Source organism: Lactuca serriola, chromosome 7 (genome assembly GCF_051521515.1).
Source record: "Lactuca serriola cultivar US96UC23 chromosome 7, Lser_US96UC23_V15, whole genome shotgun sequence".
NCBI classification, from domain to species: domain Eukaryota; kingdom Viridiplantae; phylum Streptophyta; class Magnoliopsida; order Asterales; family Asteraceae; genus Lactuca; species Lactuca serriola.
Genome location: NC_136414.1, coordinates 39,722,508 through 39,866,686, shown reverse-complemented (window position 1 = coordinate 39,866,686; position 144,179 = coordinate 39,722,508). Strand labels below are relative to the sequence as shown.

Genomic DNA, 144,179 nt, shown 5'->3' with positions numbered 1-144,179 from the left:
ATCCATTACTCTGAAGACATGACCTGACTTTTCCCCATCCTTTTCCGAGGCTATTGATAAACTTCAGATTTTACTCTAGAGGAGCTCTGATTATTTCGTGTGCAGTCATGTTGTTTACAACAATTCGATACCTATTTGAAGCCGATGCTACGGATCACCTGAAGTGGTGGTGAAGGTATCAAAATTGTTAACAACTGAAATCATACATTTATCTTTCATACTCTTGGACCCTTCAAACAAATCTTCAAGAGTCTCCCAAATCTCTTTTGCAAATTTTCATAGCTTGATGTGCTCAAAGAGAGATAGAGGAACACAGAACAACATCTCGGAAAAAGCAATCTGATCTGCATGCAATTTCTTGATGTTTGCAGCAGTGAGAAGTGTTGGGCATTGATCTTCTTTGCCCATGAGAGTTGCAGCGGCATCTCTCACCGTTTGTCTTACTGGAACATGTCGACCTTCTTTCACAGATCTCCACATTTCTTCACCTTTTTCCTTGCCAAGTAAAAATCTTTTCATCCTAAATTTCTATTGATCATACTTCAATAACTAGCAATGGGGCACGAGAGGGGCAACCCACGCTATTTGCTATTTGCAACGAATACATTTTTTGAGTTTGATTAGGATCAGCCATTGAAGTTAAGATATTATAGCAGAAGCGGTATATAGAAGAACTTTTATCCTGAACACATAAATGATTAAGATACCCAGGTAATCTTAGATCAATTATAATTTGTTCTTAAGGATTCAAAGGACAATCACTCAAACTCTAATACCAATTGTGAGAACAAGAATCAATGTACGGACAAGGTTTGAAAACTCAAATCTTGAGTTAATATTTAAGATCAATGTCTGCTTTTAATTAGTAGGTCCAGTCAAGTCTGGTAAAGTAGTCGAGACTTGAAGATTGTATTCAACAAATTATTCAAGTAGAAAAATGAAGTAAGTTTGAGTATAATCAAAGTAAAGACAATTTAGAACAAGAAGAATGAAAGTAAAAGAAATTGACTTGCAAGGAAGTTTGTATTGATGTGAAGAGAATATCGATTTCTTTTATTCTTGGTAATTAATTCATGAAACATTCACTCCTTAAATAGTAAACGAGGAACCTAGTACAAACCGAAGTACAATCTAAGGACTAGTTAATACAACGAGTTTGAAAAATCTGACACTTAAAACATGTGCTGAAAAAGTCCTAAGTACCGTTGCATCAATAAAAGACAAAAAGCATTAAATGCTTGTACAGACTCTTACTTTGGACACACTTCATCTCGGATCAAAAGGAGCTTCGGATCTACTTCACATCTTGGAATTGAGTGACTTCGGATTTGCTTTGATTTGGATTGCTAGAGGTTCACTTTTTATGTATTAATAGGAAAAGTTCTGGAATATGGATCCAGAATGTTATTATCCCGAATCCTAATCTGTAATGTTTTCATCTGGAATCCGTATCCGGAAATGGGTTCTAGAATTTTGATCTGGATGTGTGATCCGAAATTGTGTATTTCGGAATCTCCTTCGGAACATACATACTAAATTGCCTAATTAATGGTTCTTTTGATTATAACATGACAGAGCATACAAATCGGTTGTGACTACAACCTGTAGGCCTGAACTCGGGTGGGAAATCATGGTCCGGTTACAGAACAGACCAGTTTGTGCGGCCATGTTCGGGCAATCATGTTTTGGTGATTATGTGTGTATATTGTTGTGTGTAGAATGTCACCCATTACTCTGTCACTATCTTATATGCAAGGAATATACTACTTTACTTCCAGTTGACCTACATGAGCTTCTATTTTCGGTACATGACTATCAAGTTTGCTTCGAGAAGAAAGTTTTCTTCCTGATTATCAGCTTTCGGTCGGGGAATACTTCCCTAGTTCTAATTGTGCACAGTTCAGAAAACGTGTATTTACATTTGTGTCGCCTTCACATTCAGCGAGAATGATTGACCTTATGTACGTGTTCAATGACTTACTTCATCAATGTAACGCCCACAGATTCAGGCTATTCAATTTAGAGATAATAAGCATTAAAAATGACTTTTTGACAGAATATTATTTAGAATAAATAATCTTAACCAAAGTATAGTATATGTCACAAGGATTTCGTACATATAAAGAACGCTGAAATCTGACTTCTAACGAAGAAGCTATGACCCATCGAAGTTTTGCGAAAAAACTGGCACGGCGTCGCGTATCGTAAAAAGTGAATTTTTGATAAGTTACTTTTTAGCCTTATCAATCTAAATGAAATTCATAGTATATGTTAAACCGATAACATACATAAAAGGAACGTCCAAATCTGACTTCGTTTGAAGAAGTTATGATTTTTCTAAGATTTAGCGTAGTAGTACACAGTCCGGAAAACAAATTTTAGATCGATTGATTTTTATCCGACACAACCTAAATGATAATTGAAGATCTCATTAATAGGAGCTCGACGACATAAAGACAGTCGAAAACGGATATCGGATGACAAATTTAATTATGAATTTTTAACGGACTTTAATTGTCTAAGTCTATTAAAATATAACTTTAAAAATAAAGTCAAAATTAGCCGACAAAGCTAAACAGAAGTTGTAGATCCCGTCGATACCTATGCGTGGATATAAAGAACATCAAAAAACGGAGCTCGTTTGCAAAAGTTGCGTATTTCAGAAGATAATTAGTTTTTAGAGTAACCAGCGAGTGACACGTGGCGCGAACTGAGCCACTGCTTCTTCCCCATGCCTTGCCACCAAATGGTGACACGTGGCCAATGAACGCACAGTGTTCAGTTCGGGAACGCCGTTCGTTCAGCATATTCACAGCCTATAAATAGAAGATGCTAATCACTCAATTCTTCACACCTTTCTCACATATTCTCTCCCAAACACCCCCAAACCCTCTAAGCCTTTCTCTATCACCTCCTAGGTGTTATTAGTGAGTCTCGTAGTGCCAGAAGGCCCCGAGAAGAAGAGCTTTCGGCTCAAAATTATGCCCGCACAGAGATCGGTTCCTCGCTAAACCCCCTTGTAAGTGAGTTATGCTTACCATACTTTAAGTATAACTTATGTTTAAGTTCATTGTCATTATTATGAACCTATAAACAAGATTTATCAGTGACTCCAAGTCGTTATATTGATTGATCTACATACGTGGATGACGTCTAGGTTGTGATTTAGTGAGATGTTTAAAGTGGGATTTCCAAACAGTATATTTCGTATACCAAACGGACCCTACATCCGATATGATCCTACCTGGTTGTTCCTTACTTGATAGATCATGATGTAGACTTTGAGTTAATGATAAATCTAGACTAATAATTAGTCGCAATAAATATTAGACTAAAACGTATTACCAAATATCCATATGGGTAGGATTTTGGAAATCATTCGATCTCAAGTCTTATGATTAATGAGAATATTGTTTGTCAATATTTATAAGATTTGCATCACCTGGTGATGTGAATATCTGTTGAAATTAGATTAGACTAATTAAGTTATTCGGATTAACCATAATACATGACCAACTTCATATGAACATGATTTAGGAACCGTTTAGGTGTCTAGAGCTCTTGTAAACAGAAGTTAATAATCAATTGGCCAAGAGGATGAGATACTGATATCCCATAAGGATTACGAGCATCTTAGTCAAAACTATGTCGATCATCTAAGGAATTATGAAAAGGTTTCATAATTTGCTCCAACTAGAACACTGTCCTGAGAGTGCTGTTGGATAAAGAATCAAATCATGGGTTATTTGTTACTCGATGAGTTGTATTATGCTTTCCAACAGTTAATGTATTATACCATGAATATGTGTTACAAGAGTCCATAGTCTTAAACCAACTAATACTTTATGAAACACTCTTATAAATCTAAAATAATGGTTCATCCCTCTCTAGCACATTTGGAAGCCTACAATTATGAGGTTAACGCTCATCGTAAAGCACTCGACAATCTAGGACTTAGAATGAGAGATGTGTTATCTAGTTAGACATCCCAACAAGTCTTTTAGGAAATTGTTTTACAAAACTTTTAAGCACAAATGTTTGTTTCTCGAAGGGCGTTCCTTTATGAGAGCGAGCTAATATCTAAAAGTGTTATTGGGAGTCATCTTGATTTTGATAAGGTTCAAGAGTCAACCAACAAATAACCAAAGGTTGGTCCTAACTCTCATATTCCAGTTTAGAAAGGGGTATTATGGAAACTAACTTACCTCCAACTCTTCCTGATAAGACTTGATATAGGATGTCATAGACTTAGTTGTATATAATCTATATTATTAAAGAATATGAGTCACTGGCAGATGACAATCAGAGTGTGCAAGCTATCAGAAGTCATGACAGGCCCTAAAAGATTTCACGATGGAAGAATAACATGGGGAGCGAGATTCAATCTATATAAGTCTGAAACTTAGATAATCAAGAACTTATCCTTAATCACTAAGTGTAAGTGGATCTTTAAAAGGGTAACAAATATGGATGTGAACAAACACATATTCAAACCAATATAGGTTGTGAAGATTGTGTAAGCTTATGAAGTTTATTTATAAATTGAGGCAAGCATATCGCATAATGGAAATTTTAATGACATAATTAAAGGAGTCATGAATTCCAATAAATGAAGGTGTGCCATAGGTATGTTAAATCCAGTAAGAGCAATTGGAATTATAGTTTCAATGAAATAATTCAAAAGGTTTGAATCTCAAGAAATGAAGATGATCCATATAAATAATAGTGGTATAGTTGTCATCCTTGTAATGTATTTGGATGGTACCCAATTCATTAAAAACAATGTTCTAACTTAGCAGGTGTAACAACTTAGCATAGCTTGGGAATTAATTCGCCTTGAATAACATGGTAAAACATTAGACATGGATTTATCTAAATAATTCATTGGATTAAACCAGAAGCGTGGAATCTTGAGAAAACTTGAGACTTAAAACTTCTAGAAAGTTCATGCTTATATAGTATGGTATGACATTTGAGCAATGCTAATGTCCTAGTTCTATGATTCAGCTGGAAGAGATGGTTCGTATCCCACAAACACTTGGTTATGGGATCGATCATCACTTGTACCAGATTTGATGACTTATATGCTTTAAGCATGACAAATTTGATCAAATAAACTTAGCGAAAATTGATGAATCAAAACCAAGTATATTCCATTGTGTCCTAGATAGAAAAAGGAAATATTATTTGTATAGAAGGCATAAATGTAAAGGTTACTAAATGGTTCCACACGAAAAAAGACAGTTTCATTTGCAGTTGAAATTTATGTTTTTACTAAATGGTGTTGTATTAGATTGGATGAGCACCAAGTGATACACCGTAATGGATTGAAGATTGAAACTTAGAGTATATTGCATCTTGCAAAATGCAAAGGAAACTATGTGATTAGAAGAAACTCATTAATGACATCATTATTGAAATTCAATCAGTGATGGTCCTTATGAAAGTTCTTGTGGCTAAAAGGATGAGCTTAACTCAATGATAGATCTCAAGTCAAGCAATCTCATATGCCATATACTCAAGAAGTATCAACACATTTTGTTCAAATGTGAATACATCATAGTCAACAGAATCATATCGAGAGATAATCTTGCCGATCCATTCACTAAGCCAATGTGACCGACCAAGTATGTCTGTCAGACAAAGTCTTGAGACATTAGATCTATAAATGAATTGGCTTAACCACTTGTGTTTATTTGATTTATTTAGAAACGTATAACAATACGAATTGTAACTGTTTTGATGTTTATTTCGTAGAGACTTAACAAATAGCATTTGTTGTTATCAAATATGTGTTATTCATTACTATGTTTCACTTTTGCATGTTTTGAACCCACTTCCAGAATATTTAATTATGTTCAAAACTCAATCGTTCTTACTCTCAGGAGTGAGTATTGGAATTTAAGATTGTCATGAGTGTTAGTTGATTGGACCAATATGAGAGTAGTCATTGTGATAACAATGTATGAGTACTTCAAATGTAGATTTTAGGTATTGGAACAACCTACACTTAGAGATTATTGCATGTTATTGTCATGAGTAATTCCAAGAAGATACCATCTTTTATTCTTCAAACCAAGATATATATGGGGTGTTTGTTTACAAAAAATTTTGTGCATTAGTGTACTTCAACACTATCTATAATGGGTAATCATAAAGGGTATGTCCATGTATTATTAGACTAGTAGACAATAACTATGTATTCAAAAAAATTCCTTCTACCTTAATAGGAGAAGCCATATCCTTGGGTCCCTGATGATTTGCTACTGACATCTGATGTGTCCATCCAGGTCCTAACAAAATTGATTTGTTTGATTTAGTAGTCATATATGATTGTCAAAAATATTTATCGGGAAACATAATTTTTAACTCTGATATTGACTCATTATCCATGTCTCTGGTTCATACGGATATCTAGAACAAAGGAATAAAGGATCACTTATCTAAGGACTAAACTTTTTTAAGATCAAGTGTTTGGCAGTTGCATTGGATGACTAACTCTCTATTAGTTATTTGAGAAATATTAAGACCTTAAAAAGTTAACAACTTGTCCATGTGGGAGACTATTGGAAATAGTGTCCAATATCATTAACTAATTGGTAATATTTCTAAATAATAACAGGGTCCTTTTGGGTTGGCCTCATGACACAAATATCATTAAGGAAATGGAGAAAATAAATTGTTAATTAATTACGGAATTAATAAATTATTTTGGTAATTTATAAATTTGTTATTAATAATTAATGGGGTTAAATATTAATGAAATCCTTTGGAATATTGTAGAACTCTCCATGAAACAAGGATGCAACAAAATCTAGAAGGATATTCCAGATTATGGCATGTTTTGAATAGGAAAGGATAAACACTTAGAGTTTGAATCTCTTGAAGATTTATTTGTTGCCTATAAATAGGATGCTAGGTATCAAACCCGAGATGAACTTTTTCCTCTTAATTTTGTTCTCCCTCTTCCTTATCTATCCTAGTGGATGAAAATTATAACACTTCTCTAGGGTTATGGTATTTTTATATAAACCTTAATAGGGATTATTCCTTGTTTTCTTTTGGAGTCTTGGGTCTGACTACATTAGAGGAGTTCTCCTTTGGGCTTTTCATCCATTGTAAGGATGTAATTAACATGATCTAAGGATCAAGAGGTAAGTAATTGATATTTCTTTTAGTTTATTTTAAAGTATGTTGTTGAAACTAGTAAAACCTAGATTCTAGGATGCATGTGCACTTAGGTAAATCTTTTGATTATTCTGCTACCTTTAGATAGTGTACTTGAAGCAAAAAATCCACAGCACAAGAGGGATCTCTCTTTTGACAAGTAAAAAGGAGAAAAAAAGGCTTGTAGGCCTTTATAAAAAAATCTCATAAACATTCAGTTAAATACCTTTAATACCCCATGCTTCATTATCACATCAATCCGTGCTTCTAAAACATGGTTACTTATATAAAATAATCAAAAGTATAAGATCGCGTTCCCTCTTTAAGCTAGTCATCTTTTATATAAAACGAACAAGGAAATTTTAAAAAAATAAATAAAAATAAATAAATAAAAACTCTATCAAGTTTTATATTTTATAAATCCATGGCATCTTAGCTAAAAGACAAAAAGTCTTTAAGTCTAAAAAGATGTACATGATTTATATATCATATATTATCATATAAACCATGATACTTTCATAGAAATAATATTATTTTCTCAAAATAAAAGATACTTTCCAGTTAATTACAAAAATTGTAAATATTTATTAAGATCAAATATTTATAACTATTGAATTGGCATTTACTTATTATTGGTGTGCCCTATAAGAGCATATGTTATTAGCAAATATCATTCTAACATGATTCTTGATTATATAGATCCAACAAAAATGTCCTCTTCAAAACCTTACAATAGTGTAAGAAACAATTGCATGTAGGTTGTTTATAATTTTGATAGTATGTACCATTACGGAAAGGTGGTCATGGAGCGGATAGAACGGATCTCTTGGACCTATTTTAACCTTGAAATAGGATTTTAGAACTGTGAAAATTCGTTGGTGAGGATATTTTGTTGCATAATTTCGATCTATGGGTTTACTTCTATGTTTTACATGTTTTTAGGTTAGAAATCCCTAATTTCATATAATAAGATTGGTACATTTTCTTTTCAGACCAATCAAAACCCTAGATATGACTACTTCGAATGGAAAGATGAAATAGTGAATGAAGGTTATTATAAGGAAAAGATGCAGTTGTTGAGACAAGAACTAGATAAAAAAACAGTATAGTGAGGTGACAAGACTAGGAAATAGCTACAAGTTTTCGAGTAAACGATGACAGACAAACACCAAGTATTTGAACATCAGGTGATGGAGCTAATGAGTCAGAATGTTGTGTTAAAGTTTTACCTTGGATTTTCAAAAAGCATGATGTTGATCCTTGTGTTTGTACTTTCTTATATGATATTAATTTACTAAAGTAATTGTGAGTGGTCTTTGATTTTTATAGTTTTGGTGGTTGATGAACTACAAACCCAACCAACTTTGGGGATAGTTTGTGTAGTTGATCAGTGTAGAATGTGTGTTTGATATTTTGTGAAAATGATCAATGTACAATATATTACGATTGGTAGATAAATCTCAATCTAGTTTTTCAAATGGGCATTTGTAAAAGTTGAAGACTATTGGCATACTTACATGCCTTTTTGTAATGTTTATATGAATTATAATTGAAAAGTACTTATGAAGGACGAAATATTCCCTTCTAAATGCATTTTTCATCCTTTTGACATTATTTGAGTGTGTGCAACACAGGAAAACTGTAACAAATAAACAAATGCATCACTTTCATATATGGCGATATGTGGACATCATTGACACCAACTTCTTGAACTTTGGATCATATTCTAGATATTATATGTTTTCTTTACAAAAACCTTTTAAAAAAACAACCATCAAGTCTTATTACCCTTCTGCAACCTTCCGTCCCTCCCCTTTTCACTCCATTAAAACAAACATATAACTCACTAAAGTAGCTTTTCCCATCCAACATGTGGTCCACATCAAGCTTCACATTAGAACATGGATTTGATCTCTTTATCTCTTCTCTGTATTACCATAATATTACATAGTGTTCAACCAGATTTCCTTCTATTATTTGAAATGTATATTTCTTAGTTCTTCTATATGGGCCAACACTGACATGAATATCAAACTTTAGATAAGTTCAAGTCTTAGTTTTATTACACTCATCTTTTTCATATGTAAAATTTCCTTTGTATGGTGAATCCCAATCCATGCATATGTAACAAGTGATCCCAAGTTATAGTTCCTTACACAATTGTGACATGTCTTTAAATACTTGATCTGAAAGCATTCTTCATTACCCATTCAATATACCCATAACCTGAATGTGCATTCACCCTTACAATATTTGACCAACAACCTTTCCATATAATTTTTTCAATACAAATTTAGTAGCCATTAGCCACAACATAGTTGCACAACATGGTCTTCACTTGACCTGGTTCCTTAAATCTCATACCAAGAATTGGCTTTTGTATTTTTCTAGTGTATTGACTCTTAAAAACGGCATGAATTTTCATTATGTAGTCAATTTCAACCCCCTCCCCCAATCATATTCATCGTTGTTGATGTCCCCTTCCTCATGAGCACACAGTTTACTCAAAAACTCATCATTACATATTTTATTCATAATGATTTTTTCCTCGGTATGCTTTATTCCTATATCTATAAGGTTACCTATGTCTTCTTCATTTTCCCCACCAACAATATTACATGAATCGATGTCATCATCTTCTTTCTCAAAATCAAACAAATCATCTAATCCATCACCAACATGGTCCATATAAATGGATATTTCATCGTCTAGTCTATAAGAATAAAAATAAAACATGCATAGTCCCCATCATTTGCAATATGTAACAACCAATTTCAAGATGTTTCTTATTTCGGGATGGTAGACTGTGATTTAACCATGTAAACTCCTTAGGCTTCAAGGGAATAAATTTTAGACCTTATTAGATGTTGATAATGATTGTTAAGTGATCTAATCCTTTGATTTGTGTTTTGGATCCAAAAAGGGTAAAATGGGAAAAGGTGATATTTTAGGACTTCTTGCATAAATTAATGAATTTAGATTGGTGTGTTATAAGTCAAAAGTAATTATATTGATGTGTGGGGCTTGTTAATACAGTCGTGTACATATAGAGATCACTGAAAATAAAGTTGAAACGGAGAAGTTATGGTGGTTTGAAGTTGAAAGGAACACGGAGAAAACCCGTCACTACAAGGTGGTGAGCAGGTCAGCACAAGGTGGTCGTTGTGTAGCCTAAGCCCATGATTTTTAGGGTTTTCAACGTATTTAAAGACAAAGTTCCGCATTTAGGGCTTTTTATCAGCCTCCGTCACATCTAGAGCTTCATGGGAGTAACCTTGGCCTACCTCTTCATACCATGAGCTTCTCCCTCTCCTCTCATGTAACACCGTAAAATTTAACAATTTTATTCACCTTTTTAAAAAAAAACATAAAGCATCATTCACATTCATTTTTCAAAACATTGTATCAACTTCATTCCAATACAAAACCCCAAGATCAAACATATGAACTCCAGTGTGCGTGTGTACGAGTCATGCCAGCGCCTTCCCGCGATCATCGTTGGTACCTGAAACACCACACATAACACTGTAAGCATAATTGTTTAGTGAGTTCCCCAAAATACCACATAAACACATATCAGCCACTCAAGACTGTAACTCTGTTGACCCTCTGGTCGAATATCTCCGTGGGACCCTCTTGGTCCCATAACTCTGTGGACCCACTGGTCCTAACTCTGTAAACTCTGAATCATGCATATCACATATCACAAAAAATCACAACACATAGTAACATGCAAATACAATGGCATATAACTCTAAAATACTCTGCCACATAATTCTGTTACCACACTAGGTAAAGTATAGTGAGAAGACTCACCTCAGATGTCTCGGTAAATCTCTGACTCGGTAGAAATACGATCTAGCCTCCGCCTAATCACATAAAGTAAATACTCTCATAAATATACTATACTCAACCCTATCTTAGCACCCTCAGAAGGGTAAAAGACCATTTTACCCCTCTCTTGGCTTAAAGGCCACATTGTTGACCAAACCCTAAAAGTCAACAAAAGTCAACGGTCAAACTTTGACCCGACTCGTCGAGTGCACTTGGGCGACTCGGCGAGTCTACACATGTCCACTAACTCTTTAGTCCCGCTTGGCATGTCGAGTTCCTCCCCTTGCTCGACGAGTCACACCTGGCATGAATCGCGGGGCCACCCCGACTCAACTCGCCGAGTCTCAAGAACAACTCGGCGAGTTCTGCCTTGAACTCCAGTCCCCTAATCCCCCTCTAAATCACTGAGTTATTTCCCCAACTCGGCAAGTCTACTCATTGAGTGATTTACGGGAAACCCTAACCCTACTCGTCAAGTTGTTCTTCAGACTCGGCGAGTTCATGTCGTGCACAAACTCCTTTGACCTCTTGAGGTCAGATCTGTTCCTTAAATCCATAGATCTGACCTTCCCAAGCATGATAATCACGTAAAGTTCAGACCTTGACACTCATATAACATCTAGATGGTCTCATTTGGTGATTTAGCCCAAAAAGTTGTTGGATAAGGTGTCTAAGTCCATAACTTATTTGGTATATACTTGACCCGACCGGCATGGTCCATTTGGGTTGTATCTCATCCAAACTATTTATGGATAATTTATGAGAGTTATACACATATGTTTATTAATATATTATAAGTTATAATATATTAATATGAGGTTATGTTATTTAATTAGTATTAGTCTTAAATTAATTATGAATTAATTTAGAGATTAAAAGAAAGACTAATTAGATTATGGGCTATTGATTTTATATGGTGTGGGCTAACACTCATTTGTTAATGGGCTAGGCTTTGATGGAATTCCATGGATGATCCATGGAGCTTTTAACCCATGGGTCCTTGGAAAAGGAAATGTCATGGGTTATTAGGGTTTCACCCTAACCATGTACACTATATAAGCATGCTTATGGTGCATGAAATGGCAACTAGTGAACTAGTGTGTGTGTGCTTGTGTGTGGCCGAAAATATACAAGTGTGTATACTCTCTCAAAGTTTTCCAAGAGTTTGTGGTGTTTTGTGATTCCATTTGAGGCATTCACACTATTGGTGCTTGACCCACAAACTCCTCAAGAACCAAACTCATCAAAAAGGTATGTAATCTCTGCTAACTTTTTATGTTGAAATGTTCCCCATGCCATGTTAGATAGGTTATAAACCTTGGAAAATTATTATTTTGCATGTATTTAGACAAACATAGATCCAAGGTTTATTAGGGTTGCATGCACACTTAGGAAGTGTTAGATTGCTCAAAACCCAACAGTGGTATCAGAGCCTAGGCTTGCTTTTTTGATACTTGATGCAAAATAGTTGAAAAAGTCGAAAAACTTGCTGTCTGACTGATGAACTCGCCGAGTCCATGGGGGGACTCGCCGAGTCCATGTGTATCTTCAACCTACTCTCCGAGTAGGTTCATGCACTCGACGAGTAGGAGCAACAGAGTGCAGATTTTCGACTTTTGCTGCTGGAAATGGACTAGAAACATTACCCTAAACTGTTTTGGTGTTTTAAAACTTGTTTTAGTTGGTGTAATGGTTGTTCTAATCCATTTACAATAGCATATATCAAAATTCCATGATTTTTATGTGTTCATATAATTCTTGAAATTTTGATGATCATGTTCATGTTCTTATGAATTTAGAAGATGATAGGAATTATTTGTTGAATTGTTTAGAATTAATTCTTGATCATTTATGTGTTTTAATGGAGTCCATAATTTGTCCTCAAGTTATGGATATCCAAAGGTCACTTTCTTTAACACACACATTTAAACACATAAGTTACATGAAAGTGAAGAGTCTTCATTTTTATGAACCTTTAATTCATAAGTTATGAAATGAAAAGTTTTGGATAGTTACAAAACTTGTCCTCAAGTTTTGGAATTTGTAAAGTTTCACACACTTTAATAAACTTTAATTCCAACCCTTAGAGTTTTAATAGTTAAAGTTCAACCCTTATACTATTTATAACATTAATGGTTAATTATTATATATATGTATAAGAATAAGTCGTTCTACCGTTAGTAGGCCTCATTCACGAAGCCGGTCTATAAGGTGGGTATAAGGTTGTTGCCTATAAAATGGTGACTTAATGGGTGTCCACTCTCACCCACCGCTCGCTTGACTGGTGGAGGGTCGTTAGCCGAACGGGTAGGACAATGACTTTAAATCCTCATTAAAAGTATAATGATTATTATAAAGTAACTAAACCTTTTTAATTCCCAATCTTAGTTATTTTAGGAAAAATGTGAATATGGTGCTAGTCCATGGAATTCACACTTTGTACCTTACCAAGTCGTTGGTGGAGCGTGTGTGGTTAACCGACACACTAACTTGGACTAGTAAGGATCACGAAGGGTGACTTAATGTTTGTCATGGATCAATGGAGCGTGTGTGGTTTACCGGCACATTGATTAGGTGATAATATTAAGGGTACCAAGTGAATTAGCATGGTTATTCACACCTTGTTTTGTGATCCTCGGCATCCCAGTCACAAAACTTGAAGGGCACAATCGAGATTGAAACATGCCATTAAAAAGTTCAATGAATCTCAAAAGAATCTAGGAATTTCAAATCCAATTAAAACCTAATAATTCATTTTGTTTTTCATGGTGGAAATTGGTGAATCGTCATTCACCTACCTTTCAAATATATTATTACTTAGATTACGGCATCCCTCTTCTAAGTATAATATATTGTGATTGGGTCCTAGCCTTAATATTACATTTGGGTGTCTTATTAAGGATTCTATATATCTAATCTAAACTTGCTTTCTTCCTTCAGATGTCTTCCAACACTAATGCTTCAGGCTCTAACCCAACTAGTTCTTTCTCTCTCATGAATCTTTGTGGGAGGGTCATCTTTGATGGTTCGAACTTCATGGATTGGATTAGGAACATCAGGATGGTTACTCGTTATGAGGACAAGGAATATGTCCTCGATAAGGAGTTAAAAGAGCTTGATGAGTCTACTGCTACTCCTGAGGAGACCGCTGAATTCAGGACACATGAGAGAGATGCTACTAAGGTGGCATGTATCATGATGGCCACGATGACAGCCGAGCTCCAAAAGTCATATGAAGATTTCTACCCTTTTGAGATGCACCAAGACCTGATGGAAAGGTACCATCAGAGTGCTTGTCAGGAGCGGTATGAAATAATCTCCTCCATAATAACTACCTGCATGAAGGACGGTGATTCCGTCACGGCTCACATGAAAAAGATGCAAAGGTATGTGGACCGTTTGCTGAAGCTGAATGTGAACATTCCTGAGGAGTTGGCAATTGACATCATTTTGCACTCCTTACCTTCTTGTTATGACCATTTTCGTATGACATATCATATGAACAAGGAGGAAGTTACCCTCAGCAAGCTTCAAGGACTCTTGAAGACCGTGGAAACCGGTCTTAAGGGCAAGGCGGTTGTTACCTCTACTACTCCTACTCCAACATCTACCCCTGTTTTGGCTATCGGGCAAGGCAAAGGGAAAAAGAGGAAGCACCCTTCGAAGGGTACCAAGGGAAAGTCTCTTGAAGGCTCCTCATCGAAGACCAAGAGTGGTTCTGTCACTCCTTCTTCCATTCCCAAGGATGTTGAATGCTACTATTGCCATGAAAAGGCACACTGGAAGCGAAACTGCCCTAAGTACTTGCAGGATCTAGAGAATGGGAAAGTGAAACCCACCCATGCAGGTATTTACACAATATTGTCTAATTACTCATCATATTCTAACTCTTGGGTGCTTGATACAGGATTTGGTATTCACATATGTTCTGATATGCAGGGCCTAAGAAGAAGTGAGGATGTGGAGCACGAGAAGATAAACTTGATCATGGGGAATAGGAAGGCTTCACCTGTTTCCAAGATTGGAGTTTATACTTTGTTGCTTAATAATGGGTTAAAATTAGATTTGAATAAATGTGTGTACTCGTCTGAAATGGCGAGGAATATTATTTCTTTTCATGCTTTGTACAAACAAGGTTTTACCTTTTCGTTTGATAATGAATGTGGTGGTATTAATGCTTTCTATAAAAATGTGTTTTATTTTAAAGCGTTACCTTGTGATGGTGTGTATGAAACTGTGTCGATTGTAGACAACTTAGGAAATAATGTGTTGTATATTGATTCTTCTACTAGCCTAGATAAAGCATCATTGTGGCATTGTCGTCTTGGACATGTAAACAAGAAACGCATAGGCCAACTCCAAAAGAGTGGAGTCTTGGAATCATTCGACCTTAAATCGGATGATAGTTGTGAATCTTGTCTACTTGGAAAGATGACAAAATCACCCTTCACTGGAACTTGTGAAAGGGGTGAGGGTTTGTTGGACCTGATACATACTGATGTATGTGGGCCATTCAAAACCGCCACAAGGGATGCTAATCGGTATTATGTGACTTTTATTGATGATTTTAGTAGATATGGGTATGTCTACTTAATCAAATATAAGTCAGAAACCTTTGAAAGGTTTAAGGAATTCAAACAGGAAGTAGAAAATCAATTGGGCAGGAACATTAAGATGCTTCGATCCGATCGAGGTGGTGAGTATCTTAGTACCGAGTTCCTTGACTATCTTAAGGAGTGTGGGATTGTCTCACAATTGACTCCTCCCAGGACACCACAGTTGAATGGTGTAGCCGAGAGGCGTAATCGAACCTTGCTGGACATGGTTCGCTCTATGATGAGTCGAGTTTCGCTACCAATCTCTTTTTGGGGGTATGCCTTAGAGACTGCCGCCCATATCCTTAATCTAGTCCCTACAAAGAAGGTTACCAAAACACCTCATGAGATGTGGATTGGGAAGGTTCCCAATTTGAACCACATCAAGATTTGGGGTTGCGAGGCTTTCGTGAGGCGTGAAACTCATGATAAGCTCGAACCCCGGAGTGAAAGGTGTATTTTCATCGGCTACCCACAGAAATCCTTCGGTTACCTCTTTTACAGACCCAGTGAGAATGTGGTCTTTGTAGCAAGAAGAGGGGTCTTTCGTGAGAGAGAATTTATGAGCCAAGGAGACAGTGGGAGGCAAATTGATCTTGAAGAAATTCAAGAAGCAATTGGTGAAGGAACCTCAGACACTAGCAGTCAACCTGAGGAGGAAACTCCTGTTGAGCAAGCTAACATGTCTATACCTCCGAGGCGTTCCACACGGGTTAGGAACACACCTTCGTTTTATTATGGCTTTCATATTACTACGGAAGGTGATACGTTTATCAGTGATAGTACACTGGTAAATTTGGATGAACCTAGCAGTGTTAAGGAAGCCATGGCAGGCCCGGAGTCTGCTAAATGGAAGGAGGCTATGGACAGCGAGATACAGTCCATGTATGACAATCAAGTTTGGAACTTGGTTGACCATGTACCAGGCCGTAAAACAGTCGGGTGCAAATGGATCTTCAAGAAAAAGACCGACATAGAAGGAAAAGTGCATACTTATAAGGCTCGACTGGTTGCGAAGGGTTTTACTCAGACTCAAGGTATTGATTATGATGAAACCTTCTCGCCGGTAGCCAAGATTAAGTCTATTAGGGTTATGTTAGCCATTGCTGCATTTCATGATTATGAAATATGGCAAATGGATGTCAAAACCGCTTTCCTTAATGGAAAGTTGGCTGAGGATGTGTATATGAATCAGCCAGAGGGTTTTGTCAGTGCAGAGTACCCTAATAGAGTATGCAAGCTTGAGAAATCCATTTATGGATTAAAACAAGCATCTCGTAGCTGGAATCTTTGTTTTGATGAGAAGGTAAAAGAGTTTGGCTTCTCGAGAAGTGAAGATGAGTCTTGCGTGTATGTCAGAGCTAGTGGGAGTATAGTTAGCTTCTTGGTACTGTATGTGGATGACATACTACTTATAGGAAATGACATCCCAACCTTGCAGGAGGTTAAGCCCTGGCTTGGGAAGTGCTTTGCTATGAAGGACCTAGGGGAGGCTACCTATATCCTAGGGATAAGGATATTAAGAGAAAGGAGTAAAAGACTAATTGGACTTAGTCAGAGTACCTACTTGGATAAGGTGTTGAAAAGGTTCAACATGCAGAATTCCAAGAAAGGAGATTTACCGATCCAAAGCAATTCCAAACTGAGTAAGACTCAGAGTCCGAGTACAGAGGCAGAGATAGCTAAGATGAGCCAACTACTGTATGCTTCCGCTGTTGGCTCGATCATGTATGCTATGACTTGTACCCGCCCCGATGTGGCATTTGCTTTGAGCATGGTCAGCAGGTATCAGGGGAACCCTGGCAAGGCTCATTGGACCGCGGTAAAGAACATTCTCAAGTATCTGCGGAGGACTAAGGATTGGATCCTCACTCTTGGTGGGAGTGATGACTTGAGAGTATTAGGGTATAGTGATGCTGGTTTTCAGACTGATAGGGATAACTTCCGCACTCAGTCGGGCTGGATCTTTACCTTAAATGGAGGGGCAATTTCTTGGAAGAGTTCCAAGCAGGAGACGGTGGCTGATTCGACTTGTGAATCAGAGTATATAGCAGCGAGTGAAGTAGCAAAGGAGGCGATATGGCTAAAGAACTTCATAGGAGACCTTGGAGTTGTACCAGCTATTAAAGAACCTATGGAGATTTTCTGTGACAACAATAGTGCGGTTGCCTTAGCCAAGGAACCAAGAGATCATGGCAGATCCCGACACATTGACAGAAAATATCACTTCATAAGACACAAGATTGAAGAAGGACTCCTCGTGGAAAGGAGGATATCGTCGGATGAGAATCCTGCAGATCCCCTTACGAAGGGACTGACGAGGGTTAAGCATTTTCAGCATGCGAGGCGCATTAGGCTGAGGGACGATATTAGTTTTACAGATTAGATAGATTTCCTGAAACTTGTAAAATGTAATCGACATCTGATGATGAATAAAATTTGTGATTTATTTATGAGTAAAGAGTTACTATCATTGTCAATTATTTACTATTGTTTTAGTTTTGCATGTTTTGACTTCCAGAATAATTAATTTATTCAAACCTCCACAATCGGTCATACGTCGGAAGTAGGTATGAATCAAGATTGTCATGAATTGGGTTTGTAGATGGCTAAAGGTGTTTAGACATGGAAATGGTTGCTGCAACATTCATGAGTACTCATAAGTTATGAGTATTGGTATAAACCCACGCTCACTTGTATCAATTCATGGAATTTATCTCGAGTGATCGTGAGACGATAATATCATATAAGTCTTCAAACCTAGAGATATGAGTTGTTACCTATGAGTTGGTTGTGCATTGATTGCATGAAAACGCATCAGTAACTTGATGTTATAAAACGTGCCTTTGTGTACAATTCAACAAGTAGTAGAACAAGCATATGAGTCGAAGTTTATCTGTTCCTTCTAGAAATAGAAGCGATATATGGGCCCCTCGATGATTTTGTGTTGACCCATGTACCGGGCCCGGTCAGAACTAAACTGATGTGTTCAGTAAAGTTCTTTGTCAAACAAATCGGAAATCGAGAAACAACTGCTAGACAATAAGCAAGACATAGTTCCATGTGTTTGTCCGGCTGATATCAAGAGAATAGAGGATTATATGATCATTTGTCTTAAAATGGCGCTTCATAGTTCAACGGAGTTTTCGAGATCTATGATTGTTGGTTGGTTCCTGAAGTTATATAGGCAAATAGAGTTATTAGACTTATCCAAGTGGGAGTCTGTTGGATAAGATGTCTAAGTCCATAACTTATTTGGTATATACTTGACCCGACCGGCATGGTCCATTTGGGTTGCATCTCATCCAAACTATTTATGGATAATTTTATGAGAGTTATACACATATGTTTATTAATATATTATAGGTTATAATATATTAATATGAGGTTATGTTATTTAATTAGTATTAGTCTTAAATTAATTATGAATTAATTTAGAGATTAAAAGAAAGACTAATTAGATTATGGGCTATTGATTTTATATGGTGTGGGCTAACACTCATTTGTTAATGGGCTAGGCTTTGATGGAAGTCCATGGATGATCCATGGAGCTTTTAACCCATGGGTCCTTGGAAAAGGAAATGTCATGGGTTATTAGGGTTTCACCCTAACCATGTACACTATATAAGCATGCTTATGGTGCATGAAATGGCAACTAGTGAACTAGTGTGTGTGTGTGCTTGTGTGTGGCCGAAAATATACAAGTGTGTATACTCTCTCAAAGTTTTCCAAGAGTTTGTGGTGTTTTGTGATTCCATTTGAGGCATTCACACTATTGGTGCTTGGCCCTCAAACTCCTCAGGAACCAAACTCATCAAAAAGGTATGTAATCTCTTCTAACTTTTTATGTTGAAATGTTCCCCATGCCATGTTAGATAGGTTATAAACCTTGGAAAATTATTATTTTGCATGTATTTAGACAAACATAGATCCAAGGTTTATTAGGGTTGCATGCACACTTAGGAAGTGTTAGATTGCTCAAAACCCAACAAAAATAACATCCTAAGCTCATGGCTCCCAAAATAACTCATAAAGCTCCAAGGGTTAAGGTCTCTGGACCTCTTTGAGTCCAGATCCAAAGCATAAACTCTAGAAGGGACCAATTGCTCCACATATCCATCCTGTAAAGGGGTTAGAAAACCCTAACTCTAAGAATCAACACCAAATCTGAAGAAGGTTCGAATAAATACCTCAAGATGAAGTCTATGAACCCCGAAGTCACCAGAATCGCACCTCCTTCAGCCTCCTCTTGCCTTGGCCACCTCCTTCTTGCAATTACACCAACAAAATGATCAAGAATGGTCTCTCCTTCCTCACAAACGCTCTAGATCTCTTAGGGTTTCTCTCTGGGGTTTGGTAGCCGCAAATGACGGCCCTAAGGGCCTTTAAATAGGTCCCAAACCCAAGAAATTAGGGTTTTATTAAACAATGTGGACTCGTCGAGTCCACTCATGAACTCGTCGAGTCCAGCTGTGAACCCGGATAAGAATCCGCGACCATACTCGATGAGTTTAAACACCAACTCGCCGAGTCCCCTCCCAACCTCCAAAAATAAAGAAATAAAATAATATACCTGGGAATCCGGGTGTTACATCTCATCCATTTTTCTATTTTGATGCATTCTTGAATAAGGCGGCTTCATTTGGAGAATCAAGATGGAGTTTTCCAACCTAGCTCTTCTACTTCTAATCATCTTCTAGACTCTTAAGAGGTATAAAGTCTCAACCTTGGTGCTTACTTTCTTTGAAACTATATTTTTAAGCTAGTTTCTTTTGTGATAGGAATTTTTAAGATGTTGGTAATAAAGTTTGCAAATTTATTGGTCACTGAGGTCCCTTAAGTATTATATGTTTCAAATCTAGCCTCACAAGTTGTTTTGATGTCATGCATGGGTTTTTTACCCTATTTCTCACCACTTTGACCTAGTTTTGGGAAGGACATGTATTAGACATGAATGTCCATAAGGTAAGAATTTGTATGGTTCTTTTGGTTGCAAATAAGCCTTTTGGAATGTTTAAGCAAAGGACTTAACGAATTAATGACTTAATGGAAAGGTGGAACTGCCAACGTGACCACGACGTGGCCAAGGCCTTACCACGATGTGGTGGACATTTCCACCACATTTTTTGATCGAGAAGACCATGATGTGGAAGTGGTATTTCCATGATGTAGTGGTCTGCTGAGTTGACTTTGACCGTTGACTTTTTGACCAATTTGACTTTTGGTTAAACTTAGGTAGAAATGAGTATTTGCCTAAGGAATGGTCTTGGTTTGGCTTTAGGAAGCTTGTGTTAGCTATTTTGTTTCTAAGGGTGTTTTTGAGCTTTTTTTGAATAGTTAAGGTGAGTATTCTCACTATATTATGTAGGATGCTAGTTGTCTTTGTGACTCTTGTATGGAAGACCAAGAACTGGCCCATGGTAATTATATGAAAGACCAAGATCTAGCGACTGGCACTTGTATGAAAGACCACAATCGGACCCCTGGCACTTGTATGAAAGGTCAGGATTTGGCCTCGAGCACTTATATGTAAGACCAGGATTTAGCCCTTGGCATTGCAAGGAAAGACAATGATTTGGCACATGGCAGGAAGTGATTGTAAGACTATGATTTGGCCCATAGCATTCACTTGGAGTTGAAATAGACTCATGACTTTATGTATGGTATGTGGTATTTTTAGGGAACTCACTAAGCTTTATGCTTACGGTTTTATGTTTTAACGTTCTAGGTTTTCTTACATCAAATGAAGGGTGTGGCTTTATTGCATCACATCCATTAGAGACTTTCGCACTTAATAACTCTTATGTCTTTACTCTAATAAATGTTTTGAATCAAATGGTTTTATTTAGATCTATAAAGTTGTAATTAAAACAAAAACTTTTGTTTTTAAATGAAAATTTTGGTTTGAAATTTATACATTACACAATAGGCCTAATCTCAGACAATAGAGTCTTACATGGATCACAGTAGTAAAGTTTCTTACAATCTTCTTGGATGGAAAAACGTTTGACCCAGGTAATATACTCAGAGTATGTCAAGCCAACAAAATAATGATCATTAAAGGTAAATTTTACACCATGATTATAAGATGAAGGGTGTCATAAATATACCCCTTCATTGTTCAATTCCATTATAGGATAAAGCCCATTGGGGTCGAGTTCGACATTGCTACTGCTTCGCTATTTCTTGAGTTCGTTCGATAGAGAATTTCAAAAACCTACATATTATCATGCTCTTTGGTTAATGGAGCGAGAACGAAGAAGAAAAGCTTTTAAACGTGACGATATCATCTTTAATAATATGTGGAATTACTTACATGGTCTTCAAAAAAATATTTGTCTAGTTTATTTAAATGTTAAGTCATCCAAACTGACTCAACCTATCGTATGTCTAAAAATAGTTTAATTGACATCAATTTAATTAACAGTAATGACCAATTACCTAAAAAATGTTAGAACAAAACAAAAGGATAATTATACTACACCAACCATTCATGGGCTACATAATCTGGACACAATAACAAGGGAAATCTTTGTGAATGTACCACTACCTAATGTATAGCTTAACATCATCAAAGTACTCAAACATGTTAACAACATTGGCATACCCTTTGAGGTGCTTTTCCACCAAGTTGTCAAGTCTGGAAATAGCACTCTATTATGGAAGGACAAATGGGTGGAGGCGAACACTTTATAAATTCAATTCCCTGAATTATTCTCACTAGAATCACTCAAATCATGTTACATTGCTAGAAGGTATTCAAAATTTGGAATCATGTGGGCGTGGTGAACCCCACCTAAGACAACCTCAACCCAACAGGAACTGCAATTACTTAACTCAATCATTTATAATTGAAGGTCTGTATTGATTGGAGACACTTCAAGTATAAAGACTAAAAAGAAACTTAAACAACGAAAAATAAAGAACAAAATTTAAAAGACACATGGAGTTCTTGAAATTATCTCTTTCACCAAGAAAGAGGTTTTGTCCTCACCAAGAAGACGGTTTTCACAAAGATGATTACGACAGCAAGCCGTGTTTACAACATTAGGGTTTTCCCTAATGTTATATATATATATATATATATATATATATATATATATATCATGATTCAAGGGATTGCATCTGATCTATAATAAGAACCAATCTTATCATAAAGATATTGGATCTGCGATCTATTCTATACTTATCTATATCATTACCTAATATAAAATAGATTACAATCGGATAATTGTACTATAAGTTGACGTTGATAAGCTTGATACATTGGCGATGTAGATGTAGTAGACACTAACGTTAATCTATCAGTGTGTCGTGTGTTAGACTCATCAGATCATAAGGTGTGACCTTACAATCTCCCCCTATCTGATGATGTCAAAACTAATCTCCTTCAAAGTCATCAAAAGAACCAGTGTAGAACTTTTCAGCTTCACTTAAGATCACAGGCTTAACCCATGTGAATTTATCAACTTTAAGTTTTTCTAGTCTTCGATTCAGATCCATAGATATCAGCACATGATATCCTCTTTCCAGATCATAGTGACTAAGTCCTTCCATGCAAAGATGAAACAAATGTTTAGTAGGAGGTGAAGGAAGATCATCAGTGTGTTGAAAGCACATTTGATTTTGACTGTGACGATAGAAAATGTCATGCTCTGGTTCTAGAATAAACTTATATTGAATTGGTTCAGCACCAGCTGGCAATTTTTTGCTGATGTACCTAGTTCCATGAGGAAGAAGAAACCCAGTATTCTTGGACTGTCTAGAAGCACCTGTTCTTCCTGATAAGGATGGTCTAAATGGATCAGCGGATGGAACAAGGATCAACTTCTTGACTTTGTTGAGCAGCTGCTGAATTGCCAACTTCACTTCCTGAGCATGAATACCCTTGTGTTTGTCGATTACTTATTCAATTTTCATCCACTCACTATAGCCAAATTTGACTAGACCATGATCATAATAAACAATTTCAGTGTATTCATATTATGTTTTCTTTCTAACCGAGTGAAGCTTCAATGACTCATTCATCGATTTGGTGCATCTTACTTTGATGATAGAATCATCCTTTGACCTGCGAGTAAGAACATCTCCAAACTTCTTCCTATAAATCTACTCATTCATGTCTACAACAATGTGTTGTTTCTCCACATTATTATTCAAGATTTTCTTGGCCTGATTATCAGCGATTTGAATATTTTTATTCTGATCAGCGGAGGCAAGAGCTTGTGCAAGTTTGGTAGACAGACGTTTTGCTTTTCTTTCTTCTTTCTTTTGACAAACAGCGGCATTATATTCTACCATTATTTCTCTAACTTCCTCAATAGGAAAATTCCATGTTTTCACTAGTTCATTTAGATCAAAGATGAGTTCGCTTTTCTTTGTAGGAGGAGATGTTGAAAGATCACCAGCAGTAGCAGAAGAGCTTCTAGCTTTAGCATCATAAGCTCCTCCTAAGAAGGAAACTTTCCTCTTTCAAGGATTGATCTTATCATTATCAGATTCAATCATTATCAGTTCCTTGAGTAACTTCCCCTTTAAAATAAGAGTCATGGTAGACAGCACTCAAAGGAACAGCAGGCACAGCAGCTTGTGGCATAAACCCAAGATCAAGAAACCCTTCATAGTCTTCTATCTCTGAATGATCCTAGTTTCTGGAATGGGATGATCAGTTATAGCCTCAGCGTCTGGAATATCAGCAACAACAATCTACTTTTGAGGATCAGCTTCAGCTTCAACCCTTCCAGTCATCTCAGGCTGAAATGGAGTTTATACAATCATCATTTGCATTTGCATTGGCTGAGGATCCCCTTAATTATTCTCCCCTTTTTTTGGAAGCATCAGATTGGGTAGGAGAGGTAGGAGGTGATAGTGGAGTTTTAGGAGGAGAATTAGATGGTGGAGGAGGTGGTGGAGGTTGATCACCTGGAGATTTTGGCGAGGTTTCATCAATAATCATATCATCATCATCACCTAAATCCATACATCCTTTCATTGTAGCCACATCCCTTTCAACTTTTTCTAACCTTTTATCCATTTACTGAGTAATCTGCATCATTAGAGAGAGTTGGGAAAGCATAGCATTTTGAAAGTTGGAGCTAGATGCTTCCTGATCACCCTGATCAAGAGCAATAATAGTAATGGGTGTTGGCGTAGGGGGGACCATATCAGCTCAAGGAAAAGGAGATAGTTTTGTAGAAAGTTCATCTTGGATCATTGGATAAATAGAGGATGAGTAAGTAGTTGAAAAATGAATGTGCTTGTTCATCCTTGGGGGAGATTCCATTCCCTGAGCAAACCCTACTCCATTATCAGTGGTTGATTCTTCTTAATCTTTATCATCATCTTCTCCCTCATCATTTCTTTCTTTATTACCAGCGTCATCATCATTATTATAATCATCCTCATCATTCTCTTATTCAGAGTCTGAGGATTCAACCACATAAGGTTGTCTAATCCACTTTTGCATCCTTGTTATAATAGGCAAGTCACCTTTAGATGGAGCAGCGTTGTTAATTTTTGAGGAGAGAGCGGGAATTGGAATAATAATTCCATGACTTTCAACATATCATTCTTCTCGATACAAGATCATGCCAAGCCAACGAGGATAAGGAACATTCAATGGCTTCTTGTTTCCAGTAATACAATCAATTGTTTGATCAAGAAAAAATTGAGCAAAGTCCATTCTTTTGTTATAAACGACGGAGTATAAAATCCTTTGCTCAAAGAGATTCAGTTGATCCAAATTCTCAGTCTTGTGGTCATGACATTTGCCAATTACACCCATTAACTACTTCCATCCTACATTAAAACACTAACGAAGAGTGTTTTGTGTGGAACGCGAGTGAGGCCTACAAGTTTGAAATTGTACCCTATTTTTTTACGAACAGACTAGCAGTTCGAAAGGATTCTACATCAACGGTAACCATATATTGACCATCTCTAATGGTTCCAGTAATGATTTGAGCATCAGAATCGACAGAGAATGAATAGTAGAATTCACATACTTGTTTAGGGTAGAACGGATCAAGAAAGTCACAGAATTCGTATCGAAGAGGGCAGCTTTTGACATAGTTGAAAAAATCTTCGATTCCTGAATTTGTGATTGCTTAGGAATTTCATCCGAGAACGCCGCATTGGTGGATTGAATGATGATGGTAGAGTCAGGAGCATGAGGACCTTTGATAACATTATCGTTGGGTAAAAATTCGTACAGAGACTTTGACATGGTGAAAGCTTTGAGGAAGATGACGATTGGGAGTCTTTTTGAGAGAGTGTGTCAATTGCTTTGAATTGTTTGTAAAATTGACCTAGAGCGGTGAATTCCCAATTTATACCCAAAAATATTTCTTCCTTTTTATGTAATAATGACTGAAGGGATCTTTGCCGTAAAAATTTTGTATCCCTAGATAATGATAGACCTTTTAATCGTCATTAAAGATTTCTTCCATTTGGATAAGATAAATACATCAAACACGTCATCAGCGATAATGAACATCAGTGTTGGCGATCAGCGACTAACTTGAGATGGTCACCCAGAAAGTTTGTGATGTCTCCTGATAGTGTGGATTTAAATAATCATTCATCAACATAGTATTGCGAGATCTCATCAGCGTGTGGTGTCATACACTGAATCATAAATCTCTTTTATTAGATGAAAAATGACAAGAGTGGATAGGTGAGTGTAACATATCACAAACAATGATATACCCATCGGCACAGATTAGTCAAGCTCTCATTAGCGTATGGTACATTACGTTGAATCATAAAACTTTAAAGAAGAATATAAGGGCAAGAATGGATTGGTGTGTGTGATAGGCTACAGTACATAGACCAACCATCGGCACAGACTTTCGAACTTTTATTAGTGTGTGGTTTTACACAGTGAATCATTAAGTTCTGTATTAGAATACTTGTGGAGAGAATGGATTGTTTTAGTCATGCTGAGGTGAAATCTGTTGGAAAAGGTGTCTAAGCCCATAACTATAATTGGTATGTACATGACTCGATAGTAGCATGGTCCATTGGGGTTGCATTCATCAAAGCAATATGTTAGGAAGGATATTTGAGTAAGAGGTTAATTATGATTTATTAATATATTATAAGTATCATATATTAATTGAGGAATCATATTATTTAATTAGTATTGATCAAGAATTAATTTAGTGATCAAAAAAGACTAATTAAATTGATACATATGGATTGGGCTAATGATCCATGATTGATTTGTGATGGGCTTATGGGTTAGTCCGTGAAGTGGTTATCCAAATCAAATGGGTGGATCATAAACTTATGGGTATGGATTAGGTCTACACATGACCCTTGATATTCTACACACACACATACATACACACACACATACATACACACACACACACACACATATATATATATATATATATATATATATTCATAAGCTAAAATCGGGTGGACACACACACATACCACTTGTATTTTGAAGAGTAAGAACCGATTTTAGAGTCTCCATAACCACTCTATATTCATCCTAATTGTTCTTGGTGTTTTGTGATTCCATTTGAGGCATCACACTTGGGGTGCTAAGCTTTCTTGAGGCCAAGTCATTCAAGCTACTACACAAGGTAATATTCTAACTAGTTTCTATTATTCAAATATCACCTTGCATGCTAGTTTAGGCTTCATGCTTTGGAAAATGTTTATTGCATGTATAATTAGAGAAAAATTAGATCCAAAGCATTAGGGTTGTATGTGCACCATAGGAATGTTAGAATACATAAAACCCAACAGTGGTATCAAAGTCATGGGTCTTTTCTATTATATTGATGCAAGTGTGTAATCTTCAAAGCTGAAAAACTGCATTTCGGGATTCTGTCAGGGCCAAATCGTCGAGTCCGTCATTGAACTCGACGAGTTGGATGATGTTTGCCTTAAACTCGACTAGTCCATTATGGCACTCGACGAGTTGGTACATCTGATGGCAGAATCTTCAAGTTTTTGGCCTGTTTTGGATTTGGAACATTACCACAAAGTGTTTTGGTTCATAAAATTTGATTTTAATGATATGGTAATGTCTATCCCCATCCAATATCATGATGTTTATCAAATTCTAAGATAACTACTTGTTTTTTGTGATATTCTAGTTATTTGTAAAATTTGAAGTTATCATGTACTATGAATCAGATTACTTCAAATTGGTAAATGATCTTCATATCATAATTGGATTAGTTAATTGATCTATGTATGTTCTTGAAAAAGTTCCATAACTTGTCCTCAAGTTATGGAATATGAAAAGTATTTATTTATGAAACCATTAACTAATTTAAGTTATAGAATTCTAAGAGTCTTGAAAGGTTTCATAACTTGTACACAAGTTTGGAATTGGAAAGGTCTTATTCATGGAACATAAAAGTTCATAAGTTATGAATGACAAAAGTTTTTGACAAGTTACAAAACTTGCCCTCAAGTTTTGGAACTTGAAAAGTTACATTAATGAAACTTTAATTCCAAACCCTAGAGTTTTAAAAGTTTAAAATTCAACCCTTATACTATTAAAATATTAAAGTTAAAAACTTATATATATATATATATATATGTATATATATGTATAAGACAAGCCAGTCTTACCGTTAGTATGCCTCATTCACGAAGCCGGTCTATAAGGGGGTATAAGGTTATTGTCTATAAAATGGTGGTTTAATGGGTGTCCACTCTCACCCATCGCTTCCTTGACTAGTGGATGGTCGTTAGTCGAATGGGTAGGATAGGACACTAATTTTCATTAATAAGTATAATTAAAATTATTAAAGTAACTAAAATTTTATAAATTCTCAATCTTAGTTACTTTAGGAAAAATGTGAAAATGGTGCTATTCCATGAAATTGCACTTTGCACCTTGTTAAGTCGTTAATGGAGCGTGTGTGGTTAACTAGCACACTAATTTGGGACTGACAATGTGTGGTAAAGGGTAGCTTGGTGTTAATCATGGACTAATGGAGTGTGTGTGGTTAAATGGCACATTGATTAGGTGATTTGTAACATCGAGAGTACCATGATAATTTGCATGGTTATTTACACCTTGTTTGTGATCCTCGGTATCCTAGTCACAAACTTGAAGGCCATAATCAAGATTTAAACATGCCATTGAAGAGTTCAATGAATCTCAAAAGAATCTAGGAATTTCAATTCATTTAAAACCTAGTCTTTAATTTCGTTTTTCATGGTGGAAATTGGTAAATCGTCATTTACCTACCTTCAAATATTTTACAATTGGATTACGGCATCCCTCTTCCGAATTGTAGAATATTGTGTTGGGTCCTAGTCTTAATATTCCGTTTTGGGTGTTATATTAAGGAACCTTATCTAATCTAAACTTTGTATTTCTTTTCAGATGTCTACTTCAAACAATGCTTCCAATCCAATCCCTTCCGGCTCTTTCTCCCTCGTGAACTTATGTGGGAGGGTCATCTTCGATGGATCGAATTTCAATGATTGGATTCGAAACATCCAAATGGCTATCCGTTATGAGGACAAAGAATATGTCCTTGATAAAGATCTTAAAGAGATTGATGAATCAACAGCTACTCCCGAACGGATTGCTGAGTACAAAACTCATGAGAGGAACGCCACCAAAGTGTCGTGCATAATGATCGCTACCATGATTGTTGAGCTTCAGAAGTCCTATGAGGACTTTTAGCCTTATGAAATACACCATGATTTTATGGAAAGGTACCACCAAAGTGCTCAGCAGTAGAGGTATGAGATCATTGCCTCCATGATCATGACCAAAATGAAGGATGGAGAGTCCATCACGGCCCACTTGCAAAAGATGCAAAGGTTTGTTGACCGCTTGCTAAAGTTGAATGTCAATTTCGATGAAGATTTGGCTATAGATATTATTCTACACTCTTTACCTCCTTGTTATGATCAGTTTCGTATGACTTATCATATGAACAAGGAGGAGGTCACTCTAAGCAAGCTTCAAGGTCTCTTGAGAAATGCTGAAAGCAGTTTCAAAGGCAAATCTGTTGTACCTACTTCTACTGTAATTGCCCCTGTCCTGGCAAATGGACATGGAAAGGGAAAGAAGAGTAAGACTCCTTCCAAGAGTCATAAGGTAAAGTCTCATGTTGGATCCTCTTCTAGAGGAACCAAATTTGGTTCTGTCACACCCTCTTCCAATCCAAAGGAAGCCGAGTGCTTCCATTGCCATGAAAAAGGGCACTGGAGACGAAGCTGCCCCAAATACTTGCAGGACATAAAGGATGGGAAGATCAAACCCTCCTTTGTAGATATTTATACTATTCTATCTAATAACTCATCACATGCTAATTCTTGGGTCCTTGATACAGGATGTGGTTTTCACATTTGTTCTGATTTGCAGGGTCTAAAAAGAAGTAGGGATGTGGAGCACTGGAAGATGAACATAATCATAGGGAATAGGAAAAATTCACATGTCACCAAGATTGGAGTTTATTTCCTTTCATAGTTTGTATGAACAAGGTTTTACCTTTTCTTTTAATAATGAAATTGGTTTAATAAATGCTTTTTTTAATGGTGTATTTTATTTTGAAGCATTACCTTGCAACGTCATATATGAAACTATGATGGTTGTAGATAACTTAGGAAATAATGTGTTGCATATTAATTCATCCAATGACTTGGATAAAGCATGCTTATGGCATTTCTGTCTTGGACATGTCAACAAGAAGAGCATAGCCCAACTCCAAAAGGATGGAGTGTTGGAGTCATTTAACTTAAATTCAGATGACACTTGTGAATCTTGTTTACTTGGAAAGATGACTAAATCACCCTTCACTGGTTCTTGTGCAAGGGGTCAAGGTTTGTTGGACCTCATATACACCGATGTGTGTGGACCCTTCAAAACCGCCATAAAGGATGCTAATCACTTCTATGTGACTTTTACTGATGATTACAGCAGATATGGCTATGTCTACTTAATCAAGCATAAGTTATAAACCTTTGAAAAGTTCAAAGAGTTTAAGCAAGAAGTGGAGAATCAATTGGGCAGGAAGATAAAGATGCTTCGATCTGATTGTGGAGGAGAGTATCTTAGTATCGAGTTTCACGATTATCTTAAGGAATGTGGAGTGTTCTCATAATTGATGCCACCCAGGATACCACAACTTAATGGTGTAGCTGAGAGGCGCAATCGAACCTTGTTAGACATGGTTCATTCTATGATGAGTCGAGCTTCGTTACCTATCTCATTCTGGGGGTATGCCTTAGAGACTGCCACCCATATCCTTAATCTAGTCCCAACTAAAAAGATTACCAAAACACCTCATGAATATAGACAGGGAAGGTTCCCTCGTTAGCACATATCAAGGTTTGGGGTTTCGAGGCTTTCATAAGAGGAGAGACTCACGAAAAGCTTGAACCTCATAGTGAGCAATGTATTTTCATCGGCTACCTACAGAAATCCTTTGGATATCTCTTCTATAGACCGAGTGACAATGTTTTCTTTGTTACAAGGAGAGGAGTTTTCTGTGAGAGGGAACTCATATGCCAGAAGGACAGTGGGAGGCAAATTGACCTTGAAGAGCTCCAAGAGTTAAGTGATGAAAGAACCTAAAACACGCTCAACCCGAGGAGGAAACTCATGTTGAACCAACTAACGAGTCCTTACCTCTGAGGAGTTCCGGTAGAGTTAGACAGGCACCTGAGTTTTATGGTTTCCATATTACTTCTGAAGGTGATACATTTATCAGTGATAGTACACTGGTAAATTTGGATGAACCTAACAACTACAAGGAAGCCATGGCAGGCCACGAGTCTGCTAAATGGAAAGAGGCGATGGACAGCGAGATTCAGTCCATGTATGACAATCAAGTTTGGAACTTGGTTGACAATGTACCAGGCCGTAAGACAGCCGGATGCAAATGGATCTTCAAGAAGAAGACCGACATGGATGGGAAAGTACATACTTATAAGGCGCGATTGGTTGCAAAGGGATTTACTCAAACTCCTGGAGTTGACTATGACGAGACCTTCTCACCAATAGCAAAGATTAAATCTATAACGGTTATGCTAGCCATAGTTGCATTTCATGATTATGAAATATGGAAAATGGATGTCAAAACCGCTTTCCTTAATGGGAAGTTGGCTGAGGATGTTTACATGAATCAACCAGAGGGTTTTGTCGATGCAAAGTACCCTAATAGAGTGTGTAAGCTTGAGAAATTCATTTATGGATTGAAACAAGCATCTCATAGATGGAATCTTTATTTCAATGAGAAAGTCAAAGAGTTTGGTTTCTCAAGAAGCGAGGATGAGTCATGTGTATATGTCAAAGCTAGTGGGAGTATAGTTAGCTTTCTTGTGTTGTATGTGGATGACATACTACTCATAGGCAATGACATCCCAACCTTGCAAGAGGTTAAGTCATGGCTTGGGAAGTGTTTTGCTATGAAGGACCTCGAAGATGCTGCTTATATTCTAAGGAGTAAAATGCTAATAAGACTTAGTCAAAGTACCTACTTGGACAAGGTGTTGAAATGTTCCAACATGCAGGATTCCAAGAGAGGATAATTACCTATCCAAAGCAATGTCAGGTTGAGTAAGACTCAAATTCCAAGTACCGATGCTAAATAGTAGAAATGAGTCGAATATCATATGCTTCTGCAGTTGGTTCGATCATGTATGTTATGACATGTACTCGCCCTGATGTAGCCTTTGCATTGAGCATGGTTAGCAGATACCAAAGGAATCCTAGTAAAGCTCACTGGACTGCGGTAAAGAACATTCTTAAGTACCTTCGAAGCACTAAGGACTAGATCCTTACCCTTGGTGGGAGTGATAACTTAAGAGTATTAGGGTATAGTGATGCTAGCTTTCAGACTGACTGATAACTTCCGCTCTCAGTTGGGCTGGATATTTACCCTAAATGGAGGAGCAATAACTTGGAAAAGTTCCAAACAGGAGATTGTAGCTGATTCAACATGTGAATCAAAGTATATAGCAGCGAGTGAAGCGTCGAAGGAGGCAATATGGTTGAAGAACTTCATCAGATACCTTGGAGTTGTACCATCTATAAGGAGCCCATGGAGATTTTCTATGATAGCGACAGTGCGGTTTCCTTATCCAAGGAACCAAGATATCATAGCAGATCAAGACACATCAACATAAAATATCACTTCATAAGACATCAAGTAGAAGAGGGACTCCTCATGGTTAAAAGGGTATCGTCAAAAGAAAATCCAGCAGATCCCCTTACGAAGGGACTGAGTAGGGTTAAGCACTTGCAGCACGCTAGTAGTATCGGGCTGAAGGACGATATTAGTTTTAGTGATTAGATAGACATTTAGAAACTTGTAATAGTTAAAATGTAATTAACATTTGATGATTGAATAAAAGGTGTTTTTATTTATAAGTAAAGTTATTGTCTTGTGTCAATTATTTACTATCGTTTCATTTTTGCATGTTTTGACTTCCAGGATAATAAGATTATTCAAACTATCCATAGTCAATCATACTTTGGAAGTAGATTATGAAAGAAGATTGTCATGAATGGGTTTTTGTATGATTAACTAAGATGTTAGAAATAGCAAAAGGTTGCTACAAACATTCATGAGTGCTCTTGAAATAAGATTTGAGTATTGGACTAAACCCACGCTCACATATCACTTCATGGAATTTATCATGTGTGATTGTGAGACGAGAATATCGTATAATCTTCTGGCGATTATTTGTTGATGGTACATTAATAGTGTGAAAACGCATCAGTAACTTGATGTTATAAAACATGTTATTATGTATGATTCAATGAAAAGTTAGCACAAGCATATAAGTTGAAGTTTATTTGTTCCATTTATCCTAAGAGGATTAAAAGCGATATCTTGGGCCCCTCGATGATTTTTTTTTTTACTTATGTGTTGGGCCCGGTCAGAACTCTATTGATGTGTTCAATTAAGTTATATATCAAACAAATCAAAAATCGGGAAACAGACTGTTGGACAATGAGTATGACTTTATTTCATGTCTTTCTCCACACAATATCATGTAGAACAGAGGATTGTATGATCACTTATCTAATGGACGCGTCAGAGTTCCACAACAGCTTTTTGAGAGCTATGATTGCTAATCGGATTTTAAGTTACATTGTCAATTAAAGTTATTAGACTTATCCAAGTGGGAGACTGTTGTAAAAGGTGTCTAATCCCATAACTATAATTGGTATGTACTTGACCCGATAGTAGCATGGTCTATTTGGTTGCATTCATCAAAGCAATATGTTAGGAAGGATATTTGAGAAAGAGGTTAATTATGATTTATTAATATATTATAAGTATAATATATTAATTGAGGAATCATATTATTTAACTAGTATTGATCAAGAATTAATTTAGTGATCAAAAGAGACTAATTAAATTGATACATATGGATTGGGCTAATCATCCATGATTGATGTGTGATGGGCTTATGGGTTAGTCCATGAAGTGGTTGTCCAAATCAAATGGGTGGATCATAAGCTTATGGGTGTGGATTAGGGTTACACATGACCCTTGATATTCTACACACACATACACACACACACACACACACACACACACACACACACACATATATATATATATATATATATATATATGTATGTATTCATAAGCTAAAATCGGTTGGACACACACACATACCACTTGTATTTTGAAGAGTAAGAACCGATTTTAGAGTCTCCATAACCTCTCTATATTCATCCTAATTTTGTGATTCCATTTGAGGAATCATAATTGGGGTGCTAAGCTTTCTTGAGGCCAAGTCATTCAAGCTACTACACAAGGTAATATTCAAACTAGTTTTTATGATTCAAATATCACCTTGCACGCTAGTTTAGGCTTCATGCTTTGGAAAATGTTTATTGCATGTAAAATTAGAGAAAACTTAGATCCAAAGCATTAGGGTTGTATGTGCACCATAGGAATGTTAGAGTACATAAAACCTAACAAAATCAACATGAATCATTAACAATTTAACTCATCAACAAGAAGTGGTTTAAACTTCCATATCATGGAGTTAGTTTCAATCTAGAATCAAAGATTCATTGTTGAATCATAATGGCACCACGTCATACCTCAGACTAGGAGGTCAGGGACATGAATAACCCTTTGTATTTTAAGGACCAGACAATTAACTCTTACGTTGATGACTATGAAATCAGGGTAAGCTATTGGGTTTTGCTCAATGTTTCAGCAGAACATGAGACATGATGCATACGGCAAGCATGCTTCCAGGGACAGCGTCAGGTGAGAGATAACTGAATAGAAAATGAACACCCCAGCCTTTTATCGATTTTTCATTTGGACCAAGCGATCTCTTTTAGAAAGTTTAGACAGTGCTAGACAGTCAGTGTGAGGGGGTGACTCAATGTTTTCAGCAGATGGTCTTGCTGATGAGAAACTTGGAGAGATTTAGTCACATACAGCAGCATGCTTTTATGGAAAATAATGTGACAAAAGTTGCGTAATAGGCTTAGAGTTTCCACCCTTGGATTCCTTTCCAAAATGGTACAAAAGAATACACAATATAAGAATACAAACAAAAGAATTAGTCAAAGAAGAAAATAGTTTAAACGGGGAAATATGTGCAGCTTTTTCAGAAAGGTGATAAAGACTTGTTACATCAAATCTTTGGAATTGAATGGTCATTAATGCATTTCCATTTTCTGAGATATCTACCCCTTGAATTTTTGGCTATAAAAGAGAACAAAACAAGATCAATCATATCACACAAAAGCAACACAATTCATAGTAAACAAGGAGAGAGAATGACTTCAATCATTGAGGTTCTAGAGATTGATTCCAAGCTTCATGTTCACCAAGAACAAAATAAGAATATGAACCAGTCTTTGTAACCAACGAGTTAGAGGGATCCAATCTTTGTAACCTTTGAGTTATGAGAGTCACCAAGACAAAACTCGAAGGTTCCATACATTGAGATCCCTGAGGGAAGAGAATGTGGGATCACTTTGTTTTTAAAGACACCTTTAGATCTTTGAGGTGATGGAGTTGCAGTGACATCGTCTCTAGAAGTTAGTTGTGCTAGATCATGAAGCTCCACTTCATCTCATTGCAACTGAAATAGGTTGTTCAAGGTGGAGGAGATATATGCACAGAGGAATGCTTAGTGGCACAGTTATCCCCCATCTGGTCTCATCAACATAAAGCAACATGTCAATCAACGTCATTGAGAGGGAAGTTGTTGTTGAAGAAAAGATGCAAATTCAGCGTCAACTAGCTCTTACAATGGAGGATGAGGCATTCAAGAAGTGACATGTTGATCTTAATCAATTAAGATCAATGTTGAGAGGAAAACTAAAGGTCCATATAAATATCATTATCCCTGAGTGCAAAAAGCACGATTTTGTTTTCAGAATCAAACACTTTTCCCTTATGATGGTTGAAGAAAACTTTGTAACCAGCATCACAAAGTTGACTCATGGAGATGAAGTTTCTTTTCATACCTTCTACATAAAACACATCCTCCAACTAATTGTCATGCATTCAAAAGTTCCAACGTCTGCAACAGTTCTTCTATTATTGTCACCAAAAGTCACCATTGGACCATCCTTCTCTACAAGATTTGTTAAGAGTGACTTGTAACCGGTCAAGTGTCTAGAACTTCCACTGTCTAGGTACCAAGTTTGACCTAGATTTAGACTTGATCCTTTACTAGCGTGAGAACCATCAGTGTCACAAATGCCATCAAGGGAATCATTAACAAGTGTCATGAGACCCTTAACATTCAGTCCCTCATTTTCAGATGTCTCCTCTTCATCACCCATTCTTCATGATCCTCTTGTTTTGCAATGAAAGTTTTTGGCAGAGAGATTTTTCCTTCTTTATATGAGCCACCAGCTTCTTGTAAAAATCTTCATAGTTCTCAAGACTTTAGGCTTGTTTCTTCTCTTTGTAATCACTAGAAAAATGATCAGGGTTTTCCATAGTTAAAGCAGTTACCTGAGTTTCTCTTCTCTAAAGTGGGTCTTCTTATTGAACTGTTTCCCTTGAATTAAGCTCTTCTAACCCTGTCTGCTCTGCTTTCTTCGTAACGCTTGACGATAAGTGCAGCGCTAGCAACAAGCTCATTGATGAGATCTTCATCACTTTCTTCACCCTGGTCTGAATTATCAGATTCGCTGATGGTCTTCCTTTCTTCCTTTCGAGGCACCAGAGCAACAGACTTTTCCTTGCTTGAATCATTCATGATTTCCTTACGAAGAGCTTTGGTCTCTTCGTAATTTTGCAGATTACCGAACAAGGAATTTAGATCCATGTCATTGATCTTTTCACCATTCTTAAGGACATCAGTGTGATGTTCCCATCTTTTTCCGAGAGAATCCAGGAACTTTAAGACCAACTAAAAGGAATGCCTGACGACTCCCAGCCTGCGCATATCATTAACCAAACAGTTAAACCTATTAAAGGTTTGGATTAAAGAGTCACCTTGTTGAGCAAAGATGTGATCATATCTTCAATTGATATTATTGATAGTTGTGGCCTGGACTTCCACAGTGCCTTCATAAGTTACCGTCAGCATATCCATCATCTCTTGGGCTGATTTACAGTTCTGCACAAGATGGTACATGTGATATGGAAGAGAGTTTCTTATCGATGCTCTAGCTATAACATCAAGATTTATTAGCCTCTTGTCATTGTCTTCATAGTTGGTCTTAGGTTTTTGCTTCAAGGAACCAATTGGAGCATTGTTGGCCATAGGTTAATACATGGGAACATGAGGACCTTTTTCAACGATTTTACGCATCTCATAGTTCATGGTTTCAAGAACCACCATGGCCTTTGTTTTCCACATGGCTAAGTTTTGTTCATCAAAGGGAGGAATTTTGTTGAGGCCAAAGGATTTGGAATTGCTTGAAGTCGACATGATTGCTTGAGTGTATCAAAAACCCGTTCCGATACCAATTGAAGGTTTGTATCGATTAGATATACTTCAAGTATAAATACTAAAAAGAAACTTAAACAACGAAAAATAAAGAACAGAATTTAAAAGACACAGAGAGTTCTCCAAATTGTTTCTTTCACCAAGAAAGAGGTTTTGTCCTCACCAAGAAGACGGTTGTCAAAAAGACGATTACAACACCAAGCCGTGCTCACAACATTAGGGTTTTTCCCTAATGTTATATATATATATATATATATATATATATATATATATATCAATCTCATGATTCAAGGGTTTGCATATAATTTATACTAAGAACCGATCTTATCACAAAGATAACAGATCTTTGATCTATTATATACTTATCTATATCATTATCTAATATACAAAAGATTACAATCGGTTAACTGTACTATAAGTTGACGATGATAAGCTTGATACGTTGGTGATGTAAATGTAGTAGACGCTGACGTTGATATATTAGTGTATTGTGTGTTAGACTAATTAGATCATAAGGGATGGCCTTACAGTAATTATAATTTTTGCAGTGGAATAATGAGTTTAAATGCAAACTTAATCCTGATGGAGAGTTCACACAGTGGAAGTGGCTAGAAAAGCCATTGATATGAAAATCACAACAATAGATGGCGATTCAATTGCATGGATAAAAATTATCACACTAAAAGTATCTGGTTTTATGTGGAGAGAAAGGATTGGTCATAATCTTGTAGTCGTGACACTTGAAAAACGAGGTCTTCAATTGTCATCTACTAGTTGTCAGTTCGTCACATATGTTATTCAGGATAAGAAATTGTATATCATGTTCTCGTTAGGTGCATATACACAAGGTTGGTGATCAAATGGATCTTCAGATGGTGTGGGATCCCTCAAAGACAGTTTTGCATTGTACCTAAATTCTTGACTTTCATTTTTTATTTGAGTAATTTCCCAAATAAACGTAAGATTGTGATTTTTGTATATTATGGTCTTTTATGGCGAATTTGGAAGGTTATGAGTGACAAAATTCACATCAAGATAGCACGGTCCCCTACTTTTGTGGCGGATGATGTAATTTCGCTGGTGTAAACATAGGAGGGAATATAATCCTTGTAGGTGGAGTGATTGGTGGTACACCCTTGTTCTTATCTTGGAATGTTGCTTATTGTAAACTTTGTTTTGTACCTCATCTTGTTCCTTGTTAGGTGTCATCTTTTATTGATATTTATTTGTCGTTTCAAAAAAAAATATCGTTAAAAAAAAAGGAGTTTCGCTAAATGAAGATTCCCCGTTTATCATTATAAGATCATATGAAAAAAGTTGATTAACTTGATTCACATGTCACATTAGGTCAAATTCAAACACCACCACCATATTGGGTCATCTGAAAAAACGTGATTAAATACCAATTGCACATACAACTCTTCTTATTTTGAAATGAATATCTTCAAAAAAAACACCAACCATAAAGCAACACACCTTATCCTTTGTCTTTTCTAAAAGAGTTAAATGTTACAAGTGCATAAATAATTTTTAAGTTTTTTTTTTACAAAATACTATTGATTTAAAAAGTATATATCATAAATATATTACTATTTGGTTTTGTTTATAAAGTACAATTAAAATTCACTGAAGTGGTAGTATTTCGTTAACACCATGTTACGGTTGCTAGTATGTAAGTATTTTAAAAATAAATGGTATTTGGTGAAAAACAAAATAATTCATAAATTAATCCAAACAGTCCATGTGGCTTGTTTTTTAGACCTCACTCGTTATACACATAGGACACAACATAATAAAAAAAAAGATAATATCACATTGTTCGATTTGGACTCGGGTACAGAACAAAAATCACATTTTTATAGTAAAACAAGATAATGACAACATTCAGCTTATCGTTAATAAAAAATGTAAATATCCTCATCATCCTAATCACTAAGAATAGCCTAAAAAGTTTGTCCGGACTAGAACAATAAAAACATATATAACTAATGTTACATGTCTTTTACGGCAGTTTCACCGAATACATACTTACATATAATCAAACTATCAACAATCATTACAATAATCTAACACTTATAAAACTCTGACTAGATCTAAAGAGCGAGGGCATTTTGGTCCGAAACTGACCGATTGGTGCCAATTGGCAGAAAAGGTCATTGATTGGTAACTTTAATTTAGAGTAAATTACTAAAATCGTCCTTATGGTTTAATCAAAATTGTGTGTTTAGTCCCTAATCCTTTTTTGCACTCGGATCATTCCTGTGGTTTGATTTTGTTGCGTTTTTCGTCCCTATGGTTTGGTCAAAATTGCACATTTGGTCCCTAACTTTATATATATATATATATATATATATATATATATATATATATATATATATATATATATATATATATATATATAAGGGGCGAAAAATGCAACAAAATCAAACCTCATGGACGATCCGAGTACAAAATAAATGTTAGGGACCAAACGTGCAATTTTGACCAAACCATAGGGACGATTTCAGTAATTTACTCTTTAATTTACAACATCAATGGTAATCTTGACAATTTATGAGTGTGTGTGCATATTCTCATGATTTTACAATTTATATCAGTCATGGGGATATATATATATATATATATATATATATATATATATATATATATATATATATATATATATATATATATATATATAATAGCACTTATTAAATACCGTCTAGAGTAGCAAACATGTTGTATCGTTGGGTGTAACACAATAATTCAAGCAAAAGATATACCATCAAGGTGATTAGAGATTGTTTACTAATAATTGTGAATGACAATACTTTCCAAAATATTTATTAAAAGGTAAAATACTTTTTATAAAATGGAAAAACTTTCATAAACATTCAATTTTTATAAAGAAAATAATAGAGTTTCTATATGTAATAGAGAATGTGACAACACTTATATGCTTTCAAGTTCGAAAAGTTTGAAATACAATTTTGGTCAGTTTTAAAGTTCTACATTGTCAATTGTCATAACCTCTCATAAAGACTGTATTTTAAAGTTTGAAATGGAGTCCGCTCACTACAAATCATTGTGTTCTAATCTTTTATACCTTAACGGCTTAACGTTTAAATTTATTTATATCTTTGTAATTGTTAATTGAAAGATCTTGATTGAACATCTTAGTAATTTATATTTATGTAAATCAAAGTAAGTTTATTTTTATGAACATGGTTATGGGGATTTGTCAAGATTGTTACACACACATACACAAAAACAAACACACCACCAACTCCAAAACAAACTTTTAACAAATAAAAGGAGGTTTTGCTAAATCAAGATTCCCTCTTTTATCATTATATAAGATCATATAAGAAAAAGTTGATTCACATGCCACAATATTAGGTCAAATTTAAACACCGCCGCTGTCCGCCACCATATTGGGTCATAGGAAAAAAAACACGTGATTAAATACCATTTGCACATCTATCTTTTCTTATTTGGACATTAATATCTTCTGAAAAATACACACCAACCATAAAGCAACCCCATCATAGTCATTTCAACGTCGTAGGTTAACCATATAAAAATTAAATTTAAAAAAAAAAAAAAAAAAAAAAAAGAACCAACAAAAAACCCCAACAACCTTATCCTTTAGTTTTCAAAAAGAGTTTATGTCGGAAATTGATAATGTACTATTTTAAATTTTTCTAAATACCATTTAGTTAAAAAAAATATATCATAAATATTTGCTTATCTTCTAATAAAATTGTAAAGCAATGGTGTTTTGTGAAAACAAAATAATTCATTACCCATTTATGACTGGAGATTGTAGTATTTTAAATTTTTCTAAATACCATTGAACTTAAAAAAATATATACATCATAAATATTTAGACCCCATTTCTTACGCATGAAAAGATTGAACAGATAACAGATAACCACACACCCCGTTCGCTTCAAGACAAAATTTAAATGCTTTATACCACTAAAAAGTAAAAAAATAACACAAAAGCGCAAATGACGTAAATACCCTCCTCATCTCCAGTATTAAAAAATAACCCTAAAAAGCTTGTCCAGACAGTCAATAAGATAAAGGTACATGCCTTTTGCAGGCGGTTTCAACTAAACGGGTACGTACATATAATCAAACTATAAACCGTCACCACTAACATATATATATCCTCTGTCATTACAATTATCTAACATCTTAATAACGAGGGCATTTTCGTCCAGAAACGGACCCCATAATTCCTTGTGAGTGCCACTTGGCGTGAAAGGTCCTTGTCGCATAAATTTTACAAATGGTCTTGACTCTTGACTTGCACTTGCACTTGCGCGCCACCTCTATAAATTATCTTCTAACTCATCCGGTACATGTAATTTCTCAATGGCAGCCTATCAGAAACAAATAAATTGTATCAGATAGTGCAATGCCATGCATCAGGTCTGACACAACACATGTTGTGTCAGGCCCTGACATCAGGCCTGACGCATTGCGTCAGGCCTGTACTACTTATATTAGAAAAGTAAGTTACCTTAATAGTAGCGACATCTGTCGCGGAAGGTTTTAAATCCAAAGCGAGACCGAAATGAAGCATGGCCTTGTCATACATAAGGCGGCGTTTATATATCTTTCCCATTAATGCATACACACTGCTTTCACGAGGCGCGTATTCTTTAAGCTCTTCTAGAACTTTCAAAGCACCATTGAAATCTTCCATGCTCACAAGAATGTTAGCTTTTTGATACATAGGGAGAGGGTTCTTCTTATCCGCTATTATCGCATTCTCCATTATCTCTAATGCTTCTTCGTTTCTCTGATAGTTTTATAAAATTTCAAATAATTAATTTTAATTTTGAATGTTAGTAACATTTGAAATGTATTATTTATTTATTTACCTTTAAGGCATGCAATGAGGTTCCCAAATAAGACATTATGACAGAAGAACGGGGGTTTATTTGGAGAGCCTTTCGAAAGTGATGTTCTGAGAATTCGTATTTTTCTTGGCGAAGATATATCATTGCAAGGCCATACCATGCATTATAATGTCTTCCATCGACTTGAAGGGCGTTTTGGTAACTTTTTATTCCATTCTCAAAGTCCTCCAATGCCACATATCTGTAAAGAAAGATAAAATGTATATGAAAAAGTGATGTAAGGATGAATTTGTACATGCGAAAGGACAAGCTTTTATAGATATTTTTTATAACAAGGATGAAAAGGGCATTTTCGTCTTTTGCACAATCAGGACATCAGGGTTTTTTTCCCATTATGTCATTGGGTGAACGGATAGTGATGTTTGTCTATATACATAAGGTCTGTTTCTTTTCTAGAATGAATAAAGACTAACTGACCATTTTACCCTTACTATCCAAAAAAAAATTCAAAATATAAAAAAAAGAAGCAAAAAAATCATACTCATGACCGCAAAGGGTGTGAGCATAAGCAAATCTTGAATTGAGTTGTACTGCACGTTGAAAGTTCTTGAGAGCAGTTTCATGGTCTTTTTGCATACTAAAGCAATTTCCCATTGCACACCTGTCACATTTATATTTAAAAAAAAATAAAATAAAATATAAAAAATGTCCTTAGAGAAATAACTTGACTTTGTATATTTTTAAAATGGTTACCATGATTGAGGGGCTAAACGATCCGTTGATATTAGCTCTTGTGCCAAATAACTCAACCTCATATCCTCCTTCAGGTGCTACAGCATAAGAAACCAAAGATTATGGAAAATTACCATTTTGCCCTCTGAGGGTTGGGTTCTAGTTATAGTGTTATAATACCAATGAGAACTTACATATAAAACAGTAGAATAAATATCCATTCCTTCTAAGCTATAAGGAGAAGCCAATCTAGCATTGCTAAAGGCACGCTCAGCTTCTAGATAATCAACCAATTCAAAATGAGCTTTTCCCACCTGTGGTTAAAATTACCAAAGTACCCCCCCAAAAAAAACATGTAACAAAATACCAGATATTCATTAATTAAAAATTTTTAAAAGGATGCTTATATAATGATATATAAACATTAATTTACCTGAGAGAGAACCCAGCCTGTGTTATATTGCTTATGAGGAAGTTGAAGAAACACATCAAGTGCATCCTGTTTCACAAAACTCAGTCATCAGCAAATTACTACATCACTAAAAAAAAGGTCTTCTTTTTTAAGTATTTTACTTTCATTTCTTTTTTATTCCAGCATTCTATATAAATACGTAAACAAAAGTACATTGCTATTTCTTGCAAAGTTTGTTAGTTTTACATACCTGACACCGATATAGACACGAAAGCCTAAAAGCTTCCCCAAGGATTTTAAGAAGAGACAATACATCTGAAGCACCAGTTGCAATTTTTGATACACTCATGGAAGCCCTACTACCCATTGACATGATTAAACCATCACAAGATACAGATACAGTATCAGGTGAAGGAGATGAACCAGAAGTTGTGGTTGCATTTGAACGTGTGTCATCAACCTCAGACCTAATCCCTGACAAAATTATATATAATATATATAAGATAATGTGTAAAGTTCAAAAATTAAATAAATAAATGAAAGTAGGATTGGATTGTTGACCTTCATTAAAAGATTCAGAAGACCAAGATTTTTCTTTTCTAACAGTTACTGCACGAAATGCTGCAGAGGTTATTTTAGAAGTGACAGGATATTTAGAAGAGTGATGATTTGTTGTTGTTCCATTTCCAGTTATATTTGCTACAGATCCAGTTTCTCCAGCAAGTCTAGTGCTTCTTCTAGGACCAGAATCAGAAAATAATCTTCCTGATATCTGAAATTTAAAAAAACAAAACATATTAAAATAATTTATCTTCATCTATCTGAAAAATGTTTTATAAAGCCCCTTAATCTAATTTGTGATATTTCAATATGGGATATTCCAAAACAAAAGATTGACTGATACCAACATTTAAGTAAAACTAATATCACAATAATTAAGGGAGTTATATATATTAAAAAGAAAAAAGCAATTGTAAAATTATTAAAAGAAAAAAGGAACCTTTCTTAGCTTCCCTTCATCGACAAACTTTCTTCTAGGAGCTTGAATGGTGGATTTGACAGTTGACCTTGGGGAGGCATCAGCACCACCAGAACTTGAATTTGGACCATTTGGGACCATGTTTCTACATATAGGTGGTGGGGCCACACCTGACAACTAAAAAAAAAAAAAAGAATATGAAGTACATGTGAGTTACTTTTTATTTGATATAGAAATCATGACTAAATAGAGAGTAAAATCGTAACTTTTTTCATGTTCTTTCACATTGGATAACTCACAAGATAAGTGTGATCCAAGAGAAAAGATGGAAAAAGTAAGTGGAAAATAAGAAAAAAGAAATAAATAATTAAATAAATAAGTTGGGTATAATACCTGAGTGGCCATTGGGGAAGGGGTATTATAAAATGATATGTTTGCATGAACACCATTATTGGGTTGAGTAGCAGCAGCATTTCCAGCAAAAACTGCAGCATTATGATTTAAGGAATTATCCTTAACATTATTTCCATGTAAAAGTCTCAGTTGCCTTGGACTAACACTCTCTGCCAGCTGTCTCCCAGAAACTAGATTATGATCATCACCAGGGGGGCCCACGTCATGACTCATGTACTGCTTCTGAATGCATTCAGAAGCTGATTCCCCAAAGACTGATGTTGCTTCTCCAGCAGCTCCTGAAACATACGATTCTCCAAATCAATAAGACACACACAAAAGATGTAGCTGAATGCTAAACAGATCTAATGGGAACAGGACTTGGGCTATGTTTCTTTTTCATTTTTTTTTAATGGCTATTATGGTCTTTTTTTAATCTACAAGCATTTCTGGAAACAGAAGGGTAAAATGGTCATTTACACTCATTCAGATGCTCGTATAGGGAAAATGGTCATTTTCGATTTTGCATCATTTCTAGACAGAAGGGTAAAATGGTCATTTACACTCATTCAGATGCTCATAAGTAAAATGGTCATTTTTGGTTTACCATCATTTCTTGACAGAAGGGTGAAATGGTAATTTACACTCATTCGGACACTCAAAGGTAAAATGGGCATTTTCGATTTTGCATCATTACTAGACAAAAGGGTAAAATGGTCACTTACACTCATTCAGACATTAATGGGTAATGGTCATTTTATATTTAGCAACATTTCTTGACAGAAGGGTAATACATTCATTTACACTCGTTTCACACGTTAATGAGTAATGGGTATTGGTCATTTTGTATTTAGCATCATGTCTTGACAGAAGGGCAAAATGGTCATTTACACTCGTTCTTCAGACGACTCATCATCCAGTCCAAAAAAAAGAAATAGACTTTATTTATCCAGCAACAACTCTAGACAAAAATCATTTATAAACACAGCACTTAATGGAAAAAGAAAAAGAAAAAGAAACAAGCACTTAGCTATATATATAAATATGATTATTTCATTTTCAATTAATGCAGAAAGAACGACTTAATAGAGAAAGTCAACAAAAGGAAGCTTTCCCCAAGTATTCCATCATTATTTTTAATATTTTTAAAACATCATTTATCCAGACAATACTTAATAAAGAATAAAAAAAACACTGTAATTTTTTTTTGCAAACCTGCTTATTAAATGACATACCTAACTTACACAATTCCTCATATGCAGCCCACAAGAGAGGATCTAGTGATAAAGCCTGGTTAAATTGATGAGCAGCACTTTTCATTCTATCTGTGTATCTGAAAGACATTACAAATTTGCCCTCATTCAGTTTTGAGCAAAAATAAGTTAATTAAATGTTTAATAAGTTAATAACTGCATTGGAGTAAATTATGGTTTATATACCTATATATGAGCCCAAGAAGATAATGACCAGCTGCACCATTTGGCACCTAGAGAGAAATAAATAAATAAATATCATTTATCATATAAATTTAAATGGAAAACATCAAAATTTGAATGTATGTTACAAAAGTTCAGTGGATACCTCTGCACTTGGCTCATTAGAAGGGCATAATGCCATTTCAGCTTCATTTAGGAGATCCATTTGAAAGCATGATATTGCAAACAAGTATCTGGATTGAGGCATTTGTGTTCCTTCAAATACAATAATTAATGAAAAACAAGAAATTATAATAAGCTTCCCTTCATTAGATAACAGTTAATAACCTAACAAAAGTTTTTTATTCTTTTTAACCTTGATGAAACCGGATTTAAAGATGTGAGTAAAACTACCATGAAAAATATGGTGATGCCATGAAAATACTTTAAACATGAAAAATGCCAGGTCACACATACCCTTTAAAATATGGTAGGCTGAGTAAGCTTGATTGCTCTGCAAGTAACATGCAGCTAACAATTGCAAATTTGCCTGTAAAAAATTCACAATTTAGCACGAAAGAAAGAACTTGATACAAAATGAGATACCAGAATCCAGATAGTAATAGTGCATAGTTACAAAAAGCCTTTACTTTGTGATGGTTTAAAGACAGAAAACTTTACAATTATAATCAAAGATATAGAAATATTCAATCTCAAAAAAAGGTGAAATTGAAAAAGATACATACCTCTGAGGGAAACTCAGAGCAAAGCCTTTCACACATGAAAATTGCATTGCGATATAATAGATGTCGCAGGCTGTTCTGTACACAGTCAATTAACACACCCTCCATTGCAAACTCACAAAGATAGATCCAAATTTGCACACTGGAAATACAGAATTGTTAGATTTGAAGATGTGAAAGTGTTAAAATGTAAGAAAGTAACATGATCCCATTGATAACACAAATCAGATACATTAGCATTTTAATACACAGCTATGAAGGGAAAGATATGATGTAACCGACCAATATGTCATTATAACTTGGTAACCTAGGAAAAATACTTAACCCAAAAAGGGGGAAAAGAAAGCAAAGGGAAAAACTAGTAATTGAACAAAAAGTGGCAATAAAAACCCTAAATATAATATGTAAAGGCAGCTAGAAAGTTCGCCGTTGAGACACAGACGAACAACCTAAAGAGAATAGTCCATCAGAACAAAACACAAACGGCAGAGCTCAAATAGGAACCTGCTATAGTAAAGCACAAATAAAACGCAACCAACATCTCATATGAACATGCAAAAAGAAGGCTCTGAGGGTGACTGGGAACCGAATCATCGGCACATACTCTCATTTCCCTTCCACGCCGAAAGAAACCCCAAATTCATCAAGCATCAGACTCGATAAATCGGTAATGATTAATCAAGAACCTATACATAAAATTCCTACATTCAGTTAGAAAGAAAAAAACAACCCAATACCTGTATCCACGATGATTAGTTGAAGATGGAGGCAGCGACCTCTGAAGCCCGGGTTTCCGAATCAATTTGAGATAAAACAAGTTATTTTCCTCACCAGATACAAAGACACTCGAATAATGGAGTTTAGTAGATATTGAAAGATGAATATGTTCTTGAATGACTCCCTTTGTCGAGAGATGCGACTACTGGTGTCTGTGTGAATACGACTACTGGTGTCTGTGTGAATACGAGACGAGAGAGAGAGAGAGAGAGAGAGAGAGAGAGAGAGAGAGAGAGATTCAAATTTGTTCAACACTGAAATTGTGATTGAATCAGCGAGACGTCGTGAGTCACGACTCACGAGAGGGGTTTTTGGGGGATTTTGAATTTCGAGTAAACATTTAACCTAACGGTAAATCTCCAAATCGTTTATCGTTTATGCTTTAAATATTATTATTTTCGGACTTTAAATATTTAATAAATTAATTTCAACATTTTTGTAGGTGTATCAAAAAAACCAAAACGTTCTTATGTGCACATATTGATGTCAAATCGATTTGTTGTATGTTCATCATTCGAAGCAACTAGATTTCATACTTCATTTGTTGTATTGCTAAGCTCGAACATGGATTATGTATTTTGTTTTTTTTTTCCGTTTGTTTCTTGATTGTGTCATAAAAACATGTTTTAAACGCATAATTTCGTAAACTCGTTACATAATATTGAGTTTTCTATGCATGAGATGGATGGAACAACTTTCGTATAGTGATGGTATTGGTTTTGTACTCTTATTTTGTGATTCATAGATTAATTTGGATTTTGGTAAGAGAACAATAAGAAATTATGATGATGTGCTAAATCTTGCAAAACACATTTATGAACATTAAGGAATTGATGTTATATCAAACATGATCAAATATATGATCAAATCAAACTATTGACATACTCAATGGCATGTATTTACAGTAAATGGCAAAGATTAAGGTACTAGAAGAAAACGTATCGTCCAAAGATTAGATCTCATGGGTAATTTTTAGTTCACATGGTTAGTGGTTATTACTATATTGGGAAGAACAAAACAATAACTCATGTGTCTCTACTAATGAATTAGTAGAACAACAGTCGACAATAAACAATATTTATTAAGAACGGAAATGAAAAATAAAGGGATATTAAGGATGAAATGAAAGACATTGTGAGACTCAAGCACTTATAAAGCAATCCAATAACTAATAAATTGGGACGCCCATCATGTATGAATCTGATTTTGATTAATTTTGATCGTTTCTTTAACCCATAAGTAGATGAGGAAGTATACGTATGTGATGAAGTACAAGTATATGGTCGGTTTAAAGGACATGGTGATGTACAATAAGGTGTAAGTGCAGTGACGAGAGTGAAACAAGTTAGGACAATAATGTTATTTGTAACACCCATTTCCCATATTGGATCAGTGGATGGTATAAAGGAGTCAAATGTATGGTTTTTGAGGAAAAACCATATGCCACGACCTGACATGAAGGGTGTCACGACGTGGCATGACAATTAAAGATCGTGTTTCGGGGATGGTTGTCACGACGTGATAGTAGTTGCAGCCTAAGCCCATGATTTTTAGATTTTCTTCCATATTTAAAGCCATTAACTCATGACATAAGGCATCATTTTCAGCATCCAACCTCTCTCAATGAAACCCTAGCCTTATTTCATGTTTGTGAACTTGTTTGATTGATTGGAGGTCTTGTTCTTGGCTTATGGTGAAACTTGAAGAAGAAGGAAGTTTATTATGGTGCAAGGAAGCAAGGAGCTAGCTTGGAACCCTCATTCCCTTCAGATTTTGGAGTTTTTGGAGGTATAAAGTTCACATCTTGATCCTTGTTCTTCTTGTTTAAAGTTTGGGCTCATTTAGATGTTTTTGGTCCCTTCCATGAATGCTCTTTGAGTTTGAGGAACTCCAAAGCTTGTTGTGACTCTCAAATGGTCCTTAGATTTCTGAGAATGAGAAAAGAGTAATGTTTGGGGCTATTTTGGGTCCATGAGCAAGTTAGGGTCATATTAAGGACTTAATGCACTTAGGGTTGTAGATCTAGCATTGGGATGGAGTCTGTAACAACCCGGAAATCCTTTTGTTAACGACGTTAGCTTTTTGTTAGACGAATATTTATTTTCATAGGATTATTCTGATTTTAAGGTTATAAAAAACAAATTAAATAAAAATGATGTTATTTAATAATCAAAAGTTAAAGGTTTAATTAAATTGATTTATGGAATTATATAGGATAAATATAATTCATTCAAAGGTTTAATTGAAATTGAGGGGTTGAAGTGTCATTTATTAAACTTAAAATGCCAAGTTATTAAGGTTAGGTAGGAGGGGTTTAAGACTAAAACTCGAAGGACCAATCAGAAAAAAAAAACGGCTTTAACCCCCATGGCATAGAAATCGAGGGGTCTTGAAGGCTTATTCTGTTTCTGCTGCTTCATTTACTTCTTACGTGCACCAAGAACAAAACCCGATCGTTTCTTGGGCTTTGATTTATGCATCGACCGGTAGAGAAAGAAAAGAAAGCAACATCGAATGTGAAGGAGAAGGAAGGCAGGCGATGTTGCGTCGATTTCAAGGTGAGGGAGGCATCGACGTGTTTCTTAGGGTGTATTTTAGGCTACTAAAATTGACTATACAACTTGGTAAGACTTGATTCTTTCTTCCTCATATGATTAAAATTCAATTGCTAGAGGCGAGAATATGGAGCTCCGATTATGTGTTTTGGCTCAATTAATCACTCTAAATTCTCGTGATTGGTGGTATGGCCGAATTCTAGCTTTTAAGGGACATATTATTGATTAGTTTACTAACAAAATTCTACCCAAATGTATCTTTATATGTTGTTGATGGCGCTTAAGAATTGTTTAGAGTTGTAGAATCATTTGTCTCCATTTGGTGTCAAAATATCGTCTTCTTTCACCTTCAATCATTGGGGTTTTTGGTGTGTGATTTTTTTTGCATACAATACATGTTTTGAACTCTCTTTAACATTCTCAAAACAGTTGCTAAAGGTCTTGCAATATCGTTTAATATGTGGTTGTTTTATAGAAAAAAGATGTCAACATCTAGTTTGAAAAGTCTTGAAAGTTTTGATTGTTTTGTCTTGTATTTTTGTTGCCCTTAAACCACAATTAAAGGGCTGAAATAACATCTTTGTAGGACACATAATTATTTCCTATATTCCACCCAAGAGTCATCCTAGTATGTGTTTTGAATTGGAGTATAATGGAGTATTGATTTGGTTATTGTTGAGTTTTATGTTTGGTGCAATTACAGCATCAAACTTTCAATCAAGTTTCAATAATTTTTTTGGTGTTTTCATTAAGTACTCAATGCAGGTCTTAATACACTTGTTCAAGGCCAAATGGGTGAAATTTTAGTAATCTTAATCCCTTTGGCTAAATCCTTTTTTTGTTTCTTGATTTTGGACAATATCATAATGATGCACAACAACTTTATCCCGTTTTGCGATGGTTGTAGCTATAAATATGGGTAGAATTGGTTGATGCTTCAAACTGATGAAGTTATATGAAATCGAGTCTAGTTTTTAGAAAGTCTAGGATCAGCTCAATCGGAGTTACAGATTCTATTTTATGCTTAAAACACTGAACAGTGGTCATGGCTGGAATTATAAAAAATACAATATAAAATTAAAATATGTTAAGCTAAACTTATAGACTTTGAATGCACTTAATAACTTGATGATATATATGATTAGGCGAGGTCTTGACGTCTTCAAGAGAGCTCAAAACTTGAAGTTACTAAAGGATTCGTCAAGGCTAAGGTGAGTTAGTAGTTTTACTCACTAAATATGTATAAGTCGCAAAGTACATTTTCGTACAGATCATTGATTCATTTTATGTCAAAATTAGTCATTGTTTTGTGTTTGAGTTTGATGTGTTAATTTGATATGATTGCTTTCTAGTTTCCATGCTTAGGGTCCAAATTGATATTTGACTCCACTTTGATGATTATAATGTTTATGGTATGGTAGCATGAATATAACACCCATAAAAATTCAAGCAAATTAAAAACTTTTTAAGATATTTCAAAACCATTATTTATTATAAAACTTGTTTTCAAAATGTTATAATGTCAGAGTTTCCCATAATCAAATCATAAAAACATGGAATATGAGGAGTTGTACGATGAGCCTTCGCCTTTCCGCGATCATCGGAAGTACTTGAAACAATAATCGATAAATGTAAGCTCGAAGGCTTAGTGAGTTACCCCCAATATACCCATACACACAACAATATACACATAATGAAAAATAACATACTATGGATCCAATCAACCATCGGGTTGGAATACCCTAGACCCCCAACCATCGGGTTGGAATGCCAACAAGCTACGGGTCCAGTCATCCTCGGGATGGAATACTCTCGGTCCATAACCATCGGGTTGGAATGCCCACATACTACAAGTCCAATCATCATCGGGATGGAATACTGTGACATCCCCAATTTCACGGCCCGAAAAGACCGATTTTTTTATGCTTCGTTTTAAAATCAGAGTAATCTTTTCAAACAAAACAGCTGCGGAATTTGTCCCAAAAACAAAATATGATAACCATTTATCAAAATATTTCTCAAAGAGAATGTATTTTAATAAAACCTTGGGATGTCATGTTTCAATACAGACCAAAAGCATAAACAGTACAATACAGACCTTACAACAGTTATTTATAACTACTGGTCTATAATCCACACTCTCTCGTCAAGTCAACCAACCTATAATCTTGTGTCATTATCTGTAATGCAAAGAAAACTGAGTTGTAACATCCCCCTCTGGCACGTATCATAATATTTTCCGCTTTGGGCCGCTCGACACGAGGACTTCCCAGGGGGTCACCCATCCTGGTACTACTCCCGCTCGAGCACGCTTAACTGCAGAGTTCTTATGGGATCTGCTGCCCTCACGGCTTTAAAACGCGTTGTGATAGGGAAGGTATCCACACCCCTTATAAGGAATGCTTAGTTCTCCTTCCCAGCCGATGTGGGATCAGATCTAACCCACTTTCACCCCCCATTATAGGGTTCGACGTCCCCGTCGAACACATCGAACCGTGCCCTGGCTCTGATACCATTTCTCGATTTGTGCATGTCATCCTTGCGCAGGGGTCATGCTAATCTTCTCTGTATCGTTCCAATTTTATCGGATGTCCCCGAAAGTGGGTTAGATCTGATCCCACATCGGCTGGGAAGAAGAACTAAGCATTCCTTATAAGGGGTGTGGATACCCTCCCTATCACAACGCGTTTTAAAGCCGTGAGGGCAGCAGATCCCATAAGAACTCTGCAGTTAAGCGTGCTCGGGCGGGAGTAGTACCAGGATGGGTGACCCCCTGGGAAGTCCTCGTGTCGAGCGGCCCAAAGCGGACAATATTGTGATACGTGCCAGAGGGGGATGTTACAAATGGTATCAGAGTCAGGGCACGGGTCGATGTGTTCGACGAGGACGTCGAACCCTATAATGGGGGGTGAAAGTGGGTTAGATCTGATCCCACATCGGCTGGGAAGGAGAACTAAGCATTCCTTATAAGGGGTGTGGATACCTTCCCTATCACAACGCGTTTTAAAGCCGTGAGTGCAGCAGATCCCATAAGAACTCTGCAGTTAAGCGTGCTCGGGCGGGAGTAGTACCAGGATGGGTGACCCCCTGGGAAGTCCTCGTGTCGAGCGGCCCAAAGCGGACAATATTGTGATACGTGCCAGAGGGGGATGCTACAAATGGTATCAGAGCCAGGGCACGGGTCGATGTGTTCGACAGGGACGTCAAACCCTATAATGGGGGGTGAAAGTGGGTTAGATCTGATCCCACATCGGCTGGGAAGGAGAACTAAGTATTTCTTATAAGGGGTGTGGATACCTTCCTTATCACAACGCGTTTTAAAGCCGTGAGGGCAGCAGATCCCATAAGAACTCTGCAGTTAAGCGTGCTCGGACAACGCGTTTTAAAGTCGTGAGGGCAGCAGATCCCATAAGAACTCTGCAGTTAAGCGTGCTCGGGCGGGAGTAGTACCAGGATGGGTGACCCCCTGGGAAGTCCTCGTGTCGAGTGGCCCAAAGTGGACAATATTGTGATACGTGCCAGAGGGGGATGTTACATGAGTGGGTCAGGCTTGGGCCTGGTGAGCATATAGGGTTTTCAACCCACAATAAAATATTATATTAGGTTTAATCATCAAACAATCAACACAATTACACATCCCCATTATCTTCGTTTAATCTTCCCTAAAGATATTATCCTAAGGGTCATCTCCTATATCATGTTTACCTCTCATCTCTTTACATCTTATTTCCTTATATGTTTGTTCCTATGAAATTTTCCTAAGGATCATTGCCTACATCGCATAGACAATACTAATTCGGGGATCACTCCCTCAATATGTTTCTAGTAAGGGTTAGGGTATCATCGCATGATTACGCAGCCACAACATCGTCTGGACTCGTAAATCATAATAAGGGTTAGACTATCATCGCATGAATACGCAACCACAACATCGCCTGGACTCGTAATTCATAATAAGGGTTAGACTATCATCGCATGAATACACAACCACAACATCACCTGGACTCGTAATCCTAAGGGTCATCTCCTATATCATGTTTACCTCTCATCTCTTTACATCTTATTTCCTTATATGTTTGTTCCTATGAAATTTTCCTAAGGATCATTGCCTACATCGCATAGACAATACTAATTCGGGGATCACTCCCTCAATATGTTTCTAGTAAGGGTTAGGGTATCATCGCATGATTACGCAGCCACAACATCGTATGGACTCGTAAATCATAATAAGGGTTAGACTATCATCGCATGAATACACTTCGCACACCGGGCTTCTCGCAGGCAGAGCTTCGGCTCGGAAACTCTTTTTTTCTCGGGATCTTCGGGCTTCGAGACTTGCTTCGGGTCTCGGGATGATACCGGGGCTTCGGGGGTATTTCTTTGCACGTAAATCGATGCAATACGGGTGAGAGACGAGAGAATGAGCAACCAAACTCGGATGGCCGTTGATTTCTATTTATAGGGCAAATTTCTCATTTTCCACGTCGTGGGCACTGTTTCCACATCGTGGACTTGATCGTCGCTGCATGCGTCATCATAAGTTGTGTTTAGGGGACTCCAGGAGGTGTCAGAAGACTTTCCACGTCGTGGCATTGCTTACCACGTCGTGGTATCTGACAGTTTTGGGGTTTCGCGCCCCGAACTTCAGAAATTCATAACTTTCGCATACGAACTCCGTTTTCGACGTTCTTTATATTGACGCGTAGGTAAAAACAAGATCTACAACTTTCATTTAGACTCCGTTGGCTAATTTTTACTTTATTTTTATTATGTTATTTTTATATTATTTTTAGTAGGTCGGGACAGGAAAACTCCGTTATAAACTCATAACTCCTTCGTCTGACGTCCGTTTTCGTTTGTCTTTCCTTCGGACTACTATCGACAAGATCTTCGATTCTCGTTTATATTGTTACAACTAAATGTCATTCTAACGTAAATTCACTATTTACGTCGCGTTGTGTTGTGCCGGTTCTGTCGTGAAACTTCGACAAGTCATAACTTCTTCGTTATAACTCCGATTTCAGCATTCTTTATATATTCGGAAACCTCGTAACATAAAATAAAACTTAGTTAAGATTACTCCTTCTAAATAATCTTTCCTCAGAAAGTCATTTTTGACGCTTATCGTCTCTAAATTGACTAGCCCGTATCTACAGGCGTTACAAATACTCACGGCCCACAACCATCGGGTTGGAATGCCCAGGTCTGTTGGCTCTCGTACAAAGCAGATAAGCGTCAACCACCAATCAAACATGTGAATATATATATATATATATATATATATATATATCAGATATTCATATAACAGTCTATAGACAAGCAAACCGATCTAACAGATCATAACAACATATAACATTCTATCTACCAGGATACCGATCTAACAGATCATACCAGCATAAACATCATCATGTCTACCAGGATAGTGATCTAACAGATCATAATAACATATCCTATCAGGATAACAATCCAAAAAGGGTCGGCTTTAGTGCCTTAGAACTTTGAGTATAGTGAGGAGAACTCACCTCATAAGTAGCTCGGAATGATATTGTCAACTCCTCCAAATATAGCTTCAAACCCCAACACCTATAATCACCAATGGTCTATTCCTATGAATTCCAAAGTACCAAAATGTCCTAAGAAGTCAAACTGGTCAAACATTGGTCAAAGTCAAAGTCAGTGGTCAAGGTCAACAGTCCATGTTGACCCAACTCGTCGAGTACAGTTCACTAACTCGTTGAGTCCTTCCAAAACTCACGGAGTCATAAAACCCTAGTTGACTCGCCGAGTTTCCAGGCAACTCGTCGATTTCAAGCATGTCCAAAAGTCGGGGAAAACCCCATCTGACTCGTCGAGTCGTCTCACCGACTCACTGAGTCCATGCAGAAACCATCATCAGGCAATCTTCAGCTGACTCATCGGGTTGACCATGCAACTCGTCGAGTCCATTCAATCCATTACTCATTCAGACGATTTTAAGCTACCCCAAAGCTCCAAGTTGTAGATCTATCTTCCTAAGGCACAAATTCCACGTAAAGTTGCAAACTTTATGTGGATGCAAGGTCTTAAAGGCTTAGAATTCCAAATCCAAACTCAAATTAGGGTTTAACTCAAAGTGGATGGCTCATACTTGCTAAAGTTGGAAACTTTATAGCTATAGAGACCAAGATAAGTTCATATCTGAAGTTGCAACTTCAAATCCTAGTCTATACCCGAAAATGGTTCACATACATGCTAGAGAAGCCCTAATCTTAAACATGAAGAAATATAGAAGGAGGAAAGTCAAGGTAACGACTTGTTACCTTCAAAATGATGCCAATATGCGAAAGAGTCAGGTCCAAAAGCTCCTCTATGCTCCAATCTTCTTATACTTCAAGCCTTCTTCTTCCAAATCACCTTCCAAGATTGAAAATCACACAAAATGGAGAGCACACGTGAATTAGGGTTTCAGAGCTCAAGGGGACGGTAAAGGGAGGCCAAGGGAGGCTAATGATCCTTTAAATAGGGTGTTAGACCCTGAAAATTTGGGTTTCATCCTTCAACTCCAATTCGTCGAGTTGTGACCTCCTACTCGTCGAGTTGGTCACTTAAAACCCGTGGCCAAATTCGTTCCTACTCGACGAGTCAGGGCATCCAACTCGTCGAGCAGACCTTTTAAAATAAATAAAATACTATGAAGTTTATACCTGAGAGTCGGGGTGTTACAATGAATTTAATTGAAATGATGATAGTTGACTATACTTTGGTGAATTGTTGATGAATTTGGTGAATATGATGATATTTATTGATTGTATGTAATTTCATGTTTTACATGATGATTTGTTGAATCTTGTGGGGCGTTATGTAGTTTATGATACTTGCCTTAAACCTTATCCGGATACCTTTAGTAACCTATTAGGTTGAAAGAGGACCTATAAAAAGAGCTTAAGCCATTTTGGTGTTAGTCGCTCGGTCTATCTAGAAGATCACACAAAACATGGTATACGTACACTATCATTATAATGTTCGTGGACTGGAGTGGTGTGGTCCTACCGAGAACGACTAGTACAAACATCATGCTGGATTGGGAGGTGTTATGGATGTACGACATTGTTGGTACCATATATTGAATGACATCGCAGAACACTTGTGTTTCGCATAGTCGGAGTAGCGAAAGGGGTGTATAGGGGTGGTGTTTCGGGTGGAAGTCATGATCCACTTAGAGCATTCAACAATACGGGCACACGAGTAGTGAATTGGGGTGTCTGGATAAGGTGAGTGAATAATGGATTACTTATGTTACAACCTTTATTTATTGGTGATATGTATTTAACAATTACCTTTTGATGAATTTGGAATATATTTTTAGATTTGACACTATGGTTTGTGTTTTGTATATGTATGATATTTTATTTTGCATTATGAGACATGCAATATGTAATTTAGTTTGAGTAATATTTGCTATGAATATAGAAAAAATCTTATATATTTTCAAAAAAAAGGTTACATATAAATGTATGTCGTAAATTTGTCAAAAATAAGAGGTACAAAATTTCGTAAATGTCTGTAAAGAAGTTATAAAAATGTTATGAATTACGACATACAAAGTCAGTTGTAAATATATGTAGTAAAATGCATGTTGTGTATGCTTGTCATAATTGTAGGTCATAAATGTATGTCGTAAATTTATGATAGACCAAATGCATGTCATATCTGTTTATGACATGACTTTCAATGACTGACATTTATCTATCATCTATGAGAAGTGAAAAGCTTTTTTTCTAGTGTGTTACTTTTGATAGGATACATATGATTTTTTTGTTTCATATCAAACTAATGGAAGTTAATGATTTTTACCTTTTATTTGGTTAACTAAGATCTGATTTAGTTATACCATTGTACTTTAGTTTATATCATTTACTAGTAAGCCAAAAATTGATGGGTTTTAGTCATAAGACATCCTATGTGCTCATACAAACCCTAATGCTTGGATCTAGGTTTCTCTATTGTACATGCTTTGCATCCAAGACTATAAACCCTAATTCTAGCATATGGAAATCCAAATTCACATGTAATTAGGTTTAAGAACATACCTTGATTGTTATATAGCAATAACAATCCAATTCCTCCTTGAATTGACCTTGGAAGGCTTAGAGTCACAAGTGTCACTCCTCTAATGGCTTACAAACACCATAAGCAAGTGGAGAAGGTATAAAGAGAGAGGAGAGAGGTTAGAATTCGTCCTTAGGACTTCTTGGGAAGGGTTGGCCGAATTCCTAAGCCCTAGGGGGTTTATATAGGTGTAAAGATTAAGGTTTTAGTCCTTATCCTTATCTAGTTGCTTGTCCACCAAGCAACCATAAGATAAGTCCTAGAAACCCTTATCCTAGTCGAATTCTAAGGGATTTACACCTCAAATTCGTTCACCATATATATAAGATAATCCTTACCTTATTTTGTAACTATCACATAATTACAATTCAGCCCCTCTAGTTTAATTAATTACACTTGATCACAAAATTAATTCTTAATTAATTATTGACCAATATTAATTAAACAAATATGATTTCTCCTTTAATATATTATTCTTATAACATATTAATAAATCATAATAACCTCTCTCTCTATTTATTTCTCCAATCAAGTTGCTTTGGTGAAGGCAACCCAAAAGGACCATGCACCATCGGGTCAAGTACATACCAAAATAGTTATGGACTTAGACACTAATCCAACAGTCTCCCACTTGGATAAGTCTAATAACTATTTTGCGTATGACTTCGGATCCCGATCTGCAATCGTAGCTTTCCAAAGCCGCTGTCAACTCTGATCATATCAAATACGCGTGTCCTTAGATAGGGGATCATATATTCCTCCATTCTAGATATCATATGAGATATGATTTCAAATCATTCTCTTTGTACTATATCTCGATTCCGATTTATGACGACTGACTAATTGAACAAATCAAATTAGCCCTAGCCCGGCCGAGCATTTACGTTTGTCATCACTAAACCATCGAGGGGCCCAAAGATATCGCTTTTATCCTACTTTGGATAAAAGGAACGGATAAACTTTGATACAATGCTTGCTTCTACTCACGCACCAAATCACACACAACAATATGTTTTATAACACCAAGTTACTGGTGCGTTTACATATTATCAATGTGCAACCGATTTGCAAGATACAACTCACACATCTCGGTCTCAAGAATATAAGATGTTATCGTCTCACCAATCACTCGTGATACAATCCATGGAGTGATCCAAGTGAGCGTGGGTCTAATCCAATGCTCAAATCACATTCATAAGCACTCATGAACGTTGCAGCAAACATTTGCTTATGTCTAATACTTTTCTAGACATTCCACACACCAATTCACGACAGTCTTTATTCATATCTACTTCCAACATATGAACGACTGTGGCCCGTTTGAATAATTCGATTATTCTTAATAAACTCAATTATTCTGGAAGTCAAAACATGCAAATGTGAAACACAAGAATAATACTAATCCCATATGGCCTCAACCCTTTGAGCATAAATAAAACACCTTTTATTTATCACCATATTGATTACTCATTATTTGTCGTTTCGGGTAATCAACTTCTTACTTGAATTCCAACACTTGTCCCATGCTCCTAGCATGCACACAATGTTTACCTATGGTTCTTACTTTGTGAAATAGATCACATTGAACACATTTCCAATCATTCTCATTTCACAACTCCAAATCCTTTTCATAAGTGAAAGAATATCAAATTCTTGCTACTTATAGAATATGCTAGATTCTAACATTCTATGCAACTTATCCTTTCGTAATGTCACTGCACCAAAGTCACAAAGACTATTGCCAATGATATTACAAAGTCCTCTATCGGAGATTGTTACAAGACAATTCCATAGACGTGATGTCTCTCACTCAAAGTACATTCTTTGAAAATCCTTTTGCATAGAAGTTTCTAATCTAGACATAGATTTTCAATATTCTATTTCCAATATGGACACACTTCCATATGTTCCATATGACAACTCATTCTTTATAGAATCTTTTCTATTCGTAATGATGTCGATATGCTCCATCCAATATGGAAACATTTCCATATTTTCCAATACTATACTTCCAACTACTCACAAGCGACCAATCCTCGTCGAACTTGGATTGTCCTTTGATAGTTGTTTAATTATTTTAGTCTAAACCGATTCTAGTCCTTTTTCCCTCTAAATGTGCTTGACATTTGGAAAATTTTAGAATGGTCAAACATTAAGGTATTTGCAATCGATCCTATACCCGAAGCGTATGGGACACGACGCATAATGTTTTATTTGCTATGTTCTCAAAATTCGAATTGTGAAGAGGGATGCCGTAATCATAATCGAAATTTTAAGAACACACTTTGTACCTTTGACTAAATTTTATTAACATTTCTCAACCTAAACCTTTAGATTTTAAATGAAGCATAATATTCTCTCCCTTAATTATAGCAAAACAACTCTTCAACTATTGCGACTTTGCAAAGTATGACTCTTGTTTTCTATAATTAATATTGCTAACCTTGCAATACTTTCCTTAATAATCATATAATCATAACTTTTATGCTCCCACTATCTTGATGATTATTATAAAACATAACACTTATGCTCCCACTAGCTTCGACATGTATTCATAAACATCTTAACTTTCAGAAAACAATACTTATTGAATTTCTTAAGTTCATGTTTTTAATACTTAGTGCTTTGATAATCTTTTATCAACGTTTCTTGATATTATACACATTTGCCTTCGATAGTTCATATGTGTGTCTAAACAATTAAGACTAATTGCCAAACTTCACAATTCAAATTATGGAAAGGGATGTCGTAACCATAATTGAATTCGAGAATGCAATTTTACAATCACTATCTTCTTAAAATCTTTCTTTGTGAAAGCATTTTCTCACAATCATTTTCATGAAGGAGGAAATCTTATGAAACTTAGATTTTAAATGGTGTATGTGTTTCTATCCATGTGGATTTGTCAAAACCAAGGTTTACGACAAATTCAAACTCTTAATGATCGAACTTTCTTGATCTCAATTTCTTGCCTTTATGGTAGCACAACTGCCCACCATGTCTTCCAAGTAGTTAAGCAGCTCACCCTTTCCTATTGATTAAGGTGCTTTGCCTTTTATGCGTTCAAAATGAGTACTCATAGAACTCACATGCATAATTAACTCGATTGGATTGGCACAGAATCAAAATAATGTCAACACGATAGGTTGTAAACCTCAACTCGTGGCTAGTGATGATCGATAAGGTTTATTTGATTTGTTCTTGAAACCTTTCAAGACCATTAAGACTCCCACTGACTCCTTGACATATAAGATTCTCTTGTCAAAAACCATTTCTTGACAAACAAATATTCAAGAGTTAGTGTAGCTTTTATCAAAAGACTTCATAAATTGGTCCTAGTTGGTCTTTGTCTTATCCAAGACATCACAACTTTCCACATTTAATGAAAGTTACAAACCTTCTTAATACCTTTCACTCAATGTCACAATCTTAACTTTAAGACTTGTTATTGGAACGAAGTATGATTGACTTATTGATTTAACCATTTCTTCAATTCTTGATTCCTCTTTTTAGACATACAATTGTACTAAGAATCACTTAGAGGATCAATTGAGGTATGGTTCTTAATCATTAAGACCTATCATAAAGCATAAAAGGTACTCTCCCATCTTCTTAGAATGGAGAAACTTTTATCTTTCTGCCTACTTGATTCTTCTTATTCGTTCTGCTATTGATCTAAACCCTTTAATCAATTCAGAATTACACTTAATCTTGTAAGTATAATCACATTTACTAAACCTTTAGTAAATCATGACGAATATCTTGTTACTCTTATGGTGGACTTTGATCAACACACAACTTTGTGTACTCGATCTCCTAGTCCTTCACTTGACACTTTGTCAATGAATTAGTCTAATTTCCAAATACGAAATTTCTCATTCATCGTGCCTCCACGTTGCACGATTCCAAGTTTCTGTCCAATTGAAACTTGGGCGATGAGAAACTCTCCCTATTTGGTAAATTCTCGACGTTTCCATAAACACCATAAATAAGAATCATATCCATTTGTTGTAGAAATATGCAAACACCAATTTTCATAACGATTTCATTGCAAGGAAGTAAACAAATAAATAAATAAGTTAAACGAAAATTTATTTTATTTATAAAAGCAGCGGAAAACATTTGTCCTTACAATGCAAAATCCATTGAAAACTATGCATTTCAAAAGAAAATTTCTAACAACTCTATCATAACTATCTAGGCTCAAAATCTAATCTTCAAGTCCATGCGATCAAGATCCATTCCTTGTGATTAGATTCATCTTGCTCTTTCACCAAGCTTCCTTTCTTTTCACCGATCCTGTAAAACATTCAAATGCAATCTTATTACATTATGTATTAAGGATTAATGAATAGGAACTTAATGGAGTTAGATGGTAGATTTTACCTGAAGCACAGCCATACTCTTTGACTCTCCCATCTTCTGGACTTTTCAGGCTCTTTGGGCATACTTGTATCCAACGCCCTTTCTTTTGGCAGCAAACGCAGGTCGGTTCTCCTAGAACGTCCTCGGAAGTATGGTCGGTTGACTTTTCCAACAAATACACTCCATTGCTTCGCCAAATCATTTCTGATTCAGCAGCAATGAGCATGTAAGTTAGGTCAATGAGGTTGTCGTCATGATTCATCATATAATACTTTCTTTTGAACTCATTATATGATTCAGGAAGTGACTGCAAAACCCAATTCACAGCCAACTCATCTGGGAATGACACACCCAACATTATCAACCTATCAATGTGTGATTTCATTCCTAGAACGTGGGCACACACGGGTTTACCATCTTCATGTTTCATTTCCAATAGGGCTTTAGTGATATTGAACCTTTCAATTCTTCGATCTTGTGGGTTGGGGAGAACAATAGCAGGAGGAGAAGGAAGTGAAGCATGATTTCTTGTTCCTCGATTGAATCGTGGAATACCATCTTCATGTGGAAAGCTTGTTCCACGGGATTTGGGAAAACCATAGTTGTCGAACTTTGACATCTACAATACGGGAGAAAACGAATTCAAGTTAGTTGATAGATTGAGTCCTTAGTAAATCACCCAAATGAGATACTAAGGCTAGGACCCAACACAATATTCTACAACTCGGGAGAGGGATGTCGTAACCCTAATTGCAGAATATTTGAAGGTAAGTGAATGACGATTCACTAATTTCCACCACGAAAAACGAAAAAGAATTTAAGTTTTAACTCTATGAAAACTCCTAGATCCTTTGAGATTCATTTAACTTTCAATGGCATGTTTAAATCTCGATATGCCCCTCTTGTTTGTGACTGGGATGCCGAGGATCACAAAGCGGGTGTGAATAACCATGCAAATTTACATGGTGCACTCACATGTTACAGTCACCTATTCGATGTGCCGGTAAACCACACACGCTCCACCGAACTATGACAAACATTGAGTCACCCTTTGCTACCTTTGCTTAGACCCATTTAGTGTGTCGGTTAACCACACACGCTCCACTAACGTCTTCGCAAGGGCACAAAGTGTAATTTCATGGAATTGCATCAATTCACTTTTGCCTAAGTAACTAAGATTGGGAATTTTATGAAAACATGTAGTTACTTTAATAATTCATTATACTTATAATGGAAGGTTTTGTCCTATCCTACCCGTTCGGCTAACGACCCTCCACTAGTCAAGAGTGCGGTGGGTAAGAGTGGATACCCATTCAATCGCCATTTTATAGGCAATTTCCTTAAACACCCCTTATAGACCAGCTTCGTGAATGAGGCCTACTAACGGTAAGACTGACTTTTACTCATACATATATATAATGTTAGACCTTTAATGTTATATATAATATAGGGTGTATTTTTATACTTTTAAAATACTAGGTGGTCTAATTTAACAATCATACTTTTAATTCAATTAAATTGTAGACCTAAACTTTTATGGATTTATTAAACTTCTTTTAATTATACACCTTAATTAATTAATAAAACCATAAGGGTGTGATTTGAACCTTTTCAAAACTTCTTAGAGTTTTAGAATTTAACATTCCTAATTAAACTTTTAATCAACTTTTAAATTCCAAAACTTGAGGGCAAGTTTTGAAACATTTCAACACATTAGGGTTTAGAATTTAAATATGCATCAAAATTAAACTATTTAATCAAAATTTAAATTCCAAAACTTGAGGGCAAGTTTTGAAACATTTTTCAAAACATTAGGGTTTCAACTATTTAAATTTCAAAACAACAAAACTTTTGGGGTTCAAATTTTAAACTATAAAACCTTAAGGGCCAAATATGAAACTTTTCACAACAACAAGGATCAAATAACAAATAATTCAAATTAACATTTAATCACATAATTATCTATATTTGATGATTTCTTCCAAAATAATTTATCAATTTACTTAAAATAATTAATCAATTATCTTATAAGGAAACAATTATCCTATTAATTGATAAATATCTTCAATTAGATTAAAATTATAGTCAAATATATCATATAATCGGATTAATATTAATCTAACATGATAAGGTAATTATCCCAATGCAAAAACAGCAAGAAATCCCGAAGTACCCTCCTTCTGACGAGTTGACTCGTCGAGTCGGCCTTGGACTCGTCGAGTCACCTTGGACTCGGCGAGTTCAGCCATGGACTCGGCGAGTCCAGCCTCCAGAATGCAAAAAATCGAATTTTCTAGTTATACTAAGCATCAATACAATAGAAACCAATCAAGGCTTTGATACCACTGATGGGTTTTAGTCATAAGACATCCTATGTGCTCATACAAACCCTAATGCTTGGATCTAGGTTTCTCTATTGTACATGCTTTGAATCCAAGACTATAAACCCTAATTCTAGCATATGGAAATCCAAATTCACATGTAATTAGGTTTAAGAACATACCTTGATTGTTATATAGCAATAACAATCCAATTCCTCCTTGAATTGACCTTGGAAGGCTTAGAGTCACAAGTGTCACTCCTCTAATGGCTTACAAACACCATAAGCAAGTGGAGAAGGTATAAAGAGAGAGGAGAGAGGTTAGAATTCGTCCTTAGGACTTCTTGGGAAGGGTTGGCCGAATTCCTAAGCCCTAGGGGGTTTATATAGGTGTAAAGATTAAGGTTTTAGTCCTTATCCTTATCTAGTTGCTTGTCCACCAAGCAACCATAAGATAAGTCCTAGAAACCCTTATCCTAGTCGAATTCTAAGGGATTTACACCTCAAATTCGTTCACCATATATATAAGATAATCCTTACCTTATTTTGTAACTATCACATAATTACAATTCAGCCCCTCTAGTTTAATTAATTACACTTGATCACAAAATTAATTCTTAATTAATTATTGACCAATATTAATTAAAAAAATATGATTTCTCCTTTAATATATTATTCTTATAACATATTAATAAATCATAATAACCTCTCTCTCTATTTATTTCTCCAATCAAGTTGCTTTGGTGAAGGCAACCCAAAAGGACCATGCACCATCGGGTCAAGTACATACCAAAATAGTTATGGACTTAGACACTAATCCAACAAAAATATCATTACATTAACACAAATACACGAACCGGTTAAATAAATATGTAAAGAGGAATTGTTACAATTACACCCCTAAATACAAATCGTAAACTTTTAACTATTTTGGACTTAATGCTTTCAAATTTAATTCTCATTTTCTAAATATCAACATCAATTCTCGAATTTTATAGATCCATTTATTTATCTACATTTCAACCATAGTTTAGTATGAAACCATCTCATTTTCCACTTCAAGATTCCTATACATTTATAATTGTTCATTGCGTTCAATTTGTTATATGTTTTTACCATAGTATCTACATATCATTGTCAATCCAATGGAAGTACTTGCATTTCTTTTGTAGATATTGCATATTCCATATTAAATAAAACGAAGTTAATTAAAAAGTCAAATAAAGAAGTCAAAATTACCATCCAATTAGGGAAGCCCCTAAACCTTCGAACCGAGTTATCCTTTTCCCAACTTACTATAATCTTTGATTCATTACCACAATTACATTTAGATATAGAGTTGCATTGATATTTTATGTCATTATTGTAGCTCATTCGTATTGATAATGGGACGAAAGACGACCTCAAGGTGTAACATTCATAAAATTCTCAAAAAATTTAAACTTTTAGAATTTACTCAAAACCATCATTGTTTACAAATTGTTTCCAAAATAAGTTCAACATCAGAGAAATCCCAAAATCGTGAAATGAAACATGAGGAGGTGCACGATCATGCCTTCGTCTTCCCGCGATCCTCTGAAGTACCTGAAACATAATCTAAAACTGTAAGCCCAAAGCTTAGTCAGTCTCCCCCGAAGTACCAACACAACACAAAAACCAGGATAATACAAATAAACAACATGCATACAGAGCCTTCAGTCTGACTAGAATGACCTACCGGCCTACAGTCTATCTGGTACGCTCACAGAACCTACAACATGACTGGTACGCCACCTCGGGCCTTCAACCTATCTGGAACGTTCTTCGGGCCTTCGGCATGACTGGTACGCCCCACTGGCCTTCAGTCTATCCGAGACACCCTAGGTCTATTAGCCTTCAACACAAAGCAGCATCGCCTCAACCCAACCACACATAACATGTCGACATATACATTACACATAAACATATAACATGACAACAAACAAACAGGCAGATCTTACAGATCACTAAGCATAACGTCATCATATCTACCAGGATACAGATCTAACAGATCACAACAATACTCAATTATGGCCTTGGTGCCTTCGACCCAACAAGTACAGGAACACTCACCTCACAAGTAGTGTAGAACTGATAAGGTTTGACTCCGAATCTGAGCTCTTGACTCAAATGCCTACAACCACCATGTGACTAATTCCATAAAAATCCCAAAATACCCAGAATGCCCTCAAAAGTCAAACTTGGTCAACCATGGTCAAAATCGAAGTCAACGGTCAAGGTCAACAGTCCATGTTGACCCAACTTGCCGAGTGCACCACTAAACACGTCGAGTTTCTATAAAAATCAGATGGTTGGGAAAATCCCAGTCAACACGACGTGTTAGCCTGCAAACTCGTCGAGTTTGCCCGAGCTTAATGCATTCGGTTGTTCCTACGATTTCAGGGACTCCAAGACCCAAATCTAAACTCCAAAAGCTATCAAAAAGGATAAAGTTTCCAACTTTATCCTTTGGGGCTACTCCAAGTATTCAAAAACCCATCCACAAGGCTTGAAGACTCAAGGGCTTAACCATTAAGCACAAAATCCTTGAAATGTGGAACTTAACCTTTCTAGAAGATATACTAGCCTCAAAATCATCCCAAAGGTTGGTGCTTTATAGACATGCATGTCCAATGCATGTCTTGAACCCAAAATGGGTTAAAAAGGGAAACTATGACCTAGACTCCATGCATGACATCAAAACTTGGCTAAAGACTATATCCAAACCACTACAAGGTCACCTTGACCTGGAGATTCATAAAGTTGCAAGCTTTATGAGATCCATCCATTGCAACACCCAATAATAAGCATAAAAAGGGACAAAACTCAAGATCTAGCTACCTAGGGGAATAAAAATCAGATCTTGGACACTTACAAAGGTCCAAAAGAGTGCCAAATTGAAGATAAGAGCTTTGCATGCTAGATCCTTGCTTCCTTCTTCCAACTTTTCTTCTTCTAATGCTCCAAAATACCACACTAGCTCACAAATGAGAGGAAAAGACGATTAGGGTTCACAAGGGCTGATATGGGGGTTTGGAGGCTGATAAAAGATCAACCCTAGGGACTTAAGGGGATTATATAGGGTGTAAAACCCTAAAATTTAGGGTTTCTCATCTAACTGCCAACATGAAGAGTGTCCCTTCATCAACTCGCCGTGTTGGTCCATAAAAATACACGACTCAAAAGTCCTTCAACACGCCGTGGTGAGGCTTCCACCACGCCGTGTTCCAAAGGAAAAATATGCTCCAAGGAAAAATATAATACCTGGAAGTCGGGATGTTACACAAGGACCTCTTGTGTATAAAAAATGAGAAGCGCACTTGCCATGCCACCATCTACATGTCCCGCCACATTGAAAAAAATTTGCCAAGTCAGCTTGAAAAGGGTTATAGTTGATCAAAAGTACAAAATGTTGAAAAAATAGTTCATGCTCCCCCTAGAAGAGGCATCTACTTCCTAATTTATAATTTAATCTTTGTGAAAAATGAATTCCGATAACCCTTCACAAAACTATAATAATAATAATGTTTTAGATAATTTGATATAAATGAAATTTATGAATAATAATCACATTTTTAATCATCTACGTCGATAGAGTGAGAGATATGTCTCATAATTTTAGTTATATGCCTCACACCAACTACCTCATATGTGATTCTCAATTCGTCTTTAGATTAGGGGTTGTTTGTTTTTTTCGCTGCAGATCTGCACAATCACTTTTGTTTGCGCCTCGTAAACCACGCGCAAATATATGTCCTTGCAATGTGTTTGTTTTTTCAAAGTGCGGAGATCTAAAAACGTCTGCGCGAGGTCTTCACCACATAGACATGGACCAACCTCTTCTAAGGTCTGCATAAATGCTTTTAACCTAAAAAAAAACACGAATTTTCTTTTCTTTTCTCTTTCACGCCTCCATTCGTCTGATAATTCCCACCCTCGACGCCTCCTACCCTCGAAGCCTCCCTGCTTCCCTCCACCACTGTTCTTCATTGTTCTTCATCTTCAATCAAAACCGCTACCCTCCTCTCCGATGACAGACGACCTCATCACCGGTCGTCGACGCCCTCATCTCCAAATAGGTATGCAACTCATGTTACATTTTTTCCTAGTTGTAACATGAAATTGATGTTTATTCTTGTTGGAAAACTCTTTAATGTACTGAAACATGTTTAATTTTGCTAAAATTGCTTTTTGTTGCTTAAAATTGTTGGATGTTGATCCGAAAATATTATTGAAAATAACATTTCATGCTTAAAATTCTTCTTAAATGTTGCCGAAAATCAAGCTTTTTCCTAATGAAAATAGTGCTGAAAATATGTATATAGTGCTGAAAATTTGAAAATTGTGCTAGAAAAAGTCATTTTTTTTTTTGCTAAAAATAGTGTTGGAAATACTCTTTATTGTTGAAAATAATCGTTGTGTATTGAATTTTTTTTTGAAATTCAGTTTATTTCAACAGTCTGCAGATGTTAAAAAACAAACAGACTTCTTATTGAAGACTGCAGACGTTTGGTCCATCTCTCTGTTACAGAGGCTTGCAGATACGGTCTGCAGACTGCAAACATTTTGACTTCAGAACAACAAACAACACATAAAAATAGATGCCTCTTCAGGGCTCTGTTTAGTCCTTTCTCATAAAAGAAGTTAAAGAAGTTTTGTCTTGGTTAAATTATGATTAGTGTTTGTATGTTGACTGTGGATATAGAGAAAGATGATTCGAATCATTTTAGCGGTTAGCTCTTAATAGTATTGGTTTTAATTGTATTGGTTTAATAGAAATGATTAGCATTATTCGGATAATAATAATAATTTGTATATTATATATTTTTGAAAAGAAAAAAATATAAGAAACAATATGACAAATCAATTATCAACCCACCTCTTTCCTACGGTCCAACCCATGCACATTTGACTCATTACCACAATACCAGGTCCATCTAATCACCTCTATTTTTATGCATACTAATGTTTTCCAATACCATAACGCCTTCGACTTTATTAGTTTGGAGAGCTGATGCAACACATATTTATACATGATATGAATAAAAATGAGTTTTTTGATACAACTCTACCTAGAAATTTACAGTTGGTTATTTATCAAATATGCGTGTCTCAAAATGTTATATTTTATAATCTAAAAACTACAAATACTATTGAAATATACCAAAGGATTTAATGGAAACAAATGTTATTTTTTAAGACAAAAGGTAGAAAAAAGCATTCGAAAAAACCCTTATATTTTATTTATATATAAAAAAATCCTTATATTTTCAGATACCTTTCACATTAACCAAAATATCTAGAGAAATTACTGGTTGTATTGTGTCATGTCATTTAACTTTTTCATTTTTATGTTAACATGGAAACAAAAATAAGTGACGTTGCCTCTTGTATAAGGTAAACCGTGAAAAATAGATCATTTATTCAATGGTCATTTACTCAAACAAAACTAAGTGAAATCGCTTATTTTTTTTGTCAATATCAATCTAAATATGAACAAGATAAATTTCATGTTACAAAACAACAAGTAACTTCTTTAAAAAACGAATATTTAGTTAAATTTGAAAGGTAACTAAAAATATAAGGATTTTTCTACATATAAACAAAATGTAAGAGTTTTTTAAATGTTAACAGATAAATGATTATATTTTTCTGTGTTTTTTTTTTTTTTTTTTTTTTTTTTTGTATTTTTTAACAAGTTTCTAATTCGATCTATGCACCTTATTGCTTGATATTCATCACATATTTAAAACTTATGATATTTGTAGTTGAATTTGTACAAAAGCTAGATAAAATATAAAAATACGAAATATAGGAAATAGAGGATTAAGTCTGTGTTTGGAAATATGAAATAGAAGAAGGAAATTTTGTACCGAAGATATAAAAACAATAGTACGAAGAAATGAAAGGAGTACCAAAGATTTTTGGATCTATTTTAACTAGGGTTTGATCCAACAAATGTCTTTTTGGGCCCAATATAAATACACTTCTACTTGGATTTATATTTGCATGAAACGAAATCTATTAACTAATAATTTAAAATTTAATTAACATTTCCATTAATAGCTAATAAGCGTTATTTTATTTTTTATTTTTTTTTTTTTTATGTAAGATATCTTATTTTCATGCATTAACATTACAACAAATACAAACTTTAGCCTATACGACCACGACTAGAGATGTTATTGGCACCAAACAAAACAGAAGTAGCATCCCGTCTCTGCTTCTCCATTCACGTTTTGATTTTGGCTGTGTTAATTTGGATAGTGGGCTAGAAATGGTTTGACATCTTAAAATCTATAATTTTGTCATTAAAAAATGACTATTTTTGTATTTGGTAGCTAAAAACCTAGACTTTTTGGTGGTTTGCTTTGTCAGAATTTTGATAGCTCTAAAATTATATTTTTTGCTGGTCAAAACGTAGTATTACTTGTTCAAAATATTATTTTTTGGGCTGAGTTTTAGAATCTCAACAATATGATAAAAAACGAAAAAAATACAATAAGTCCAAATAATCGTCACCAATATGCATTCTCTGTCTTTATAGTAGCTCAAAAACTAGACTTTTGGGTGGTTTGTTTTGACATAATTTTGACACCTCTAAAGCTATATTTTTTTGCGGTTCAAAATATAGTATTACTTGTTCAAAATATAATTTTTTGGACCGAATTTTAGAAGCTCAACAATATGATAAAACATGATAAACCAAAGTTTCAAAAAAAAAAAAAATAATACAAGAAGTTCAAAAAAACGTCACCAATATTATTTTTTGTCTTCATTGTTTGATATTTGAATAAAAAATGATTATTTTTGCATTTGTTAGCTCAAAAACTAGACTTTTGGGTGGGGTGCTTTGGCAGAATTTTGATAGCTCTAAAACTATATTTTGTGTTGAATTTTAGAAGCTCAACAATATGATATAACACGATAAATCCAAAGTTTCAAATCAAAAATAAAAAACACAGTAAATCCAAAAAGACGTCACCAATATGCATTTTTTGTATTGTTTTATATTTGAATAAAAAGACTATTTTTGCATTTGGTAGCTCCAAAACTAGATTTATGTGAAGTTTGCTTTGACAGAATTTTGATAACTCGTAAACTATATTTTTTACGGTTTAAAACATAGTATTACTTGTTGAAAATACAAATTTTCCGGTTGAATTTTAGAAGATCAACAATATTATAGAAAAAGATATATTCAACATTTCACAAAAAAAAAAAAGTTCAAAAAAACGTCACCAATATGCATTCTTTGTCGTCATTGTTTTGATATTTTAAATGTCATCTCTAAATAAAAAGATAGAATAAACGGTATTGTATTAGTTTTAGTCGATGTAGTTAGGACGGTAAATGAACCGAACGAACAAGAACGGAGGTTTGTTCATGTTCGTTCGTTTAAATTAGCTGAACAAATGAACGAACACAAACGGATAAACGAACGAGTTTTCTTGTTCATATTCGTTCGTTTAACAAATCACATTGTTTATGTTCGTTCGTTTATGTTCGTGAACAAGTTAAACGAACAAAGATTAAAAAAAATAATTGAAATTTGAACATATATGAACATAAATGAACATATAATATTTTAATGTAATAAAAAACGATTAAACATATATGAACATAAAATGAACTTATATGAACGAACATAAACGAATGTAAATGAACAATATAAACGAACATTCGTGAACATAATTAAACGAACGGGACAATTGTTCATGTTCGTTCGTTTAACTAAAAGAATGAGAATTTGTATTTGTGTTCGTTAATTTATTAAATAAACGAACTTTCTGCCGAACGGTTCATGAACAGTTCACTGAACATTCAGTTCGTTTACAACCTTAGATGCAGTGTATAAAAGTAATTCATATTTTATTACCTAACTAGTTTATAACTCGTGGGAACCACGATTATAAAATTAATTAAGCTTTCATAGTAAAAACTAAAAATTATTAATCAATTATTTTAAATAAATTATTAATTAAAGGATATTTTTTTAGTTATATAAAATTATAATAATTGATTTTAAATAAATACGTTAAATTATATCATTTTTATAATTTGTATTAACTTTATTTTAATTTTTAGTCTAGTGTTATTAATTTAATGCAATTAGAATTAAAGTTTTAAATTTTGAAATTTAACAATGGAGAATAAATAAGTTGACAAATGATATAACATTAATTAGGAGGCTTAATAAGGTGACACATTGCAAAATGAAAATATAACTATTCTTTTATATATTAGAACTAGACGAATGTCCGTGCGTTGCGTAGAAACACCTATGTAATTGAAATATTTACAAATATATGTTTTTTTAAATATAATAATAACGTTGTTGTTGAATTTGATATAATAATTCGTATACTAAGTTGATATAATATATTGATTATTTTGAATTATATGATAATATATATATCTATTAAAACTGTATAATCTCAATCGTTTGAATGACTTTTACCTTTAGGTTACTCATGAATAAAATTAAATATAATATATGATTTAATGTTATTTATAGTTGTTATTTTTAATTAATTTTTTAAAATTTATTTGATTAATGTTTTAATTTCTATCATTGTAATTATTTAAAACATCAAACATTGTTTTTTGATTTTAAAGGTAACAATATAATCATTTATATAAAATTATTATTAACAATTGTTGTCATAATTTATTTTAAGCTACATATTTGAAAACTCTTAACGTTTATAAAAGTATTTTTCGCAAATATTTTAGTTAAATTGAGATTAGTACTATAATTTATCATTTTTAACTATTCACAAATAATTCTTTGGATTTTTTTTAAATGGAACTGAAATATATATTTAATTTGTCTCTTTAATGTTATATTTAAATTAACAATTTAAGTATTTTATCCAAACTATTTAAAAGTTGTAACTTTAAACTGATAATGGTTTACATACAACAACATATTAAATCTAATAAATTAAGTATAATAATATATTAAAAGTTAAAAACATAACTATATAAGTAGAAGTAAATGTATTATTTTAATAGTAAAATTTAGTTTATTTATGATTACACATTAGGTTTAATATTTATTTAACGTTATTAACCAACTTATAATCATTAATAGAAAGATACTACAATTTATCACTTTTAACTAGCTATAAAATATTCTTTGGGTTGTTAAAGTTGAACTAAAATTTATATTTAAGTTGACCCTGTAATATTATATTTAAATAAACAGTTTAAGTATTTTATACAAATTGTTCAAATGTTGTAGTTTTAAAATGATAATAGTTTACATACAACAATATATTAAAACTAATAAATTAAGTATAATATGTTAAAAGTTAAGATATAACTTTATAAGTAGAAATAAAGATATTCTTTTAATTTTGAAATTTAGTTTATATATGATTACACTTTAGGTTTGATATTTATTTAACTTTATTAACCAACTTATAATTATTATTGGAAATAAACTGAAAAGTCATGAGAGATTCAAATGCATTAGGTGATTGGAAAAATGTCTCCTTTATAAATATACTAGGCGAATGTACGTGCGTGGCGCAGAAATACCTATATAGTTGAAATCTTTACAAATATATGTTTTTTTTTTAAATTAACAATAACATTGTTGTTAAATTTGATATAATAACTCGTATACTAAATTAATATAATATATTAATTATTTTGAATTATATGATAATATATACATCTATTATAATTGCATAATCTCTATCGTTTGAATGACTTCTACCCGCGAGTTACTCATGGATAAACTTAAATATAATATATGGTTTAATGTCATTTATAGTTGTTGTTATTGTTAATTATTATTTTTAAATTTATTTGCTTAATGTTTTAATTTCTATCATTATAATTATTTAAAACATCAAACATTGTTTTTCTATTTTGAAGGTGACAAGATAATCATTTATATAGAGTTATTTTTAACTATTGTTATTATAAGTTATTTTAAGCTACTTATTTGAAAACTTTTAACGATTAGAAAAATATCTTTAGGAAATATTTTAGTTAAATTGAGATTACAATTTAGTTTTTGCATTTATCACTACAATTTATCACTTTTAACTATTCACAAAATGTTTTTTGGGTTTTTAAGTGGAACTGAAATCTATATTTAGGTTGACACTGTAATGTTCTATTTAAATTAACAATTTAAACTGATAATAGTTTACATATAACAACATATTAAATCTAATAAATTAAGTATAATATATTAAACGTTAAAGACATAACTTTATAAGTAGAAGTAAATATATTATTTTAATATTGAAATTTAGTTTATTTATGATTACTCTTTAGGTTTGATATTTATTTAACCTTAGACTGGTGGGTGTGGGCAACTAGTTAAATGGTGTTATCACACCCAAAAATTATCACCTCACATGTCATGTCATTATGGTGTTATAATACCAAATGGAGGAAATGGACACTAGTTATAACATCTTTAACTTTCCATGTCATCATTTCTTTTTTTATTTTTTTTCGATTTAATTTTTATTTTTGAAACAAAATTAATTAATTAATTAAAAAATGTTATTTAAATAAAACCTATTTTTTAATTAAACATTTAAAAAACATTACGAAAACATAACATTTAAAAAAAATACATTGTGCCCATAATTTACTCGTTTTCATTTCCATCATATATAAAATAAGTTAAATCCTCTCGAAGTTGTCTGTGTTTTCGTGCGTCTTGAATATCTACAACCCTATGTAAATATTTCGTTGTCCCGGGTTGAAATTGCATGTCTCTAGGCTCCAAAGCCGAATACTCCGCAATGTTTCGTCATTTATCTTCAACCACCATGTTATGCATTATGTGTCACAACTGACATTTTAGCCAGGAAATTTTGTGATAATGTAAACATTAATTATGATAATCCTTGTAACCCTAACTTGATGATATGCACTATGTTCATTTTATGACAATAAACTTAGTCAAGATCCACAATTGTAGTTCAAAACTCTATGCAAAACATTTCAGAAAGTCAATTGGGAGTTGAAAATCCTAAAAATCTCGGTTCAAGTTCTTTATAGACTAGGATTTTCTTATTGAGCCTAATGGACCAATAAGCATTGAATTCGACTATTTTGGGCTTAGAAACCCTATTTGGAATCTAAATGGACCCAATTCATAAATCTATAACATTTTGGACCATTTGGGCCTAGAATGATTCATTCTAACCCTAATGGTCCTTATTGGGCCACAAATGAATTAATTAGCCCTAATAGGCCATAAACTCCATTTCTTTTATTCAAATGGGTCATGAACTCTCCTAAGGGCCTAATGGGCCGAAAAATAATTATTTGGGCCTCATGAATTTGAGCTAAATCAAGTAATGGGCCAAATTATTCCACTCCTTTTCTTCTAGCCCAATTCTCGACCCATGAAAAAAAAGAAACAAAGGGGATGATATTATGGTGCCACCTTACAATTGCATGGTGGTTTTCCATGCTAAATACCCACCAAGAAAACACAAATCTCATGCATCAAGGCTTCCATCACATCCAACCTCTCTCTCATCTTTTTCTCTCCTTTCTTCCTCTCGCCCGAGCCCCTCCCCTCACTTCACTCACTTTCAAATTACAACTCCTTCCAAAACCTCTCAAGAACTTCTTCATTATTCTCTAAATTTTCAAGACTTTAGGGTGTTTCAAGAGGAATTCTTCATCAAGAACTCATCCATTTTGGTAAGATCTTACAAACCCAAGTGTATTACTTCATCTTTAAGCACCTCTACTCCCCTTACACTCTTGTTTTCGTAAATAATGTTCATAGAACATCTCAGAGCTCAATATCTACTCAAGAAAAGCCTGCTAGAGCCGAAACCTCTCCCTTTTCTTCACCAAACCGAGAACAAACAAGCAATGAGAGTTCATACCCCCTTGTTTTCGGTTTTATATGTTTTTGGGGGGAGAATACAAGTGTTTATGTGTAGATCTATGTATTTATGCATGTTATGTGTGGTTTTCTTGGTTTATGTTGTGATTATGTGATAAAACTTGATGAATCTCGTAAACTCTAACAAAAATGGGTGAGATTCATAAACTAAAACACTCTAAACATCATACTACAAAGATAAAAGTGTTATACATGCCTAAGATGTGAAAAACAAAACAAAAATCTTGTATAAGGATCATTTATGACAAGTAAACAAAAGATTGGGATAATTTTTGCCACTTACGGTTTTATAAGGATCAAAAAGGTCACATTTGTATAAAAATGAGTTTTTTATAGTAATCATACTTTTCAAAGGGCCAAAAGTGTAAAATTTAGCATTATGGGCCTTACGCCTTTTGGGCCCAAATTGCAAAAATATCAATTTTTAGGGATTAAAATGTTATTTAATCAAAACTTGAGCAAAGAATGAAAATAAACAAAAATAAGGGCTGAAAATGACTCTTATTTCAAAATTGGGCCAAAAATGTTAATTTTATAAAAATTGGGCCGAAAATGTCATTTTATCCAAATAAGGACTGAAAATGTAATTTTCTACAGAAATGGGCTGGAAATATCAATATATGTATTTTTGGGCCAAATTCGTCAATTACTAAACATTTGGGGCGAAAATATAAATTTTTATAAATTAATGGGCTAAAATGTTATTTTTAATTAAAATAGTCTGAAAATGACATTTTATGTAAAAATAAGCCTTCAAATGTTCAAATTAGTTCTTAAGGGACCTAAAGTGTAATTTTTATTAAACATGAGTTCAAATTATAGAGTTTTGACGTAACAAACAAAAATATCATTATAACAAAACGTTGGACCTTTTTATAACATTATGGATAAATGTTTCGACTAAATGAACTATACTATAATAAACAAATGAAATACAACAACGATACAACTATTAGGCCTAGTACTCACTATACATGCTTATTGGGCCTTCGGAACCAATCACATGTTTATTGGGCCAAATATAATCATTTCATGTATATTGGGCCTTCGCGATCCAATTACATGCTTAATGGGCCTAAATTAGCCTTTACATGTTATTGGGCCTTAGTGGCCCATTTACATGCTAATTTAGCCTGTAATAATTCATCATATGCTTCATGGGCTTTAACGTGTCCATTTACATATTTAACAAGCCTGGAAAATAACTTACATGTCTAATGGGCCAAAGTTGTCTTTTTTTTTTTCATGTTTGTTAAGCCTTATCCTTTCACATTCATGTATCATCTGGCGTTCGTAATTCTAAATACATATAACGTTATACATATTCATGTGGCAATAATTGGGATCCAGTGAGACTTGTCGATTGACACCATTGAGTGTATGGTCGTAGCCTGTAGTTATAATCAGAATCTCCTGGAGAAAGAGCGAGAGTTTGTGTATAGATCTATACGGGGTGACTCCCCCACACCTGAGTTGTTCGCTACAGTTAGACTAGAGCAGTCTAGGGTGACAAAACCTTGATCAAAACCAGCGTTTGGAAAAATGTCAAGACAGACGAATTAGTCACTATCATGCATGGTTATAACGACTCATATAGAGATCCATTACCATCACAACATTACGGAAATCAAAACTCGTAAATCATATTGATACAAAACAAATCATACGATAATGCAAGGACCGTAACATTTTTATAAATCAGAAAATATCGGATTTTCTGGGGAAATACTATCATTCAATTACCTTTTACTCACAACAGAAAGAATGCAAAGAAATTTGGACTACATACTTATACATGTTTTTTTACTATGAAATTCACATATGCATCTACATCATTTTTCAGACTTTTTACAGAATATATCGGATTTTCTGGGTTTTACAAACAATGCAATGACTTTCATTCAGACATGCTTATGAACTCACAAACATTATATATGTTGACCGTTTTCAAAATAACTTGTATTCTCAGGTAATCGTTAAGCGGGAAAACTTTCAATTGTAGGAATTTATTTTGTGTAATGTCAATCATCGTACAATTAATATTTTGGGAATATGTAATCTAAGACAATGTACTTGATGTGAACAATATCAGTTGTAATATGTAATGTTTGGTGATGATTGTGTTATGTTTCATGTATATTCATTGTGATGATATTTCAATTGATAGTCACACGAGCACCCGGATGATTCCGCCGTCTGGTTCGGGGGTGTGACATTATGATACATGCATACATAATATATTGTAGAACATCTAACTGATATGGTCGTGCTGCATGCTCAACTATGTGTCATTTCGACTTTTGAACTCCAAAAGCACGTTCCACTTCCTTACGTGCTCCTTCTTGTTTTCTCTTGGTGTTATTGGGTGTCAAAACGCCTTCACGAATGTGGAATATGCTGGATTTATTCCATCTGTAAGGTAATACTCAAACTTGTACTCATTTCCATTTACTGTGAAAGGAGCATCTGGTGCCTTCCCTAACAAAATATCATCGAAAATTGGTGACTGATCAAGAACGTTCACGTCATTATTCAAACTTGCAACCCCAAAAAAAACATGTCAAATCCATAAATCTTGGGACGCAACAACCTCCAATACCAACGAAGGCGTTCCATGTTGATCACTTGCGTACTGGCCTTTCCACGTCACGGGACAATTTCTCCGGTTCCAGTATGTGCAATCAATGCTTCCTAGCATACCTGGAAAACCATTTCTTTCTTTGTACGCCACATATAGTTGCTGTATATCATTCAACGAAGCTTTATGCAAATAAACGTCACCGAAGGTTTCGACAACACCCTCGCCAATCTATACAAACTTTCTCTTGCAGTTCTCTCAACCGTCAATCGAATCAGGCGACTCTCCCATTGCCATAAACTTAATTGCAGCAACACATTTTTGCAACACTGTGAATCCTCGTTTACCTCTAGCGTCATATCTCATTTGGAAAAATTCATACATAAACATATATTTAATATATGAAAGCTATATTTGAAAGAAGCAATGTATTAAAATAATATAAAAGCTATATTAGAAAAAAAACAATACATGCTTTCCAACGCGTTGGCTATCTGAACAAATACATTTTTCCGCAAATGAAACCTTCTTTTGAAATTGCGTGGCTGGTAGACATAATCATCCGCAAAATCATTGTGAACTAAACGTCTGTGCCCTTCTTCGCGGTCTCTGTTTAACGTCGTGCGCCTGGTTAATAAAGGAGCTGGAGCTGGTTGCATTAGCACGTTCGTGCAATACTCGTACGTACCTCATAATGACAAACATATCATCGTCGTCACTATCATCGAACGGATTCATTTTTTTGTGGAATGTCTTGAAAATATATTAAAAAGAGAGAGAAAAGTGGTGAATAGAAAGAAAAATTGTGATTTTTATATGGAATGTAGAGAAAAATTGTGATTTTATTGGTAAAGTTTTTTTAAACAATATTCCCGTTAATCAACGGTAAAATGAAGAAATAAAAAAAAAAGACGCGTTATCGTCCGTTGCAACGAAACAAAACACCACGTAACGGTTGAAAACAAATGAGGGGGAGGGGGGTGTTTCACGTGATATCGCCATTGAGACGCATGCCATGTCACAAAAACGGATGTGGGCGTTGCCCACACCTTTCAGTATTATTAACCAACTTATAATCATTATTAGAAACACACTACACATTATAACTTTTAACTGTTTACAAAATATTCTTTGGGTTGTTTAAGTTAAACTAAAATTTATATTTAAGTTGACCCTATAATGTTATATTTAAATTAATAATTTAAGTATTTTATATAAATTGTTCAAAAGTTGTAGCTTTAAAATGATAATGGTTTTCATTCAACAATATATTAAAACCAATAAATTATGTATAATATGTTAAAAGTTAAAAAAAACGTAACTTTATAAGTAGAAGTAGAGTGTAACATCCCAAAATTCAAGCCCAAAAATTTCATTGTTGATTAATTAATTCATAAAACATTCATTAGAAAGTATTGTATAAACACGACATCTCAAAACCAAATATCATATTTGAAACCCACAACCATGAACAAACGTCATATCAGAGTACAATCCCAGAAAACACCATGCGGAAAAATCATAAGTGTGTGTGATGCCATGCTACGCCGCCGGCTCCTTCCCCTTAGACGAAGAGGTACCTGAAACCAAAAACTGAAACCGTAAGCAAAATCTTAGTGAGTTCCTCCATCATACCACATACCATACAATATCATCAGTATCTTTCAACCGGTAATCATCATCGATATCTTTCAACCAGTAATCATCCTCGATATCTTTCAACCGTAATCGTCATCGATATCTTTCAACCGGTAACTGGGGACTATTCCACCCCCTACCACTAGCACACAATAGCAAAATATAAGCACACATTCAGACATATCTGGATACTGACCTACCCCTTGGTCCTAAGGACCACTATCAGGGAAACTATTCTTATCATGCAACATATCATACAAATATAACTCATAACCAAACACATACCATACCAAGATAAATTATCACAAAGACAATTATCTTCTAAATACTCCTCAATGGTGGGCCGACATTGTGGCAATAGACCCACCCCTACTGGAAGGTAACTCACCTCGTAGCTGTTGAACTGAGCGAGAATCCTCTGACTGCCGCCGTTGCCGCTCCGGAAATCCTCCGGCTAAAATTCCCACAAAACACTTAGTCAGAAAATGACATCTACCCTTAGGATAAAATGACAATTTTACCCCTTGACCAAGTCAAAGTCAAAGTCAACTTCCAGTTGACCTGACTCGCCGAGTTGACTCGTCAACTCGCCGAGTCCCTATCCTTCCATCAGACCTCATACCCGCTTCTACTTGTCGAGTTAGGCGATGACTCGACGAGTTTTCCTTCTAAATGAACACCAACTGAATCCACATCCGACTCGCCGAGTTGTATGAGCAACTCTTCGAGTTCATCATCAACTGATACTCATGTCCTGACTTGACTCGCCGAGTTGTGTGAACAACTCGTCGAGTTACTCTTCATCCTATGAACACGTTCTGTCCTCGACTCGCCGAGTTGATGAACAACTCGCCGAGTACCATGAAGATTGTCTTGGACTCGCCGAGTCCGTTCATGCACTCACCGAGTACCATGAATTCTTAGAACACTTTGCTTAGTCCAGAACGTTGGGTCATTCCCCAGGACTCCTAAAACCCTTCCACACTCAACTGGTCCTTATGACCCTCATTGATATGGGACCAAAACCCTTAGACTCGCCGAGTCCAGGAAATGGACTCGCCGAGCCTATCACATTCCTTACTAAGAACTTCGATTGCTGATGTACAACACTTAACCAAATGATAGATCCAGGCCCCTAAACTCGATCTAGCACATAAAGTTACAAACTTTACGTGCATGCATGGGACATTAGAGCTTAAAAGGCTCTAAAACGGTTCTTTTGTTGCATGGGGCCTTCCTTGGTTCAAAAAGCAACCTAGATCTAACTTGTGGCTCATAAAATGACATGATACAGAAGCCCAAACCCCCAACCATGTTTGCAAACATGGTTGGCCACCAAGAATGGCTTATAAAAGCCCTAAATCACCTCAAAGAGGGATCTAACAAATGAATGAGCAAGGTTCAGACTTTATACCTTCCAAAGACTGCAAATGATGAACCAAACTCGAATCCTTCAGTCTCCTCTTGATCCTTCTATGCTCTTCCTTCTTCCTTGAGATCAAAACTCACAAGAATCACTCAAAAAGCCTTAGATCTTCTAAAAAACGGATAAGGTTTGCTATGAGGAGTGTTTGGGGAGCATAAAGGGGGAAAGGAAGCTGCATAAGGTCATTTAAATAGGGTGCAAACTCCTGGATTAGGGTTTTTGTCCAAACAACGGCTACTCGCCGAGTCCGCTGCTTAAACCCCGCGCCTCATCCCGCTTCTACTCGGCGAGTCAGTCCTTCGACTCACCGAGTACAAGGCCAAAAATGCAGAAATAAATGAAGATTTAATAACAGAATACATACCAAAAACTAGGTGCTACATAGAGATATTCTTTTAATATTAAAATATAGTTTATATATGATTACACTTTAGATTTGATATTTATTTAACCTTATTAACCAACTTATAATAATAATAATAATAATAATAATAATAATAAATTTTAAATTAATAATTAGTTTTTCTTATTTAAGAAAAATATATAGTTTTAACCGACTAATTACATTTGAAACAATGACGTTTTTATACTAACAGGCATAGTTCAAATCCTTTAAAAAAATATGAAAGACCTTTAAAAAAACATTTTGTTAGGGTAAAATGACATTAATCCATTTTCTTCAAGGGAATAGGACTTGTTAAGGTAATTAACTTTTCAGGTTGTTCACATATAGGTAACTATCTTTTTTTTGTACACATCTAGGTAACAAACTTTTTGGAACTGTTCACATATGACCATTATGACATGCTGTACATGTTACATCTAACTACAGCAGGTCATAATGGTTATATGTAAACACTTTCAACAAGTTCGTTACCTAAATGTGTATAAAAAAAAAATTACCTAAATATGAACAAAACCAAAAGTAAGAGTAAATTATACGAATGGTCCCTATGGTTTGGGGGAATTCGTAGGTTTAGTCTCTAACTTATTTTTTTGAACTCGGATGGTCCTTATTGTTTATTTTTGTTGTGCACTTAGTCTCTGTCTTACCTAAAAAGACTATTGTGCCCTTATTAATTTATTTTTTAATTAATTTTCTTATTTATATATTTGTTTTTATATGTTTAAGAAAATTAATAGACCTCACATATCTGTATCTCCTCACCGTAAACCTGAAACTACATTTGAGAAATTTTAATTTAGGTCCCACCGGTCACCATCCCATCTCTCATCCTCTTCAACTTCTATTTTCTTTCCATCTTTAGTGACATGAAAGTCTTCACCATCCTTTTTTTTGGTCCTTCAACTCTGGCGAACAAACACCATAACCCACTGTCTCTTCACTTTAATGGATTGTAGTGTTGGTTTGCTGGAGTTGAAGGACCGAAAAAGAATGGATGGTGAAGACGTCGACATCATTAAAGATGAAAGAGAAATACAAGTTGAGGATGATGAGCGATGAGATGATGAGGAGATACAAATATGTGAGGTCTATTAGTTTTTTAAAAAATATAACAAAATACATGAATAAGAAAATTAATTAAAAAAATTAAATTAATAAGGGCACAATAGTCTTTTTAGGTAAAACAGGAACCAAGCGCAAAAAAATAAAAAATAAATAAACAGTAGGAACCATTCGAATTAAAAAAATAAATTAAGGATCAAACGTACAAATTCTTCCAAACCATAGGGACCATTTGTGTAATTTACTTTTACTTTTTGTTTTGTTCATATTTGAGTTACTATTTTTTTTATACATATAGGTAACGAACTTATTGAAAATGTTCACATATAACCATTATGACATACTGTAATCGGATAAAACCTGTTACAACAGGTCATAATTGTCATATGTGAACAGTTACAAAAAATTTGTTACCTAAATGTATAAAAAAAAAACAATTACCTACTTATGAACAAATCAAAAAATTAATTATTTAATTAGTGCTATTCGCTTTCTTCAATGTCCAAAAACTTTATAAAAAAGAAAAGATAACACAGTATGGTGTTGGGAAAGTACATAAGAACTTTTTACATTGTTAATATGGTGTTGGGAAATTACATGAGAACTTTTTTACAGTGTTAATATCATTCTGTTTAATAGTATTATTATATAACTCTTTTTAATATTTAATATTTAATACATATCTCTCAAAGTACAAAATGTAGACACACCACAATGCATGGGTATAACGCTTTGATCCCAATATAACTTAGAGGATTTGATCAATGGTAAGTACCACAAGCTGCAAATATTGTACCTCATCCAGTGCTACATCCTGCATTGCATGTCTTTACTGTCTCCAATACCCCTATCAACTTAATCACCATAATATCATGCAATTCTCGTCTCATCAAATTATATTTGACCAAAATGATAACTTAAATTTATAATTATAAACATCTTTCGAATAATATATATAGATTAATATCCTCATATAAGATAACAAATTAAAGCAAGTTTCCTTCATACAATAAACTCAAAGTTTACCTTACATAAACTTATGTATTTAACTTCTAATCGACATGTTTCTCTAGAATTACTAATATATTCTCATACATTTCATATAAGTATTATTAGTGTTATCAACTAAAGTTAGATGACTTCCAATTAATATGCCTGATCACCATGCATATAATCATCCCATATCCATGATTTTAAAGCCAAAGAGCACCAGCGTCCTTGAGAAGAGGAACAAGGGTGCCATTGATATGGCAAGCAATGAGGGTTTCAATTCCTCCAAGAAACTTCCCACCAACGAAGATGGCCGGAATCGGCTGCTGCTGGTCGTTCCCCGCCGCAAGGCGGTAGAGTAAGGCATGAATCTCCAGTCCCGCCGTTTCTCTGTCCAGTTCCACCACCGTAGGGCCGACGCCCAGGCCAAGAAGAAGCTGCTTCGCTACATGGCCCATGCAGCAGCCGCTCACTGAAAACAACACCACTGCGTTACCATTGGCCAGGTGGTGCACCCTCTCGTAAACCGTCTCCATCTTTGACGCCGCCGCTGAGACTGTCGTAACTCCGGTGGTTCTTTCCATTACAACACTTGATGATTGTGGGTGTGTCACCTTCATTTTTCCTTCAAGAAAAGTAGCAGTTTTAGAGAGAGAAAGTGAGACAGATAAATGTGGGTTTAGGGTTGGAAATGAATTAATGGTGTTTGTAGGGTTTTAGATTTATATATAGGGTTTGAGAGAGAGAGAGAGAGAGAGAGAGAGAGAGAGAGAGAGAGAGAGAGAGAGAGAGAGAGAGAGAGAGAGAGAGAGAGAGAGAGAGAGAGAGAGAGAGAGTTTTGACCGTTGGAAGATGCATTCTGTTCATATTTACAGCTTTAAAAGCATGCTTATAAGCTTATTCGAGGAGAACATATATACACATCATATATCACTGATACCAGTAACTAATTCTAACAAGAGAGCTTTGTCATTCAAATTAATACGACTAGCATGGCAGACTTAGAATGTAACTTCTTCCGAAGAGGTACAAGTACAGCTTATGATGCCGTACGTACAACTAAAATGTTTAATTAAAAATAGAAATTTGTGGGTAATAGGAATCTCCTGTTGGTCAAAGATTGCTTTGTGCCTACTGCCTATAGGTTGTGATTTGAAAATGAAGCCTAGTGATCATGTGGCCAATGTGTGAAGTTCAAAACTAGAGTAGCAAATTTGTGAAATTGAAATTCCAGGTGATAAGTAATAACTAATATCTATGTCTAAATGAAATGAATTATCCAAAAAATAACGAAAACATAATGTCACGATTCCAACATAACAACTATTTGTATCGGAGAGATGATTATGAATTAAAAGAGATGTACTTTATTAATTATGTAAAATATAAGTTGTGTATGAAGCATGAATCACTTATAACAAATATTATGTGTTAATCGAAAGAGTCCAGGTAAAAGCTTCAAGTTTTGTTTATGATGAAAAATATAGTTTAATAATAAAATAAAGTTTGTGTAATAGCAACTATTATGCCGACTCTTGTTATTCAACTTTATATATAACTAGATGTATTCTCGTGTGTTATGCAACAAAACAAATATATGGTTAAAATATGTTGAAATTTATAATTTTATTTATGGTTTTTGATCATTTTTTTTATATATATGCCTATTAAAATTGGAACCTATGACCCTAGAATATTGAAACCGATTCTGAAACATATTATGTCGGTTTTTAATATTTCAAAACCGCTCTTAAAATTGTTGATATTGGGGTTCTAATTTTTTATTACAGAATAAATTGATTGAATATTACAACATATGGAAAATAATTAACCATGTAAATTATTGATAACGTAAATACAATGAGTTAAAGGAAAAGTTAAAATTATAAATAAAAGATGTCTATAATTTATGTCAAAATATTTTGTAATAGATTTTAACCAGATTAATAATAATTATAAAACCAAAAATAAGTTTTAGCTCTCATATGTTATTAGACAACATAAGTTATAAAACAATTAAACGATTTGTATTTTGTGAGAGTCTCGTGTCATTGTGTTTTTCATTAACATAATATAAAATTAGAGGTGTAAATTGCAATGGCTAAATCTTATTTCACTTTTAATTACCTTACAGTTAAATCATAAATGTCTCGTTTAAAAAGATCAATGAATGATTAAACAATTTATAATCAAATAATAATTGTAATGATATATCAACGATTCAAATTTACCATTTTTATGGAATATAACAAAATCAATTTTAATAAGCTTTATCAACTATATAACTCATCTATAAGACCATTTCCATGTTAGCGATTATGAACATCCGACGCAACATGAAAACTTATAAAATTAAATGCCAACATGCACTCCATTACGTCACCCTGGAAAGCACACCTAGTGAATCTTATTAAAAGTCTAGTTATACAACTTGAAGTGGAATAAACATTAACCTACACCATCATGCAAACTCCATCACAATTTATACGACATGGATTGTTGGGTTTAGACTTTAGACGGTTAGTTGCATAACTTTTTTTTGGGACCCCGCTGAACATGATTATAACTTACATGAAAAGAAAATGCAAAACTTTAAAATAAATTGAACCATTAAACTCTTAAAATCATGAAGTATGAATTACGCTAGTTGTATCCATTCTTGTATTTATATCGTTGTGAAGTAGTCTTGTTGCTCATGTGAATTTATAGGCAATGATTAGAGAATCTTCATATATAATATTTTTCATTCCAACCAAAATCATAATTACACGATACAAATTTGGATAATAATAAAGAAGAAAATGAAGCAAGATTTCTTACCATAAACTTTCATATTTCCTTCTCATCATCATCTTCCTCTTGCTTATTACTTATGCTCTCCATCAATAATTTTTTTATGGAGTTTCTAATCCACCTCTCAACCACTTACACAACTCTTTAAACCATTCTAATAAAAATCTACCATTGTGAATTATATATATATATATATATATATATATATATGTATATATATATATATATAAATTTTAATCAATTAGTGTCATAAGTACCATTAAGTATCATAAGTTAAAACTATTGAGTGGTAGTTGTTAATTCCATGTTATTGAAAAGTTATATAGGTTTAAATAGAGATTATGAAATCATTATTATAAAGAAATATGCAAAGACATGAGAGTTTCAAATAATTCTGATGATAGAAAAAATATATCCTTTATAAATATAACTAGGTGAATGTCCGCGCGTTGCGCAGAAACACCTATATAGTTGAAATCCTTACACATATATGATTTTTTTTAAATATAACAATAGTTTTTAAATTTGATATAATAATTTTTATACTAATTGATATAATATATTCATTATTTTGAATTATATGATAATATATTTATCTATTATAATTTCATAATCTCAATTGTTTTAATGACTTCTATCCGCGAGTTACACATGAATAAAATTAAATATAATATATGATATAATGTTATTTATAGTTGTTGTTATTATTAATTAGTTTTTTAAAATTTATTTGCTTAATGTTTTAATTTATAACATTATAATTATTTAAACATCAAACATTAATTTTTAATTTTAAAGGTAACAATATAATCATTTATTATAGAGTTATTTTTAACTATTGTTATTGTAAGTTATTTTAAGCTACTTGTTTAAAAACTTTTAACGATTATAAAAATATCTTTAGGAAATATTTTAGTTAAATCGAGATTACATTTTAGTTTTTTGTATTCATCACTACAATTTATCAATTTTAACTATTTACAAAATATTCTTTGGTTTTTAAAGGGAACTGAAATTTATATTTAAGTTAACATTGTAATGTTAAATTTAAGTTAACAATTTAAGTATTTTTTCAAAACTATTCAAAAGTTGTAGCTTTAAACTGACAATGGTTTACATATAACGACATATTAAATTTAATAAATTAAGTATAATATTTTAGAAGTTAAATAAATAACTATATAAGTAGAAGTAAATATATTATTTTAAAATTGAAATTTAGTTTATTTATGATTACACTTTAGGTTTGATATTTGTTTAACCTTATTAACTAACTTATAATCATTATTAGAAAGACGCTACAATTTATCAATTTTAACTATTTATAAAATATTATTTGGGTTGTTTGAGTTAAACTAAAATTTATATTTAAGTTGACCCTGTAATATTATGCTTAAATTAATAATGTAAGTATTTTATATAAATTGTTCCAAAATTGTATCTTTAAAATGATAATAGTTACATCTAACAATATATTAAAACTAATAAATTAATTATAATATGTTAAAAGTTAAAAAAATAACTTTATAAGTAGAAGTAAAGATATTATTTTAATATTGAAATTTAGTTTATATATGATTACATTTTAGGTTTGATATTTATTTAACCTAATTAACCAAATTATAATTTTTATTAGAAAGAAATTGAAAAGTCATGGGAGTTTCAAATGAATGTGGTGAAAGGAAAAATACATAGGAGTTTCAAATGAATGCGGTGAAAGAAAAAATGCTTCCTTTATAAGTATACTAGCGGAATGCCCGCGCGTTGCGCAGAAGCAACTATATAGCTGACATTTTTACAAATATATGTTTTTTTTAAATAAAACAATAATGTTGTCAAATTTGATATAATGATGCGTATGTTACATTGATATAATATACTGATTATTTTGAATTATATGATAATATATAAATCTATTAAAATTACATAATCTTAATCTTTTGAATGACATCTACCCGTGGGTTACTCATGAATAAAATTAAATATAATATATGGTTTAATGCTATTTATAGTTTTTGTTATTGTTAATTAATTTTTTAAAATTTATTTGTTTAACTTTTTAATTTCTGTCATTGTAATTATTTAAAACATCAAACAATTTTTTATTTTATTTTAAAGGTAACAATATAATCATTTATATAGAGTTATTTTTAACTATTGTTATTATAAGTTATTTTATGCTGCTTATCTGAAAACTTTTAACGATTATAAAAATATCCTTAAGAATTCTTTTAGTTAAATTGATATTACAATTTAATTTTTGCATTTAGCACTATAATTTACCACTTTTAACTATTCACAAAATATTCTTTGGGTTTTTTAAGTGGAACTGAAATTTATATCGAAGTTGACCCTGTAATGTTATATATTTAAATTAAAACTTCAAGTATTTTGTCCAAACCTTTCAAAAGTTGTAGTTTTAAACTGATAATGGTTTATATACAACAACATATTAAATGTAATAAATTAAGTATAATATGTTAAAAGTTAAAGACATAAGTTTATAAGTAGAAGTAAAAATATTATTTTAATATTGAAATTTAGTTTATTTATGATTATACTTTAGGTTTGATACTTATATAACCTTATTATCTATCTTATAATCATTATCAGAAAGTCACTATAATTTATCACTTTTAACTATTTACAAAGCATTTTTTCAGTTGTGTAAGTTGAATTAAAATTTATATTTAAGTTGATCCTGTAAGGTTATATTTAAATTAACAATTTAAGTATTTTATACAAAATTTTCAAACAACAATATATTAGACCTAATAAAATATGTATAATATGTTAAAAGTTAAAAATATAACTTGATAAGTATAAGAAAATATATTATTTTAATATTGAGATTTAGTTTATATATGATTACACTTTAGGTTTATATTTATTTAACCTTATTAACCAACTTATAATCATTATTAGAAAGAAATTAAAAAGTCATGAGAGTTTCAAATGAATGTGGTGAAAGGAAAAATGCTTCCTTTATAAGTATATAATGATAATGATAATGATAATGATATGATTGCAATCAAAATAAATATCTATAACATTAGCATATTATTTTTTATTACTTGCATCTTTCTCATACGAATCATGCATTCATATCATGTTAAAACATCACAAGTAGTAGTTTATATAATTTTGACATCATGAATCGATTACTAACCAGTGGCTCATTTTATCATTGTGTTGTACTTATGGGTTTACAAACTGTCAGAGTTTTTAATAATAATAATAATAATAATAATAATAATAATAATAATAATAATAATAATAATAATAATAATAAGAGCATCTTCAATTCAATGGTTAACCCATGTCATAACTTAAAGTTATTGTCATCTCATTATCTATTAATTCTCCAATGGTTAAACTTATTTTAATAGTTTTTTCTATAGATTTAGCTAATTTACCTTTATTTATCTAAAATATTTTATAGGACATCTAATTTAATTAATCATTTTTTAAACACAAATCATATCTTAATATGAAAATATATAATACAACTGTATCGAGTCTTTATTTATATACCTAAAATATGAAAAATTATTATGTTTTAGTTATAAAAATACAACAAAAATATTGAAAATATTATAAATTAATTTTAAAATGACATATCTTTAAGATGACAGTGGTTAAAATATACAAGTTATCATACTATATTGATCACTCAATATATATTGAGTGGTCAAAATAAAAAAACAAAAAAGTTGTTTGCTCTAATGGTTTTAAGTGCTCATTTAAAAAAAAATAGTAATGTTGTAACACCCCATTTATTTATTTAATAAATAAATAGATTAATGAATGAATAGTAACCCTAAAATAAATAATTGAAAGTTTAGGGTGTTAAAAATGTAAAATTCGGATTTAAATTGCAAGAATTATGAGGGCAGGGATTACTTGGTAAATTATTGGGACTTCATTTGAAAAGAATTTATAGAGGAGGGGTTGTTTTAGAAAAATCTAGACTTAATGTGTAAAGGAATTAAATGGGCAGGGTTTAAATGGTAAATTATCAACTTCTTTTGAAGAGATTTTATGGAGGAGGGGCCGGAATTGTCATTATGGCAAAGTTATAATAAGGGATCGGGTATATAGCCTCATTACCGCTAAACCCTAACCCTAAGTCTCTTATGTTGCAGCCTTCGCATACATCCTCTACCCCTCAGCCGCCACCTCCTAGCCTCGCCGGAAAATCGATGGACACCGCCACTGCTGCCTAGCTCGTTCCGATAGCCTTCCATCCCGTCTTAAGATCATCATTCCTAAACCCTAACCCTAGAATGTCATTTCCCTAACCGCCACTGCCCTTGAGCACCTTCAATCATCGATGCTTCGTTGAGGACCGCCGCCATCTCAGCTCCGCTATCGGGAGCGCCGCGTACAGTCGGGTTAGCTGCCAGAGACCGACGATTAAGCCGATTTGTTGCTGCAAGGGTTGTGTGTGACCGGAAAGCTACTAGTAGACCTATCTTCCACCTCTCCCTCTTCTCTCCTTCGCTACTCTCGCTGAGACGATGTCTTGTACACAGGTTGCTACCGTCGGAAGCACTATGGTGGTCGTTTAGCTTGTTCCAGCATCCTCAGCCACCTAGTCGGTGGTTGGGAGCGGAGATGTCACAAAGGGCGTGAGAGAGTGCTGTTGTTGAACCCGAGGCACATGGTGCGAGAGTTGTTGGCCAGAGATCGAGGAAAGAAACACCGTGGCCGCCGCTGCTGCCGTCGGTTTGTAATTCTACCGTCGCCAACTGCCACCAGGAAGGTGGCTGGAGCTGTTTGCAAGCAAGAAAAGAGTGTGGGTGTTTGTTCTTTCTGTAGCATGTGTTGTGTGTATCTTGTTAGCCGGAAAAGCCGCTGCCACCACCATGAGGTGGTGGCTGCCACCATAAGCCACCATGTGTGTGTGTTGATGTAGTTAGTGTGTGTGTGTGTTTATTCTTGGTTAAGGCATTGTAAACTGTAATTAGCTAAAGTATAATGAAAAGAAACCCAAACCAACACCGTAGGGTGGTGGCTTCCGCCTCCTGCCGCCACTGGCCGCCGTGTCAGGTGGCGGTGTGCTTGCCTGTCACACCCCCAAACCAAGGATGGCGGAAACGTCCGGGGGTGGAGGACTTCATGTGTAGTATCATAACAACAATGGCAATAGTGATGAAAGTAAACACAACCAACATATATATAATTGAAAGAGTTACATCATTGTATGAATTACATGTTTCAAAATCAATTACAATATGTTGACAAAATATGATAAGTTGACGCCTCAACGTCCCATCCTCAAAAGTACTTTGTTACCTGTTTAGCGATTTCCTGAGAATACAAGTAGTTTGAAAAAGTGTCAACACAATGGTTGGTGAGTTCATAAGTTTTTGTATATGATTATGAAAAAAAAGCTTGTCTCGTAATTGTATAGTTATTCCAGAAAAATCCGATATTTTCCTTAAAATGAATACTGTAGTCTTGTATCCAAAGACTGAAACGTATGAGTAATCTTCCTTATTTACAGAAATAACGTGAGTTTATTTAAATATAAACGCGTATGATATTAGTGAATTTCCCGTAAATTCTTAAGTTTGTTAATACTTTCTGTGAGTTATTATAACCATACTATGACCTAGGTGGCCTGAAAACGACGTTCTTCGGGCGTCGTAGAACTGAAATGACACTTGTCACCACAGACCTGCCGGTCTAGCTGTTGCAAGCAGCTCTGGTGTGGGTTTGTCAAGCCCAATATAGATCTATATACAACTATCACGCTCTCCCTCCAGGAGACTCTGGTTACAATACAGGACTTGTGATTTATACGAAGCGAATGTCTCACAAAGTTATTAACGAATTTACACTTAACATAATGAAAGTTTCCCTTTTGTATAAATGTACTCTTCTGAAATGTATGCATTTGGAAATGTATCATAAACTATACCTATTATAGTTTATCAAAACAAGGGTAGTAAAAGCAAAGTACGTAAACTATACTTAACATAGTTTTAATAAAATGTTTGTGTGTAATGGGTATACTTCAATAATAACCCTTTGTTTAATCTATGCTTTATTTAGTAAAAATCCATTTGTTAACTGGTGTATATCTAGATACTAACACAAGAATGTCATATATTGAAATAACACAAAAACACATAATAATATACACCTTGCTCAACATGTTACAAAGTGAAATGAAATTGCTAGTGCTTTTCTGATTCTAACATTTTCTGTAACTGTTATTAGAAAATTTGTAGAAAAATCATAAAATGTCCAAATCAAGTTCTGTAACTTCTGAGAGTTTGGAAAATGAGTCTAGTTTGTTCATAATTTTTATTATAATTTTTAATGACCTCTTACTTGTGTGAAAAAGTCCATAATCGCAGACTGGTCCAGATTGATGTTTAAAATGATAGGCAGTTTTGTAAAAATCACCATAAATTGTAGAAAAATCGTATGCAGATGTGCAAGTAGTCATTTTAAAGCTAAGAAGTGGAACTACATGCACCTAAAACAGTTTTGAAAACTAAAATGTTTAAGTTGTCCAAAACAGTCCGTGAATGGAGTTGGACTTTTCTGATGAAGGCTGTTAGAAAAGTTTAGTTATGTTCTTGGTGTTTTAACTTGTATTCCCCCCCTAAAAACTTGAGAAAACATGAAAATGTAGGGGTATGAACTCACCTTGAGTGATTTCAGTAGGTAAGTGTTGAAGAAGAGATGTGTTCAACCCAAGAACACTTGAAGAATCACTTGAAGATTCGAAGATCTAACAAGAATGTGATGATGTTTGTGTAACCAATCTATGATTTTGAGTAGGAGGATGTGTAATAATCATAAGAAAGATGATGATACTTACTAATTGTAGGAGAAGAGTCTTGGAGTATGCCTTGAAATTCTCGAATTAGAGAGAAAAAGATGAGAGAGTTTGGAGTGTGATTCTTGGTAAAAATGAGAGAATGATTAAAGTGTGAGGAGAGAGGATGGATGTTCCAGCCCTAAGAACGTGGGAATAGTTGAAAATAGTGAGAAAGGACCTATGAAGTGACTAGGGATGGGCTGGTGGTGAATAGTGACATGGAGTGGGTATGGGAGTGGTTGCTTGTGTCATAGAAATAAGTAAAGTCAACACTCTACCTTTGTACTTCACCCACTCTCTTTTGGATAAGGTTTTATCCTTAAAAATGTGATTAATTAATAGTTAAGGGTCCTTATATGTTAAAATAAAGTTTTGGGTGAAAATCCCATGTTAAAACAATTAAAAACGGGCCTAAAACGCAAATTTGGTCGAAAACCGGGAGAAAAAGGCTTCCCAGCGAGACCTCTCGGTCCTAGGCCGAGGTTCGGTCCTTGCTGGTGCCGAGTCGGAAGTGGGTTGCGAACCAGAGGCGAGATGCGAAGGGTCCTAGGCCGAGGGTTCGGTCCGAAGCTCAGAAGCGAGGGTCAGAAGCGAAAGTGGTCAGAAGGGAAGGTTCGGTTCGGTTCTTCTTCATCAGGAGGGTTCGGTTCGGTTCTTCTTCATCAGGAGGGTTCGGTTCGGCAGCCTTCTTCATCAGGAGGGTTCGGTTCCTAAGAGGACTTTCGGTTCCTAAGAGGGGTTTCGGTTCCTAAGAGGGGTTTCGGTTCCTTAAGTCCGTTTTTCGCTCAGACTTCCGTTTTTGGGCTGTTTTCGCCAAATTCGAGGGTCGGGATGCCCCGAGTGATTATAGAAAGTTGAGAGAGATTTCGAGAGAGATTTGAGAGAGATTCCACATACTCAGAGAGATTTGGGAGAGATTTGACATTTTTTGAGAGATTTCACATACAAAGAGATATTTGGGAGAGATTTCACTTTCTTAGAGAGATTTGGGAGAGATTTGACATTCTTGGAGAGATTTCACATACAGAGAGATATTTGGGAGAGATTTCACTTTCTTAGAGAGATTTGGGAGAGATTTGACATACTTGGAGAGATTTCACATACAGAGATATATTTGGGAGAGATCTCACATACTTGGAGAGATTTGGGAGAGATTTGACATTCTTGGAGAGATTTCACATACAGAGAGATATTTGGGAGAGATTTCACTTTCTTAGAGAGATTTGGGAGAGATTTGACATACTTGGAGAGATTTCACATACAGAGAGATATTTGGGAGAGATTTCACATACTTAGAGAGATTTGGGAGAGATTCTCGATAAGAAGAGATAGAGTGAAAACGATTGAGAGCGGTTTCGTGTGTGACGAATGTGAGTGTCTGGCTTCGCAATGCAAGGTCCGTAAGCTCCGTTATGCCATGTTTTAGGATCTTACACACTCCCTATGAGTATGCAACATTGTTTTATGGTTCTTGTTCATTGTTTAGCACTAAGGTTAAAGAAATTTAAACACACGAACTTTCCAAGTGATGTTTTCTCATTAAGATAGTGAGTTATACAGAAATTACATAATTCAAACCCTAATATACAAGTTTTAATAGAGTTGACCGGTTTGACTCGTTGACTTTGTCCGGCTTTGACTTGACCCGTATTTGACTATTGTCACATTGCCTTGTGAGATTGATTCGTTTAGGGTGCTTGAAACCCTAATGGGCCCGATGAAGCCTAATGCGATTAGTGAAGACCCTAATGGGTCAAATAGACTCTAATTGACCTAAAAGCCTAACAAATCGATAAATAGGCTAGTATTTAGGTTGGAAACCCTAAGTAGGGTTTGGAAAACCATTATGCCAATAAAACCCTAATTTGGGGAATTAACCGGGACACACGAGAATTATTTAATAACTTGGAATATTAAATAATAATCATTGGCAAAGAGTAATCTAAGCAATATTGGACTTAATGGATTATGTCCTTAGAGGATTAAGTCCTTAATGGGTTAAGTAGGAAACTTAACCCTAATCATCATTTTATGGGAAACCCTAATTTCGCTTGGGTTTATTGTTGGGCCTCTCTATTGGGCCTTGATGATTGGGTTATTAATGGGCCATCCAAAGTCAAGCAATTGGACTAGAATAATTTAATGGGCCTAGGGTAAGACCCATGTAAGGGGCTTGGGTCCAATTTGGAAAATTGGGCCATATGTTGGGCTTTGATTCCTAGTTTGACTTTTGGGCCTACGGATTGCACCTTGGGCTGGAATAAAGCCAAGCTTGGGGTAATGTAGTAATTATCCAAAGTATGTATTTATGGTTATGTAGTGGAACCCAATTATTAATTAGGTGATGTTTTGATGCTAACAGTTCGGGAGCTTGTCAGTCAGCACTGGAGTTTTATCTGCGGGACTTCAGCAGTGCCAGGTAAGTCTTCTCACCATACCTATGGGTCTAAGGAATCAAGGCCGGCCCATTATGTGATAATGATATATGTGTTAGCCATTATGTGTTTTGATATGATATGTGATTGTGTGTTTTGCATGAAGACCCCCAGGGGGGGGAGCCCGTGGCATTGGATGTAAGACCATGCAAGGTAGCCAATGGCAGTCTTAGGTAAAGACCATGTGGGGTAGCCCATGACATTGGATGTAAGACTGTAATGCCCACAGATCCGAGCTAGTTAATTTATAGGCAATAAGTGTCGAAAACGACTTTTCGGAAAAAGATTATTTATAATAAATAGTTTTAACCAAGTTGTATAATATGTCTCAAGGTTTCCGTACATATAAAGAACGCCAAAATCTGAGTTATAACGAAGAAGTTATGGCCCGTCAAAGTTTTACGGCAAAACCTGCACGACACCGGGAAGCGTAAATAGTAAATTTATGATGGAGTGACTTTTAGCCTTAGCAATCTAAATGAAAGTTTTAGTATATGTTAACCGAGAACATACAAAAAAAAGAACGCCCAAATCTGACTTCGTATGAGGAAGTTATGATTTTTCTAAGATTCGACTTAGCAGTGCACGACCCGAAACTCGAATTTTAGTTCGAACGGTTTTTGGATTACGCGACCTAAATGAGAGTTGATGATCTCATTAATTGGAACTAAACGGTAAAAATAAAGACGAAAACGGAGTCCGTATGAAGGAATTACGAATTCTTCGCGGTCATTTAACAATCTAAACGCCTCCTACTATTAAATTTGAGATCGGTCGAGAATTATCCGACGGAGTCTAAATGAAAGTTGTAGATCTTGATTTTACCTACTCGTTAAAAAAATAACGTCAAAAACGGAGCTCGTATGCGAGAGTTATGATTTTTCTAAGTTTGAAGGCTAATACGCGATAGGGGGTGACGTGGCACCACCAGAATTGGACACGTGGCACCACCAGAAGGCTGCCACATGGCACAACTCGGCGAGTAGGTCCTCCTACTCGGCGAGTCTATCAGTCAGCACCCCTATAAATAGAGGTGTCGGGTTCCCTCACTTCCTCACACCTTCAAACCCTTCTTTCTCTCTCTAAAGCCCCAAACCCCCCCTAAAGTCTAGGTAAACCCCCTAGCACCCGAAGGAAGCCCCGAGGCTCCCTAAGCCTCGAGAAAAGAGCCTTTCGGCTCAGAAACTCTGCTCCAGCGGAGCCCAGTTTCCAAGGAAACCCGTTGTAAGTAAGATGTACCTAACCTATCTTTAATACAGCTTATGTTTTAATATAGTAACATTATTAGGACCTTAAAATAATTATTTGGGCTATTATTATGAGTTATATAGAGCGTTGTTTAATGCTTATATAATAATAATAATAATAATAGCTAGTCTATTAATTAGTCACGGTTAACGTTAGACTAAACCCTAGTGGTATTGATACTAGGTTTTATCGAGGGATAATTGTTTTGAGATAACGAAGCGCTGCTCGAAGGTAGAATCACCACCTTTTTCAGGTGAGTGCATAGTTACTTTCAGCTTGCACATAGATATGAAGTATTTATATAAATTACGTGCTGTGTGTGCATATTATTTGTATACTTGCTATCTATGTTGGATGAACAATTTTATACATGTTTTAAAAGATTTAAGCGGTATATTTATTTTATATCTACAAATATATTGGAATAAAACATGGGTAGATGAAATATTTGATGTGTGATAAAATAAAATGATGAGAGATAGGTGATAATAATTAGGTGAGGATAGATGGGTGATGATGAATCGGTGATGTAGGATGAATGATACTATAACCTTGTCCGACAATTTGGAGATGTAGTCATCTACCAGGGTATAAATGGCGACCACAGACTATTATAGACAACCCCGTGGAAACACCAGCAGGCTCATAACCTGTAGGTGATGAATTACGAGTTCAGACGATGTTGTAACTACGTATTCATGCGATGATACCCTAACCCCTTACTATGAACTACGAGTTCAGGCGATGTTGTAACTACGTATTCATGCGATAATGCCCTAACCCTTGTTGGGCACGTATTGAGGGAGTAATCCCTAAATCAATACTGTCTATGCGAAGTAGGTGATGATGCTTAGGGAGAGTCCTTAGGAACAAAGATATAAGGAAATGCGATGTAAGGAGATGAGAGGTAAATATGATGTATGAAACGACCCTTAGGATAAATCCTTAGGGAGGGTACTTAGGAATAAAGAAGATAATAGGGATGGGTAATTGGGTTAATTGTTTAATGATTGAACATAATAATTATATTATTGTGGGTTGAAAACCCTATGTACTCACCAGGTTTCCCAACCTAACCCACTCAGTTTACTTGTGTCACATGTGACGATGTGCAGTTACCATTACACTAGAGATTAAGGAGATATAGATCACTAGTGTAATGAATGTAAGTTTTGTTTATGCTTATGTTTCTGTATTGACGATGACATCTCAAATGTCTTTAAAGGAATAAAAATACATTTATTCGGAAATGCTATGATAATAAAATTATCATGTTTTTTGGGAACAAATTCCGCAACGTTTTTATTGAAAGATATACTCTGATTTTTATAAAGCATAAACAAAAAAATCAGTATTTTCTGGCCGTGAAATTGGGGATGTCACAAAGACCATGTGGGGGAGCTCATGTCGGTCCTAAGTAAAGACCATGTGGGGTAGCCCATGACACTATTACAGGTTTTATGTATGCATGACTTATGTGATATGTGTGTAGCTTTTATTGCTAACAGGATATATGATATGTGTGTAGCTTTTATAGATAACAAGATATGTGATATGTGGATTGTGTGTGTGGTATGCTCTGGGAAACTCACTAAGCTTCGTGCTTACGGTTTTCAGTTTTGGTTTCAGGTATTTCATTTTCAGAGGAAAGGAGTCGGCTCGATCGCAGCGCATCACACTATGTTTTTCGCACATGAGATCTTTGGGATTACACTCTGATATTATTTTATGATGACATGCTTGATTATTGAGACACTGGTTTGACATGAGATATTATTCTGTTTTATACTAATGGTTTTATGTAATAACTTAAATAAAACGAAATTTTTGGTCTTAAGTTTTGGGTCGTTACAAATGCACTATAAAAAACCTTCTATTGGAGATGATCTAGTAATAATAATAATAATAATAATAATAATAATAATAATCTTCAATTCTAACTCACTACTAGTTTTTTAATAAAATCTCTGCTGTTCTAAAAAAATATTAATCTTCAAAAAATCAAGTTCGGTACTTAACTTTTTAGGTCATTAAGATTGATCCCAATGGTTTCAAGACTTCTAATAGATGACCCTTAACTCTAGCTTTGTTAGTTTTTTTTGTTAAGTCCATTAAATGAGGGCAAAATAATATTTTCTATGTAATAAGGATCGTGTATATATATATATATATATATATATATATATATATATATATATATATATATATGTGTGTGTGTGTGTGTGTTTTGACATTATTATTTAAAAAATTAAAAACTAATTCTCCTCCCCATCCTCTACCACATCCTCCTCTATATGCATGTCGTCACCCACTATTGGACTAGCGTCACCCTCTCCCATCAGACGTCATAAAAAAACAAGAAAATAACATAGGTTAGGGTTCGAACCTGGATCTATGCTCAATATGTCCAAACATTTCATTACTAACTGATCATACATATCACATCCAATCAACTAATGTAACAAATTTTTATTTATGCACTAATAGTCTTTAGGCTATTAGGAGTGGCCAACATGTTATTACATCTTATCACAACAAAAAAATTCACCTCATCATCCTAATTATAACATCCAATTTAGAAACCGACAATATCAAATAACATGTGATAACACCCCCTATTTTTTATTTTATTTTTCTTTATTTTTTTTTGAAGTTTTTAATTTCTATTTTTCTAATTTGTTTTGTTTTTTATTATGTCATAATATTTATAAAAAACATATAAATTAATAACACATATAATTTAATTAAATCCTAAATTAAAAATAATATTTAAAAACTAAAAGTGGCATTCCAATAATTTGCTCTTTAATCTAATAAGTTCATTAATTTTTATCCTGATTATAAAAATAATTATATAAAAAGAATAAAAATATGTGATATATATCAGAATTAAGGCAAGAAATATAATTCCTGATTATATCTTTATTTGAAACAAAGATTTGTTGAAGCAAATATTCATTTGCATGTTTGCATAAAGATCATGATTATCATTGGGCTTGCAAGTTACATAACAATATTATATTATCAACACTTGAAATAATTTTTTTTTAAAAAAAACCACAAGGGCCGGCAAAAATTAATTACAAATGGGTCAAAACATTAGATAGAGAGATAATAACGAGCCGTCGCCTCCCTTGTCATATTAACGGCTGATGTCGTAACACCTAAAAACGCGGAGGTGGGGGCGGTGTCCCGATGTTTTTTTGATGCCATGTCAATATAACAGGTGATCTCGTTGCCTCTACACATTAGTCTTACACCACTTGCATCAAATTTTATTACATTTAACACTCAATGCCACCAAACATTAAATATTAATAGGCACTAACCATTAAACATTAACAGTCACTGCCTTTACAACTTCCTATAAACCGTCATTTTTCAAAAAAAAAATATTATTAAATAGATAACCGCTACACAAATTGAATGCATGCAATTATCATACATCTTTTCATCTACATGCATGCATCATTTCCTAAGAAGCAAAATCGGTTTACAATGATTATATCTAAAAAAGAGAAGATAAAAAATAACCCCAATTAATGTTTTATAAATACAACACAACCACCATACCTACCATTACAATCACACCATCCAAACCCTTATATAAGAGACAAATCATTCATCCTTCCATCCACACTCTACAACAAATATGAAATTAAGAAATTGAGACAATGCTCAACACCCTAATTCATCAACTCCACATCACCCAAAAAGCATTGACATCGGTGTAGCTTAAAATCATCCAACATTATGCCGAAAATGAGGAAATCATGTATAACATCTCCACCACTCCACACTACATGAACTATGTCATCTCCATAGATGTCCATCAGGATGCAAAGAAATCTGATGCGAACATGTTGGATTGCATCTTGTAACGTCCCAAAAAAATTCATTTTTTATTTAATTAAAAGACCATCAACTAAACGTTTCACATAAAACCATAGTGTAAATCAGAGTATGTCAATAATCATTCAGACACATCAAGTCAACAAAATACGAAATGCCATGGTGTGTGCGATGCGATCATCCCGAGCACTTCCCCTTTGATCCGGAAGTACCTGAAACATAAACTGAAAACCGTAAGCACAAAGCTTAGCGAGTCCCCCAAAATACCTTATACCATACATATCTGCCAGCTCAAGGCTATTACTGGTCTATTTCACCCCCGAGTCTATTTCAACTCATGCGTCGGCCCAAGGTCGTACCAGGTCTATTTCACCTTGCGTCTATTTCAACTCATATGTCAGCACAAGGCTATATCGGGTCTATTTCACCCCACATACATATAGAAAACAGGTACTCATCTATATAACACATACAACAAGAGTCACAAAGACTACAAACAAATAACATATCCTAGTGTCCTATAGTATAATGAGCAAACTCACCTCAGTCTGCTGTCAGTCAAACAAATGATCGGGCTACTGAACCGGAAAATCTCCGTGCTAATCAGTCAAATAAAACCCCAATTAATAATTAGGCCATAAACCATAATTAGGAATCTAGTTCATTGTCCAACACCCAAGGTAAAAGACAATTTTACCCTTTTCTCACTTGGCCTAATAACCGAGGCCCAATCCAAAGGCACTAAAAGCCCAACATGGCCCAAATCTCTAAATGACACCCAAAACCCATTATGGTCGTAAATCGAAGAAGGCCGAAAGTCTAACAATGGCCTAAATTCAGAAAGACTAGTGGTCCAATAAGGCTTAAAACCTTAATAGTCCAAATATGGCCTAAATCGCAAAAGTCAACGAAAGTCAACAACTACTGAGTACGCTCGACGTACTTAGACTTACACCCTGCGTATGCCACCTTTGGCCAGTACGCGCTGCGTACGAGCTGAATACGCCTAATGTACTTCACAGCAAGTCCAACTCGCCATTAAGTGCTTAATTGATTAAGCCAATAAGTCCACTTCTCATATCTGATCCTATATGATGTCTTAACACATAAAGTTGGCAACTTTACTTCTTTTCATGTCTTAATGGGATCCAATACTTAATTTTGACCAATAAAACTCGTAGTAAGAACCCTAACTCATGCATGGTCCAATATAACACATCAAGATTACATTTTTATTCACAAGGGACCTAAAAAATGCTAAGATCTACTATCCCTAGCTTCTGGAGTAGCTCATACTCTCATGCATGACTTAAAGGAACATAAAAAGCTAAAAAACAAGCCCTAACTAGATCTATCAAAATGAACCATCAAGTTAAGAGCTTTATACCTCCAAAAGCTTTCCAAGTTGGTGATGATTCTGGATCCACAAGTTTTAACCACACCAATGCAACTTCCAAGAGCTCTTCTTACTTCAAGATCCACAAAAACCCTCACAAAGATCATTTCCAAGCTCAAAACACTCAAAAAGCAAATATAGGTTTCGTTCTCAGGGTTTGGAGAGGTGGAGGCTAGTCATAAGAAGGTCTAAAGGCAACTTAAGGTGTTTAAATATGGCACAAACCCTAAAAATTAGGGTTTGTCCCTGATGGCCGTACGCCCTGCGTACTTTACGTACGCCCAACGTACATGGGTTACCTCCGCAACCAAGTTATCGAGCCAGTACGCCTGACGTACTCCTAGTGTACGCCCAACGTACTCGGCTAGGGACCAAAATGCAATAGTTTTTTAATTAAGGGCAAATAGGAAAAATACCAAAAATGCAAATGTCACAATCTCTCACATGCTATGACTATGTGAAAGACCATCAGTACATGTATCCACATGATCAAACACCTTCCTGATGACTAAATCAAGTGAGGTGTTTTTTTTTTGATGTCTTGTGTTTGTGTTTTGTTGTTGTTTGTCTGCAATTTCATTTTGTGCGTGTCTATTTTGGCTAATGATGATGTACTTTAAAGTATTTAACCAAAAGTAGTTTTAAGTGTGTTGTGTGTGTGTGTATATACACACACACACGTTGTCAATTTATGTTCCATGTTTTGTATAGACTAATATTAATATTGTTAAGTGTGATACATATACGTATAGACTAAATAAACACGTGTTGCGTTGCTCCAAAATTTTGTTAGATCGATAGCTTCAATTTGAAGTTTCTCCATTTGGGTTTTCTGTTTTTCATTGATTAAACCAAGATTGTAATTATTGGGAAAAGACGATTTTGCCTTGGGCAATATCTATGTTTTTTGGTACTGTTCACTGGTGATTGCAGTTCAGTGGTAGGTGGCGACGTGCATGTAAAAAAGGAGGTGGTGGAGGGTGGGGCAAGGGGGAAGGGACGGTTGGAAGGGATATATCGACCGATGTTTCAAAATAATTGATTATTGTAAGTAATCGAAAGGAAAGCTTGGCTATCTTTCTCAAAATAAACCCTCCACTAATAACTCTACTTAAAACAATTCAATTATTGAATCTCATAATACTCGTGGTCCTGGTCCTTACTTTTTTTTTTGCTAAGTGTTAATGTTAACTATATATATATATATATATATATATATATATATATATATATATATATATGTGTGTGTGTGTGTTTTCTCTTTTGAACAAGTTATTAGAAATCCTGATTCGTGAAGTTTAATGGGGGAATGTAGTTGCCAATATGAAAGATGTTTCATTGTATGTGGTTAAGGATGCTATCAAATGCCCATAAGATTAGAGGTTGTGGGATGTGATAAAGATGAAGTGGAGCCTATGTGACATGTTTTGCCATGGTGAACATCATGTTTAAACACCATTGCAAGAAAACTTGGTTCCCTATGTCTCTCTTACTCTTCGTCCCTCTCTCTGTCTCTTCCCTCTCTTTATAGTTCTCTTTATGAAAAAATGATATATCATGGCTGATCTACGGTACTTTTGGTGGCAAGATGAGGTGGAGGTCGACTAGAGCTTGCCCACTCCCCCACCCTAAGATACACATGATAACTACCACTTGAAACATTACAAATGCATTCATGAAAGTTAAGTAAGTCGTTACTTTTAGAGCCATATACATTGTATTTGGTATTAAAACATCACAAAATTACAAAAATGGTCCATGTGGTATGCATTTTTTTTGGGTTCTGGTTCAAACCCCGACTTTTTTGGATTGACGGTCTTTTTGAGCTACTTTGTTTATGGTTTTGGTCCTTTGTAAAATTAAAAAGACAAAAATACCCTTCTAATACATTTTCTATGTTTTTTTCTATTTAATATAAGGTTTTATTAATGAAAATTATGGGACCCACCTCTCTCTCTCTCTATCTATCTCTCTCTCTCTCATTCGTATCTCATCAGTTGAAAGAAAGAAAGCACTGGTGATTGTAACACCGATCTAGGTTGCTCACCACCACGACTGCCGCCATAGACCACCATAACCCCACTGGAAACCACCCTCGTCTGTCTTGGTCGATCCTCACCACCATTCCCTTACTGTTTCCGTCGAGCAAGCTGCCAAGCACCACCCTACACCATCATGTTCTTCCCCTTCTAGCTACTAATCAGAGCAAATTGCCACCACCATCTTAACCTACCTAATTTTTCAAACACCTCCTCCACCTCCCCATGTCGTGACCCACCACCAACAAACACCTCCGAACCATAGGCTTGCTCCTCCAATCCTCCCTGCCCTCTCTCTCGTCAGGCTCACCTGTAAAGAAAGGAAACGAAGGCAGTGAAACTGCCACCATAACTTCGTCACCACCCACCGTTGTCAAAACTCACTTCACCACCCACCACCGCTGTGAATGTTGGCAAAACCCACTTCACCACCCACCAAACGCCTCCATCCTGTCGTAACCCACCACCACCAAACACCATCGTCGCTGCTGCTTTGTCTTGGTCCCTCGTCGAGCATCCGCCAATAGAAATAAAGCATCAAGGTACCCACAGCCACCAACCGCAGCCACCCTTCGCCGTCACTGCCCTTCCACCGTCGTTGCAGTCTGTCACCTTCGACCCACCATTCTGTCGAGTTTTAATTTGGGGTTAAGAATGTGATTCAAAGAGGTGGAAAGATGGATGGTGGCAGCGGTGTTTCTTGGTGGCCGGAAAATAGCTCCACCTCCGATGGGGTTTTCTTGAATGTAAATGAAGAAGGTGGGGGAGGGGGAAGTTGGTCTGGTGTGTGTGTGTGTGTGAGAGAGAGAGAGAGACTATCTTTATTTAATATATAAAAATACTTTTCAAAAAAGAAAATGAAAAATAAATTTAATAAGGGAAATTTAATAAGGGAAATTTAATCATTTCAATTTTATAAGAGATCAAATTTACATACAAACATGGCTAAAATGACTGTTAATAAAAAAAAGTCGGGGTTTGGACCAAACCCCTAAAAAATTACATACCATAGGAACCATTTTTACAGTTTTGTCTTAAAACATTAAGTGAATAGTCGGTTTAACATATTTATTTTTTTATTTTCCAGGTTGCTTCTCTAAGTTAATGATTCTCTATCCACGAGGTTAATGTTTGTTTACTTTCTACTACAAAAGATTAACAAATAGCACATACAAGTTCAATTATGTGGCATAATTTGTCTACCGCAATATTTAAACCTTCAACCATTGGATATGACACCTTTCCAACACTCATAATATACCATTAGACCAAAGGGCTAGGTCTTTGGTTCTAAGAACATTGTATTTCTCAATAGATCGATTATTAAAAATTAACCCTACAAAAAGATTTTTTTTTTTAATTCTAGAAAATATTTTTTTAATCAACTATCATATTTATTTTATAAAATCATGTTTCCGAGTTCTATGCTTTTTTTAGGGTTGTTCACTATTTGGTTAAAACCGAATTGTCCAATCGGAAAATTTGGATTTAACTATTTGGTTCGGATATTTGGATTTTTGGATTGATTTTAAGTTAAACCGAATTATTATTTTAGATTTCGGATTGGTTTTGTTTTATAAAATATGAACCGAATAATCCAAAAAAACCGAATAACAACTTATTATTTATTTTTAATATATATAGTTAATCATTTATAAAATTTTCAAATTATTTATTTAATTATTAGAAACTTTCATCCAATATAATACTTCAATATATATACTTCTTATCAAAAGTTTTTTGTTAATGAAATATTAAACTATAATCAAATTTTCTTAAAAGTTGTTTATAAACTATAATTCATAACTAAAAAGTTTTTTTAGATACTTTTATCAAATTGACTAATATTTAAGTTATATTTATTTTAAATTTTTATCCTCTTGAAAACCGAATGGTAAAAACCGATCCAACCGTATTGTAATTTTGGTTGGATCGGATCGAATTTGAATTTGATTTGGACTATTTTGAGCTATGTTTTGAAAACCGAAATTTATTTGGATTTAGTTGATCGGATCATATCAAACCGATCCATCCAAACGAACACCCCTATTTTTTTTGTATAACTAAGCTTCTTTATTCATTAATGTTTAATTTTACTTTTAATTATAGTTAAAGTTTAATATATTAGTATTTTGTACTAATTAATTTGTTTTATTTGAATCACCATCAAAATAATACAAATAATAAATAGAAACGATCAAAAAAAAAGTAACGATCAAATGTATTTCTTTTTATGTTTTCTTAATTTTAATAATTATATAACTAAGGAGTATTATCTTTAATGAAAGAATGATGACAACCATAAAAGTTATAAAGCTGAACAACTGCCCAAAAGAAGGTTTTGCAGGTCGACCATTGCAGTTCACGCGCCGTGCTAACAGGAAGACCATGACACCACCATCAGAACTGCAATCCCAACAGAAAGATAAAGAACTCCCCCTTCCATCTTCCCTCTTCCCTCATCCATATCTCCTTCTGCTAAAAAGAGAAACAGTTGCCTCACGTTGAATACGACTCTGAGTACGGATTCGTTAAAGGACTAAGAGGCGTGAGCATCGTACACACTCTCTCTCTGTGTGTGCCTCCAACGCCATCGCAACCAGAAACAAAACTGAACATCTCTGATTTTGTGTTTTTGATCTTTCTGGTTATGAACAAAAGCCAAATTACATGTTAATTCCCAGAAAGCGATTCTTCTCTCCACCCAATTCGAAACGCAGCTGTCCGACAAACCGACAGATCACCGTCTGAAACGCCGCCAAGGCAAGAGTTATATCTTATATCAGGTACTTTTCGATCTCTTGTAAGGGGAAACATTGGGTAATCATGTGTGATTCCTTTCTAACGAGACATTGGCTCCGGTTTTAGTTGTTACCAAGTAATGAGTAATTGCACCATGATTTGGCCACTTAATTATTAGTCTAAAACTCTCTCTTATTTGGTGTTATATCAAGAAATGTTACCATGCCACAGAAAGTAGGCCACGGTACCAATTAAAAGTCATTATCTCATTCTTTCTCTAACTTTTTTTGTATCTCTTAACATGTCTTAATATGTTGCCTACACCCACCGACAATATTTTAAAAACCGGTTTTTACTTGAACCGGTATGATGACTGGTTTCTGGTTCAACCGGTTCGACCTCTGAGTAAACTGGTTTCTATAATTTTCATATTTTTTTCGTGTTTTCCTATACATACATACATACAAAAATTAAGAATTTGATGTCCACAAGTTCGAATATTAAAATACGTATGAAAACAAATTGTAGATCAATCTAAATACATTAAAATAACATATAACCATAAGTTTTACATCAACCCACGTGCATTAAAAAGAAAAATAAAATCTTAGATGAATATAAACGCATCAAAAAACTTCATAACATTTATCAATGTGCTTTTATTCAAAAAAATCTTAATTAATGTGAAAAACTACCAAAATATATTATGCAGAAGATTTCAATTCCATATGGTTTTTTTTCAATTTAACCGGTTTAATTGAACCAGTTCAATCGAATTTTTGTAAAACCTGATCGGTTTGATCCGGTTCAGAAATAGACAAAAAACCGGTGATAGTTGTACCGCTCATTTCCCGGTTTCCGGTCGAACCGGTTCAACCGACCGGTTCAAACCGATTTTTAAAACATTTTCCACCAGCCTTATGAAGCTAGGGTTAATTATTAGGAAATTTGTTACGTTAATTGGTATGGAAATGATTATATGTTCACATTATTTATTGCCACACCAATTTACACAATCATCATATATCTTTAGGTTTATCTTTTAGATCATTATTATAATATTATTAACATATAATTATTATTTTGACTAATTTTTTTATCATTAATTTCTTATATCATAATCAATAAAACTTTTATTATATAATAATTATACATTTTTTTATTAGTAACCTTTTAATATTAATAATATTAAATTTATTTTTTATTAAAATAAGAAAACAACAATAATATTGTTTTTATAATACAATAAATAGTATTATAAAAATTTAAAATTGCAAATAAATCCATTAAAAAATAGTTGTGATTTTTTAAAAGAAAAAAACAATTACAGCTCACAAACTTGGCCTGAAATTTCAACCAACAAAAAACAAAGGACATAATATTGTCCTCAACGTTGGTTACGACCGCTTGAATGTCGTTGAACGTCTTTTTGTTCCTTGCCTTCTAGATACGAACGTTTTATACCTTTTTAGTAAACATAAATAGTTATGTTGAGTTTATATTAAAAAAATAATATAAATTTTAATCATTAGAAAATGCTAACAATAAACAAAATAAATAAATAAATATATAAATGAATTGATTATCTGGAAGTTTGGAAGTGAGATTAAAAACAAGTCGGTCACCAAATTTTTTATTAACATAAAAAATGTTATTTTTATTATATAATAATATAAAAAATATTTAAAAAAATAAAATTCCAGATAAAACCTCATCAAATTTTATATCATTGTCGTAAACCCACAAACTTAATACATTTTTTTTTCTATTTCCATAAACCCATCTTTTTTATAGTTTAAAAGAAGTATAAAACCACAGTTTTTTTCTATGCCGGTTGATAAAAAAATATTACGTCAAAAGAATGTATATATATAGATTCAAAAAAGTATATATATGTATAATTACAATATATTATGAAGTATATTATAATATATTAAATTGAAACATTTTTAAAAGATAGCATAAATATCTAATTTATCTTTTATAATATATTATATTTTAAACATTTTAATAAATAAATTATAGTAAACATGGTTTATATATATATATATATATATATATATATATATATATATATATATATATATATATATATATATATATATACCACAAGTCTATCTTAAGAAATCAAACAAATCATAAAAAAAAGAATAGAAGTAGGCGTGGTTTTAAAAAAAAAAACGTGGAAGTTTACAAACAACAAAAAAGAAAAGATAGGTGGAGGTTTTTTTTTTTTTTTTTTTTGTTTTTTTTTTTTTTTACTTTCTCAAGAGGTAAAGTAGAGCTGAAAAACAGAACCCAATGTACATAATTTTCTTTTTAATTATTTTAAAAACTAGATTGGTGTGTGCTAGGGGTGGCTTAGAGTGGTGTGTAAAAAGAAATAATATATATATATATATATATATATATATATATATATATATATATATATATATATATATATATATATATATGGTTGAGTTCATGTGAGACAAGATGATTTTGTGAGACAAGGGAACCAATTGATGACTATTGATTAATAAAAAAAGAGGGTTGAGATTAAAACAGAAAATCCGATGGGAGGCGATAACAAAGTTGAAATTATCTTGAAGTCCATGCTTAATTGAAATACACAAAGGGGTAGAGTTGTACTTTTCACTCAATAGATTAAATCTGATCACTTCATTCTTCTCCCGAATTTCTTTGAGTCCGTTAATATCCTTCTCACCCTTTCAAATTCTTCTCGATCAAAATCATCGATCTATCCTTAATCCATAGTTTTTCAGCAAAATTCCCTAATAATCACACTCATCATCAAGAAAACGAATGGATCTGTACTCAGAAAACCCTGCCATCGACAAAACCATAGGATTGAAAAACCTTAGCTTCTTATTCAAGTTTTAGTTGCGAAAATTTTTAGAAATCGCACATTCATCACAAATTATCGATGGTTCAACAGAATCATATTCAGATTGCAGGTATTTTAAAATATAATTTGATTTAAGATGTTATTTTGACTGATTAATTAGAGGATCTGATGAAAAACCATAGCCTCTTATTCGAGTTTTAACAGTAAAAAACACTAGAAATCACACATTCATCATAGATTATTGATGGTTCAACAGAATCATAGTCAGATTGCATGTATTTTAAATTTAATTTGATTTTAGGTGTTATTTTGTTTGATTAATTTGATGGTCTAGGGAAAGTTAAGTAATTTTGTGCTGGATAACTTGATATTATACATATTATAATTTGATAAGTCAGATCATGCTTCGTTTTTAGATTTTGGATGTTCTTTTGTTAGAAACTACTTTCTTTAAACCTTTCACTATAACATAATATGAAATATTCTGAAATTATGTGTCCCTTTACAGTTTAAACATTATGATTGTGTTGGAAACAATTTGTTTGTATGCTTTTTGTGATAGTGGCGGTATCTACTCATATGACCATGTTCTATTCGGAGGAATAAAATAAAATTGTCTTTCGGAGAGATGTCTGAGTGGTTGAAAGCCCCGGTCTTGAAAACCGGTATAGTTTATTGTCGAGGGTTCGAATCCTTCTCTCTCCTTTTTTGTACTTAAATAAATTTAAATGATGTGTAATATCTGATCTTATACATTCTTGTTTTATTGGAAACAACTTTGCTTTGAACCTTTTTGTGAAGTATTAGAATAGTAATTGGTTAATGATGAAGCAATGCCATATATTCTAAATTTATGTGTCATATTCTGATTTAAAATATGTAATATTCTAAGTATTATGATTAGTTTTGAGTTCTAACGTTATTATTTTGATTAATTAGATAATGCAATACACATACATTGAAATAAGGTTTAATACATAAATATCTAGGCATTATGATTTAGCACAATTTCTTATTCCTTGTCATTTGGATTTTCAACTTTATGATTCTGATTGTGAAACCATATAAAATTTTGGGTCATCAACCATTCCTAAATAAAATAACTGAAGCTAATTATTCTAGTAAATGGCTTATTCTACATAATTGGATTCAGATTCTACATTTAGAGTTATCTCTTCACTGTTTTATCTTAGCATATGATTTTGAGTTAATGTGTTATAATCGTCAAATTTATCTCTCTGTATGATTTTGATTTAATATATACACCTATAAAATATTCTATGAAACTATGTGTTCTAATTATAGTATAGTTTTTAGTTAAAATAGTGAATCAATGCCATATATTCTGAAATTATATGTCACATTCTGATTTAAGTATGTGATATTCTAAGTATTATGATTAGTAAATATTGAGTTCTAATGTTATTCTTTTGATTAATTAGATAATGTAGTATACATACATTAAAATAAGGTTTAATACATAAATATTTTAGGCATTCTGATTTAGCATAACTTATGATTCCTTCTCATTTAGGTTTTCAAGCTTGTGATTCTGATTCGAAAATTAGATCAAGTTTTAGATCACCAACCATTCATAAATTAAAGAAAATGAAGCTTGTTACTCCAGCAAATGGCTTATTCTACACAACCGAATTCAAATTTTACATCTAGAGTTGTTATAGGTAACGTATAATACTATAATCTCTTCACGATTTTATCTTAGCATGTGATTGTGAGTTAATGTGTTGTAATCATCAAATTTATTTTTTCTGTATGATTTTGCATTAATCTATTCATGTATGGAATATTCTATAAAACTCTATATTCTGATTATAGTATAGTTTTTAGTCAAAATCATTGTGTATCTTCAACAATGTATTCTAATTTAGATATTTTACTCTAAAATTATCTCTAAAAGTCACGATGTAATGGAATATAGTATTATACAACCTGTCATTTAAACCTTGATTTATATAGAATATGTGAAATCATTAGGATATTTGCATCTAGATGTTAACTCTATAAGTAACTCAAAATTGTCATGATTATAGATTTTGAGTTCTTATGAAAACTCAAAATCAACAAAAGGGTTCTAATATGCACATTATTTGTTTATGATCTCATTAGAATTTTTAATTTATTATTTTTGTGCTAAAAATTTTAGAATAAAAGTCTATTTTTAATTATTCTTATAATGTTACAAATTTTTTATGTATGTTATTAATTGAATGTAGTTTGTATATTTTGGATATTTTGTTCTGATAAATATTTCATTACATTGATTTTACTTTTCATGACGCAGGCAAACTAAATGCTAACCTACATATGAACTAATTGAACAATCTATGTAGTTTGGAAAATATGATTAAGCAAAGGATCTTAATATGGTGCAAGAAAGGATGCAATGGAATGAGGATTGTTGATCGACATGATAAAATATTTGCAAGAGTTTAATCGTTATTAAGAGTATTATTCTCTTTAATTGTTGGCTATATTTTCTATATTTTGAACAATATGTATGATTTAATGTTTGGTAAACAATAGTTATGGTTTAAAAGTTTGAAGATTGGTGAAAGTTTAATAAAACAATATTATGTTTGGACAATAGTTATATGTTAAAGAATAATGCATGTAGTGTTATAGTTTATTTCATGTAATGATAGTAATGTCTTTCACACCTAAGATGAATTTAAAATTAAAGATTGTATGTATAATATTCTATTAGAATAATAATTTATGATTTATGTTATTGTAAGTATATGTATAATACTCTAATAGAATAATGTTATGTGTTGTTTGTTATCATAAATTGATGTTTTTGTCTTGTTTAGAATTTACGTGATAAATCAAGCTAAATTTTATAAGTAGAGTGTATGATGTTTAAAATCATTAGAATGTTGCAGTTTATGATGTATGATGTTGATAATATAATAACATAATATTCTATGTTTTTTTTAAATAACTTAATTCATTTACATGAAAATATTGTGTATATATAGAATATTCTAATACAATAATGTTGTATGTTGTATGTTTTCGAATAATGTTGTAGTTTTTCGATTGAATAATTTGATTTATTACATGAAAACAATCTGTACATATAGAATACTCTAATAGAATAATGTTATATGTTGTATGGTTTTATAATCTATATGTAGTATATTTTATTCTAATAGAATAATGTTATATGTTGTATGTTTTCATAATCTATATGTAGAATATTTCAATAGAATAATGGTCTATTATTTTCTAAGTTAAAAGTAGAATATTCTAATATAGTGATGCGTAATTATATTTAGGTTTTTTTTTAATACTCATTGGTATGATATTATTCTAGATATTCTAACCATTTAATAATTAATATTGTGTTGTTAATATGTAATATTATGAACTTGTGTTGTAATATGTACAATTAACTTACAATATGTAAGATTCTAATATTATATGTAATATTATGATATCATTATGTAACATTTTGAATTTACAATTTATAGTATTACAAGAATATATGCAATAATCTATAGGAAACCAAAATAAGTTATATGTAAAATATTCTAATAGAGTAATGTTCTAGTTAAATACGTTGGCATATTTGAATTATATTCATTAACAATGATATATAAAAATGTTATTTATTCTAAATATAGAATAATAGAATGAAATTCTAACTTACAAATCTTGTCATTGATAAACATTAGTGTTAGAGGGTATTATACATGTAAAAATAGCGTTTATAGAATACTTATCTTAAAATTAAGATTATTACATTAAAAAAAACTTAGTATCATAATAGTAGTTGATTATTTCAACAATAAAAAACAAACTTGAATAAAAATACGACATTTTTACAAAGTGATTAAAACTTAACATAGATTATGATTTACAAAAGTATATCCATAACATTTCGGTTATAAATAAATGTTTGTACAAAACTATAGTAACCCTCAATACATAATTTCAATAAATTACACAATCATATCATAATATTACACATAATTGTAGATTAAACACTAACATATATTATTACATGTGTAATATGGCAAAATTAGACATGTAACAACACGATATATAACATATATTGAATCAAACTAGTTGATTATTTCAACAAAAAAAAAATCAAACTAGTTGATTATTTCAACAAAAAAATAAAATCAAACTAGAATATTCGGAATCCAAACAAAAGAACCAATAGTTGAAATGAATTCAGTGCTTGAATAAGATTTTTCTTCATCGGCATTAATTTGAGCTGTAAAAATAAATACCCTACTAATATTTATCATTGTATAATGATTTACAAATTATATTCTAAACACAATATTATAAATAAGAGAAATACGGAATGACATATAGGTAACGGTTTTCAATTATTATAATTAGAATCATGTATTATGTAAACTAATAACAATATGTTGAATTATGTTTTGATCATAATAATTTGCATTCTTTTGAAATTAACCGTGAAACACATAATGTTAAGAGTTTGTATTCGTATAAATTATAATTTTTGTGAACTAAAGAAATTAAAGTGTGATTAATATTCTAGAATTGTATCTATTTAGACCATGGTATTATCTGGAATATTTAGAATCCAAATTAAATCACTATATATCTCTTCATGTAGAATTTTCAGAATCCAAGCTAAATAACCATTGGCTAAAACAAGTTCATTGCTAAAGTGAGATTCTTTAGTACCATCACTAATTTGACATACAAAAAAATATTATGTTAATATTTATTATTGTATAACTATTTACAAAATTATATTCTAAAAGAAATTTTTTGAATATGTAAGGACGTATTGGTAATGCTTTTCAAGTTACTCAAGTCAGAATAGTATACTATATAGTATGTGATGTAGTAACATTGTGATGAAATGGGGCCAAGTACCTCTTATGATTCATGCTAAATTGGTCGAAATGCATCTTTTACTTCACATGCTATTGATAAGGAGGATAATGACTAACATAAACCTTTCAATAAGATAAGCAAAAATAAAAAACCAATGAGAAAATATGTTGCAAGCTTCAAGCATCAACATGGTTTGAGATTTCCCTGTCATGCTCACACCAATCTTTCAAACATGCACCATTTGGTGTACTTGTCTTAATATGATGAAAAATATAATAACATTTATATCAACCAAAATACGATTTGATCATTTAGATGCGAACCAAAGGAAAATAATATTTTGATAAGCACCTACTTTCATTTCAAGGTTAGTGAAGGTGCATGATCACTTGACTTTATGTTACAATGCTCTTATGGTGCTTATCTTCAACATATATATATATATATATATATATATATATATATATATATATATATATATATATATATATATATGTAAAGTTCACACTCCAGAGCCATAAATTGCTACCAAATATCAATTAATTATGCACATGTCTAGAGTTTAAAGGTATTATATCTTAAGTTATGATTCCTCTCTTAGGCATTTCATCAAACAGTTGGTGTATAAAATAATCACTTAATATAATTCTTCCTTCATCAAACAGATGACACATCAATTACTACTAATGATGAGTTGTTGAATTAACTTTTCTCAAAGTAAAATTCAAACCTTGAAACTGTTCAATATCGATCTAAATTAATGATCAATTGGAGATGATGACAAATTGCTAAAAATTGATTTCTCTAATAGCGAAATTGATGAAATGAAAATTAAAACCCTTACTTACAAACCTCTCGTAAAAGGAAAATTGATGAAAATAAATCCCTACGTATGGTCCTTCTGTAATAGAGAAATTGTTCCGTTTTGATGATGAATTGTAAAAAATCGTTCCTTAATGATCCTTTTGTAGTTTGCGATTTGTGATTGAAACAATTCTGAAAACGATTGTTGATCAAATGTAAATCTATGAAAAAACAAAAAACTTACTGACCGATTGTTGAAATCACAGCGGATTAATGAGCCAAATTGTCTAAAAAAAGTGAATTCTCTTTCAATAAGCCTGTAAAATCACAAATCATCGTAGCATGAGTGACAATTAACGTACAAAACTCATTGCAATTGAGAATATCATCCGAGGAAATCATCGGATGAAAGAGCGAATATGATTTTGTACGTTGATTAAGGAAAGATCATGTAAATCAGGGGATTCCGTTATATGATTAGAATCCGACTAATCTACCCTTGAGTGTTTAATTAAGCGCCTTAATCTAAGTTTTTTTTTTAACCACAAGATCAAATTTGATCAAAGGCTAATATTTGACATTTATGTCTTATAAAATATAGTTGGCCTCAAATTAACACACACATATATATATATATATATATATATATATATATATATATATATATATATATATATATATATATATATATATATATGAGAGAGAGAGAGAGAGAGAGAGAGAGAGATTAGGATAAACCTACCTAAAAAGCAAATCATAGGGCCTAAAACCAAAAACTGGCTTATAGATTTATTTAGCTAACAATTGTGTTGCTAGGGAAATTAGAGTAATATTTGAGACGTAAAGTTGTGCCTTGTGGAAGGAAGTTATTTAAAAGATACATGATATATATGGTAGCATTAGGCATGTCCTTTCTAAACGATACATACATGATATGTATGATAGTATTAGTCATGTCATTTCTAAGGCTTATAAAGGTGAGTTGTGGGGCAATAATGCAACATAAACCACTTAAACATTTATATTGCAAATTATGATATAGATACAGGCCCGACTCAATAGATGGGGTAAGCTGGATGATGGCCCAAAGCCTCGGGCCACTACTTTGTGAATATTAAACTTTCTGTGCCTTGTATATAATATATATTATTTTTCTTTAACTAAAATTAGGGGTGACAACTCTCGACCCAACCCGTAACCCGTCAATGGCCCAACCCGAAAATATACGAGTTTGGGTTGAGATTTTTGACCCGCCAACCCACCAACCCGTTTATTTCATGGGTTGGGTTTGGTTATCTGTTTGGGTTCGCGAGTCAACCCGCCAACCCATATATATATATATATATATATATATATATATATATATATATATATATATTACATTTAAAAAATGATATATTTAATTATTAATGAAATTTGATTTCCATCCGTATTCGTAATATTCTGTATCATTGTATTCCTTCCGTATTCGTATATGACTATTCTGCATTGCGGTTCGTAAATCAAAAAAAGAAAAAATACAAGCCGTTATTTTCACGAGTCACGAACGAAGAACACATCCACTTTTTATGAATGTTTTCATTTTTAATTTTTATTTGGATGTTATTGATTTTATGAATTTATGTTGAAAACCCTTTTTTATGTTAATTACTTTAATTATTTTATGAATTTATGTTGAAAAAAACCACATATTTTAAAATGTGTTGCTTATTTATTAAACGAGTTATATGGGCTGAGTTTGACTCATTGACTTGTGAACCCGTGAACCCATATACTTAAACGGGTATATGGGTTGGATTGGGTTGAGTTTATGTTTCCGTTTTCTGACCTACCAAACCGTCAACCCATATATTATATGAGTTAGGTTGAGTTTATGTTTCCTGACTTGCCAACCCGCCAACCCGGATCCAACCCAATTGTCAGGCCTAACTAAAATCATATACGGGAGGTGGTAAAGGCTAGTCATATTTTTGTATAAACAAACCAAGTTCGTACCATTGTAGCCCCAATGCCTCATTTTATTCTACGTATAGCTTTATCTTGGGGTAAATTACATGAATGGTCCCTATGGTTTGGGGTAGTTTGTATGGTTGGTCCCTAACAATTTTTTTTTAATTCACACCGTCTTTATAATATGCTTTTGTTACGTCTTTAGTCCTTGACACTCTTAAAAAAGTATTTTATCCTTGTTTTATTTATCTAGTTTTTATTATTTATTTTATTAGTAATAAAAAAAGGGTAAATGTCACTGTAGTCCAACCAACTTTTTGGTTTTGTTTTAAAAGGTCCCTTACATATTTTTTTTCTTAGTATAGGTCCTTAAACTTAGAATTGACTTATTAAAAAAGGTATTGAATTTCATTTTTCCCGGTTTCACCAGTTAAATTCAGATTAAATGGCATTTTTACTTTTGGAGTAATAAAAAAAAGGGAATTCGAACTCTCTCTCTCTCTTATCATCAACACGAAGAAGACAGATCGTTAAGAGGGTATAAAAACAATAGCCAACACCATTTCTTTTTGCTCACGTCGGCTACCCCTTCCACTCCCTTTCTCCCACATGAAACCCCATTGACAACCACATCCAAATTCCTCCTGTTTCAGTGAATCCATATCGTGAAGCCAAAATCTAACACATGCATTCACCGGTATCGAATTCACATAAATCGGAGGCTTCATCTGAATCTTCGAATCAGAGGTCCACCGACCCCAATTGAAACCCTTCCCTTTGTTGAACGCTCACCGCCTGCTAAGTTTCATTTTCATCGCCTTCTTTGTTTCAGTTCAGATCCATGTAAGTACAAAAGTAAAGAAGTCGGTGGATCGTTTAGAACCAGACCGTTGTTCTAAAGGCGATGACTCTCCCTCATCTCTTTCTCACTTTCTCCTTCACTACTAGATCACATGAACCCTACCAATTTCAAATAGGATTCAAGTTCATTAGGAAACATCCCTATAAATATCCTTACCCTACCAAAAGAATATGTTGCCATAGTGACCAAAAATCACTTCATCGATTTCAACCGCCCTTACCAAACTTCAACATTCGTCTCCCCATCTGCACCTTCACCACCTAATCAATCAACAAACTTACGCCCTTAGAAGACAATCTAGCCACTAAGAAACATCATCTCCATTCTAAAAATTTCTATACTAACCACACACCCTCATAATACGTTTCTATTAATAATGGGGATCCACATGACGATAAAATGATAATGAAGGAAAGTACATCAACTGATGCATCAGGTTCCATCGAAGAAGAAACTGTAGTTGTTGGAATGGTTGGAATCTACGGAATGGAAGGACTCGTTGAGCTCGCTTGAGAGTCAATACCCATTTCACATATTCAATGTAAAAGGTTAAGAAGTTGATACTCGTTGAATCAATTCTCTAGTTTGATCCCCAAGGACTCCATCTCCATAGCCACCACTGAGATTTGTTTTTCAGAGATCTGATCGGACCCTGAACAATCACCGAACAATCACTTGCAATGGCAGAGTTGATGAGATGGACTGCCAACAAAAACCAAAAAAATTAAAACTTATAGCCATAGAGCGCTGTAGAGTCCCGATGAGGTTCTAATCTTAAGTTGTTTGAGGAAGATGGGTGGTTGGATTCTATGAATGGGGAGCAACAAAAAACTCTATTAAAGAACAACAAGATGGATGATTTTAGTTTTATTTATTTTTTTTTTAGTGAAAAAATCATAGTCATTAAGGAAACCTGAAATTACGATGTTGATGTGGGTGACACATTAGCTTCAAATGTAGAGGTGGCATAAGCAACCTGTTTTCAACGGTGAAAGGGACCATTTAAATCGGTCAACACACACTTTATGACCCTAAAAAGCAAAAATTTAAGTTTAGGGATCATTTAAACCAAAACCAGTAAGTTGGTTGGGCTACAATGACATTTACCCTAAAAAAATTATTAGATACATGAGGTCCATCCCTCTCATAACCCCATGTTTCCTTTCATTCATGTGAAACCCAACGAGACCATCGACACCCAATCGTTCTTCACCGACATCAAATACTGTCACTTCTCTCTCTACCATCACCGGAGTCTGCCACTCTCTCTGCTGCCACCAAATTCTGATACTGTCACCCTTTACCCTCTGTTTCAAAATCCGACCATCCCCTCAGTCTTGTCGAAAATCTAATTTCTCTCGGTCCAACCTCGATACTCATCGAAGTCCCATGAAATACCACCCTCTCTTCCATTCGCCCATCTCCCTGTAAAACTCGAACCTTAACCGACATCGATTTTCAAAATCAAAGCATCATTGTTCCACATTATCTATTCCTCATCTTCTCCTTTCTCTATCAGTCGATCCTATTTACCCCTTCGCCACCTCCTTTAGACCACCGTCAAAACAAATCGACCGCCTCTGTGATTCAAGAACCCTCCCTCTTCCTCTTATATCAGTGTTTCTCTTCAACCAATTCCGATCCCAACCACACCTCTAATGCATGTTCCATCCCTGATTTCGTTTTGACTTATAGGTATTCTGCTATTGTAACTTTTGTAATTAGTTTTCTTACAAGTTGAGTGTTGTATCTAAATCTGTTTGTGACTATAAAGTTGATTTAAGTTTTTGTTTATATGATAAGGTGGGTTAACAGTGAGGTCTCACTGAAGTAGGGTAATGATGCACAGAAGGTTGGAAGTCGTTACAAAAGGGGAACAAAGAGGGTTCTCGTCAGTGGTGGTGCTGGCCGGAGAAGCAAGTAGTAAGGGTGGTGGTGGTGCTTGACGAAGAAGACATACCTGATGAAGAAAATGACTTGCGCTGTTGTCGGAAACACAATCCACATCTCTCCATGAAGAAGACATGCTTAATAAGCGATTTCAGTTTTGATTTCAGTCTTAATTATACAAGTTCTCTAAGAATTTTGTAGAACAAAGGAGTAGGAATGGAATCTTCAGCAAAATCAAATATATGAGGTGGTGGAGATATTGACAATTCATAGATCTCTCCCTCCAAGACCAAGAATTGAAAATGATGAAGGTGAAAAAATACCGATATGAAATATACTATTTGTCGGAGAAGGTTATGTTGGCAGTGACTGAATATCTTGAACGAAGAAGATGAAGATGGGGGTAATGGGGAATTGGGAAACAACAAAGGGATTATGGGTTGGAATTAGGGTGGGACCATAAGCTTTCAATAAGAGAAAATTGCAAATTTAGCCTAATACACTAATTAATTTGTGGAAAATAGCCAAAAAAACTCAAATTGCATTTTTAGCCACTAAAATCGCAGATGGGTATAAGCCATCTGCGATTTCGCCATGCCATCTGCGAACGTACAAGTGGCTAAAGCACAGACGTGCTTTAACCACTTGTACGTTCACAGGTCGGTTTTTTTCGTTGTATATTCCAGCCTAAAATTGCAGATGAACTATGTCCATCTGCGATTTCCTCTCGTTTCATCTGCGATTTTATGATTTTTTTTTGTTTTGCTCTTTTACTACGAAATTTATAGGGTTTGTCTACGAAATAACCTTATTATATATAAAATTTTTCAAGAAATTATCATTTTTGTTGTTATTTCGCTGTATATATACCTTTTTTCGGGATTGCTGATGAAATCGTCCATTATGGATCTAAAGAAATCGCTAGGAGATAGTTTCTCTAAAAAAATAGTGAAAAATGAAGAAAAATACTAAAATTCTACGAAATCACATTCAATCCTTATCTCCGGTTACTCCAGGTTAGCTGAGAAAAATGACTTAATAGGGTAATATATTTCTCATTTTGTACACATTTAGTCCTTATTATTTTTGTACACATTTAGTAATTAGTATTTTTTTTTTGTTTCAAAATAAGTCCTTTTTGTTTTTGTACTCATTTAATACTTGTGAATGATTTCTTTAGGGTTTTTCTCACGACATATTACGTACGAAAATCATTGATGAGGTGTTTGGGGTTTTTGATGCTTATGTTCATCGCGATCTCGACTGCTTGGTTGCATAGGTCTTTTGGTTTGATTTAGGTCTTGTGTTCTGAACGTCGTAACTTCTTCATACGACATGAAATTTTAACGATCTTTATATCCACATGTTCATTTTTTTGAGTCTACTACAACTTTCGTTATGATTACTCCCGTTAAAATGTAATATATTTTTACCTACAATTTTATAAAAAAAAACATACATACATGCATTCATAAAAAACGTACGGATATAAATATCGTAAGTAAAAATATATTACTTTTTAACGTGAGTAATTAAATAAAAGTTGTAGTAGACTAAAATATGAATGCATGTATATAAAGATCGTTAAAATCCAATATCATATGAAGAAGTGATGACATTCAAAACACATGACCTAAACAACCAAGTAGCCGAGATCACGATTAACATAAGGATCAAAAACCCTAAACACCTTATTAATGATTGTTCCACGTAAATGTCGTGAAAAAAACCTTAAGAAATTATTAATAAGTACTGAATGAGTACAAAATCAAAAATGACTTATTTTGCAAAACAAAAATATTAAGGACTAAATGTGTACAAAACGAAAAATATATTACCTTATGAAGTCATTGTGTTAGTGGTCTAGATATTTTGTTATTTTTTATAGCCTTGTATTTTTATATTGGCCCATTTGTTTGAGGCCTATCTTTTATTAATTATTATGTATATAAAGACTTTTATTGAATGAGAAGAGGTCACGGGAAATCTATTGATTACATGGTATCAGAGCTAGCCTAAACCCTAGCCGCCGGCATTCTCTCATTCAAGTCGATTGCCCTTCTTCTTCTTCTTCTTCTTCTTCTTCTCATTCTGCTTTCTTTCTTCCTGGCTATTCAATGATGTCATCATATGTTTCATCTACTGCCCCTGCTTCTGACAAACCTTATGGCATTACCAATATCAAAGCCTACATCCCGTTTACTCTTGATATTTAGCGCATGAAATACGGTGCATGACACGAGGTCTTTGAAACTCAATGTACTGCTTTCGGTGTTGCTGAACACCACAGTCCTCCGGATGATAAAATTGTTGTTGCTGACAAGAAAGAGTGGGAACGTGTAGATGCTCTTGTTAAAATGTGGATCTTTGGTACAATCACTCAAAGCTTAACACAATCTGTTCACAAGAAGAATCAGAATGTATTTGGTTTGTGGGACTCCTTAGAAAACTTGTTTCGTGACAATAAAGATGCAAGAGCAATGTAGTTGGATCAAGAACTTCGCAACATCACACAAGGCGACTCCCCAATCAAGGCCTACTGTAACCGGATTCAAAATCTTGCTGATCTACTTGAGAATATTGAAGTGCGGTTCCTGAAAAGAATCTAGTCAACTATGCCATTAATGGTCTTAACCCATGTTTTGATCATATAGCTAGCATTCTTCGTCATCGCACTCCATTCCCTTCATTGCCGGAAACTCGATCCATCCTAGCTCTTGAAGAACATACCATGAATCAGCTTCAAAACAGGTCAGTCACAAGTACACATCATGATAACTCATCATTTCCTACTATCTTGAATGTTGAACATACATATAATAATTACAATTCTCTTGATTTTCGTGGCAATAACAAGTCCCGAGGTGGACGTTATGGGGCTCGAAACAACCGTGGTGGTAGAAATAATCGTGGTGGTGGTCGTGGAAATCAATACAACAACATAAATTCGCAAGCAACCCCTTTTGGTTGGGGTTTCGGCTGGTATCCCTTGCCATCATCAACCTAACAACAACAACGATCTGGGCTGCCCTACAACTCTCCTGGCCTGCTTTCCTTATCACATCAGATGCAAGCCCAATCTACTACTTCCCTGGTCCACATGCCATTTCGCTCCAACACTAGAATAGTCCATCCGGATTCCTTTTCAGTGACTCAACAACCCATCCCACCACCATGGAATTGGTTTCAAAACTGTACTCATGATTAAGCCACCGCTTTGCCACAAATGTTCAACACTTTGAACCTCAACGACCCAAGTAACAACGGGTGGTACACGGACTCGGGAGCTACCACACATCTTCATTCTAACGAAGGTATACTTCAAACTATTAGTGATAATAACATTTGTTCATCTTCATATGTGTTAGTTGGTGATGGTTCTAAAATTCCCATTCATAAAGTCGGTAATTCCACCATCTCTCAATCCAACCTTACTGAACTCTTACTCTTAATAACATTCTTATTACTCCTTCCATCATAAAAAAAAAATTTAATCTCTGTTCTTCGTTTCGTGATATTAAATGTAGTATTGAATTTGATGCTTTTGTTTTTTTTGTGAAGGACTACCGCACCAAACAAACACTGTTTATATGTGACAACACGGGTGGACTATATCCCGTCACCACCACCTCTCCACAAGCATTCCACACCATTGCTCCATCAATATGGCACCAACGTTTGGGTCACCCGGGTCAACATGTTTTTCAACATTTAGTTTCCAATAATCGTATTTTTTGTAAGAACCTAAAAGATTCTACTTTATGTAATGCTTGTCAGTTGGGTAAACATGTTAGGTTACCTTTCTCTCTATCTACTTCTGTTACTATGTGCCCTTTTCAACTTATTCACTCTGATGTTTGGACCTCCCCTATGGAGAGTGTTATCGGTATTAAATACTATGTTATTTTTCTGGATGATTTCAGTCATTTTTTTTATAGGTTTACCCATTGCGTTCAAAATCTGAAGTGTTTTCTAAATTTTTACATTTCCAATCTTATGTCAAAATGCAATTCAAATATGATGTTCAATCTTTTCAATGTGATAATGGCGGAGAATATAACAACTAACAATTTCGAAATTTCTGTGATTCTAATGGGATTCATATTCGTTTTTCTTGTCCGTATACCCCTCAACAAAATGGTAAATCTGAACGTATGCTTCGTACCATTAATAACGTCATTCATACTCTTTTATTTCATGCCCACATTCCACCCACATATTGGGTGGAAGCCCTTCACATGGCCACTCATCTCCTTAATATCCTTCCTTCCACTTCTCTCCAAAATAATACTCCTTACCAAAAACTTTTTAGCCAAACACCCTCCTACTCTCTCCTCAGAGTCTTTGGTTGTCTATGTTACCCTCTCATACCTACCCCTCATAAACTTGCCCCTAAAACCACTCCTTGTGTTTTTCTTGGATATCCATCCAACCATCGCGGTTTCCGCTGCCTAAACCTGTCCACCATGCAAATAATCATTTCTAGTCATGTTGTTTTTGATGAAACTGTCTTCCCGTTCGGTTCCATGACACCCACCTAATCTCCTTCTTACTCGTTTCTCGACTCCTATGAACCTCCAAATATTTTCTCCTTTAGATTTCTCTCATCCCCTCTACCTCGAACTTCTTTACCTATTGACCCCACTCCTTCCTCCCTTACCCACCATGTTGACACTGCTTCTCTCTCCTCGGCAGCACCCGCTGTTACATCTCCTTTCTTGTCTCCATCCCTGACTGATTCTATTCTATCAAACCCTCCACTCTTTCCTCCTCCTACTCACAAAATGATCACCAGAGCCAAACTCGACATCACTAAGCCTATTCGGAAATGAAATCTCCATGTTAAGTCTGAATCTCCTCTTCCTCGCTCCTATTCTCAAGCCTTTAAGGACCATCACTGGCTTCATGCTATGCAGGATGAATATAATGCACTTGTCACTAATAATACTTGGGTTCTTTTTCCATGGCCTGCAAAGGCAAATATTATAAATTGTATTTGGTTATTTAAGAAGAAATATAATGCCGATGAAACTCTGTCTCGTTACAAAGCTCAGATAGTTGCAAATTGTCGGATTCAACGACCTGGCATCGACTGTGATGAAACTTTCAGTCCGGTTGTCAAACCTGCCACCATCCGCACTATTCTTAGCCTTGCCATTACAAATCAAAGGCCCATTAAACAACTAGATGTCAAGAATTCTTTCTTACACGGTCATCCTTAAGAAACCGTGTATATGCATAAACCTCCTGGTTTTTGAGACCCATCAAAACCTAATCTTGTGTGCCTTCTCCAGCGGTCTCTCTATGGCCTCAAGCAAGCTCCGAGAGCATGGTTTCATCGATTTTCCATGTTTATTTCCAGACTGGGTTTTGTTCACATTCGTTGTGACTCGTCTCTGTTTATTTATCGTCATGGATCTCACACAGCTTGCCTACTTCTTTATGTAGATGACATTGTTTTGACAGGGTCTTCAACTCCGCTTCTTTCACAGATCGTTGCCACTCTGAGTGTCGAGTTCTCTTTGACTTACTAGATGATCTTCACTACTTCGTTGGTAACTCCATATCACGTGACTCTCGAGGCATTTTATTATCCCAACAAAAGTATGCTTCTGAAATCCTAGAACGTGCAGGCATGTTACACTGCAAGCCGACATCTACTCCGGCCGATCTTTCCGCCAAACTAGATGGGACTGGTTCTAAAGTTAAAGATCCTACGACCTATCGTAGCCTCAGTGGCGCTCTTCAATATCTCACTTTCACTCGCCCCGATATCATATATGTCGTTTAACAACTTTGTCTCTTTATGCATGATCCAAGAGAACCACATCTTGGTGCTCTAAAGCGAGTGTTACGATATATTCAGGGTACTATCGAATATGGACTTCAATTATACTGTCAGTCAGACTCGGATCCCATTGCCTATTCTGATGCGAATTGGGCAGGATGTCCGACTACTAGGCGCTCTACATCAGGTTATTGTGTTTTCCTTGGTGCTAATCTTCTGTCGTGGTCTTCTAAACGACAAGGCACCACATCTCGATCTAGTGCTAAAGCAGAATATCGAGACGTTGCTAATGCTGTCGCTGAAGCCTATTGGCTTCGAAATTTATTGCGCGGACTGCATAAATCAACAACAAAGGCGGCTATTATTTATTGTGAAAATGTAAGTGCAATTTATCTTGCTTCAAACCCGGTTCAACATCAACGCACAAAACATATTGAAATTGAGATTCATTTGTTCACGACAAGGTTGTGTTGGGTCAGGTTCGGGTTCTCCATGTCTCCTCTTCAGCTCAATATGCGTACATCTTCACCAAGAGTCTGTCGTCTCCTCTATTTCTAGATTTTCAGTCCAGCTTGAACATTCGTTGTCCCCCCGTTCTCACTGCAGGGGGTTGTTAGTGGTCTATATATTTTGTTATTTTGTATAGCCTTGTATTTTTATATTGGCCCATTTGTTTGAGGCCTATCTTGTATTATGTATATAAAGACTTTTATTGAATGAGAAGAGGTCACGGGAAATCTATTGATTACACATTGAGTGTTCGATTGCCAAGGATGTGCATACTATATATTCTGAATAATTGATTTTCTCGGTCTCAGAAAGTTCGATCCAGATGTTGTTTCAAGCTCCTAACAGTGCGGCTAATCCTCAAATGGTGATTTCTTGAATCACTATTATGCTCTTGGCCTTTGTTTAGGTCATATGGTTGTCGAGATTAAGACTTTGGCATCTTATCGGCTTAAACGTAAAGCTAGGAAAAAGTGAGATTCTTAGTTGGTTGAGCGGGTGTAATGACCCGTAAACGGACGCCTCAAAATCTTGTAATAGTAGCTTCTCGTTAGGTATTATTCGATAAAATTTTGAATTTAAAAGATTATGTTTATCACGTTATGATTTTGTTGCTAAACACAATTAGTTATTTGTATATATTTATCATTATTTTTAATTATTACTATTGCCTAAAAGGCTAAACGTAAAACAATCTGAATGAAACGAGATGATAATGATGCCATTTATATTAATATAAACATATAAGTACATGTAAGTTATAGAATTGTTGATTTGTATCAAGGGGTATGCAACCCAAGTTCTACTCAAAACGATCTTTCATGATTCATGAATTTTTAAAGTCTCAAATGACCTAGCTAATGAAACCATGCATATGCACAAGTTAGAGACGTTTAAGGCTCAGCTACAATAAATGCATAATCAAGATACTGATTCACAAAGCACTTCAACCTACTACATGGATTAATTCATCAAATCTGCTATGATTATCTTACGATATAGTGATCCTGTCTTTCCATAATCTACTGATTCCATCAATCATATAATGAAACAACTGAAAACCTACACGAAAACAAGCATCCAATGGTTTTGTAACATATATGTACCAACATGATCCGCAAGAGGTCGGATCTCTAATCCTTTCCAAAAGACTGGTTAAACAATTTGTATCCCGTTGTACAAGGAATGCTGATTGGACGTACGCAGATGCTGCATGTTTCACAAGCACATTTTTTATGGAAATGTTTGAAGAGTTAATCATCATATTTTCATCATTGTTCATCACATGGGTTGTTGACATTGAAGACGATGTTAATACGTCCTTCAAACTTATATACCCACGATAATCAATCTCTGGATCTTCTTTGTTTAGGCTAGAACCGGCTCGTTTTAACTTAAAAGAACGCATTTCTTTTAACTTCCGGGATTTTGTATCCATAATGGAACAATGTTGATCTTTATTTCAAGAAATTTGAAAGGGTTTGAGATTTTTGGAGCTCATGTTTCTACAAAATGGTTACGTTTTCCTTTTTAGTTGAGATCGATTGGGAGAGATTATAGTTTTGTTTGATAGTTTTTTTTTTAAAAAACATGACAAACAATTTGTGAATGTCCTTCAATATCGGATCCTCAAAACGCAAGAGTCGATTAAACTTTCAAGATTACTAACGTGTCTGATGATTAATAATGTCCATACAATTTTTTTTTTCGCATTCTTAAGCTTTGCCATATTATTTTTTTAGCACCAACAAAATCAAACAAAATCGCTTCTTTTGATAAAAGATACAAATGGTAATATATATCAATGTATTTCTCTATTTTCTACTTTTTATTTCTTGGCTTTATTTTCTCTTATGATAATTAGACATTGTAGTGTGTGAGGTATGAACTCTAAATATATATGAAAAAGTAAGCATGTGATAGCTGACAACTAACATCTAATAGTTTTAATAATTTATACTTATTTATTAATAAGTTAGCTATTGTCTCTAAATATTATTAAAAGAGAAATCTTATGACATCATCTTAAACAATCTGAGCCGTTGATTGTGTTTTCTTTATAGGTTTTACACCATCAGATCAATTTGCTTACGTCACCTTGATCAAACAAGAAGTCAACCCGTTATATTAGGAAATTAAATGTAGGAATTGAATAAAAATGATACTTGAATTCTTTCCACACTTACAACTACAAAATCGGTTCCTTATTAATGTAAACCTTAAATTTAGGCTCTATTTCCATTCAAAATTGCTTTCCAAATATATTATATGTTGAAATCTCGGAAACTCTTAATTTATAATTTCAAAAGTTTCGGATATTATTATGAACCAATACACTTTGAAGCATGATATCTTCTATTTTAAGTTTAGATGAGATTTCAATTGATTACCTGCTAATTTTCATCATATTGACTTGTATATATATTTCAAATCTTTTTAATAATCGATTTACACAAACATTATGTCATAACTCCTCCGTAGAAAACAAATAAAAAAAACTTCAACCTTCCCATCAGTCTGATTAGTTGAATAAATGTATGTACTTCTTCCTTAAATCCTTTTAATCTGTAAGTTTGATATTGTTTTCGAATTTATATGTTTTTACTCATTCGTATGTTTCTTTGTTGAATACTTATAATTTGGATGTATAATGTTGTTTTTGAATTTTTTTTTGATGTTGTGTTTGGTTCTTGGTTCCATCTTTTTAATCGGTAACTATGATCCTTTTTTCGAAAATAGTAAACTCAATGTTAAAATTGGATGTTATATAGTATAATGAAATTATGATGTTACATGTGTGTGTATACCTTTGTAACAGACGGGTTGTACAAAAGACATGAAAGCCCTCATTAGAAAGTTTTCTTATGTCTTCGGTAGTAACAGAACAACAATAAGAAATATACCTTCTCAACAATTGATGTGAGCTTTAAAGTTAAATATAAGCATCTTGTATTACCATCTCTAAATATTATTAAAAGAGAAATCTTATGACATCATCTAAAACAATCTGGGCTGTTGATTGTGTTTTCTTTATAGTTTTACACCCTTAGATCAATTTGGTTACGTCACCTTGATCAAACAAAAAGTCAACCTGTTATATTAGGAAATTAAATGTAGGAATTGAATGAAAATGATACTTGAATTCTTTCCAAACTTATAACTACAAGATTGGTTCCTTATTAATGTAAACTTTAAATTTAGGTTCTATTTCCATTCAAAATTGCTTTCCAAATATATTATATGTTCAAATCTCGGAAACTATTAATTTCAAATTTCAAAAGTTTTGGATATTATTATGAACCAATACACTTTGAAGCATGATATCTTCTATTTTAAGTTTAAATGAGATTTCAATTGATTACCTGCTAATTTTCATCATATTGACTTGTATATATATTTCAAACCTTTTTAATAATCAATTTACACAAACATTATGTCATAATTCCTCCACAGAAAACAAATGCAAAAAATCTTCAACCTTCCCATCAGTCGGATTAGTCGAATAAATGTATGTATTTCTTCCTTAAATCCTTTTAATCTATAAGTTTGATATTGTTTTCGAATTTATATGTTTTTACTCATTCGTATGTTTCTTTGTTGAATACTTATAATTTGGATGTATAATGTTGTTTTTGATTTTTTTTTGATCTTGTGTTTGGTTCTTGGTTCCATCTTTTTAATCGGTAACTATGATCCTATTTTGAAAACAGTAAACTCAATGTTAAAATTGGATGTTATATATAATGAAATTATGATGTTACATGTGTGTGTGTACCTTTGTAAAAAATCAATAGACAAGACAAGAGATGACATGACATAATATAACAGACGGGTTATACAAAAGACATGAAAGCCCTCATTAGAAAGTTTTCTTGTCTCCGGTAGTAACAAAATAAGAATAAGAAATATACCTTCTCAACAATTGATGTGAGCTTTAAAGTTAAATATAAGTATGTTGTGAATGATGAAAATATGCTCCCGTATTCTTTGTTCAAAAAGAATCGGTACCATACATGGGCAGGTAAGAATGCATGGTATAATAGAAGTGTGTACTCAACTAGAGTCAGCATTTGACCCTGAAATACCAAAAACACCCCTCAGAACCTTTTGAAAAAAAATCAGGTATACTCAAGGACAAAAAATGTAATTTATTCTAAACTTAAGTAAAAAAAAAGAAAAATATAAATTTTGTTGTTATGCTATATGTTTTTTAGTTTTGGTTCAAAGGCAAAATGGTCACTTAAGAAAAACTAACAGTTAGGCTGTTAACTTAGGCAATCATAAAAGTTTTATGAAACAATGAAACAAGGTCCAAAAACTACAACCTGATTCTTTTAGGGACCAAAACCGACAACTAAACACAGGGACCAAATATGTAAATTACTAAAAATAAATGAAGAAACTTTTGTTTATACTGATCCCCCAGCCCCACCAGTTTTGAGGTCATGGTGGTGGATTGAGCTTCATCACTTCTGCCTCTAATTTTCTCTTTGCTTTATAGTAACGAATGTTCTTTGCTACCACTGGATCATTTCTTGTACGTTCAGGATTCATTGATATAATCCATGTTGTATTTCAAATTCAATAACAAAATTGTAATTAATTAATTTCTCATTGAAGTTAATAAATTATAAATTTATCTCACTTCCTGCTCATCCAAGTTTTCTCATTGCTATAGCATCAAGAAGTTGATCATATCGCATATTTTTCTAAATAAGAAACACTAATATCAATAAAAAAGCTATTTTATTTTGTAATAAAGTTGAATTAAACAATAAGTAAATAAATAAATAATAAGAAGAAGAACCTTGTACTACCATCATATTTTATATTTGACCTCATCATCATATTTAAATCCTCCCATAATTTGAGGCATTGTGATTAACCAAAATGCAACAATGCTTGGATCTTTCATGCTATCAATAATATGCTGAAACACAAAAACAAATGTTTTGAAGTATTGAAGTGAGATAATTGTTACAAGAGGAAAATGGGTAGAATCGTAATTGGCATTTACCTCATAAGGTTTTTTTTTTGTTTTTTTCATTATGTTGTAAGCTTTGCATGGAGGCTCGATGATCTGCAAAGTAAATAAAACTAAGGGGGTGTTTTTTTTTCCTTTATTAAACTTTGTAGTGAATGACTATATGGATAAAATGTTCTATACATAAAGAATGTAGATAAAGATGGAAAATAAAACACAATGGATTATGAGAAATCACAAAAACTAAGAACCAAACCTAAGAACCAACATCAAACAAAAACCCTACTTTCTTTACTTCAAAAAAATCAATGTACCTGCACATACTAAAAACCGTAGAACAAATTTCACAAAAAAAAAATGTTATTTCATAAAAAAAGGAGTCTGAAAAAAAAGATGGTGGTAAACCGGAACGCATATCAAAATCAACAAAAAAAAGCGAAGATATAAACATAAATAATGGACCTGATAAATGATTTATGTCATAGTTATCCCTAAAATAAAAAAGAAGCCATCAATGAATCTTAACATTGTCGATGATAGTGACAACAACTCAGATTAAGGAAAAAAAGACCTGATATTAGAGATGAAGTGGAAGGGGATGATTAGCTTCGTTGCAGATTTATTGGTTATAGTTTCTTTGTGGGGGGGGGGGGGGGGGGGTTATGTGGTTCATTTTGAAGGAACATATATAAGTTGTTATTTTTTGAAATAAACAGTTATATTTCGCAATATAGCTATAAAATAACAATATATTTTGAAAGTACATTGTCAAATTTTGGATTATACTTGTTTACATTTTCACGCATGGTTGGCTGTATATAGTTGTTTTCCGTGTCACAAGTAAAAAATGTTTGAAGATACTTATATGTGATAAGCAAGGTCATTGAAATAATAAAACAAAAAATATTGTCTATAAAGAGGTCCTTCAACGCTATATATATATATATATATATATATATATATATACACACACACACACACCCCTATTTAGTGTAATTTCTACACGTTTCAATAATACCAATAACCATGTTTTTTTATAATTATTTTGTAATATCTATATAAATTTGTATTTTATTTATGTGTTCTCCGCGTTTAACACAGGTCATAATCTAGTTTATACTATAAATTAGAAACATCGAAAAAATATATATTTAATTAGCATAAATTATAAAATGAAAGTATGTTACACAATAAAACCGAAAATGATTTGACGATGCACTCTTTGTTTTTATCTTTTATTTGTTTTGTATATTGAAAGGGAATTTGATAAAAATATTAGTTGTAGAGAAAACAATTAAGATTTTAAAAACACAATATATATATATATATATATATATATATATATATATATATATATATGGGCTTAGGGAATATGTGGCTGTTATGTATCTAATATTAGGTGTAGAACCATAAAAAATACATAACTTTAACAAAAGACAATCAAATCTCTCTATCATCCTTCTTTTATCCTCTATCAGATCAGATGATAGGCTTTGTATATATGTTTATGGAGTTTTAAATATTTAACTTTGCAGCACAAACCATGTACAATAATACATTATCAATTACCTATAAGTCTTCATATTTAAATTTAATATAGAAAACTATAGTGAAAAATTGAAATTGTTCATTAAAAAGTCAATAAACTTCTTTCCATAACACATCAAAAAGAACCATGCTAGTATACATATGGTAGATGTCAAAGAAAGTTATGAAGCCTACTAGAAGTCTAATATAAACAACACATTCGAAATACATATATGTTGAGGATAAATTATGAAATCAGAAATAATATGAGCTCAAAAGCAATAGAAAGAAGCTAACAATGAAAAAAAATGTGTTTTTTTAATCAAAATGAAGTCAATTTTGATGGTTCTATACCTAATATTACATACATTACAACCACATATTCACTTTTCCATATATATATATATATATATATATATATATATATATATATATATATATATATATAACTATGGCATCAAATTAAGAGCCAATAACTAATTGACACATGTTTATTTCTTTATCCATAGGCAATAGGTAATGTATACTAAAAGTCATTTAAATTACCAAAGTCAACCTTGTTATGGTTTGGTTAAAATTATATATTTACTCCATTTGATTCTCTTTTAATTATTTTTTAGTCAATAACTATTAATTTTGTTTTTCTGTATTGATTAATTTATTAAAACGATGAAACCAAGAACCAAAAATTGATTATCTTTTATGCATCCACTTTAGCCTTGAAATCCATTCCAAATTAAATTTTATTCCAACCAATTTAAACGTAATCCATTCTCTTCGACTAATTTCCATTGAACCGCAATTAAATTCAATCTAGTGTTCAAAAAGAAAATCACAATTAAATTGATTTAATATCAATAGCACATGAGTAGAAGAAAAGATCGAGATCCAGAAAACAAAGACATCCAGGATTTGCGAATCAATCAACATGAGAAATGATTGACGAACAAAGTGTCTGAATTTTGAAACAAAACCGAAATGATATCTTAAAATTCATTTGTCAACTGGGGATTTGGAAAATACTTAGTAAGAGAATATAATATCATATGATGAACAATTGAGGGCAATGTTTCTTCAAATTAAATGATCGATGAACAAAGAGTAAGAATTTTCTTTGGCCGTCAATTTCAATTTTCAGGGAAGGAAGGAAAAAATTTTGGCCAGAGGGAAAAGCGAAGCGAGTCCCAATATTTAGATGGAGGAGTTATCTTGTATAGATTAGTGACACATTGATTATGATATGCTGAAAATGTAATTTTAATCAAATTATAAGGACGATTTCAGTAAATTACTCCAAAGTGATGTTTTGCCCTAATATTCATTTTCCATATAACCCTTCCCTATATATATATATATATATATATATATATATATATATATATATATATATATATACATATATATATATATATATATATATACTAGGCGAATGTCCGCGCGTTGCGCAGAAACACCTATATAGTTGAACTCTTTGCAAATATGTGTTTTTTTAAATATAACAATAACATTGTTGTTAAATTTGATATAATAATTCGTATACTAAATTGATATAATCAATTGATTATTTTGAATTATATGATAATATATATATATATATATATATATATATATATTCTCAACGTTTGAATGACTTCTGCCCACGAGTTACTCATGAAAATATAATATATGGCTTAATGTTATTTATAGTTTTTGTTATTGTTAATTAATTTTTTAAAATTTATTTTCTTAATGTTTTAATTTCTATCATTATAATTATTTAAAACATCAGACATTTTTTTTTAATTTTAAAGGTAACAATATAATCATTTATATAGAGTTATTTTTAACTATTGTTATTGTAAGTTATTTTAAGTTATTTATTTGAAAACTTTTAACAATTATACAAATATCTTTAGGAAATATTTTAGTTAAATTGATATTATAATTTAATTTTTGTATTTAGCATTACAATTTATCACTTTTAACTATTCACAAAATATTCATTGGGTTTTTTTAGTAGAACTGAAATTTATATTTAAGTTGACACTGTAATGTTATATTTAAATTAACAGTTTAAGTATTTTGTCCAAACTGTTTAAAAGTTGTAGCTTTAAATTGATAATGGTTTACATACAACAACATATTAAATCTAATAAATTAAGTATAATATGTTAAAAGTTAAAGACATAACTTTATAAGTAGAAGTAAATATATTATTTTAATATTAAAATTTAGTTTCTTTATGATTACAGTTTAGGTTTGATATTTATTTAACCTTATTAACCAAATTATAATCATTATTCGAACGACACTATAATTTATCACTTTTAACGATTTACAAAATATTATTTGGGTTATTTAAGTTAAACTAAAATTTATATTTAAGTTGGTCCTATACTGTTATATTTAAATTTATAATTTAAATAATTTATACAAATTGTTCAAAATTTGTAGCTTTAAAATGATAATGGTTTACATCCAACAATATATTAAAATTAATAAGTTAAGTATAATATGGAAAAAGTTAAAAAAACATAACTTTATAAGTAGAAGTAAATATATTTTTTTAATATTGAAATTTAGTTTATATATGATTATACTTTAGGTTTGATATTAATTTAATCTTATTAACCAACTTATAATCATTATTAGAAAGAAATCGAAAATTCAAGGGAGTTTCAAATGAATATGGTGAAAGGAAAAATGCATGAGAGTTTCAAATGAATGTGGTGAAAGAAAAAAAATACTTCCTTTATAATATAATACTAGGCGAATGCCCGCGCGTTGCGTAGAAACAACTATATAACTGAAATCTTTACATGTTCTTTTTTTTTTTTTTTTTTTTTTTTTTTTTTTTTTTAAATATAACAATAATGTTATTGTTAAATTTGATATAATAATTCGTATACTAAGAAGATATAATATATTGATTATTTTGAAAAGTAAATTACACGAATGGTCACTATGGTTTGGGGTGATTTTCGCGCTTGGTCCCCAACTTATTTTTTTAACTCGGAAGGTCTCTACTGTTTGTTTTTGTTACGCGTTTTGTCCCTACTGTTTGTTTTTGTTACGTGTTTGGTCTCTGTCTTACCTAAAAAGACTATTATTAAATAGGAAATTTTTTTGGGGTAAGTAGGGTAAGGTGAATGAGTGAGGTTGGGGGTGTATTTATTTAAATAAATTAGAAAATCAAGGGGAAAAATAGTCTTTTTAGGTAAGACAGGGACCAGGTGCGTAACAAAAACAAATAGTAGAGACGTTCCGAGTTAAAAAAAATAAGTCAGGAACCAAACACACAAATTACTCTAAACCATAGGGACCATTCATGTAATTTACTCTATTTTGAATTATATGATAATATATACATCTACTAAAACTACATAATCTCAATCTTTTTAATGATCTCTATCCGAGTGTTACTCATGAATAAAATAACATATAATATATAGTTGAATGTTATTTATAGTTGTAATTATTAATTATTTTTTAAAATTTATTTGTTTAACGTTTTAATTTCTATCATTGTAATTATTTAAAACATCAGACAATTTTTTTAAAGGTAACAATATAATCATTTATATAGAGTTATTTGTAACTATTGTTATTGTAAGTTATTTTAAGCTAATTATTTGAAAATTTTTAACGATTATAAAAATATCTTTAGGAAATATTTTAGTTAAATTGATATTACAATTTAGTTTTTGCATTTAGCACTATAATTTATCATTTTTAACTATTCACAAAATATTTTTTGAGTTTTTTTAAGTGGAACTGAAATTTATATTGAAATTGACCCTATAATGTTATATTTAAATTAACAATTTAATTATTTTGTCAAAACTGTTCAAAAGTTTTAGCTTTAAATTGATAATGATTTACATACAACATATTAAATCTAATAAATTAAATATAATATGCTAAAAGTTAAAGACATAACTTTATAAGTAGAAGTAAAAATACTATTTTAATATTGAAATTTAGTTTATTTATGATTACATTTTAGGTTTGATAGAAAAAACATCATAAATGGTCCCTGTGGTTGCCCAAAATCTGAAGTTTAATCCCCGTGGTTTAAAAACCTCATAGATGGACCTTGTGCTTTCAAAACTTTTGATGATTGGTCCTTGTGGCTAACTCCGTTAAGTTTTGTCTGTTAACTAAAGGGTATTTTCGTCATTTCACTACCACAGGGACCAATTATGATTTTTTTTGACTTATTTTAAAAGAATATATGCAAATGGGTCTCTCTCTCTCTCATGGTGGAAGAAGCGTTCACCCAAGGTAATGTTTTTCGATAATCACCACAAGGAGAAGCCTCTTCTTCTCTTCTTCTTGTCGAGGATCAAAAACCAAACACCCCACCTGCTATGCTATTTTCAATCAGCTTCATCCTCCCATATTCTTCGTGTTTTCTGTTGGACAGAAGAGAGACAGCCGAGAGCTACCAGAGTAGCCCGCGCTGCCAAAACAATCAACGACAACCCTATTGTCGCTTTCATTTTCTTCCTTCCTTGAGCAACCAAAGCACCGATTGTGCACTCCTTGATCGATGACTACTGCTGCTGCTTTTCTTCAATTGGGTCTTCGTCTTATAAAAATTGATTACTTTTTCCTAAATGGTTCTTCGTTTTATCAATTTAAAACCGACATCATTGGCGATTTGAAGCTACTTATCGTGGATCTGGAAATTGGGTCTCGTCAAAATCATATAAGGGTAAGATCAGTATGTTTATATGCTACAATTTGTTGATTTAGGGGTTCATCTGCAAAAACTATCTGCTTCTTTGAATTTCAAAATTAATTGCATTCATTTGGAATCTCATTGATGCCCATAATCATCTTCCAAAAGGCAGCCATTAAACGTCAAGTACCTACGTGATTCTTAATTTATATTGCTAGTGACGGAAGACCCCTGTGGTGGCTAGTGATTGTAACCTAGTTTGGAATGAGGTTTTGGAGTTTAATGTCAGAAAACCGGCAAGTATGTTCACTGATATGCTTGAAGTTGATGTTATTCATGACAACACTCTTGGGATAATGAGCCGACATAATTTTCTAGGTAGAGTCCGCTTGAATTCATAGCAATTTCTAAAGAAAGGGAGGAGGCTATGATTTATTATCCTTTGGAGAAGAAATTTTACTTTGTCGATGATGATGCTTTGTCGCCGACACCACCATCTCCTCCTCAATTTGATAAGGTGAAGGTTGAGCCAAATTCAATGGAAGATGCTAAATCGAAAGTTGATGCTACCCCAACATCTGATTCACAACCACCACCAACATCGGAGGTGGCACCTACAAATGCTATACCATAATCGAAGCATTAAGACATACACAATCAAAAATTAAAAGACATACACTCACATTCAATAATGAGTAATATGAAGAAAAAGCAAGTCGAGACTTGGTTCAATATATGTGTCGACGGTGATGGTGGTGGTTCAATTGTGTTTCGAAAAAAACTCAGGATCAAAGACGGAAAGGGTGTGTAGACCTAGTTTAAGAACATTCCAATTTTGTTTTTTGGGTTTTAAAGATATGGTTTATGGGTTTGATTTTTTTTGGTTTCGACCATGGATCAATTCTGTATAATTTCAAAACCGAGTTAATTTGTTGAAGAGCACTTGGAGATGGGTGTCAAAGATGGTGAATTTGGTTGTGGAAATGATGATGACGAAAGTGTTTTAGAGAGAGAGAGAGACGGAGGGAGGACCTTTTACATATTAAATAATTATATTTAATTTTTTTTTAAAATAAGAAAAAAATCATAAATGGTCCCTGTGGTAGTGAAATGACGAAAATACCCTTCAGTTAACAGACAAAACTTAACGGAGTTAGCCACAAGGACCAATCGTCAAAAGTTTTGAAAGCACAGTGATCATCTATGAGATTTTTAAACCACGGGGACTAAACTTCAGATTTTGGGCAACCATAAGGACCATTTATGATGTTTTTTCGGTTTGATACATATTTAACCTTATTAACAAACTTATAATCATTATTTGAAAGATACTACAATTTATCACTTTTAACTATTTATAAAATATTCTTTAGGTTGTTTAAGTTGAACTAAAATTTATATTTAAGTTGATCCTGTAAGATTATATTTAAATTAACAATTTAAGTATTTTATACAAATTGTTCAAAAGTTGTAGCTTTAAAATGAGAATGATTTACATACAACAACATATTAGACCTAATAAATTAAGTATAATATGTTAAAAGTTAAAAATATAACTTTATAAGTAGAAGAAAATATATTCATTTAATATTGAAATTTAGTTTATATATGATTACATTTTAGGTTTTATATTTATTTAACCTTATTAACCAACATATAATCATTATTAGAAAGAAATTGAAAAGTCATGGGAGTTTCAAGTGAATGTGGTGAAAGGAAAAATGAATGAGAGTTTCAAATGAATGTGGTGAAAGAAAAAATGCTAGCTTTATAAGTATATAATGATAATGATAATGATATATATATATATATATATATATATATATATATATATATATATATATATATATATATATATATATATATATATAAGTAGCTTAATGCGAAAACATAATATTTCGCGAAAATACGAAAACAGATTTTATCTTAAAAAAAGTCAAACACAAGTACTATAAATATTAAATTTATTAGCATTACATTAATGATAATAAGTTTACAATGAATTGTGTTATGATAATATAAATTTAAAGGCTGTTTTAACAACTATTTTTTTCACGTCCTTAACCATTTTTAAATTCATATTTTAATAATAAAAATGTCAAAAATCATGCTTTGCTAATATGAAAAAATTTCTCATGTATCATCGATTATCATCATGTAGTTCAAAGTTTGGATGGATTATTGTCCAAAATATAAGGTTGATGTGGCACAATTTCATAGTTTTCACTTGTTTTTGCGTTTTTGCAACTTATTTGTATTTTCGCATGAACCCTCCCTTATATATATATATATATATATATATATATATATATATATATATATATATATATATATATGCTTATGTTATTGTATTTTAACTAATTATTGTGTTGATGTTGGAATGATTCTAGGCATATCATTTTACTTATATTAAGATAGTGATTAATACATATTATTAAATTAAAGATATCATCTAATTCCTTTCTAAAAGTATTTTATTCAATTAACATAAATTTAAAAAATGAAAATTACAGATTTAAGGAATAATTAATTCTCTAAAAATTAAAAATCTGATTTTTTGGACAATAAATATATTAATTCGGACATTTTAAAAGAATGTGTTTATGATTATCTATAAAAAACATTAAATTCTGACAGAATACTATAAACATATATTATCAAACTTAATAATTTTTAATGAATACAAATTTTATATGAAAAGAATTTTAATATCTCAAAATCAGTAATTACATTCATTCTTAACAATCAGAACTACGAACATATATAAATGACATTCATTCTGAAAAAATACAAGTAATAATGGTTAACAATTATATTCATTCTTTAAGAATAAAATTGAGAATGGTTAAAAATCAAATAAAAATATTGAAATCTAAGTAAAACACTAACACATTCGGATAGAATATTGTTGCTAATATTTCTAACAAAAAAAATGCTAATCCATTCTAAACGAATATTGTTGTCTTACTTTCCATTCTTCACCGGGCTTCAAATCGAGTTTTCATTCGCCATCAAGCTTTTTTTTTCTTTATTTGATGTTATTTCTTTCAGAATTTATAGCTTCATAAGAGTTTATAACCTTTTTAAACCTTGCTTCATTGCTGTACACACACACACAAAAAAAAACATTACAATTTGCTTAAGGATGAGAATTTCTAGCCAGAAGCATAAGAAATTTGTTATGCAAAACAAAATAAAACAATGTAATGTTCACTTTTAATAATCATGGTTCCAAGATCAACATACTTTTAGAGATTAATGTTATGTATATTGTGTGGACGTAATGATAATTCTGGACTAATTATTTTGAGATAATATGGAGTTTTTGTATATCCTGACTTTAGGCAAGTAACTAGTCAAATCCATAAATCTGGTTAACTTATTCAAATCAAGTTTATAACACTGTAAATTTTCAAATAAAATTTTCATTTAAACTTGCACAATTCCCATAATACATTTCACAAAAATCTCATTTATTTAATTTACAAATCGCAACTCCATAATTGTTTGATTAAAATTCAGGATCTTCAAAACATAACTCTTCCACTGGTGTGCACAATCAAGTCGGTGCCTTCCCGCGATCCTGAGATAACCTGAAACATATAACACATAACACGGTAATCATGAACCTTAGTGAGTTCCCCAAAATACCACACACAAAATAATTAGCCACTCGAGGCTATAGCTCTGTAAGACCCTCCAGTCAAAATGTCTCAGTGGAACCCTCCAGTCCCACGACTCGTTGGACCCTCTAGTCCGGTCTCTGTGAGGATCCCCTGGTCTCACTACTCGTTGGGCCCTCCGACTCAGTCTCAGTGAGGACCTTCCGGTCTCATGGCTCGTTGGACCCTCCGGTCCGGTCTCAGCAATACATAATATAACATATATATCACACAGACAATATGCATAATATCACATAAATCAAATAAACACATAAGACCCTCCGATCACACACAAATTACCACTTTAGGTAAAGTATATTGAGAAGACTCACCCTGCAAGCAGGTGAGCAAATAACCTCGCGCTCGGATCTCGAACTAGCCTCCGCCTAACACAAAGTATGAATATCTCTAGTCAATACTCTTTTCACGACTCAAATAACCGAAGGCTATTCTTTCTCTCTCTGTAACTCTTTGAATTGGATAAAAGACCATTTTACCCCTCCATGGTCTTTATTACTCATTTTGACCAAAACCCCAAAGTCAACAGAAATCAAGCTCGAGTCAACAATCCATGTTTGACCCGACTCGTCGAGTGCACTCTTGCGACTCATCGAGTTCCCTCGTATCCTCAGAAGTCTCAAAAGTTCCATCTCAACTCGTCGAGTTGACCCCCAACTCGTCGAGTTATCGTACAATCAACCCATCGGTACAAACCCTCACTGACTTGTCGAGTCAGGCCATGGACTCGGCGAGTCCCTTCGATCAGATTCCTCATTCAGACGATTTAAGGCATGTCAATCACTCTAAACACCATATCTACCATCCTAAGGGCCGATTGTCACGTAAGGCTGTAAGCTTTACGTTTAAACATGGCATATAAGACTCATAATGCCAAAACATGCTCCCACAAGGGCTGGATGCACAAAAGCTAGACTCTAGCTCAATAAAGCTTGGATCTTTGGTCTCTCAAGTCCTTCTACAGTCCAAATATGAGGTTTCAACCTCATGATATGCTCAAATAACTCATTGCCAAGAATGGATGGGAGAAAACCCTCAAAATCTCCCTAAACTAAGATCTCACAAGGAAAGGTCAAGATAGGAGCTTTTTACCTTTGCACTGAAGCTAACTACTGGAGAACTCTGGATCTACAGCCCCTCCTTGATCAAACACACCATGCTCTCCAAATCTCCTTTAAAGGATGAACAAAACCAATCAAATTAGCTTCTCACTCACTCTCTTATTCTATTGGCGATTATGGTTTGCTCCCAGGTGTGTAGGGTAATTGGTTAGGCGTAAATAGGGGCATAAGTTTCCTTATATAGGCTCCAACCCCGAGAAATTAGGATTTCTCTGCCCAGAACCTACT

The 144,179-nt window shown here is 33.6% G+C and overlaps 2 protein-coding genes, 3 long non-coding RNA genes and 1 other non-coding gene across 8 annotated transcripts; 2 read left to right on the top strand and 4 right to left on the bottom strand.

The window, feature by feature from the left end:
* Nucleotides 1-41,477: 41,477 nt before the first annotated feature.
* Nucleotides 41,478-48,101, bottom strand: HBT (CDC27 family protein). The gene is made up of 17 exons (XM_079009130.1): nucleotides 47,749-48,101; nucleotides 47,015-47,153; nucleotides 46,746-46,818; nucleotides 46,435-46,544; nucleotides 46,293-46,339; nucleotides 46,089-46,186; nucleotides 44,854-45,152; nucleotides 44,482-44,637; nucleotides 44,043-44,253; nucleotides 43,732-43,955; nucleotides 43,503-43,568; nucleotides 43,264-43,383; nucleotides 43,091-43,167; nucleotides 42,879-42,998; nucleotides 42,359-42,578; nucleotides 41,995-42,276; nucleotides 41,478-41,854 (listed from the first exon to the last, which is right to left on the bottom strand). Exons 2-17 carry the CDS (start codon nucleotides 47,117-47,119, stop codon nucleotides 41,804-41,806), a joined length of 2,259 nt encoding a protein of 752 aa, XP_078865256.1. The 5' UTR covers nucleotides 47,120-47,153; nucleotides 47,749-48,101; the 3' UTR covers nucleotides 41,478-41,803.
* A 2,037-nt stretch (nucleotides 48,102-50,138) lies between these two features.
* LOC145062984 (uncharacterized) lies at nucleotides 50,139-69,882 on the top strand. Its single transcript, XR_013687799.1, has 3 exons — nucleotides 50,139-50,412; nucleotides 51,489-51,554; nucleotides 69,594-69,882. It is a non-coding gene; the product is annotated as an uncharacterized LOC145062984 (long non-coding RNA).
* Nucleotides 52,845-52,950, bottom strand: LOC145065074 (U6 spliceosomal RNA). The gene has a single exon (XR_013688226.1). It is a non-coding gene; the product is annotated as a U6 spliceosomal RNA (small nuclear RNA).
* A 15,454-nt stretch (nucleotides 69,883-85,336) lies between the features above and the next one.
* On the bottom strand, nucleotides 85,337-85,753 carry LOC145063891 (glutaredoxin-C9-like). Its single transcript, XM_079011454.1, has one exon. It carries the CDS (start codon nucleotides 85,751-85,753, stop codon nucleotides 85,337-85,339), a length of 417 nt encoding a protein of 138 aa, XP_078867580.1.
* A 22,218-nt stretch (nucleotides 85,754-107,971) lies between these two features.
* Nucleotides 107,972-113,908, top strand: LOC145062457 (uncharacterized). Its single transcript, XR_013687570.1, has 3 exons — nucleotides 107,972-108,520; nucleotides 112,862-113,009; nucleotides 113,630-113,908. It is a non-coding gene; the product is annotated as an uncharacterized LOC145062457 (long non-coding RNA).
* Nucleotides 113,909-115,275: 1,367 nt separating this feature from the next.
* On the bottom strand, nucleotides 115,276-117,953 carry LOC145064980 (uncharacterized). 3 transcript variants are annotated; one of them, XR_013688184.1, is made up of 4 exons: nucleotides 117,722-117,943; nucleotides 117,028-117,296; nucleotides 116,215-116,297; nucleotides 115,276-115,573 (listed from the first exon to the last, which is right to left on the bottom strand). It is a non-coding gene; the product is annotated as an uncharacterized LOC145064980 (long non-coding RNA). The 3 variants fall into 3 exon arrangements; XR_013688182.1 differs by having other exon boundaries at nucleotides 116,215-117,296; nucleotides 117,722-117,948; XR_013688183.1 differs by lacking the exon at nucleotides 115,276-115,573 and having other exon boundaries at nucleotides 116,202-117,296; nucleotides 117,722-117,953.
* Nucleotides 117,954-144,179: the final 26,226 nt, after the last annotated feature.

Coding starts and splice junctions, on each gene's coding strand:
- HBT (XM_079009130.1), bottom strand. CDS start 47,119: ATGGAGGGTGTGTTAATTGACTGTGTACAGAACAGCCTGCGACATCTA. Junction 46,819..47,014: donor GCTCTGAGTTTCCCTCAGAG/GTATGTATCTTT, acceptor AATTTTTTACAG/GCAAATTTGCAATTGTTAGC. Junction 42,277..42,358: donor CCTCATTGCATGCCTTAAAG/GTAAATAAATAA, acceptor TAAAACTATCAG/AGAAACGAAGAAGCATTAGA.
- LOC145063891 (XM_079011454.1), bottom strand. CDS start 85,753: ATGAAGGTGACACACCCACAATCATCAAGTGTTGTAATGGAAAGAACC.